Source organism: Callithrix jacchus, chromosome 9 (genome assembly GCF_049354715.1).
Source record: "Callithrix jacchus isolate 240 chromosome 9, calJac240_pri, whole genome shotgun sequence".
Taxonomy (NCBI): domain Eukaryota; kingdom Metazoa; phylum Chordata; class Mammalia; order Primates; family Cebidae; genus Callithrix; species Callithrix jacchus.
In genome coordinates this window covers 93,465,469-93,609,647 of record NC_133510.1, presented here as the reverse complement: position 1 = coordinate 93,609,647, position 144,179 = coordinate 93,465,469, and the positions used below count along the sequence as shown (strand labels likewise).

The 144,179-nt window shown below is 36.0% G+C and overlaps 1 long non-coding RNA gene across 1 annotated transcript; it reads right to left on the bottom strand.

Annotated features, from left to right (window-relative positions):
* Positions 1 to 90,309: 90,309 nt before the first annotated feature.
* On the bottom strand, positions 90,310 to 131,743 carry LOC144577721 (uncharacterized). Its single transcript, XR_013522248.1, has 3 exons — positions 131,626 to 131,743; positions 107,136 to 107,200; positions 90,310 to 90,750 (listed from the first exon to the last, which is right to left on the bottom strand). It is a non-coding gene; the product is annotated as an uncharacterized LOC144577721 (long non-coding RNA).
* Positions 131,744 to 144,179: the final 12,436 nt, after the last annotated feature.

The window sequence follows — 144,179 nt, the reverse complement described above, 5'->3', positions numbered from 1 at the left end:
CAGCCAAATCAAAGGGTGGAAGGCAGAGTTTTATAAGCAACAAAAAACTTGAGAGGCTTTGAACATCAGTCCTTTCTTCTTTCTCTCTTGCAGACCATGATGAAAGTGACTTATTTGAAATCTTGAGGCACTGGTCCCTATGCCTTCTGTAATTTTTCTCTCTTTTTTCACCATGTCTGAGGCCTTGATCTCTGGCCATCTGCTTATTCTCATGCTGTGGTGTCCACCTTTCATTTGTACTTGGGTCATCTTCTTTTCAGGTGTGTACCCGCTCCATCTTACCTCTGAACTAAATCAGCTTTTGAAAAGCCATGAATCTACCAGGAGCTATAGGAAGAAAAAGTGAAGGGAAGTTCACTTAAAATAAACCATCGTATTTTTCAGATAAAATTTCACAGAAGCTTTTCTTATCTTTTATAAACTACCTTCCGGAATAGTATATATAAACTGTAAAGACTTCTCTTTTCTCTTTCCTCATTTCTAACTAGATTGCTGATATAGTCAATGCAAATTGTTGTGATCAAGCGGAATACAGACAGGGATACACAGCCAAATAGCTAAGAAAATCATGTTACTTAGCCTAAAAATAATGGTTAATAGCAACAAACATGTTTTAGAGTTTCTTTTAAAATGGCTCTTACATATCTGACTAAAGTAGGGAAGTGCTTTCTTTTTCTATGTAGTAAATACAACAGATGTATTTCATAATATTATTGCCCTCATTCTAAAGCTTAGAAGATAGCCTGCTTATAGGCCCCTACAGATAGCAAGTAACATAACATTCTTACAACCAGTTTACCTCTCTACGGGCATTCAAGAATACATATTTAACTAAATATAATTTAAGTCATGTTTTCCAAACTATCACTTTTTTCATAAAAAATGGAGATACATAGGCTTTCAATTAAACAGTTGTACATTCATTGATTTATGCAAAAAATATTAATGGAGAAACTGCAGATGATGGGGATACAATGGTTACTAAGACAACAGACAAAGGAGAAAAGATTATTGTAAGTGAATAGGTTGCCAAGATAATGCATGAGAAGATGGTAGTTCCTTTACATGTGGTGACTGATCAGTGAAGATCCTTAGAAGTCATTTAAGCTAATTCCCAAAGGATATGAAAAAGCCAGCTATATAAGAAAGGGAAAGTATTTTAGGTAAAAGAAACTGTAAACAAGAAGGTCATGAGGCAGGCAACAGCTTAGCATGCTCTAGTGACTTTTCTGAAGACCAGGAGAGCTTCAGCACGGTGGGTAAGAGGTAGAATGGTTCAGTGAATTGGAAAAGGTGGTCAGGGATCCTGCAAGCCTCCATGGGCCATCAAAGAGAACAACATGAAAGACATTTTTTGTCAGGAATTTGAATAACATGGCAGAAAACACAAACTGAAGACACGTAAGTTTGAATATGAATTAGAAGTGAGAAAGTGGCAGCAGCATCTGTGTGAAGACAATTCTTTCAGAAATGTTTGCTATAAAAGTCCATAAAGGATGAAAAACTCAAGTAGATACGTGTTCATAATCAGGGTTCTGGTAAATCATGTAGTTGAACAATATAATATAAAATATATTCAGTGAATTTACATAAAGTAGAGAGGATACACCTAGGGAAAGGCACTTTTTATATACAAAATTTCAATAATTTATATAGGGTTTATGAAGATGACAAAAAAATTGTAATTTATTAGCTTGGTATTAAAACAAAAAATAAATAATAGAATAAATATCTGCTATATGGTTTTTTTTAAGGCATTCATGTAAAATTAATTGTCCATGGAGATAAAGACTAAACAAGGAATAACTTTGGTCTCAGGTCTGACTTAAAATCTGTGGTCTTGAGCAAGTTCTTGTGGGATTCAATTCTCTAATCTTTACAATCAAAGAGTTAAGAATAAGTGGGCTGGGCACGGTGACTCACGCCTATAATAACAGCACTTTGGGAGGCCAAGGTGGGTGGATCACAAGGTCAAGAGATCAAGACCATCCTGGTCAACATGGTGAAACCCCGTCTCTACTAAAAATACAAAAATTAGCTGGGCATGGTGGTGCACACCTGTAGTCCCAGCTACTCGGGAGGCTGAGGCAGGAGAATTGCTTGAACCCAGGAGGTGGAGGTTGCGGTGAGCCGAGATTGCGCCATTGCACTCCCACCTGGGTAACAAGAGAGAAACTCCGTCTCAAAAAAAAAAAAAAAGAGGAATAAGTGAAGCTAATTTCTCTCTAGACCCTAAAATCAATTATTTTATCAGATCATAAAATGAATAGATATTTGTTTCCATCTCTTTCTATGATTGCAAATAACATAGACCCATAAAGTTAGCTAAAGCTGTTTGTTTCCCCTGAAGGCTTTTGAGCCAATGGAAAAATAGACTAGTATTTGGGTAGGACAGCTCAATATTATAAAGGTGCTAATTCTAAGACAATTCATAAACTTAATACATTACTATACACATAGAAACAACTTGTTTTTTTCTCTCATTTTGTTTTGTTGCTTTGTATCAAGATAAATTAATTTTAGAGTTCATGTGGAAAAATACTATGTCCATACTATCACTTTAATAGGACTTAGAAGTAAATTGAATAAAATATATGTGTGTATTCGATGAAATTAAGCTAGATGCCTCCTTAAAAGAACAAATTCTTAAGAGAGGAATGTGTTTGAGTCAAGTTATTTCTTTGCAGCATGCTATAGAATGTAATTTACTAATTGACACTTCTTATGTAAGAGGACAAATACTGGCCAAATAATCTATGATCAAGAGAAAACATTCATATTGAAAAAACATGGAAACTCTTCCTCTGCCATACCATGGATGGGAGGCTGGAGGGTGCAGCAGGCAATGTGGCAGTATAAATATAAAATGGCTATGAAATGAGCAGGAAGTCAAAATAACAGAAAAAAATAAAAGGTAATGATCACTTACAACTCAAGGATTTTTCATCATTTTGTCAAGTGCAGTTTTACTTTTTCTTTTTTTTTCCAAAATGACAGCCCAGTTTAACAGTAAGTTTGTTCTGAAATTTCTGAAAACTTGTTTTCACTTAGATTGGCCATTGGAACAATGTCTAAACTATTCTACTTTTTTATCTTTAAGGGACATAGAACTTCTATCTTTTTATTAATGTCATTAATGTGATTTAACTTATGTGTTTGCATTTTAATTCATGTCCTCTTATGAGAATGCTCATAACTTTTAAATGTGTTCCCTCCCCCATCCTAAATTTTACCATTCTCATTAATAATATGTAAAGTTCCTTGGTTACATTTTGGTTTGGAATTTTGTCAAATCATTCTATACTCTTCTGTCACATTCAGCTAAGGGCAAAAATTATAGATATTTTTGTTGAATACTTTTGCGTTCATTTCTTCTTCATTTCCCTAATCATGTCCTGTGCTAGTATGAACCCATACTCTTCTGCTCAGATTAGTGGTATGAGGAGGTGCTACTCAAACAGATATGACTACCTCCTTCATTGAATTGTCAGGTTCAGGAAAAATATTCTGAAAGCCTGATCCCCTACACACATGTGCAGTGGCTTACTGGACAGGATAGCCAATTCAGAGATTTCAGATTTCAAATTAAATTGTTACTCTTTTATATCAAATAAATAAAAATAAACAAAAAGCAATATCGAGGTAACTTAATTCAATATGTTTCTCACTTAAATGATGAATGGCTGCTCACAGAGTCAGTTTATTTAGAAAAGTTATTCTTTTTTAAGGCACAGTACTCTCAGTCAACAACGGCATGGCTGTTGCATGAGTGCCATGACTTTTTAAGGCATAGCAGGCTCAGTCAGCAACTGCATGACTGTTTTTATTTCCCACAATAGACTGAAGGCAATAGAACCATATTCATAAACCAACACAACAGGGAGATTTGTTTCCAGGAAGTAAATAATTTAAAACAGATTTTATTAAAACAAGCAAGGATATATAATACTACAGAATGCACAATCCACATGAATATTTTAGAATGAGACATATAATTGTAAAGAAATTTCACATTTATGGTTAGTCTCTTGGGGATTTACTCACAAATACCCAGGGATATTTAAGTTTTCCTCTTTGTTCTTTCTTATTGGGTGGGGAAGTTTCTAAAGTATTGGTCTAACAAAAATAAACCATTTTCTTTCAAATTAAATATGCAGGGAAGTTGGATTCATGCAGACTTGAGTTAAACATTTTTTAAAATTTTAAGAGAATGCCCAGATAATTTAAGAATGTAGTAGCTCATAGAGGCAGAAGCACAATTTTTCACAGTCGTATTATTGGGTGGTTTTACCTGTAATTTTAGAAATACTTCCATAAACACTGATGTATGAAAAATCAAGCTTGATATTAAAGAAGGAATTTTCAATTCATATTTAACCTCTCTTAGATAAACTGCATATAAATATTTTAAATACTTAGGTAAAAATCAGAATATTTCAGCAAAGCTGATAGACATTATTTACATTTTATCTGTAAGAAAATAGCTCAAGCTTCAGAGTCAGTTATGAATTTCATGCTTCATATTGTACCAGTGTGAAACTGGACAAGTTATTTAACATTTCTGAGCTTCTAATTTTTCATGAGTAATACACAGGTACTAATACCTTTGTTAATAGTGGAAATATCTCTAAGCGGTCACCTATGCTCTGTGGGTTACACAAGTAATGCAGAGATTGAGATATTTTAAAAGTGCAAGTAAGTAGTTTTTTTATTTTGTTTTATTTAGGTTTAGTTTTGCCTTCTCTCACTGGCAAAGAGGAAGGTATGTAAAGTTCAATAGACCACTTAGGTTGAGTGTCTTTGCACGTTCTCTGGTGCTTCTTCCTTTGTCCTCTGTGCGGAAATGTCACATCTTTAACCTCAATTGTAATAAAAGCAAAAACAAACCAACAAACAAAAAGCATCTATGTATTCTTAGTTTATTACCCTCTGATATTGTCTATACTCAATTTATCTAATTTAGTATCCCCAAGTTTCCATTCTGTAAAATTTCTCTCTCCTTATACAGTCCTGCCATCCAGCATTCTGTTATTTCATCACTGATCTTAGGTCCTACCCAGAATGATAGCATTTTCTTAGGAACTGAAAAGGGCTGAAGAAGAAAGAATAAATGCAGGATAGCAAAATGAATGCATATACAATGCCGGGCTTAAGAGATAAGCTGTGGTTGTGGTGATGTGTATGCTGTACATGTATGCTATACTTAAGAGATAAGCTGAGCTGTGTTCTAATATTCAGGGGCTAAAAGGTAAGTCATTCAACAATTTGAACTAGATGTAGGAAATCTGTGTATAGGCTAACTGAACTTTGGTTAAATGCATTACCAAAACAGAAACAACTGAAATGGACATTCAGTTTATATTCTGGCCATTCAAGTAAAGCAAAACCTGCTGTCATTTTATAGACTAAAGATATGGGATTATGTTGACATTGTAAAGGTTTACTTTTTTAAAATTCAGTGGTACATGTGAAGGATGTACAGGTTGGTTACAGAGGTAAACATATGTCCTACGGGATTTTTGCAAAGATTATTTTATCACCCAGCTATTAAGCCTAGTACCCATTAGTTATTTTTCCTGATCCTCTCCCTCCTCCCACCTTCTATCCTCCAATAGGCCTCAGTGTGTTGTTGCCATCTATGTGTCCATGTGTTCTCACCATTTAGCTCCCGCTTATAACTGAGAACATGCAGTATTTGGTTTTCTATTCTTGCATTAGTTTGCTAAAGATAATGGCCTCCAGCTTCATCCATGTCCCTGCAAAGGCCATGATCCTGTTCATTTTTAGATTGCATAAAACTCCATGGTGCATATGTACATTTTCTTTATACAGTGCATCATTCGAGGGCATTTAGGCTGATTCCTTGTCTTTGCTATCGTGAATGGTGCTGCAGTGAACATTTGTGTGCATGTGTCTCTATAACAGAACTATTTATATTCCTTTGGATATATACCCAGTAATGGGATTGCTGGGTTGAACGGTATTTCTGTCTTTAGGTCTTTGAGGAATTGCCACACTATCTTCGACAACGGTTGAATTAATTTACATTCCAACCAACAGTGTATAAGTGTTCCTTTTTCTTCATAACCTCTCCAGCATCTGTGTTTTGGCTTTTTAATAATAGCCATTCTGACTGGTCTGAGATGTTATCTCATTGTGGGTCTGATTTGCATTTGTCTAGTGATCAGTGACGTTGAGCTTTTTAAAAATACGATTGTTGAGTGCATGTATGTCTTCTTTTGAGAAGTGTCTGTTCACATCCTTTGACCACTTTTTGTGGCTTTTTTCCCCTATACATCTGTTTAAGTTCCTTATAGATACTGGATATTAGACCTTTGTCAAATGCATAAATTTTCTCCCATTCTGTAGGTTGTCTGTTTACTCTATCGGTAGTTCCCTTTGCTGTTCAGAAGCTCTTTAGTTTTTCATTAGCTTGAGTTTGTTTTTCTTCTGTATATTTTTAATGTTACCTGGAGAGCTGGACCATTTGTTGAAGGGACATTAGATATGCCACTGTCTAAAATGCAAATCCTGTGATAGCACTTACCTGCCTGCAATCTTTCAGTCTCCACACAAACCCTTTACAACAAACTCAAACTTCATGGGAAGACACATCATGATCATAACAAGGGCCCCTGCAAATGTCTCTAGCCTTATTCCAACTATTTCATACACATGCACACACACACACACACACACACACAGGCCACACACACCACACTTATGTACACATGTATATACTAGTCACATTGAATATGTACATCATTCTTGCAATAGGATAAGTTTTAATACCTATAACTTTCATACCGTCACACAGGCTCTTTTTAAAATTTAACTCAGCACAAATACTTTTCTTGCCTGTACAAGCTGGGTGGAGTACATCTGCTTAGTATTACAATGCCAACTTATTCACCTCCATACCCATTGTGCATAAGTCATTCTACTGTAATTGGGGATACACCTTGAGAATAAAAATCATGAATTATTAGTTTATGATATTTGGCACATAGAATATAAAACACCTAAATATATTGTATAGGATAAATGATGAACAAATGATTTAATTAATGTATTTTATTTCTTGACACTATATATATTTCTTTTCTGATTTATAGATGTCTTTAGCTTTAAAACATTTAGAAAATGCATAAATACAAACACAAGTTAAAATAATCTTATATCCTACTATCCAGGAAATAAATAATTGTTAGCATTTTGCTTTATTCCCTGAATTCATTCACATATCCACGTTTGTAATTTAATATAAAAACAGAAATTCTAGAACTGCAGTTTTGAATCATGTATCTTTAAAATGAGGCAATAAGTATTTTAATAACTTGGCTACAGCCATTTAAATTCTAAGAAAGTAGTGGGTTATTTTTAAAGAAAAAGACAACTTTTTTTTTGGCTTGGAAGAAATGTTAATGAGCCCTTTAGTTATTCTAAGGAGAGACAAGAGTAGATTGGAGAGGCTGAGACAAATTGGAGTTAATTTGCCCAGTGAAACAATGTTAAAGAAACTCTCCTTTTCACATTATAATAAAATTGCTGATATTTAGCTGGACACATGGCTGCCTAGAATAAAAACATTTTCCAGTCTCTCATGTAATGTGACTGCACAGTAAAATAAAGCTTTCTAGAACTGTTCCTAAATGACAGCTGCTGCGTGTTTCTAGTCCTTTCTCCTCATTCATTCTGCTGGTGTGATGGTTGGAACTCTACTTATATATAAACAATTTTATAATGACCTAACCTGAACATGAATCGGAAACATATGTCTGATTGTTTTGTAGGAGAGCATTTTTAGAAAAAGAACGTGAGCTTAATGTATGTATTCAATACACATTGTCAAATTGTGCCCTCAAATAGTAGTGGCAAAATATAGTCACATAATGGATGAATGTCCCAATTCAAAATGTTCTGAATATCACTGAATACTCTTACTTTGAATCTTTGCTAATTTTTCTATGAAAGATCTCACCATCATTTTAATATGTATTTTGTATGACTAAATTTTACTCAGGCTTATATTGGCCTTATATAAAGTTTTGCTTTTACTTAGTCTTTTCTTTATATCTAATTTCTCCTAGTAATTCAAATAGTTGTGTATTTCAAATTTTAATTATCTTTGCCATTAAAAAGGAAAATGCTTTTATCCTAGTTTGAAATCTGTCTTTAATATTCACTACAGTGTGTTTCAAGGTATAAAATTTTAAATTATTGATAAAAATATGCTTCTAATATTAGTAAAGGGAAAACCCTTGACAGTTTATTGTTTTATTTTATAAAACCTTTATATCTATATATGTGTACACACAGAGACAGAATAGAAAATAATGTCTAACATAGGCCTTAACTTTAAGTGGAATCTTCTAATGCATATTGAAAACAACTTTGCCTGCATCCACACAGCTTAACTGGATCAAGAACTAACTCAGCAGTTGCTATTAACAAGAACGTACCATTCAAAGGAATTCTAAGTCAGGAAGATAACGTGACAAACTGTATTATTTATTTCAAGAACTTTTCAAAAATTTCTTTTTCTGAGCAATATATTTCTCTACTATACCTCTCTCAGGACAGTAGAATCTCTTTATAGTAAATAGTCCTCTTCTGCAGGTATAAATCACTCAAGTGGACAAACCACTTGCTTATAAAAATAATTTACTCATCAAATGCTCATCTTACTGTGTCCAACAATCCTAAATGTCTCTATCATGGACTCCAGCCAATCCTAACTAAATCTCTACATCCATCAACTTAGACCTAATACCAGATGCCAAAACCCTATGAATATGTGGCTTTGACCTTTACACACTTCAGAAGCACTATCAAAAAAAATACTGAGGTGGTAAGGTAAAATCTCCCTTACTGCCAGTAGGTGATAAGCTTGGCTTTCATTCAATGATAGATTATTAGCAGGTCATTTGGTGATATTTTTGGAGAGTTGACAGTAGATGATATAGACTCCCTAAGAGGATGAGTCTCGTATTTGTTAGGGCAACAGAATAAATTAAGAGAAACAAAACCACTAAGATATATGCATTATATAGAAAGAATGTATTCTATATTATCTTTTTATACATTATTTATAAATCCCTTTCTACATATTATATATGTATATATTATTTACATTTACGTGTTATATATAAATATTCATATTTATTTATTTTAAAAAAGAGTGAGAGAGAAAGATTTATTATATGGAATTGGCTCATGCTATTATAAATGCTAAGAAGTTCGTTCAGGACCAGGAGAGTAAATGGTATACTTCCTGTCTGAGTCTAAAGGCCAGAAAAGATCAATGCTTAGCTCAAATCTAGGCAGAGAGAAATAATTTTTTAGTTTTAATTTAACACTAAGTTCTGGGATACATGTACTGAAACTGCAGGTTTCTTACATAGGTATATATGTGCCATGGGGGTTTGCTGGACCTATCAACCCATCATCTAGGTTTTAAGCCCTACATGCATTAGGTAAAAAAAATTTTTTTAATCTAGCCTTTTTTTTTTCATTAAGGCTTTAAATGGATTAAATGAGGAACACCCACATTGGGGAGAGCAATCTGTTTTTCTTGGTCCACAGATTCAAATATTAATTCTATCCAGAAATTCTCCCATAGACACATCCAGAAATAATGGTTAACCAAATATACAAGTATCTCATGACCCAGTCAAGTTGACACATAAAATTAGCCATCTAGGTCTACCCTATGTCAACTTGGCAATCATACATATTTCCTTAAGCTATACTCAATCCCTAAATAAAGACAGTAATAAAGTTATAATTCTGCCTAACATGATACAACTATTCTGTGTACAACCCAAATTTATAAATCCTTTCCCCAGAGAGGATTTGTTTGCTCATCTCCTTGATATTCCATAACTTAAACAATATGATGTGAAATAAATTAACAACTATTAAATGCTATGAGAGAAAATCAATACATCTTATATTACATGACAAGGGAAGAAGAAAGGAAAACATTTTTTTTTTGAGACAGAGTTTTGTCCTTGTTGCCCAGGCTGGAGTGTAATGGAGCAATCTTGGCTCACTGCAAACCAGGTTTAAGCAATTATCCTTCCTCAGCCTCCTCAGTAGCTGGAATTAGTCATGTACCACCATGCTTGGCTAATTTTGTATTTTTAGTAGGGACAGCATTTCTCCATATTGTTCAGGCTGGTCTGGAACTCCTGATCTCAGGTTATCCAGCTGCCTTGGCCTCCCAAAGTGCTGGGATTACAGGCCTGAGCCACTGTGCCCAGCCACATTTTTAAAAATTTCTATCAAGTGTGTTTTTTATTTAACTGTCTAGCACTTTTCAATAGCTATACTTGTGGAACATTACATGGAAAAAACAGGAATTTTTTCTCTTGACTGTTTTTCTCTTTTTAACTTTATTTACAAAATGAGACTCTCTTAAAAATACAGAAGGAAATAAATGTAAATTTAGAAAAAAATGTACATTTATGAAAAGTCACTAAAACATCAAATTTAGTTATCTAAAATGTTCATACTTTTTGTTGTAAAAGGACCATGGAGACTTGTTAATGTTGTGGTTTCCTTCTGTTACCAAACAGAGAGGGATGGGAAACACAGAGGAAGGAGGAGGTTGTAAATACTCTTATTTGTCAAAAAGAGAAAAGTCACCTAGCTTAAGGGACAGTGAAGAAGCGAACAGAAAAGTAAAAAATGGACCTTTTGATTATGCCCTGTCTCTATCTCCTTATGCCCCCACTTCTTCCAACTGAGGCTAGGAACCACACCACCTTAAGAGTACATGGTCCCTGGGAAAATAGATCAAACTTGGAGAGACACACTAAATAGGAACAATTGAGATTTTACTCCCCCTATCCACTTCACTTTCAACAATGAAATTACTCTGGTACATTGATTCTAATAGAAAACTGCCATGGGGAAAAAGATGAACCCACAGCTGTTTGCTTGATACACATGCAAATATATATTCATAACAAAAGAAGGAGGAAATACTCATGATAATTATAATTACAGTCCTCATTTTTGTAGCTAGTATTTATAAGTACCTTCTTCCACTACTCATTCTGTATTTCCATTCCCTTCAGCAAATCACCTCAGCTGATTCTTTACTTGGTGTAGTGACCCAAATCTTCATTCCTGAAGAGTCTGGGCCATTAGCAGTCCTGACCAGAATGGGTTGTTATAATTTTCCTCTGACCTTAATCGCAGGGCATGGTACTTGTATTAGTCCATTTTCACACTGCTGATAAAGACATACCTGAGACTGGGCAACCTACAGAAGAAGCAGATTTAATGGACTTACAGTTCCACGTGGCTGGGTAGGCCTCACAATCATGGTGGAAGGTGAAAGGCACATCTCACGTGGTAGCAGACAAGAGAAGACAACTTGTACAGGAAAACTCCCCTTTATAAAACCATAAAATCTCACGAGACTCATTTATTATCATGAGAATAGCACAGGAAAGACCTGCCCCATGATTACATTATCTCCCACCAGGTCCCTCCCACAACATGTCAGAATTATGGGAGCTACAATTCAAGATGAGAATTGGTTGGGAACACAACCAAACCATGTCAGCGCTATGAAGAGCTTCCCTAAGGGATCTCTTGTATTCCAGAAATACTGTCCCTTACTAGCATTGTGAATTATTAGTTTACTTTCCCTTTGATGGAATCAGTCACCCCATTCCGCACAGTAACTTGCTTCTTTGCCTGGTGATTCAGAGGCACAAGGATTCCAAAGCATCTGAGTGGCAGTCTTAACTTCCAACTGAATAGAATCATTGTTATGTTTCCTGGTGGAAGCTCCTGTCCTCTAGAATGAAAACCTCTAAGGCCTGCAGAGAATAAAGCCATAGAGACAAGAAGCAAAAATTTTGCTAGGTGGTAACTATGGATAATAGTGAGTGATACCACTTTCATTTCCTCCCCTTGATTCCTGAACCTGTGAATCCTGGTTTTGGGAGAAGCCACACCATTTATTGGCATCTGATTCTGAGAATATACAGATGCTCCTTGTCTTATGATGGGGTTATATTCTGATAAACCTAACATAAATTTAAAATATCATAAGTTGAAATGCATTTAATGTAGCTAATCTACTAAACATCACAGCTTAGCCTAGCCTACTTTAAACATGCCCACAACATTTACATTTGCTACAGTTGGGCATAATCATCTAACTCAGTCTATTTTATATTAAATACAAATGTGAGTGTTGAATGTCTCATGTAATTTATTGAATAATGCAGTGAAAGTAACAAAATAGTTGTATGGGTACTCAGAATTCCTACTCAATGCATTTTGCTTTTGCATCATCTTGAAGTAAAAAAAAAATTCATTTTGCTTTTGCATCATCTTAAGGTAAAAAAAAAACATCATAAGTTAAAGACCATCTGTATAGCTTCTTTAGAACCTTGTTCCATGCCTGCAAAGTACTGTCCTTTCAGTGATATAACTGAGACTTCAAAAGGCAATTCCACCATCCTAGCAAACTGACTGCTACCAAATAGTGGAAAAAAAGATAAGACTAGTGAATTTTATTAACATGGGCCCATTGCCACACTTTTTTTCTGTGAAGTGAGTCTATTTTTTAAAACAGAACCAGTGCTATGTAGAATATCATGAAGGTGAATATAGGATTCTGTAAGCATAAGGCTTGCAGTTTTGACAGAAGAATCGTGTGCAAGGCATGCAAATCCAAATATAGATTATGTCTCTATTCCAGTAAGAACAAAATGCTGCTCTTTCCTTAGTGGAAGCAGTCCAATATGATCAACGTAGCTGGCAGACCATGTTGGGGAATGGTGCCATATCAGGAACTCGGTGTTAATCTCTGCTTCTGGCTGGCTGTGGTAATAGCCACATCAGCCTTGATGAGTGGAAGTCCATGTTGCTGAGACCGTGCATAACTTGCATCACTGCCACCTTGGCCACTCTGTTCATGAGCCCATTGGGCAATGACAGAGGGGTGATATGGAAAAATAGGATGACTGATAGCTATAGAATGGGTCATCCTACCCACCTCGGTAGGTAAGAATTAAAATTCTTCTCTGTTGATGTTAATTTTTGTGAGCATTCACATAGGATACAAACATATTCATTTTTTTTTGCCTGTTCAGAGATATCTATCCATATATCTTTGCCCAAAATTTTATTTCCACCAATTTTCCAATCATATTATTTCCAAGTTCCTGACTATCTAGCCATACCATCAGCAACAGTCCATGAACTGTAATTCAGTGGGATGTCTGGCCATTTCTCCTTCCAAGCAAAGTTGACAACCAGGTTCAGTGCTTGGAGCTCTGCCAACTGGGAGGATTTCTGTTCACCACTGTCCTTTATGGATGTCCCATAAAGGGGCTATAGTGATGTAGCTGTCCAATTTGGGATGGTGCCTGCATATCCTGCAGAACCATCTGCAAACAAGGCCCAAGCCCTCTCTTTCTCTGTCAACTGCTCATAGGAAGCTCCCAATTAGGTCATGGATGGAGGCTGAGAGAAATAAGGCAGGGTAGCAGAATCAGGGACCATAGGCATTTGAGCCACTTCTTCATGTAAATTACTTGTACATGCAGGATTGCTCTGGTCCTATCATGTCTGTACCACTTCCATTTGATGACAGGGTGCTGTAATGCATGCTTAACTTTATGGCTCGATTGGTCAGATCATATCCTGTTCATGATGGGCAGCTCAGTTTCCATGGTAACTTGGTGGTCAATGGCTAACCGCTTAGTCCCTCCTAAGACCCATGGGTGAGCTAAGAGGTATTTCTTAAAAGGAGACTCATGTGGGGAGGATGGTAGGAACTTACTCTAAAAACCTGAGAATTTATGCTGTTATTCACCTATAAGGGCCTTCCAAAGACTCCAATCAGGATTTCTGCCTACCACAAATGTTCAGGTACCATCAGATCTGCTGTATCAGATGGTCCTAGCAGCAGAGCAGCTTGCACAGCAGGCTACGACTGTTGTAAAACTGTCACTTATTCTAAGTCCCACTAAAACCTAGCATATTTGGGAATCAGTCATTAAATGGGCTGGAGTAATGCACTCAAATAAGGAATATCTTTCCTTTAAACCCCAAAGAGGTCCACTAGGCATTGGGCCTAGTTTCTTGGTGGAAACCCAGATGGAGGACCAGATATAACAACTTATCTTTTACCTTAGAAGGGATATCTTGACATGCTCTACACCACTGGACTCAGAAATTTAATTATGTGGCTGAGTGCAATGGCTCACTCTGCAATCCTAGCACTTTAGGAGGCAGTGGCTGGTGGATTATGGGGTCAGGAGATCAACATCATCCTGCCCAACATAGTGAAACCCTGTCTCTACTAAAAATACAAAAATTAGCTGTGCGTGGTGGCAGGTGCCTGTAATCCCAGCTACTCAGGAGGTGAGGCAGGAGAATCCCTTTAACCAGGGAGTTGGAGGTCGCAGTGAGCCAAGATCATGCCACTGCACTCTAGCCTGATGACAGATGAGACAAAATGAATCAACAAACGAATGAACGAGGAAGGAAGGAAGGAAGGAAGGAAGGAAGGAAGGAAGGAAGGAAGGAAGGAAGGAAGGAAGGAAGGAAGGAAGGAGGGAAGGAGAAGAAAAGAAAAGAAATAAGAAAATAAATTTTATTGTGGTAGAAGGCTCATGGCATTTTGCTAAATTTATTTCTCACCTTCTGACAGGCAAATGTCTTACTTAACAACCCTATAGTAATTGCTAATTCTAGCACACTAGGTTCCGTCAGCATAATGGCATCAATATAACACATCAGTATGATAGCTTGTGGAAGAGAAAGGTGATTGAGATCCTTGTAAACTAATTTATGACAGGGCTGGAGCAAACTCTGGTGAAAGCTAACTGTTCTGGTGGTCTTTACTCACAGATATCAAGAAACAAAGCATTTGTCAGGTTAATAACTGCATACCTGGTAAAAGGAAATATGTTAATTGCTTAAGTAATGAAGTCACATCTGATGAAGCGATTGTAGTTACCACCTGGTTAAACTTAATCCACCATCACTCTCTTAGATCCTTCTGTCTCTTCTACACAGGTCAAATAGGTGAGTTGAATGGGTTGTGATGGGAATCACTACCCCCGTATGTTTCAATCCTTGATTATAGTACTAATCTCTATAATCCCTCCAGAAATGTAATGTTGTTTTTGGTTTACTATTTTCTTATGTAGAGACAGTTCTAGTGGCTTCCACTTAGACTTTCACCCATATTAGTCCTTGATCCAAATGTCAGGGAACCAATATAGAAATTTCACTAGCTGCTGAGTATTTCTATTTCAACTGTGCATCCAGAACTAGAGAATAAATATAGGAAGAGTTCAGGGAAACACTGGGCCCACTGAGAAGACGGACCTGAGCTAAAGCTCCACTGATCACTTACCTCTATAAGCCCCCATTATGACTGGTGAACTATAGTGATGTGTTAGGTCTCCTGTAATTAGGGTTGGTGTTCAGTAGTTCTCAAAAGGTCCAATTATTTTTATTTCTTCCATGCACAGTTACCCTGGTAAAAGCCTATAGGTCCCTTTGGAGTAGTTCCAGACAAAGATTAAGAATATAGGCCAGGCACGTTGGCTCATGCCTGTAATCCCAACACTTTGGGAGGCCAAGGTGGGCAGATCACCTGAGGTCAGGAGTTTGAGACAAGCCTGACCAAGATGGAGAAAACCAGTCTCTATTAAAAATACAAAATTAACCAGGTGTAGTGGCTCATGCCTGTAGTTCCAGCTACTCAGGAGGCTGAGGCAGGAGAATTGCTTAATCCCGGGAGGCAAAGGTTGCAGTGAACTGAGATTGTGGTCACTGCACTCCAGCCTGGGCAACAGAGCAAGACTCTGTCTGCAAATAAACAAATAAATAAACAATAAAATAAACATATGTCCTTCCACAGTGTACTGGGTCCTTCCTTAAGGTGACAGAGCCTCTTCTTTTTAGGGACTTCTGGTATTGTAAACTTGTTCAAATCTGGGTATTGATTGAAGGGTGATGACTCTGTTTTCATGAATCAAGTTACACCTTTGTTCATCTGAGCTAGAGTCTTTCTGCTTATACAAATCAAGTAAGCATTTAGTAGGCTTTCTATCTATTTTACTTCTAGGAACACCATGATCAATCTAACCAGTGTCATAAGTCTGTGCAAGTCAGACTATTCTAATTGCTGCATTGACTCTGCCGGCCATTATTACAACCACCCCCACCTTGTCTTTGGCACTTGTCTGTTGCCACTTGGCCTCTGCCACAACATGCTCCAATTATTCCCATTGTATTTACGTTTTCCAATTCAGTGACTGTAGCTCCATCATAAAGTCCATCTTTGGAGAAAAATGATCATGGAGTTCCTTGAGGATGCCAGGCCTCTCTCACATATTTATTCCTCATAGGAGTGGTAAAAGGTATATCTTCTGACATCCCAGTGTAGATAAAGTTCAACTGCAAATTATCTCTAACATTCCAATTTCCCCAAGCCTTTGAATCTTTTTCCTTATATATATACATATATAAAATTATATAATATAAAATATATTATATATTTTATACTCTTAGCCCATACTAGGAAATGCAGCCTGATCCAACATGATCCTTCCACCATTATTCCATGTTTTCAATATTCATCTCTGCACATGTTCCCCCAACTGTGTTTGTATTAATTGGAAAATTCAAATACTTCTTTTAGAATACAGCACACTACATCATGGGTCCTACTTTGTACCTTACCTTTTGTGTCCTGCTTGCACGTGTATGTAGTTAAAGGTCTAGAAGCACAAAGGGGTGTTGAAGGTAGGTCCTGAGGAGAAAGTACATTGTCTTGCATGGCCACACCTTGAGAAAAACCATTAAGCTTTCCTCAGGTAATGAAGATTTAATCCCCTAAGATGGGAATGGAGAGGAAACTGCCACTGCGGGGTAGGGAGACCAGGTCTACTGGAGATAGGGAGGCCTCTTTCACTGGCAAAGAAGACTCATTAGAATGTTTGGGCTCAGTGACCCCAGTTTCATCAGGGTCTTTCCACAAGGCCCACTTCAACTTATAGGATCCCATTATCTCTCAAACAACACCCTTATTTAAAAAGTAGACACCCCATGAAACTAAAAGTTCAATTTGCATTGTGATTAGCAGTGACAGGAAAGGATTTGGCATTTAATTTTCAGTAATTTCAGTTTTCTGGCTACAAGAGGTAAGAATCTCCTTTAACGTACATATAGAAGCTTTCAGGTCAATTTTGCAGCGCTTGAGCTGGGAAATCAAATCCCAGAGTTCATTCTTTTCTTTCACCACTTTGTCCAGTGATGTTAGAAAAAACTATTCCACTGACTTATATTAGTTATATTTAATTATATTTCCAAAAATATGTGAAAGTGTCATATACACACTCATCTCCCTGCTTCCTGTAAGCAGCTGATTAATTTTCCAATGGAGACATATGACATATTTCTATTACAAAGATATTGAACTATTGTATGTGTTTTTTTTAACTGGAAAGAGTGTCATTAGCATCTTCAAATCTAATCGGATTACAGAGTCAATTCCAGAAACCCAGAAACACAAGAATAATTTCAGAAAACTGATCCATAAGTTTTTGTTTGTGTAGAACCATTCTTGGTACCAAAATCTGTGTTACCATCAGGGCTGTCCCAAGAAACAGATCTGAACGGATAGATAGATAGATATAGGTATAAAGATTTATTACAAAGGATTTATATAAGGAACTGTGTTATAATATAGTCAGCCCTCTGTATATGCAGGTTCCACATTCATGAATTCAATTGCAGATGGAAAATATTTTTAAAAAAGAATATAAAATACAGCATAACAACTATTTTCATAGCATTTACATTCTATTAGATATTGCAAGTAATTTAGAAATTATTTAAAGTATACAGGAGGATATGCATAGGTTATTTGCAAATACTAATCAATTTTGTATAAGAAACTTGAGCATCTGTGGATTTTGGCATCCACAAGGTATCCTTGAATGAATTTCTCATGGGTATCCAGAACTACTCTATATGTATATGCATTTATACACACTCACATGCAGATAGGGAGGGAAGGAGGCAGGAAGACAGAGAGAGATCTGTTGTAAGATGTTGGCTTATGCAATTATGAAGGCTTAAAAGTCCAAACCCAGAAGAGCTGAGTATGTAATTCCAGTCTGTCCAATGGTAAGAGAATACCAATGCCCCGGTTTAAAGACAGGCAAAGACAAATAATTCTTCCTTACTCAGTCTTTTATAATATTTAGGCCTTTATAAGTTTGAATGTGGCCCACCCACACTGGGAAGAACAATCCACTCAGCCTACATATTCAAATGTTTCTCTAGGATGGGTGTGGTGGCTCACACCTGTAATCCCAGCACTTTGGGAGGCTGAGGAGGGCAGATCACTTGAGGTCAGGAGTTCAAGAGCAGCCTGGCCAACATGGTGAAATCCCATCTCTACTAAAAATATAAAAATTAGCCAGGTGTGGAGGCACAGGCCTGTAACCCCAGCTACTCAGGAGGCTGAGGCCGGAGAGTCACTTGAACCTTGGAGGCGAAGGTTGCAGTGAGCTGAGATTATGCCACTACACTGCAGCCTAAGTGACAGAGCAAGGCTCTGGCTCAAAACGGGAAAAAAAACAATGTTTATCTCTTTGATAAACACCATAATAGACATACCCAGAAATAATATTTAACCAAATATATAGGCATTCTCTAGCTCAGGCATGTTGAGACACAAAATGAACATCATAAGATTTTGTGTGTGGCTCTTCCCATTTTGATGCCCCCTCCCCATGCCTTTAATATATATATTGATGTCAAAAGAGGACATTTTCATTTCTAGTCATTAGAAAATTTATGCCTCCCTTAAATATGGTGTCTCCTTTTTCTTTTACTTCTTTTTTCATCTCTTTGACATCTCTGATGCTAGCAGAGACTTCAGTTATTTATCTTCTTTAAGATTTATTCTTGGATGTGTGGACTTTGGGTAGAATGATGAAAGGGGTCATAAAGAGAGTAGAATTACACAAATTTAGAATTATCACAAAAATTAGCTTTTAAGAACATATTTCGAGTTAGTTATTATGCTTCCTCTCTCATGGTTCACATTCCCTAATTCCCCCTTTTTAATCCTAAGAGAAATTTGAAGAGTCAGAAAGCGACATCCCATCATTTGTAATGCTGTCCAGATTTCACAGCTTCTATGTCTCTGAGCTATTGTGTAGACAATGAGAGAGATCCAAAACACTTCTTTCCATTTCTGCAAACCAGAATTTTTCTTTCTGCCATGCCTTAAGTGTGTGTCAATCATTAACTTCTTTGCATTTCAGTATTTCAGCAAAGAATTTCATCTGTATTTTGGTAACAGGTAGATTGCCAATTTGATTTGTCAAAAGAATTTTATGAGTTTTGAAATTCATGTTTCATATATTTAATCAGATCATCCCAAAGTGTTTTTCAGTTTTACTGATGTGAAATTAAAATGTTATATGAGTTTAAAATATGCTGAATTAGTTGACTATCAGCATTTTCATCAATATTTTATCTTGTCTCATCATTCAAGAATGAAAGTAAAATTTGTATGTTCTATAACTATTTAGATGATTTTTAAAAATTTTTATCAATCTATAATAATTATCCACATTTATGGAATACATGTGATATTTGATACATGCATGCAATGTGTAATTGGGATATTATATCCATCATTTCAAACATTTATCATTTATTTGGGTTAGGAACATTCCACCTTTCCTTTTAGCTATTTTGAAATATACAATAAATTATTGTTAACTATATTTACCCTATTGTGATATTGAATACTAGATCTTACTTTTTCTATCTTATTGTATTTTTGAACCCATTAACTAACCACTGTTTATCCCTCCTCCCCACTATCTTCCTAGCTTCTTAGCCACCATTGTATTCACTGCCTTCATGAGATCAAGAATTTTAGCTTTCACATAAGAGTGAGAACATATATTGATGTTTTTCTGCCTTAACTTTAAATAATGTCCTCAAGTTCCATCCATGTCACTGCTAATGAGAGGATTTTATTTTCTTAGCTGAGTAATATTCCATTGTGTATATTTACCACATGCCCTTTATCCATTTGTTGGTTGAAAGGCACTTAGGATGATTCCAAATCTTGGCTATTGTGAATAGTGTAGGTATCTTTTTGGTGTACTGACTTCCTTTGCTTTACATATATACTTAGCAGTGAGATTGCTGGATCATATGGTAGTTCTATTTTCAGTTTTTTTAGGACCCTAGATACTGTTTTCCCTAGTGACTGTATTAATTTACATTCTCACCAACAGTGCAGGAGAATTCCCCTTTCTCTACATCCTCACCAGCATGTATTATATACTTTCTTTCTTATGGTAGCCACATCAGTTGGAATAAGATGATATCTCACTGTGGTTTTTACTTGCATTTCCCTGATGACTAGTGATGTTGAGCATTTTTTCATAGACCTATTGGTCATTTGCATGACTTCTTTTAAAAATTATCTATTCAGGTCTTTTGCCCATTTTGTAAGCAGATTACTTGGTTTGTTGCTAGTTAATTCTTTATATATTCTTATTAATCCCTTGTTAAATGATCAGTTTGTAAATATTTCACCCATTCTATTGGCTGTCTCTTTGCTGTTTCTATTGTTTGTTGTGCAGAAGCTTTTGAGCTTGATGTAATCCCATTTGTCTATTTTTGCTTTGTTTACTGTGCTTTTAAAGTCTTAAGAAATCTTTGTCCAGACCAATGTTCAGAAGTGTTTTTCTAATGTTTTCTTGTAGTCATTTCAGTGTTAGGTCTCACATGTACATCTTTAGCTCATTTTTATTTAATGTTTGTATATGGTGAGAGGCAGGGTTCTGGTTTTATTATTCTGCATATGAATATCCCATTTTCCCAGCACCAATTATTAAAAAGACTATTCTATCCCTAGTGTTTGTTCTTGATGCCTTTTTCAAAAATGAATTGGCTGTAAATGTGTGGATTAATGTGAAGGTTCTCTACTCTCTTCCATTGGTCTGTGCCAGTAGCATGCATTTTGTTTACTATAGGTTTGTAGTGTATTTCAAGCCAGGTGATGTGATGCCTCTAGCTTTGGGTTTTGTTTTTGTTTTTGCTCAAGGTTCCTTTATTCAGCCTCTTTTTTGGGTCCATACATATTTTAGTATTTTTTTTCCATTTCTGTGAAGAATGTCACTGGTATTTTAATGGGAGTAGCATTGAATCTGTAGATAGCTTTAGGTAGTATAAATATTTTAACAATACCCATCCTCCCAATCCTTGAAGATGGGAAAGCTTTCAAAGTTTGTATCCTCTTCAGTTTCTTTCATCAGTGTTTTGTAGTTTTTATAGAAAGACTACAAAAGTTTTCATCAGTGTTTTGTAGTTTGGTAAAAATCTTTCACTTCTTTGGTTAAATTTGCTACTATGTATTTTATTTTTATTTTAGCTATTTCAAATGGGATTACTCCCTTGAAATCTTTTTCAGATTGTTTGCTGTAGGCATATAGAAATGTTACTATTTTTTGTATGCTGATTTTGTAGCATGAAACTTTACTGAATTCATTTATCAGTTCTAACCAATTTAGGGCTAAGTTTTTAGGTTTTTCTAAATATGACATGATGTCATCTGCGAAAAAGGACAGTATGACCTCCTCCATTCCAATTCGAATGTCATTTATTTCTTTATCTTGTATAATTGCTCTTGCTAGGACTTTCTAATACTATGTTGAATAAAAGTAGTAAAAGTGAGCATCCTGTCTTTTCTAGAGACTTTAGAAGAAAGACTTTCAATGTTTTCTGCATTCAATATTATGGCTATGGGTTTGTCATATATGGCCTTTATTGTTTTGAGGTATGTTCCCTCTGTACTCAGTTTGATGATAGTTTTTATTATGAAGGGATGTTAAAATTGCATCAAATGCTTTTAAAGCATCTATTAAAATGACCATATGGCTTTTATCTCTGATTCTATTAATGGATGTATCATGTCTATTTGTTTGTGTATGGTGAATCATTCTTGCATCCCTAGGATAAATCCCATTGATCATGGTAAGGTAAACCATAGTGAATTCAACTGATTTTAAACATTTAAATTAACTTCATTAGTATTTTGCTGAGGATTGTGCAGTCAGAGCTTTTTGCATTTTTTAGAGAGAAACTTTTTATTTTTTAGCATATTTTCAAATATTATCTCAACTATTAATATATAAATGCTCATGAGAATATATTACACATTTACGGTACTTGCATAAAAGTAGTTTCATTTTCAATAAACTGTTTATAAAGGTATTTAGGTGTTCTATTCTGACCCTTAATCAGAAAACCCACTGAACTATATATGATCTTTTTTTAGTTGTTATATTTAATAAGATCATTGTTAGTCTTTTTTTAATGAGAGAAGGCAGACTTACAGAGGCATATTTATAAATCCTAGTCCAAATTTTATATATCTTGACATTTAACATTTATTTTGTTTCATAATAGTATGTATGCCCAGGTGTGGTGGCTCATATCTGTAATTACACATTCCGACATTTTGGGAGGCCAAGGAGGGGCAGATTGCTTGAGCTCGGGAGTTTAAGACCAGCTTGGGTAACATGACAAAACTCCATTTCTATGAAAATATAAAGATTAATCGGTCATGGTGGTATGCGCTTATCGTCTCAGCTACTTGGCAGGCTAAGGTGGGAGGATGGCTTGAGCCCAGAAGGTAGACATTGCAGTTAGCCAAGATTATGCCACCACACTCCAGTCTGGGTGATAGAGACCTTGTCTCTAAATAAATAAATAAATAAATGGTATAACTGAGTAAGAAGGCATTATCTCTTTATTACTTTTTCTTTTATAGAATATAATACACTGGATGTAATTATAAACCTGTGTTAACATTCAACTCAAAAAATATTTATTGAAAACCTATGTGTAATATGCTCTGCAAGAAACATGTGAGAAGTAAAACAGCTGTTGTGTCAAGGAGCTATGATGTCACATACAAAAAAGGGCTATTAGCTAAGAAAGCATTGGTAGATAAAATGTAGGAGATGCTAAAGTGTTTTGGAAATCTCAGATTTATTGTAAAATTTGAGAAATTAGATTTGAACCTTATTTTATAGCAGGGATCTCCAATTACCAGGCTGTGGACCAGTACCTGTCTGTGGCCTATTAGGAACTGAGCTGCACAGCAGGAGATGAGCAGCAGCTATTGAGCATTACCACTGAGCTAGCTCCATCTCCTGTGAGATCAGCTGCAGCACTGGATTTCATAGGAGTGGAAACCCTATTGTGAATTGTACATGCATGGGATCTAGGTTGTGCGCCCCTTATGAAAATCTAATGTCAGACCATCTGAGGTGGAACAATTTCATCCATGCCCCCACCAGCCCCTACTCTGTGGAAAAATTGTCTTCCATAAAATGGGTCCCTGGCGCCAAAAATGTTGGAGACTGCTGATTTATAGGCTACAGAGGACCTAGACCAGTGGAGTTGGGAGGGTACAAATTAGTTGAGTGGCTGTGGAAACAACATTCAAATCCACAATGCTTTTTAATATTTGACACAGGTATTCCAAAAACATTACTGCTGGTTTTGTTGTCATTTCTACTGTTCTTGACATGCATTTTGTAAACTGATGTGTGATGTTCGTATAACTTTAAATAGCCTACCAAACTCCCAGGAACATTGCACACTCAGGAGAGGAAAGAGGACAAGTAGTTGAGCACAGCTATTATACAGAACATGTACAAAGAAAGTGACAATAAATTATAGAATTGATTAGGCTGTTTTATGGAGAATTTCACATGAGTCTTAAGGGTTGTACCATGTTAGATAGATTATGGTTCACAAGATTATTGTTGGGATAATAACGCACTGCAACTGGCTTTATTACCTTTTTTGGTGTTGTTAAAAAGGTTGGAGAGATGTCCTGTGGTCATATGACCACGTTTTTTAATTTTTGTTTTCTTTTGAGACAAAGTCTCACTCTAAAGTGCAGCCTGGAGTGCCCAGGCTAATGTGCTGTAGGCTCACTGCAACCTCTGCCTCCCAAGGGTTCAAGCAATTCTCCTACCTCAGCCTCCTGAGTAGCTGGGACTAATCATGACCGGCTGATTTTTGCTTTTTGTTTTTTACATAGAGACAGGGTTTCACCATATTGACCAGGTTGGTGTTGAAATCCTGACTTTGTGATCTGCCTGCCTCGGCCTCCCAAAGTGCTGGGATTACATATGTGAGCCACCATGCCCAGCCCATATGCCCAATTTTAAGAACCAACCTGGGATAAGTGAGATTCTTTGGCAGAAAATGCTTTTTTGTGTGTCTAATTGACAAATTATAATTGTATATATTTATGGGTATAATGTGATAGTTGATATATGCATGTATTATAGAATGATAAATCAAGCTAATTAATATATGCATCACCTCACATGCTTATTTTTTGGTTACATTTAAAACCTGCTAATGATTTTGAAATATACATGACATTGTTTTTAACTATGTTAAAAATTTAACAAGATAATTATATTTTTATTTTTTTTTTGAGGAATCTCCAAAACATTTTTTATAATGGCTGTACTGATTTCCATTCCTATCAACTGTATACAGAGTTCCCTCCACATCTCCACCAATATGTGTAATCTTTCATCTTTTGGATAAAAACCATTCTAACAGGTATGAGGTAATATCTCATTGTGGTTTTATTTTACATTTTCCTGATGTTGAGCATTTCTTCATATACCTATTGGCCATTTGTATGTTTGCTTTTGAGAAACATCAGGTCTTTTACATATTTTTTAAACTATAGTCACTATGCTGTGCAATAACTCTCAAAGAGTTATTTCTTCTTCTAACAGAAATTGTATACCATTTGATCCACATCTCCCCATCTGTGCCACCATCACCATCCACCCAACTCAGCTTCTAGTAACCACCATTCTACTATCTACGTCCATTTGTTTGACTTTTTAGATTCCACATATAAGTAAGATCATGCAGTACTTATTATTTTACTTAGTATAATGTCCTTTGGGTTTATCCATGTTGCCACAAATGACAGAATTTCTTTTTTAAGGCTGAATAGTATTCCATTGTGTATGTATACCATATTTTCTTCATCTAATCATCTGTTGGATACTTTGATTTCCTATGGTAGCTATTGTGAACAGTGTTACAGTGAACATAGGAGTACAGGTATCTCTTTGGCATACTTATTTCAATTCCCTCTGATATGTACTCAGATGTAAGATTGCTGAAACATACATTTTATTTTTCGAGGATTCTCTATAGTGTTTTTCATAATGGCTGTACTGATTTCCATTCTTATCAACTGTATACTGAGTTCCCTTTTCTCCACATCTCCACCAATATCTGTTATCTTTCATCTTTTGGATGATGGCCATTCTAACAGGGGGAGGTGATACCTCATTGTGGTTTTAATTTGAATTTTCCTGATCTTAAGCATTTTGTCATATACCTATTGGCCATTTGTATGTTTGCTTCTGAGAAACCTCAGGTCTTTTACATATTTTTGGATATTTACCCATTATCAGATGTGTGATTTGTATATGTTTCCTTCCATTGAATATGTTGTCTCTTCACCCAGTTATTGTTTTTTGTTTTTTTTTTTTTTTGCTGTGTAGAAAATTTTTAGTTTGATGCAATACCATTTGTCTATTTTCACTATTTTTGGTTAGGCTTTTCAGGTCATATCCAAAAAACTAGTGCCCACACCTATATTGTGAAACTTTTCTCCTACATTTTCTTTTAGTAGTTTTATAGTTTCATGTCTTATCATTAAGTTTTTATTTGTGGTTGACTTTTGTACATGGTATGAAATAAGTGTTTAATTTTATTCTTCTGCATGTGGATATCTAGGTTTCCCAAACCCATTAATCAGAGACTGTTTTTCCCCATTTTATGTTCTTAGTGCCTTTGTCAAAATCAAGTGATAGTAATGTGTAGGTTTATTTTGGGTTCTATATCCTGTTCTATTTATTTGTGTTTCTGTTTTTATGCAAGTACCATGCTATTTTGATTACTATGACTTTGTAATATATTTTGAAATCAGGTAGTGTGAGTCCTACTGCTTTGTTCTTTTTGTTCAAGACTGATTTGGCTATCATTGTTCTTCTGTGATTCCACAAAATTTTGAATTGCTTTTTATATTTCTGTGAAAATTATCATCGGAATTTTGATGGGGATTGTAGTAAACCTACAGATTGCTCTCGGTAGCATGAACGTTTAACATTATTAATTCTTCCAGTACACAAACATGGGATATCTATTTATTTGTGTTTTCAATTTCTTGCATCAATATTTTATAGTTTTCATTATGTAGATCTTTTACCTTCTTAATTTCTATGCATTGTATTATTTCTTTCAAAAGTTATTTTTGATACCATGATTAGTTTCTGGATGAAACTGCATATTTTGATCAGGTATCTCAATTATCTTTATAAGAGCTGAATTTTAGTGTTATAGGCAGTCAGCCATTGCTCACTAGTTTGTTGGTTTTGTGTTAGCCAATTGTAGCTTTATTTTCTGCAGTGGATAGAGCTATGTAAGCATACTATAGACATAACTTTGACTGACAAGGAGACTAGGTAACTTGTGCTGCATAGGCATTTCCTCTCTGAAACTTCTGCAAAGGATTAGACCATAGAAACAGAAAAAGATCCAAGAGATTGGGCCTGTTCTTAGTAGGCAATGTGAAAAAATTGATTTTTTTTAAGGAAAAGACAGTTGTTGGTTTTTTTTCTAATATACTTTAAGTTCTAGGATACATGTGCAGAACATGCAGGTTTGTTACATAGGTATACACATGCCATGGTGGTTTGCTGCACCCATCAACTCATCATCTACATTAGGTATTTATCCTAACACTATCCCTCCCCTACCCCCAAACCCCCAAAAGGTCCCAGTATGTGATGTTCACCTCCCTGTGTCCACGTGTTCTCATTGTTCAACTCCCACTTATGAGTGGGAACATGCAGTGTTTGTGTTTCTGTTCCTGTGTTAGTGTGCTGAGAATAATGGTTTCCAGCTGCATCCATGTTTCTGCAAAGGTCATGAACTCATCCTTTTTATGGCTGCATAGTATTCCATGGTGAAATATCCAGAATCTACAAGGAACATAAATTTACAAGACAAAAACAACCCTATTAAAAAGTAAATGAAGTATATGAACAGATACTTGTCAAAAGAAGACATTTATGTGGCCAACAAACATATGTAAAAAGCTCATCATCACTGGTCATTAGAGAAATGCAAATCAAAACCACAATGAGATACTATGCCATGCCAGTTAGAATGGTGATCATTATAAAGTAAAGAATCAAAGATGCTGGAGAGGATGTGGAGAAATAAGAATACTGTTACAGTGTTGATGGAAGTGTAAATTAGTTCAACCATTGTGGAAGACAATGTGGCAAATCCTCAAGGATCTAGAACCAGAAATACCATGTGACCCAGCAATTCCATTGCTGGCTATATACCCAAAAGATCATAAATCATTCTTCTATAAAGACACATGCACACATATGCTTACTGCATAACTATTCACAATAAAAATTGGAAGTTTTTAATCAAGAGAAGATGATCTGAGCTAAACAGTGCAGAAAGCAATTTTGCAACAATATCAAAGTTGTATTAGAAGGAAAATATGAATTATTTAAATAAACCAAGTACAAAGCAGTAAAACCCAGCATGAGACATCAAAAAAGCAATGTAAGATTTAAGAGAGTTAGACTGCACAAGACACTGTAACTAACTGGAGGGCAAGAAGTGGTAAGGGAGTAAAAACGTTTTCAAGTTTCAGTGGTTGAGAAACTATCGAGGTTTTAGACAGAAGCATTCAGGAGAAGAATGTAGTTTTTGCAGTGGAAGCAGTCCAAATTGGGTTTGTACTCAACAGGGAATATACACAAATATGTCCAGAACAAAGAAAAATTAGATCTGACTTATGAAAGAGAGATGATCAGAGACTCAGAGGTACAGATTTAGTTTACATGCACAAGATGAAAAATCCCCACTGCAAAAGTTATGGTGAATCTCTTATTAGGAAACATGTTTGTATTTGGGAAAGTAACAACAGTGGTTATTTTAGCTATCTAAAAAATATTACATTCACTTTCAAATAATTATTAAAACTATAAACATGATGCTAAATTTTCGGGGTAATATTGGGATAAGAAACAAAGAAAAATATAAATGGGACTAATATGCAAGTTTTGGGAAGTTCTTAGGTTACTTTTAGTTTAAAATAACTTAGAAAAGTAAAAATAAATGACCCTCAGGTTTCACGTATTGATGCCTATTATGCCTACTTATGTCAGCAAATCAATTTATAGCTTTCAGTTCAAGTCTGTCAAATCAAAGTAGGTACATTAATAATGAAAACATCTACAGATTATCTTATATTTTAAATCAAGCACACATGAAGAATTTCATAATATGTATTTTAGCATTTTGAGCCAAAAGTTCGATGTTTATAGGCCTCAGGCAAATGCTCAATGCCTTCCAAAAGTATTAGGCACACAGTCAAGAAGGAAATTCACTCCCCATTGGAGGTTACTAAATCAACATTTGTCATACTAAATTCCTCATCTATTTCTAACTGCTTAGAAAATTCAAAGATTAATCTTAAGGTAAAAACTCAATATAAAAACTACATGTTATTTATGAAACAGGACTTGTGGTTAATAAGGCAAATCAAAGATTAGTTACAAATCATGACTTATTTATTATTTTAGCAATTTGACTACTTTAAAATACAAAAATGCCAAATCAAAATATTTTATAATTGAGGGGATGGTCCCAACAGATTATTTATAACAAAAAATATATCACTGAATTCTGAGAAGACATTAAAGAAGTTTGGGTTATTCTATAATTGTTTTTTCAAACTTTGTTTTAAAAACCTGTGGTACCACTGTAATACCATACACTAAGTATCAACATACTATTCATCATTTGTTTTGAATTTATACTTTGAAGGTAATTCAATTTAGAGAGGAACTTGAAACAAAATCTCTTCTGATGGGTATTCAATTGAAGAATAAAGGGAAACTTCAAATTCACCTTTAAAACTATAACCACACGATAAGAGAGTAGCTAGCTGAATATTGGATTCCCCACAAATAGAATGGCTAAATGTAAGTTGTTTAACAATTTTGAGGGAATACAAAAGAATAAATATGATAAAGGGCAAAAAAACAAAATAGAAAACAACAAAAATGATAAAGCTATAATAAAGTGGTAGCATATCTTTAACTCCCAGTTAAAAATATTTTTATATTCTTCAAAATTGACCTTATTTCTAAAAGATTGACTTTATAAATATTATCTTATAAATCTTACATATAGAATTCAAATATACAAATTCTACATTTCAGTTTAAACACATAAGCCTTTCCATCTATAGCTATTTGATCAGAAGTATCCAATGACAATATTTTATGTATCTCCATTTTACATTATACCATAAACCACCAGTTCCCTACTGGAAACAGAATCATTATTACCTTTAAAACTAACTAGATTAGAGACTCATTTCCAGAAAACCCAGAATTCTGAAAAGTCACCTTTAAGATTCTATTCTTGTACAGCTACTCCTAAAAACAAAATCTGTATCAGTCAGATCAGTCAGGATTCTACCAGAGAAACACATATAATACATATAAACACATATAATACACACGCACACAGCCATATGTGTGTGTATAGCCGTGTGTGTGTGTGTGTGTGTGTGTGTTTGTACACATATGGAGAGAGAGAGAGAGAGAGAGAGAGAGATTTATTTTATGGCATTTGTTTATATAATTGTAGGATCTGGCTTAGTAAGTCTAAAATCTATAGAACAGAATAGCATGCTGGAAGTTCTCAGGCAGGAGTTAATGTTCAAGTCCACGGGGATATTTCTTCTTATTCAGGGACATTTCAATTTTACTCTTAAAATCTTTCAACTGATAGTATAAAGCCCACATTACCAGTGATTATATCCTTTCCTTAAAGTTAATTAATTATAAACATTGACCATATCTACTAAATACTTACCAAAAAAAATCTCTTAAATTAGTGTTTGGGTAAATAACTGAGAGTATAGCCAGCCATACGAAGGTGACACATAAAACAAGCCTTCATAGGCAGCGAAAGGAACAAAGTCATTAAGAACAAATGGGACAAATAGAAAAAATAATAAGATGATAGACTGAAATCCAACCTAGTAAGAATTGCACCCTATTGTTTTACTTTTACGTTTTAGACTTTTTGTCTAAACACAGATTAAAAGCTAAATATTGTCAGACTTGATATAAAATAAGACCAAACTATATTCTATCTATAAGAGACAGCTTTAAAAAAAATCCCTTTTATTTTTTACAGACAAGGCCTTGCTCTGTTGCCGGGACTGGAGTGCACTGGCTCAATCATAGCTCGATGCAACCTCTTGGGCTCAAGTAATCTTTCTGCCTCTGTCCTAAGTAGGTGGAACTACAGGTGTGTACCACCATACCTGCCTAATTTTTTGAGTTGTTTTTGTAGAGATGGAGTCTCACTATGTTGCCACACTGATACTGAACTCCTGGCCTCAAGTGATCCTCCTGTCTTTGCCTCCCAAAGCATTGGGATTACAGGCTTTGGGATACAGGATTACATACCTAGTCTATAAAAGACAGCTTTAAGGAAATACCAGAGATAAATTAAAAGTGAAAGGCACGTGCCACCATTTATCATGAAAATTCAGATAACAAGAAAGTCAATTAGCTGGGCATGGTGGCACGTGCCTGTAATCCCAGCTACTCGGGAGGCTGAGGCAGAAGAATTGCCTGAACCCAGGAGGCAGAGGTTGCGGTGAGCTGAGATGGCGCCATTGCACTCCAGCCTGGGTAACAAGAGCGAAACTCCGTCTCAAAAAAAAAAAAGAAAGTCAGGGAAGTTATACTAAGATAAAATAGACTTCAACAGAAAGATTACCAAAGATAAAAAGGGAAATTTCATGATAAAAGTATAAATTCATCAAGAAAACATATCAATCCTATATGTGCATACAACTAATAACAGAACTTAAAAATAAAACTAGAACTGAAAAGAGAAAAATGGCTAGCTCCACAATTACAATAATACTTAAAATTTTGCTTTTGCAAAATTGATAAAACAGGTAGATAGAGTAAAAGGATAAAAAACGCTTAACAAACTTGACCTGATTGATAATCATAGAACAGTACAACAAAAAGCTATAAAATATGCATTATTTGCAGAAGCAAAACAGTCTCTAATAAATTCACTAAAGTAGAACTGATACAAAAATATATTCTGAGACTACAATGTAATTAAGTTAAAAATTCATAACTAAGAGATACTAAAAAAATCCCTAAAATTGTATGTAAAACAAGCATAGTCTAAAATAATACATGTATTAAGTTAGTTACAAAGAATAATAAAAAATGTTTCTTTTGAATCAAAATGAAAATGCAAAAAACAAAATTTCTGAGATGTAGCAAAAGCAGTGTTAAAAAGAAAATAGTTTTGTTAAATTCAATGACCTAAACTTTCACTTTACAAAAGTAAAAAAAGAAAAATGTAGCCAAAATGAATACAAGAAATAATATTAAAAACAACCACACACACACACACACACACACACACACACAAATGAAAGAGTAAATCAACAATACAAAAAAAAAGCCAACAAAGAAAAAATTCTCCAGCTAGTTTGATTAAGAGAAAACACAAATCAACAATATCTGGAATGAAAGCAGGAACATTTCATCCTATAAACCTTAAAAAAGAATGTAAGAATATTATGAACAACCTCATTTTAATAAATTCAATGCATAAGATGAAATGTAAAAACACACTAAAAGACAAAAATTACCAAGACTATTACATTAAAAAATGTAAAATTCTGAATGTAATGCATTCATTATGTAAATTGAATTTGCAATTGAAAACTTCTCCATGAAAAAACTTCGTGATTAGATGTTTTTATTGGTAAGAACTACTAAGCATTTAAAAAAATATGTTACAACAGCTATAGCAACTCTTCCAGAAAGTATAGGAAAATAATTTCCATTTTATTTTGTAAGGCCAGAAACACCCTGCTAACAAAACTAAATGCATCATCCCTGTTAACAAAACCAAACGCATCACACATAAAAAAAGAAAAAAATACTGTAGTCTTGAATCTTTTGTAAACAGAAACACAGAAAATGTTTTTATAATATTTGCAAATTGAATCCTGCAAATATAGAAAGGATAAAACACATTGCTCAAGTGGGTCTTGAAGGTTCTGTGCCAAAAAAAAAAAATCTTTTTTTTTACAATCTTAACAGAAAAAAAAAATAGAAAAACAATGTGATCATATCACCAGAAAATGAAATGGTATTTGAAAATATTTAACACTTGTTGATAATGCAAGGCTGTTTCAACATATACAAATCTATAAATGTAATCCATCACGTAAACAGAACCAAAGACAAAAACCGCATGATTATATCAATAGATGCACAGAAGGCCTTTGACAAAAATTCAACAGCCCTTTATGCTAAAAACTCTCAATAAACTAGGTATCTATGGAACATATCTCAAAATAATAAGAGATGTTAATGACAAACTTACAGACAATATTATACTGAATGAGCAAACACTGGAAGTATTCCCTTTGAAAAGTGGCACAAGACAAGGATGCCCTCTCTCACCACTCCTATTCAATGTAGTATTGGAAGTTCTGGCTAGGGCAATCAGGCCAAAAAAAAAAAAAAAGCAAAAAACAAAGAAAGAGAAATAAAGGATATTCAACTAGGAAAAGAGGAAGTCAAATTGTCTCTATCTGCAGATGACATGATTTATATTTACAAGAGCCCTTCATCTAGGCCCAAAATCTCCTTAAGCACATAAGCAACTTCAGCAAAGTCTCAGGATCTAAAATTAATGTGCAAAAATCACAAGCATTTTTATACATCAAACAGACTAATGGAGTGCCAAATCATGAGAGGAGTCCCATTTGCAATTGCTACAAAGAGAATAAAATACCTAAAAATAGAACTGACAAGGGATGTGAAGAACTTCTTCAAGGAGAACTACCAACCATTGCTCAAGGAAGTAATAGAGGACACAAACATATGGAAAAACTTTCCATGCTCATAGTTAGGAAGAATCAATATTGTGAAAATGGCCACACTGCCAAAAGTAATTTATAGATTCAATTCCATCCCCATCAAGCTACCATTGACTTTCTTCACAGAATTGGAAAAAAAACACCTTGAACTTCCTATGGAACCAAAAAAAAAGAGCCTGCATAGCCAAGACAATACTAAGCAAAAAAAAAAAAAAAAAAAAAAAGCTGCAGGCATCATGGTACCTAACTTCAAACTATACTATAAAGCTACAGTAATCAAAACAGTAGTAATTAAAACAGTACCATGCTATTTTGATTACTGGAGCCTTGTAGCATAGTTTGTACTGTACCCTTATAGTATAGTTTTAGTACCATGCTATTTTGATTACAGTAGCCTTATAGTACCATGCTGTTTTAATTACTGTAGCCTTGTAGTATAGTTTGTACTGTACCCTTATAGTACAGTTTTGGTATACTATACTGTACCCTTATAGTATACTTTTGGTATACTATTCCAAAACTAGTATAGTATACCAAAACTATACTATAAGAGTATAGTAAACAAAACAGCATGGTACTGATACCAAAACAGAAATATAGACTAATGGAACAGAACAGAGGTCACTCATCTACAACCATCTGAACTTTGATAAACCTGTCAAAAACAAGCAATGGGGAAAGATTTCCCTATTTAATAAATGGTGCTGAGAAAACTGGCTAGACATATGCAGAAAGCTGAAACTAGATCCCTTCCTTACACCTTACACAAAAATTAACTACAAATGGATTAAAGGTTTAAAAAGAAGACCTAACACCATAAAAATCCTAGAAGAAAACCCAGGCAATATCATTAAGGACATAGGCATAGGCATAGGCAAGTACTTCATGACTAAAATATCCAAAAGCAATGGCAACAAAAGCCAAAATAGACAAATGGGATCTAATTACACTTAAGAACTTCTGCACAGCAAAAGAAATTATCATTAGAGTGAACCAGCAACCAACAGAATGGGAAAAAGTTTTTGCAATCTACCCATCTGACAAAGGGCTAATATCCAGAATCTACAAAGAACATAAGCAAATTTACAAGAAAAAATAACCGCATCAAAATGTGAGTGAAGGATATTAGAAGACATTTATGCAGCCAATAAACACATGAAAGAAAGCTCATCATCACTGTTCATTAGAGAAATGCAAATCAAAACCACATTGAGATACCATCTCATGCCAGTTAGAATGGCATCTTTAAAAAATCTGGTGACAACAGATGCTGGAGAGAATGTGGAGAAATAGGAACACTTTTACACTGTTGGTGGGAGTATAAATTAGTTCAACCATTGTAAAAGACAGTAAGGAGATTCCTCAAAAATCTGGAACTAGAAATATCATTTGACCCAGCAATTCTATTACTGGGTATATACCCAGAGGATTATAAATAATTCTATTATAAAGACACATGCACACATATGTTTATTGCAGCACTGTTTACAATAGCAAAGACTTGGAATGAACCCAAATGCCCATCAATGATAGAGTAGGTAAAAAAATGTGGCACATATACACCATGGAATATTGTGCAGCCATAAAAATGGATGAGTTCATGTCCTTTGTAGGGACACTGATGAAGCTGGAAACCATCATTCAGCAAACTGACATAAGAACAGAAAACCAAATACCCAATGTTCTCACTCATAATTGGGTGTTGAACAATGAGAACATATGGGCACAGGGAGGGGAACATCACACACTGGGGCCTGTCTGGGAATGGGAGAGTGCTAGAGGAGGGATAGCAGGGGGTGGGGAGATTGGGGAGGGATAACATTAGGAGAAATACCTAATTTTGATGACGGGGTGATGGATGCAGCAAACCACCATGGCACATGCATACCTATGTAACAAACCTGCATGTTCTGCACATGTACTCCAGAACTTAAAGTATAATAATAACAATTAAAAAAAGAAGTAACAGAAACAGAATACTAGACCTGGATTCAAGAAAATCAACTAATTTATTTTGGTGGTAGTAGCTTTTGTCCTTCATGTTCTAGATAATTTCAATAGAAATATAAGGAATTTGTTCCTGTTCTTGCTGAGATTCTAGGAGGATTCTGCTTAGCCTTTGCATAAACCACATTACCTCATTCAGAAGACAAGGATTTTTACAGTGAAAACAGTATTATTGTTTCCCTTATAGTACAAAACATGTCACATGATAAGTTCTGCTTCCCAAAGGATTGTCCATTCAAAGGAAATGAATTTCTCATGAGCAGGAGCACAGGAAAGGCCTCTAAGTAAATATTGCTTAGTGATCATATAATTTTGCTGCATTTTGCCATTTTAAAGCTAGCATTGTAACATTTCTTATAAACTGACACTCTTTTGCCAGTGTCAAAATTACTTTGTGGAATCAAGATACAATAGAATGAAATTACATTTGGAAAACAGTTTGCTGTATAATTTACTTTCAATGTGGCTAGTAGATACAGAGCATGTTCTATTTTCCTAGGCAAGGGTAAGAAACAACTTTTATCCATGTCCCTACAAACGACACAAACTCATCATTTCTGATTGCTGCATAATATTCCATGGTGTATATGTGCCACATTTTTCCAATCCAGTCTATTATCAATGGGCATTTGGGTTGATTCCAGGTCTTTGCTATTGTAAACAGTGCTGCAATGAACATTTGTGTACATGTGTCCTTATAGTAGAACGATTTATAGTCTTTTGGATATATACCCAGTTATGGGATTGCTGGGTCAAATGGAATTTCTATTTCTAAGGCCTTGAGGAATCGCCACACTGTCTTCCACAATGGTTGAACTAATTTACACTCCCACCAACAGTGTAAAAGTGTTCCTTTTTCTCCACATCCTCTCCAGCATCTGTTGTCTCCAGATTTTTTAATGATCGCCATTCTAACTGGCGTGAGATGGTATCTCAATGTGGTTTTGATTTGAATCTGGAGAACGTCATCCTCAGCAAACTGACACAAGAACAGAAAATGAAACACCACATATTCTCACTCATAGGCAGGTGATGAAAAATGAGAACACATGGACACAGAAAGGGGAGTACTAAACACTGGGGTCTATTGGGGGGAAAAGGGGAGGGCCAGTGGGAGGGGGAGGTGGGGAGGGATAGCCTGGGGAGAAATGCCAAATGTGGGTGAAGGGGAGAAGGAAAGAAAAGCACACTGCCATGTGTGTTCCTACGCAACTGTCTTGCATGCTCTGCTCATGTACCCCAAAACCTAAAATCCAATAAAAAATTAAAAAAAAAAAAAAAAGAAACAACTTTTAACATTAAGTGTGTCAAGAATGTGAGAGGTTATAAAAGGCAGCAGTGGACTCTTTCCCCTCCCTGTCACTTACTGCACCCTGAACTAATCTCAGTGTAAACAAAATACACATCAAAACAAGGGACTCTGGACACAAAAATAAATGAGCTTTAAAGAGATGCTTTGGGAAGAAAATGTGATTTCCACATGATTTCCAAAAGCCCGAAATATTAGTTAACATTGGCATCTCAACACAAGTAGAAATAAACTTGATTGACAACACTCAAGCCCCATTGATGTAATAGTTGCAAACGTCCAACCAATTAATATACAACACATAAAATGTATGCATTGCTAAGCTTTCTCTGATTTAGTTTATATGTCATTTGGTTTAAAAGGTTGTAACACCGATAGATACAAAAATATTATGAGAAGGGAGATGCTATTGCTATGAGTCACATTCATTTTATATTTGGATTAGAAAAGTAAGTGACATTCTGTTATCAGGTGGTGAATGATGTTCTTCCACAAAGAAGAAATATTGAAGAGGAAAAGGAGGGAAGAGAGAAGGAAAAAAACACGATGGGCATCAGTTCCACATGCTTTTGGAGGAAAAAATAAAGCAGCTGTTGAGATATTTCATCTCTATCTTGTAACATAAATTCTTCACAGTCAAACACATATTGATATTCACTTGCCCTCTTTCAATAGTCCAGGGACAGAAAAGGGTTGCTCAATTAAACTCCCATCGACTTTCTATTAGAAATCTAATAGATCCCAGAGGTTTCTACATATCAGACCACTTAGTTTAAAAAATCTAGTAGAAATGAAAACTACAAATATTTTAGAGGTTCTAAGTTGTGCTTCTTATACATTAGCATGCCTAGGAATCACACCTAGGGCTTATTAAAACCAAAGACTCCTACACACCAGGTCTAGACTGGGACATGAGAGTGTGCATTTCTGAAAAGCTCCCAGGTGATGCTGATGCCGCCAGTTTGCAGATGATGCTGAGTAACACTGCACTTGTCATCACCTGATTTTATATATATATATATATATATATATATATATATATATATATATATATATCCAGGCAGATTAAATAAACACCTGTATTAAATTCTATTACTACTAAAAAGCCAGATAGTCAGGCCCAGCCTATACATTTTTAGTGAAGTTGTCTTTCTTATACAGCTATCAGAGGCAACTAGGAAAGCTGGAAACCATTTGTTTTTCAGATGCGCAACCCTAATCAAGGATCTCAGTCTTTATAAAGTACTTAGATGGCAGAAAAATGGGTTTCATCAGAAAGATGATCTTTATAAAAAGTGAGAAAAACATCAAGCCACATAAAATGTTTGTCCCATAGTCACCAATAACCACAGCTGCATCTCTATCTTTAGATTTGTTAAATTTAACCCCTTCTAACAAAACAGGTTACAGGTCCTGATTCCACTACCATGAGTGCAGAGGCTGAGGGGTGGAGACAGTATTGTGATATATTCAAGACATCTCAAAATCTAAACCAAAGCTTTTATAATAATTTTAAAGTGATTACTCTGAAATTCTATGTGAACTTCGACATTTATCCATTTATTCATCATAGCAGTCTGAGTCTAACCAGGAGCTAGAAATGCACAGAAGGCTATAAAGGGGAAGATTAATATAAAGTATTATCTAAAACAAAAAAAACAAAAGTGTAATTATAAAGAAATTCTATATGGTACGCTGGGGCTGAGGGAGAGTACCCGAGGAAGGACAAATCAGACCTTTAGAAAGTATGGTTTACCATAGACAGCAGAGAAGTTTACTGGTTTAACCAGGCCAGAGTTAGTCTGAAGTTTCTGGGTGAGCACTAGGCCACTTTCCAGGATTCAAAGAAATCAGAAATTGATGACATGAGTATGCAATCCAAGTTCGGGTACCAATAGGGACAGGTGGCCTTCAAAGAGTGCAGGCTACATGAGGACATATAGGAGTCGCACCGAGGTACACGCCCCTCTGTGCAACAGGCATCTATGAGCAGGCTGCACAGTGCTTACAGAGAGTCTAAGTGCCAGCCACTCACTTGAAGAGGAGACTGTCAAGTGTACATGCTGTGCAGAGGGTTTGATTTCTGTGTCCAGGGAACTGCGGAATCGCTATCATCTCCAGAACAACATCACAAGGTCCCATTTGAACCCTATATTGAGACTGTGGCTGGGAAAGTGCTTCATCTAATGTCTAATGTTCATACCCTCCCCATCCTCTCCAACATCTGTTTGTAAACGACCACCATTCCCCACCTGACAACAAAAATGCCACTTACCTTTTCTAATTCAAATATAAATTGTAATGTGGCAATCATAAAAATGACATCTCCTTTCCTATAACATTTTAGCATCTGTCAATGTTATAACCTTTTAAATCTACAAACAAAATCAGGGAAAGTTTAATGATGCATAAAATTCACATGCATATGTATATTAATATACTGGGCATTTGGGACTGTTACTTTCAGAACGCTTGAGTGTTATTATTCAACTTGATTTCTGCTTATTTCACTGGCTTTTCCCTACCTTAACATCGTTATTTTTACTTATTATTGTGTTATTTTACTTGTTATTCCACTTTTTGGATTAAATGTACTTTTTTGGTTTTTTTCTTAAAGATACAACCTCAGAAGCTTAGATCACTGATCTCAAACTTCTCTTCTAATGTAAGTACCTAAAACATGAATTTTCTTTAAAATATTGCTTTTTCTGTAACTCACAAATCTTAGTAGGTTGCGTTTTGATTTTCATACCATTTTAAATATATTCTAATTTTTTGTAATTTTCTCTTTGACCTATCGGTTTTCGAAAATATCATGCAAAGTTCCTAAATATTTGAGTTTTTCAGATATATATCTGATTTATAATTTTTTTTTTCTTTTCAGAGAACACTCTGAATAATTTTAATTCCTTTAAATTGAGACTTTTACAGCCAAGCATATGGTCTATCTTGGCAATTGTGCAATTGAGGGTAAAATACATTCTGTAGTCACTGGGTGTACTGGTCTATAAATGTTAATTAGTTTAAATTAGTTGATAATCTCCTTCAAGTATTCTACCTACTTCCTGGTTTTCCATTTACTTTTTCTATTACTGATAGAAGAGTATTGAAATCACCAGTTTTAATTGTGGATTTATCTATTTCTCCTTGCTGGTTTCTAAGTGTTTAAGTGTTTTACAGTTTCTATTTTTTTGTGAATACACATTTAGGTTATTATGTACTTGATTAATTTGCTCTTTTATCACTGGTATATGTCATCTTCATCTTTGGTAACGTTTCTTGCACTAAAGTCAATTTTGTCTCATGAATATAAGCATTTAAGCTTTCTTATTATTAGAATTTGTACACTATATCCTTTTCCATCCCTTTACTTTTAAATCATCTGTCTTTATAATTAAAATATGTTTCTGTAGAGAATATACAGTTTGGCATTGTTTTGTTTTATCCATTTTGAAAATTACTACCTTATATTTGTATATCTAACTCATGTACAGTTGGATTTAAGCCTTTGTCATTGATTTTCCATTTTCCTCATAGAATCTTTTTCTTATAATTTAAATTAATTTAATATTTGGAATATTAAATAATATATTATCTTTGGCTTTCTTTTCATTGTTTTTTACTAGGTGATCCATTGGGCAAATAGGCATCTTTAACTTATCACAGTCTGTGGCCACATTCATTTTGCAATGATTGTCATAAATGTTACTTCTCTGTATGTTACAAACCCCATTTTTTTTTGCACATACCAACATGTTTACCATTTGTGTAGATCTTCTGTGTAGATGTACCTACTCTGTCTTTACTCCTTTGTGGCCTGAATTATCTTTGGAATTTTCTGAGTCACTTAAAAGATCTCTCTTCTGACTGGCCATACTTGAGGGGCTGTCAGCCTTGTTCCAACTCTGATAAATATTTAGTTTGTACGATTCCTCAAGATGGTTCTTACTCATTTTTGTTTCTTCGTAAGGACCTATAAAATCTTATCCTTTCCATGTGTAACTTAGTACTTAGTAAAAAACTCAAGGAGATGCCTCTGCAGATTTCTGGAGTTATTTTTCTCCAGAGTTCAAACAAAAACTGAAGATGAGCTCTACCTACCACTACCAAAAAAAAAAAAAAAAGGCTTTCTAACTGTTTAAATCTAGTTCATCCACACTTAATTTGTATACACTTTTCTAAGCATTTTTCTATCTAAAATATCAAGGGTACGAGTAAGGAGGCTGTGGCAGTAAACCAGGTAATGGACAACAGTCTTGGAGTAGGTGACAGTGATGGAGACGAGAAGTGGTTGGATTTGGACTACTATTTCAAGGTATTGCAAAATAGATTTGTTTACAGATGAGATATGAATTATTAAATATTAAGAAGAGTCAAGCAAACCCTAGGCTTTGTTGGTCTGATTAATTGGTATATTCACAGTGTCATCTATGAGGGAATGCATCACGGGCAAAGGAGGTTTGAAAAGTAGAAGACATGAGTATTATTTTGGAGGATATAAGTTTAATGTATCAACTGAGAGTGGAAGATGGAAGTAGAGGAAACACAGCAAGAGCAATATCCAGGAATAGCAAGTGTCAAGAAGGTAGAGGGAATAAACTTAGACAATCATTTAATAGGAAGGGAGAGAGTGGAGATGCAGATACATTAAGTGGATAAATTTGATCCTCAAGGTTGTGTATGTTTTCTTATGATCACTACTATTTTAATAATGTCAGGAAGTAAAAGGAGGTTATTTTAAAGTAGATTAGGGATTTTCCAGGAATTCCAGGTGAAAGATAATTCTGGCTAAAGACATGGCTTGCAAATGCCCTAAGCATAAAATATTACCACTTATTGGATCTAGAAAGATGTGCTCTAACATAAAGACAATGTTGACTTAGTTATTCTTAAATTCTCTAAAGATCTAAGTTGACTTTAAAGTAACTTTGAAATAGAAATTTTTAAAGATTAAAATTGATATATCTTTTTAGCTATTCTTCTGATAGGTAAGTTTTATTTTTTGAGATGGAGTTTCGCTCTGTTGCCTAGGCTGGAGTGCAGTGGCACGATGATCTCGGCTCACTGCAACCTCTACCTCCCAGGTTAAAGTGATTCTCCTGCCTCAGCCTCCTGGGTAGCTGGGATTACAGGTACATGGCACCATGACCCCAGGCTAATTTTTATATTTTTAGTAGAGACAGGGTTTCACCATATTGTTCAGGCTGGTCTTGAACTCCTGACCTTATGATCTGCCTGCCTCTGTCTCCCAAAGTGCTGGGATTACAGACATGAGCCACCACGCCCAGCTGGAAAGTTTTGTTTTTATAGAAAGTGTGAGTAATGCAATCTGAGCTTCTTTATAACTAGTAGTCAGAATACAGAGTCATCCTATAGAGAAAAACTTTGGGATTTCAAGAAATTAATAAATTTATAAAGTTTGGAAAATGTATAAAGGTGGAAAGATCTTTTATCCCTTAATAGGTTGCTAGAGAATAAAACAGGAGTCCAAAAATTCTCCAAACACCTTCCTGTACAATTTCTGAAGGTGAATTCATGGACTAAGGAAAAAGGGAGGGAAGAGAACACAGATGTTGCCCTGTCAGTAATGCAATTGAAATAGATGAAACAAAGAACTGTCTCCTGACTCTTTTCTGTTAGTGTAAGAAGGTTAACATTAAGTTCCAGGCCAAGATGAAAGATAATGAACAGTCACAATTAAAAACGTATTTGATATATTTTCTTTACTTTGATTCTGTTTAAAAAGAATAAATAATGATTCATAATATATTCAGAGACTGGGTTTTGCTGCTAGCTTATGATTCCATAAGGAATTAACTAATGATGGCAGCATAGCCTACAGAGCTGCTGGCATCCTATTTGCTGGTTTCCTTGAGATTTTCCCTTTTTCTTCCTTGTTTTATTTATTTTTTAAATAAAATAAAAGCGTACACCCTCAAGGATTATTTCATCATATATAACCTTCAGATTTTCCTTTCAGCATTTGTATTTGTGAAATAATTGTTTATGTTTGTGTTGAATTACATAAAGATAAGAGAAATTAAACAGAGAGTATATTTTTATGAAAACATATATTTGGGGACTGGGAAGTCAACAAGCTCCCTGAAGTGAACAAAGCCTCCAGGATAACATGGAATGGGTAGTTCCTATATTTCAACCAACAGAGCAGGGAATGGAAGCAGTTTGCCCAGAAATAAGTTGTAAAGAATAATTATTTCACAAAGAGCTACTCTCCATGTCTCAGACATACTTAACAAAACTAAAAAGTGTCTAACCCATGCCTAACCTCAGTAATATGAAAACAATTATCTACATTTACAAAGATAACCTATCCAGATAACTCAAATTAATAATACATTTTCAGAAACAGGTTGCTGTGTTCTGAATGTGTCCCCCCTCCAAATTCATGAGTTAAAATCTCGTCACCAATGTGAAGGTACTAGGAGGTGAGGTCTTTTGTTATAGTAGCACAAACTGATTAAGACACAGATTTGTCTAGATAATCACTCAAATTCTTCACTTCTTTGACATGATTGAAACTGGATTCATAAGATTATGTTGGAAATAAATGATCAGGACAATAAATGTGCAAGAAATGATCAGGGCAATATCAGTAATAACACAAATTCTTTACTACAAGGTTGCCCTGAAGACTCCCATAGCTGCCTTCCATGCTACTGTTATCCAGTTTTCTAATCTTATATAAAGAAGTTCAGAAACAGACTTTCATTCCCAGCTCCCAAAAGTTCTCTATGCCCTTCAAAAAATATTTTCTTAAGCAATAGTTATCAAATAGACATTGCTGAAAAATCAGTCTATTTATTAAAAAATTTGTCTATATTTATCAGATTTAATTTTTTCCAGTTATTAGAAAAAAACAGTAGTTTCCTCCCCCCCCCCAAATATCACCATATCTATGGCATTTGGTCCCAATACATACCTCCAAATGAACTTTTTCTCAGAATTATTTTAAGTCATGCTATGATGAGTGGTATCTATAATTAAATCTGCTGTCTTATTCAAAGGGTTATCAAAGTCTTTCTCTTAACTTGTATAATATAATTTGTATTTATATTTTATCTATAATTCTATGCTTTCTTAAATATTAACATATTGACAGATTATACCAGATAATAAAATCATCATTTCTTCTTAGAAGTGTAGAATATCTGACTTCTCAATGATATTGGTATTTAGTAACAGAGCCTTTTTATTTAGGATGAACTTTTTATTTTCACTCTGTTCACTTTGCATTTCCATGTAATCCTAAATACCTACCCTGCAGGGCTGATTCTGGCTAAGAAAAGTGGTCTTGACCTTTCCTAGATCAAATATAAGGCTGTATCTATCATAAGCAGGGAAAACCAAAGGGAAAAGAGACAACAAAAAGGAATCCTAAAAGGTATAGTGAATTCTGTAAACCCATTTCTTAGAGTCAAAGCCAAAAGTTTGGCTTTTGGTTAATAATTATGTTGGAGGAGAAATTTCTGGAGCTTATGCAGTGAGATGTTTAGGTAGAGAAGTTAAGGATATTGCAATGGCTACCCAAAATTTATCTGAAACACAAACAAAACTAATTTTTCTTTCTCTGCACATCTTTCCTTTTTCAGTAACCCTCACAATATGTATCAGGCCAATCAAAATACATTCTCTTGTCCAATTAATTCTTAAAAAGAAAACTTATTTATTGGAAAAGTAGACAAGAAAATGCCTCTCCATCCCATGTAAATTTCCCCACCTCTGATTTCCTAATAGTAGCGCTCCATAGGCTTATGCTTCCCACTGATGCAGATGATGAAACTAGCTAATACAAAAAAATAAAGATCTTCTTAAAATTAGTGTTGATGCCTGAACATCACTGAGTCCTCAAAGTTATTTTCTGAGGAAGCCTCCTGAATTAGGAGATATTAGGTTTGGTAATGCTAAAAAATTATTCTGATACTTGTTAAACTTATTAGGAAGACTTTATTAAAGACTATTGCAATAGTTGTCAAGGTGATCACAATAGAAGAGACAAACGGAAAAGAGAGCTGAGGATGTATAACCAACTACAAGGGGGAGAAAGGGGGATCAATTGATAGAAAATTATTAAGAGACATTAAGGGTGGAAAAATTCTTTCTAAACTGACTTAAGAGTCTTGCTTAAGACAGGTCTAGGATCTATACATCAAAGGTAGGAGATGAAGAACTTGACCATTTACAGAGGATTGTCAGATATTATAGGTGGGGGAGTCTCATTAAACTAACTTAGCAGGATTCTTGCTACAACTAGGTGATTCATGCCCAGAGAGAACAGGAGAGACAAGGAAGGGCAAGGATAAGACCGTCTCAAGAAGAGGACTTGGAGAAACCTAACAAACGTTGGTCAATAAGAGAGTCTTTGTCAATAACATGTTTTAGAAACTCCAAAATGACAATACTTCAACAAAATATACATAAATTTGCCTTTAATCTCAGCATAGGGCTAAAATAAAACTCCCATCACTTAAGGAAAACAAACTTTTTTAGTTTGTGGCTCTCTCATCCTGAAGACATGGCTTACAATTAATTCGTGGTTCAAAATGGCTGCCTGACTTCCTGCAAAGAGGGTACACATTTCAGCCAGCAGAAAGAAGAAAATAATGAATCAGTCTAGTCTTATTCCATAGGCTTATTTTCTGGAATTCACACATACTTTCTCTCCTTATAGTCTTGTAGTCAGCCTATAGCACAATGAACACTTTTATCTTCAAAAGAAGCTAGGGAATGTAGAATTTATTTTGATTGGCTGTATAGCCAGCTAACAAAGGTGAGGAATTCTAAAGAAATAGGTGGTGAATATATATTTGGAAAAGAATTAATGGATATTTGGAGAAAACTAGTTGCTTCTGTTACAAAATTAAAAATAGTTGTAGAGAAAGTACCTTCTGAACAAGCAAAAGACACCCTCACTGACAGTTCTTTTTCATAAACTCGACAAGAGCTTTATGCATCAAATATTTGCCTTTATGTCCAAAGAGCTGGAGCAAAGAATATCAGTTGAGTGAACAGAAGATTCAGTGGTTTACCAAGAGAGACTTCACTGCTGTCATCTACAAAGATAAGTTTCCTGTTATTGGTTTAGATTTCACTTTAAAATTATGATAAGAGCTTTGATACAACGTCTTTTGTTGCCCCAATAATATTATTTTGTAGAAAATACAATTTGCAGACACAAAAACAGACTTAAAGTATGCTGAATTGGGGGAAGGGAGTATCATATATTATAAAATGTCTATTTCATGACTTTTCTTATAATTTCAATGGCCTATGCTACTTACCAAAACACTTCACAAACCTAATGACTTAAAAGAAAAGCTACTATGCTTATTTGATCATTACACATTGCATATACATATTGAATTAAAACTGAAGAATAGCTATATCATTTGCCCATGATTCTTTGGTTCATGTAATCAGGCAGGACTCAGCAGTCTTGAATCATCTCTGTTCCATTTGGTTCTGGCTAAGGTGGCTGTCCTGGGGCAGGAAGATTCAACTTGAATCTTCCTTTTATCAGCCAGCAACTCTGGGGCTGGTGGCCAACTAGGACACCCAAGCTCTCCTCTATCTATACAGTTTCTCTCTCATTGTTTTCTAATCTTCCAGGTCCTTTCTTTTCTGGAATTTCAGAAGGATAACCCAAATTTCTTCATATAGCGGGCATCTGCAAAGAAAGTGCACATGAAGATGAAAGAATTCTTGAGGCATTAAACCAGAATTAAAACAGTATTCTTGCATCATATCCAACTGGTCAAAGCAACCTACTAGGCCAGTCTGAATTTAGGAGACAGGACATAGATTCCACCTCTTCCTGAGAAGAATGGTGTGTATATACATAAGTTTGGATACAATTGGTAGTGGGCATTTTTGCTGATAGTCAGACTTGTAGCTAAAATAGTTTATAACCTTTGCAGACAACCCAACAAAGTTAATCTTTAGGCCTTCATGTTCATTCAAAAAACTCTAACTTTTTTTTCACTTTTGCCTAAAAGACTTTTGGGACCTGCTCTTCATCTCCTCTTACACATTTTGACACAACCCAGACCTCTTTATATAATTTATGTTTGACCAGCACCATATCATTGGGTTGTTTTTGCCCCATCCCATATTGATTTGCCTATCAAAGAATATTTCAAAACATGTATGCACAATGATTAATATTTCACTATCAAATTTCTATATAAGAATGCTCATAAACATAAGGTACTAGCATAAAACATGACAAAGTAGTAAGGTATATATAAAAGGAGAGAGCTTCTGAAAATTATTCGCATGCCATTATAGCAGTTTAGGATGATATCCTCCTTAGATAAATAAAGCAGAATGCCAAATTATTCAACTTGCAAGAATTTCAAACCCATATTTTAATAACGTAATGTAATAGAACATACCAATTACATTTAATTGTATTATTGGAACTGAAGAAAAAATGTAATTAACCTTAAGCTACCTTAGTCAAAGAGTCATATCCACATGCCAAGAAGAAAGATTTCCTCTGAATTTTGTTCTGTTCAGAGCATATATGTAATATTTTGCCAAGTCCTAGGATTATATTCAAAAAAGAACATTGATAATGACAAGATGGCCACTGAGGTAATATCGAAAGAATGTGTTATAATTTTTGCATTTGAATTTATATTACAGAAGAATGAGAAATAAAACAGTTATGTTTTTATAGGCCTGTGTAAATAGTAATATTATATGTTGTTTCAGAAACTTAGTGAAACCCAGCGGTAGAATTTCAGACCAGTATATTGCCTCTTAAATTAAGGAAGTTTTGGGCCGGGCCCGGTGACTCATGCCTGTAAGTAATACCAGCACTTTGGGAGGCCGAGGCGGGTGGATCACGAGGTCAAGAGATCGAGACCATCCTGGTCAGCATGGTGAAACCCCGTCTCTACTAAAAATACAAAAAATTAGCTGGGCACGGTGGCGCGTGCCTGTAATCCCAGCTACTCAGGAGGCTGAGGCAGGAGAATTGCCTGAACCCAGGAGGCGGAGGTTGTGGTGAGCCGAGATCGTGCCATTGCACTCCAGCCTGCGTAACAAGAGCGAAACTCCATCTCAAAAAAAAAAAAAAAAAATTAAGGAAGTTTTAGACCAACAGAGCCATAAAACAAATTGGAATTCTGGTAATAATGTACTAGTCACAAAAGCTATATTTCTAGTTTAAAAACTGGCACAGGATAGGAAAACATATAAATATGTATGTGTGAAATAGTGAATACCCACCTAAAAGGGAAAAGTGGGAAAAGAATTCCTTAATCAGCAGTAGGAACGAATAAAAACAATATGTAAAAATAATAAAAATAATCTCTAAATTCTTTCCTAATTTTGTAATTCTATGATTCACAAAGGACGCAGACTGTCCTTGTATCCTGTCTTAAAACGTTAACCAGTGAAAGAAACAGAACAGTTAATGTTATAAAACTGTCTAATATTCTGCCAGTCTGTGCCATTGAGGAAATTATAGCATACTACCAGTACAACAGCCATGAAAGGTATGTTGGGATAGTAATGACATTTTTTTCATACTATCTTTTATTTTAATTTTTCTCATTTTTTTCTTTAGATGTGTTTATGATAAGGTGTATTTTAAAATCTTTATTCCATTTTCACGCTTATTAAAGCTCATGTGCTACAGGTCAATGACCATATCTACTTAATTTTCTGTATATTAAGCTAAGTAAAAACCAAATAAATGTTAAATATATATATATTTGTAATTTTACAGAAGAAATGGATCCTATCTTTCTCCAGACTCTGACATTGAAGATATTAATTTAATAGCAAAAGCGAAAGTATCCATACAATGTCTCAGAAAAAAAGGGACCCAATAAAGCCCATGAAAGTTTTATTCAGAAATAAGTTTTGGAACTACAGAAGTCTGGATTAAAGTAAATAAGCATTTGAGAATTGCCAGCTCCATCTTTCACATACACAGTTTTACCTTTGTCAGTGATACATTGTACTTAGGTAGAGATAACTGAGAAATTTTACATTCATGAGTCAATACTAGAATTCTTGTTCATCATATATGTAGGCATACATAATGGTATTCCTCAGACCCAGAAAATAATAATAGTTATCAATCTTTACTCACTCTTCCAGTACTCTCAATATTTCAAACTGAAAGTTATTAGAGTTAACGTAGAGAAGTTTCTCTTTTCTCCCCTGTGAAACAATAGCATTTGTAAATGCACTTGACAGATCATTGGCAGTGCACCAACTATAAAACTGTCTTTATATAAGTTATGTTTGCTTTACCCACCAATAATTTATTATTCTTGTCAATAAATTTCCATTAAACTATTTTCTTGAAGTTGAAATTTTCAAAGCAGAATAAAGACAGTTTTATTGACCCATTCATTTATATTATTAAAATTGGCATCTTGACTTGCATGAATCAAATAATCATTTACAGAGTAGAAGAAGCATAAATAGGACATTACATAATATATAGGAAAGACTTTAAAAATAAATCAGTGAATTTAAACCTCATCTAAACTAAAAATCAGAAAAAGGGGTTATCAAGTATTTTTAGCATAAGGTTAAAAGCACATCCTCTGAATGTGAGATGAGACAGCTCTGCTTCTTGAAAATTATATAACTCTAGGTAAGTTCATTTCTTTGAGGCTTAGTTGCTTGAAATGTCAATATCAAAGCCAGTACTAAACTCTTAGGTCACTATGTGCATTAAATGAGATAATATACATATGCTGCTAAACTTAAAACGTGGCAAAAAAATAAGTTCTCAATACATGGCAACTATCACTATTATTAGTAGCAATTCAAAATTGCAGTATTCTCATACCAAGCAAGTAAAATTATCCAGCTAGTTATAAATATAAAATAATTGAAATATTTCTAATTTAGGCTAGTTCTCCTGAGATAGTCAATTTTTGCTTGGGTTATCTAAACACAGCATCCATATTTCACTTTACAGTCATAGCTAATGGCATAATTTTAACAAGCTGTTTCAAGTACAGTTACTCAGCTCCACTCCTGAATTCACAGGACAGAGGTCAGTTACAAGGTCATGGTGAGAAACTATCCATGGATTGTAGCTGGACTACCATAATTTGCCTTCATCTCCACAAAAAAAGTAAAGTAAGAATTTTTCCCCCTTTCCTTCCTACAGAGAAAATATTATAGCACCCTAAGGAGCCAAAAGCAAAAAAAAAATGATCTTTTTTCTTTTCTTATTAGCAACCTTAATTTCAGGGTTAAAGAAAGATTGGTTGGGCAAAAAAGGACACTCTAAGTAAGATGATTTTAGAAGATATTGAATAAAAAGTATATTTTACACAAAATATTTAATGACATGATACATAAATCATCACACTAAAACCCAAATTGCAAATTGACTCAGGGGAAGTTACAAAGGTTAGAGCTTAGACAAGCAATAAATGAGGAGAGCATCCTCATTACCTTAAGGGGAGGTGTTGTATCAGGACGGAGGTTTTCTGCAGAACTGATTTATTAGTGCTTTCAAGCAAAAATGTACAAAGAATCTTGTTCATAAAATTCTCCAGCTGTTAATTCATGCTGTTCCTATTTGCATGGATGCTGTGTGTGTATATTTGACTCCTGGCCACAGATTTTCCATCAAAAAGTAACATGCACTCTCTCTCCTAAGTAGCAGAGAATCACAGTGATATGGTTTAGCTGTGTCCTCACCTAAATCTCTTCTTGAGTTGTAGTTTCCATAATCCCTACATATGGTGGGAGGGACCCAGTGGGAGGTAACTGAATCATGGGAGCAGTTTCCACATCCTATTCTCATGATATTTCTCACGAGATCTTATAGTTTTATAAGGGGCTTCCCCCTTCGCTTGGCTCTTATTCTTCTCCCTCCTGACACCATGTGAAGAAGGATGTGTTTGCTTCCCTTTTCACCATAAGTAAGTTTCCTGAGGCCTCCCACCCCTGTGGAACTGTCAGTCAATTAAACATCTTTCCCTTATAATTTACCCAGTCTCAAACACTTCTTTATAGCAGCATGAGAACAGACTAATACATATAGCAATTTTGCACGTAGAAGTTCTCAGCTCTAACTCTGTTCAAGAGGGTTACTCAATAATTGTATTTCAAATTCTGTAGACTGCAGTATGCAGCTACATTTCACATCAAAATGAAAGAATCCACCATCTTTCCTTGTCACCCAAGTTCAAAATGTTAAAATTACTTTTTATTCTCTTGCAACTACAACTCCATTTAGCTACTTGTCCAGTCTTGTCAATCTTACCTCAAATATATCTCTCATATTGATTCTCTTTTCCAGTCTGCAAAGAGTGCAAATCAAATGACCTTTTGTCTGTTATTGTCATGATCTCCTAACTGGTTTTTCTAACATCCAGCTCCCCCTTACCTAGCACATTCTTCACAAACAAGGGTTAGTCTGCCTAAAATACCTTACTGATCACACCACTTATCTGTTCCAAAGTTTGTACAGGCTCCCTGTGAGGGAAAATAGCTTATTATAGATTCAACACATATTTTAAGCTCAGAGAAATTAGAAATCTATAAGTTTCAATCATTTAATTTATACAATAATTCTATGTCAGGAAAATACAAATGTTAACATATATATTATTACTTAATGTTGTAAACTGGATGTATATGGAAGTGGTCATTGATTTGCTATGACATCACTGAACTAGAGCTAATTAGTTCACCCTCCATCAAAGGACTTTGGATATTCTTTTGAACACAGGTAAGGCAGAGTCATTAAAAAAAAATGTGTTTAAAAGTAAAATGAATTTATTTGAATAGATTAATATCAAATCAAAAAGCAGAAATTCGATTTGTCAGCACAGCTCTTATGATACCTCTCAAATCTAAACCAACTCCTAAATGCTCTCCTCTCATTCTTTTCAAATAATATCATAATACCTTTGGACTTTCCTTTCCCAGATACAAATTTTAAGAGAAACAGAATTTTAAACTGATCCTATATATAGAAGGGAAAGCAGGGTAAGTCCATATATGTTAATTTTGAGATTTTGGTTTCTGGTTTGACTTCTGGTTTTGCTTGAATATATTTTTTTCTGTCTTGCTTTTCAATGAAATTTCTACTGCTATTAGATTGGTTATTTAAAATGTTATGCAGAATTAAAAGAAATAGGAGAGAATGAAAGGAATAAAAAAAACAAGAGACTACTATATCTGCATGTGTGGACTAATGCATAGGAAAGGAAATTACTCATGAAATTTAAATAAACTAGAAATGTAACAAAAGTAGATGTGACAATCTAGTTTAGTGGAATATATTGCCTGAGAACTTGGCAATATATTTCACTAAACTAAATTATCACGTCTACAAGATTGTTCTGTTCCTGAGAACAGAAGCTTTGGACTGTTCTTCTGGAACTATCAACAAAGATGCCTTCTCTTCTTTCTGGAATTATACATTATAATGCCAATGTAAGCTTGAGCTGAATGCAGCTATTTTCCCCAGTGGCAATAGACCTAGCCCTCTTATATTGGAGAAGGTGAGGGCATGCAGAGAAAATGAGATCAGGGAGGGAGGGAAAACCCCCAAAACATTTGCCTTTTTAGTCAACTATGTGAACCAGTTGGTCCCATTGACTTTTCAGTGTAATGAACTAGAACATTCTTTTACTTTTAAACTTAAGCTGTTTTATATTATTTTTCCGGATCATGTAGTTGAAATAATTCTAATTAACACTGAGATAAAAACACACTTGGGTGTTTATTACAATGGGTGTGTGTATGGATTGAATAAATCAAAGAGAAATGATTAATTATTTTAAATATATTTTTCAATGCTGGACTATGTTCCATTAATAATGACACTGCTCTGGGAATAGACCTTGTAGATTAATGGTTTGGTAAAGCTACTAATTAGATGTAGTCTAATTGTTAAACCATAAAACTCGTATTTAGCAAGAGTTAGGGTTGATTTCTGGCTCTCATTTATTTGTCCCATGGTGTCATGAAACTCATTTTACTCTCTAAGGGACAAATCCCTAAAAAGTCAGATAACTCCCAGAGGATGCACTAGACAATGCCAATGTTTTATTGAAAAGATACTCAATTATTATTTCTGTGCTTATTTCAAAGTATTTTTTCTAACAAATGTTAAATAAATTTTACTTTATCAGTCCATGAGGAGTTACGAATATGGGAGCACTAACCATCTTTGAACTTTGTACCTTCTATTTTATTATCCTAAATTTCTCCCTACTTCTGAAATTAAGAAAAGCAATGTTGGTTCTGTTACCCACAATGGCCTCTGAAAATTCAGTTTTCCCATGTCTGTAAGTATTTGCTTTTCTGAGATCTCTAGTTTGGTTGACACTTGTAGCACTAATAATTCTTCATTCCTGGAAATTTTTACTTTACCATTTCTACACCCATAATCAAAAAGTATTCATTGTTCGGTGTAACAATCTTCTGTGATTGATCCTGACCTACGTTTCCAATCTCATGTTATCACTGCTCTCCCTACTTTACATAAACTTGTGTGATCTCTGTTCACAGCACAAATCCTGGACCATCCCAATTGTCAGTTTTCACAACATTCCTTCAGAATATCCATTTATTCACATCTGCACACATAAGAGACTGGTCACTAGAATTTGAGCCTCTAGTTTAAAATCCTGAATCTGTTATTCTTCTTTAGTAATTTAAACTCTTTGTATCTCAGTTTACTCATTTGTATATGAGAACAATAATAATCCTTCTTCATAGGGTGCTTAGAAATGAGATAAATAATAATTAAATTCCTAGCACTTAATTAACACTTGTTAATTGTTAGCCATCATCATCATTGCTGTTATTATTCTCCAAGGCCTACAATGTCCCACTTAACAAAAAATTTTCCTTTTTTAATGGAAAGAATAAAAGCTTTTGTCTAAGAATCCTCATAGTTCTTAAGAACATCTCCTTTGAAAAGATGGGTAAGAGGTATAAATTCAAAGATCTTTTAACAAAGTAGCTCTCCACTCCTGTCACCCCTTTCTAAAGTAGAATATAATCTGTATAATAACTAAAATAAATATATTTGTCTTTCCCTTGCCTTTCTACTAGTTGAAACTATGGTGACCATAATCTCAGCTGCCCTTTGGGCTCACATTTCTGCTGCTCAAATTTGTCAGCCCCAAATGTCTTTACTTATTTGTTGTTTTCACATATCGCTTTTGTGGTCTGATGATTATTAATTTCATCTTTATGGCACAAAAAAAATTGAAAGAGATGACTACAATCCAGTATATTTAGTTCTCAACCAGATGCCTACCACTGCTACAAGTTGAGGGTGACATGCAAAGGAGTTATTCTGTATAAGTACTCCAAACATCAGGATACTGTCCAAGTGAACCAGAGTGAATCACAGAAAGCTTGGTTGAGGTAGTGACAGAAATTTTGTATTACCAGGAAATGCCAGTCTTTTGTATTGCTTGTATACAAGTTAAGGGTTTTTTGTTTTTTTGTTTTTGTTTTTTATAAACTCCTCATTTAAAAACCCTGTCCTGGGCCCTTAGCTGATCATGGTCCTCTACATACCATACTTTAAATGGCAAAGAAAAAGAGAAGAGTCCCAAGACCTAGGACTAGCCAAGCTTAAGCAGAATGTGGGTAGTTGTTTCCATAGCGACCACCTGCAGCAGCAAGAGCAATCTGAAACCTGTGAATTCCCAAAACACTACATCTAAAGGTCCATGCTGAGAAGACTTCATGACTTCTATTCTCTTAAATTGAATCACTCACTAGATAAAAATGTATTAAAATCAGAGTTACCATACTAATAGGAGATAAAATAGTGAACAAAATAGACATGATGATAAATGTCCTCACAGGGCATATATTTCAGGAAGGAGTTAGACAAGGAAACTAGAATTTACTTTCAGAAGAGTGAATAGGGCTTTGACAAAGGTACATACAATGTGGTACAAATTGAGTAGAGGAGAAGGGGGTCAAATAGCAGAGGCAACAAACCACCCCAAGAAGGTTTAAGAAAAGCATTCTGGAGGAAATGCCATCTAAGTTGAAATCTATAGAGTACATAAAAATTAACCCAGTTAGCCTTGAAGGAAGAGTAAATTATGACATAGAACAGGGATAATATGATCAAAGATGCTCATATCAGTAAACATCCTACTTGTCGCAAAATGGCCCTTTAGATTTTCCCCACATTTTATAGTTTTAGTAATCTCTGAAGCATTTATAATGAGAAACAGAATAGGGATTGACACTTTTATCTGAAGTATAATAGAACTTTGGAGTTAAATTAGCTGATAAATTTTACAAGTCATATAGTTTTTTAGTTCAAAGACTAAACCCCACTCACCACCATTTCAAGAAGAAATAAATGAAGAACAAATGTTTACCCATAGGGTAATGGATTCATATGTGTTTGAACAGGACTATTTTAAGAAGCTATTGATATTCTCTCATTTGATGAGAGCTGTGGCTCTACTATATATTAACAAGTTCAGCCCAATGAGTCAGAAAGGCTGAGAAATATTAGATAGTCAGGTATAGTGATGACCTTCATTTTTCTGACCTGATATGTCCACTAAAGTAAGGTTCTCAGCTTTTTTTCAACATATAACCTGCCCCCTGCCAAAGCACACACATATACACACACATGCACACACACATTTCTCATAGAAGAAATGACAAATCACTTGTGTCATGGTGAGGTGAGAAAAATAGCTATGTTCAGCCCAAGTTTGCACTCCTCAAGGAGAGTGTATTCTAGTCTTCTTGCAACCATGTGGCAATTTCCCTGCCCCTATGAACCATGACTGAAGTAGCCTAGCTGTCTCCATGATGCAGCCCAGGAGGTAGGGGGAAAGGAAAAGGGATACATGCTTTTCTTGGGAGCTCAAAGAGGTTATGAACCACTGACCTGGAAACCACTCCACATTTATTCTGTGGCAGTCTTGTAAACCTTACAAATGCCAGCAAAAGATAAGTTACAGAAGGAAATTTCTGAATAGCTTAAATTTTGAAAATTTCAAGAGGAAAATATTGGAAAATTTTCTGGAGCATCAGATGCTTTCTATATTTAGCTCTGGTTTCTAGTCATCCTTAGCAGAATAAATTTCCATGTATTTATAAAACAAATCATCTATTATAAATATTTATTATTTTTCCTTTTGGGTTCCTACTATTATCTGCCAGACAATGTCTTAGGTATTGAAGATAAAGCAATAAACATAAAAATCTTCATACATGTATGTGTAGGTATACATAAGTGTCTACACAGTGTTACTGATGAGTGCTCAGGAGATAAAAATAATATAGAGAAGGGGGATAGAAAGTGCTGGAGGTAGGATGTGTTACCGGAAATGTGGATCTATAGAACTTGTCTTCTTGGCGAAAATAATTTAAGCAAGAGACACAGAGCAATAAAAATATCAGTGTAAGGCAGTTTATTGCAAAAGCAAAAGTACACTCTGAAAGCCAAGTCAGAACAGGCCATTTAAAGATAAGACGATAGTGACCGACACTGGGGAAATTCCCTTTACAGGAGTTTTACATAATTATTCACAAAGGGGAAGAAGAGGTGTTACTAATAAGCATGTTCTGGGTGGTCGTCTGGGTGCACATGTGCTGTAGCTGTACATGCCAGTACATATATTGTATGTCCCATTATCTTAAATCTCCAGCCAGGGGTGTGTTTTTTACTATTACCATAAGCAAAGGGTCATCTTAGAACAAGCAAAAGTTCAGGTATTTCTTCATAGCAATGCAAGAACAGACTAATACAAAAAATTGGTGTCAGAAATGAGGTACTCCTATAAAGATACTTGACAATGTGAAAGCAGCTTTGGAACTGAGTAATGACAGATGTTGGCAGAGGATGGAGAGCTTTAAAAAGAAAACAGGAAGATGAGGAAAAGTTTGGAACTTCCTAGAGACTTGAATTGTTGTGACCAAAATGCTCTTAGTAATATGGATGACGAAGGCCAGGCTGAGGAGGTCTCAGATGGAAATGAGGAACTTACTGGGACCTGGAACAAAGTTCACTTTCATTATGCATTAGCAAAGAGGTTGGCTGCATTGTGCCTCTGTCCTAGGGATCTGTGAAACTTTCAACTTGAGAATGATGACTTAGGGTATCTGGTGGAAAATTTTTCTAAGCAGCAAAGTGTTCAAGATATGACAAGGCTGCTTCTAATCACCTATATTCATCTGTGTGAAAAAAGAAATGACCTAAAACTTAAATTTATATTTAAAAGGGAAGGAGGGTAAAAATATTTGGAAAATTTGCAGCCCAGCCATGTGGTAGAAAAGAAAAACCCATTTTCAAGGTGGTGGCAGGAGATGCAAGTAGGCTGCAGAAATCTGCATAACTAAAAGGAATGCAAATGCTGACAGCTAAGACAATGGGAAAAGGCCACAAAGGCATTTCTGAAATGTTTGCAGCAGCCTCTCCCATCACAGATCCAGAGGGCTCAGAGGGAAGAATGATTGTGTGAGCCAGGCCCAGGGTCTGACAACACTGCACTGCCTCAGGACACTGCACTCTGCATCCTAACCACTCCAGCTCCATCTGTGTTTCAAAGAGGTCCAGGTATAGTTCAGACCACTCCTTTAGAGGGGGCAAGTCCTAAGCTTTGGTGGCTTCCATGTGCTGTTAAGCCTGTAGGTGTACAGAAAGCAAGAGTTGAGGTCTGGGAGCCTCCACTTACATTTCAGAGGATGCATGGAAATGACTGGATATCCAGGCAGAAGCCTGCTGCAGGAGCAGAGCCCTCATGGAGAATCTCCCCTAGGACAGTGCTCAAGGGAAATGTAAGGTTGAAGGCCCCTTACAGAGTCCCCACTGGAGCATTTCCTAGTGGTACGAGATGAGGGCCACTATCCTTTAAACCACAGAATGGTAAGTCTACTGACAGCTTGCACCATGCACCTGAGCTTCCCAAGGCTATGGAAGCCCACCCCTTGTTCTAGCACCCCTGGATGTGGGACATGAAGTCAAATAAGATTTTGGAGCTTTTTTCAAATGGAGCTTTAAGTTTCAATGACTGCCCTGCTGGGTTTTAGATTTGTGTGGAGGCTATAGCCTCTTTCCTTTGGCCAATTTCTCCCTTTCAGAATGGGAATATTTATCCATTGCTTGTACTCCTAACTTTTTTTTTTTACTTTAAGACCTCATAGGCAGAAGGTACCTACCTTGTCTCAGATGAGACTTTGGACTATTGAGTTAATTATGGAACTCATTAAAACAGGGGAACTGTTGGGAAGACATGACTGAGTTTTACAACACGAGAAGGACTGTTGGGAAGACATGACTGAGTTTTACAACATGAGATTTAGGAGAGGCCAGTAGCAGAATGACACAGTTTGGATCAGTGCCCTGCCCAAATCTCATGTTCAGTTGTAATTGCCAATGTTGGGGATTGAGGCCTGGTGGGAGGTAACAGAATCATGGCAGGGTGGGGGTTAGGGACAGGGATCCTTCATGAGTGGTTTAGCAGTATCCCGTTGGTGCTAAGCCAGAGTTCTCATGAGATCTGATTGTTTAAAAGAATGTGGTACCTTCCCCATCTCTTCTTCCAGCTTCAGCCATGTAAGATGTGCCTGCTTCCCCTTCATCTTCTGACATAATTGAAAGGTTCCCAAGCCCTCCCCAGAAGTCACTATGCTTCCAGAACAGCCTGCAGAACTGTGAGCCAATTAAACCTATTTTCTTTATAAATTACACAGTCTTGGGTATTTCTTTATAGCAATGCAAGAATGGACTAATACAATGCCTGACTGGCTGACTTACTTATCTGGCTCTGGATAGAAGTAATGAGTCATGTCTAGTTTCTACTTCAAATGAGCAGGCACAAGGAGCATTTTCAATCTGGGTGTAGGAGGAGGAGAAAGCAAGGCTTGTCTCACAAGAAAGGAAGATAAATATATGTCAAAAATTCACCGGTTTCTAATCTGGTTAACTGCTTTTCCTGTACATAAAATTACTAACACATTTTTCTTCATTGGATATCTCTAAATTATGCTAAATTGCCCTTTCTGTGTCCTAGTATTTCCTTTTACATGAAATTCTACAAAGTGCTCATCTATATCTATTTTCCACAGATATATGTTTCTATTTATTTACTGCTAATGTATTTGTTAGCTGCTAAGTAGAAAAAATCATAATGATGGCTTCCAGCTTTGCTTTATGTACAGCTTCAATTATCAATTGCAGCTGGTTGAAAGCACCTCTTACACTCCCCCATCCATTTTTTTCCAATCAAAACTTGGTAGATATTAGCTCTCTTACTATCACATTTACTAAAATGATTACTTCTTTTTTATGTCTGCCTTTGCATTCACAGCAATTTCTGAACCTCTTTTGTAAATTTGCCAAAATGTTAATTGCATTTGAAAGGACAAGCAAGCTAAAATGTATAAAGGAGTATACCAAAAATAGACATTTGAGGAAACAGAAAAGTAAAATGAAACAAAAAGAGGAGTATGTAAGGCTCATTTTATTTTTTAAAAAATCCAATTATCATATGATATAGGCAAAGAACTTCAGTTCTTTGCAGAAGAATTTTAAAAATTATGCCACATTCTTAAAATTAACACTTTTAAAGTAGTTATCTATCTTGTTGGTTTAAATCCTGATAATTTTGTGTTAATACCAAAACAATTAATAAGATAAGTTACTCAGTTTTGGAGAGTCTAAAATATCAAATTTCCTAAAAATATTTTAGTTAATTTGTAAATTTTTAAAAAATTTATTGTATAAATTTTCCCTGGCATTTTGTTTTATATTTCATACATTCTTCATAATAAATTTTATAATATCCCCCTTGATGTGAAAAGAAACTGTTTATGGAGGAATAAACACAAGTATATGGAAAATGAATGCTAGAGAAACCATCAACAACCATCTTTCTCTTTTTAAAACAACAGAAAGTTGTTCAATCAGAGTAGATACAGGTCCTCCGTGATTCATAATAGAATAACTAATTTATAACAAAACATCTAATATAAAACAGCAGAGAAATTTAAAAATATCAAATCTTCACTCCAAGCTGAAAAGATATATTTACATAAGAGTAAGCATTATTTAGGGCTGGTTTGAAATTTAAAATCAATGAGAACTAATATAATATGGCTATAAAGATGCATTTCAACTTCTCTATCATGTGAGCTAAGAAAATCTAATTCTAGATAACCTTCCAAGAGCTCAAAGTAAAAGCTAAGTAACATTTGTAATTATTTTAAGTCATGCTATACTAGTTCTTATGATTTTAGCAAAATCTGACTATGCTTAAAATCATTCAATGATTCATAGTTATTTCTTATTTTATAGTTGAAGAGATGAACCCTTAAGGATCTTTATATTTGTAATAATTTGAATTTTAAGTTATTGCTGTGATTGGAAGGTCAAACTAGTCAAAGAATCTTTTAGGATCCCAATGTATCAATTAAGATTTTGCGTTTGAAAATGACATAAGAATCAACCCCAAGTGGATGAACAAAACAGTTCAGAGAAAGCTTCAGATAGTTTTATCTGAGACTCCAACTAGCTGTGGTACACAGCCATAAAGATGGCCCCAAATACTTCTAGCCTCCCAGTATTTATGCCCACCCACAATGAATCAGAGAATATTTGCATAATCAAAAGAATACTACAGAAATTCTCATGTGGGAGTTTCAAGGTAGCTCATAAAAGGCAGAACACCTCCCACAGTGGCCTATGGATAACACTTTTAGAGAACCCTGCCACCATATTGTGAGGGTAATGAAACAGTCTTCTGTATATTTTCTGGAAAGAACCATCTAGAGAAACACTTATACCTCTTGACAATAGCCAGCTTCAACTTGCCATCCATGTTCATGATTCTGCCTGGAGGCTCAGCTGACTTTTCGAATGATCATAACTTTAGCCAGCTTATGACATGACTACAACAGGAATCTTATGAGGCCCATAGCCAAAACATCCCAGCAAGCTTCTCATTAATTCTTACCCACAGAAACCATGATAAATAATCAATTACATTGTCCTTCAGTTTTCAGATAATATATCAAGTAACCATAGATAAATAGCAAACTCTGCTATCAAGTACAAGCCTTTGTGCATTTCTTGAGGCTCTGTCTTCATGTTAGCTGAAATCTAAGGCCACAAGAAATCTCAGAATATCTTCTAGCAACTTGAGAATAGTGGGACATAAAATTAGAGAGGTTGTGAGGGGTCACATCATAAAGAGCATTGTAAAGGTGAGAGTGAGAGATGGTGAGAAGTGGTCAAAGTCATACATATACTACTTGTAATATCTTTAGAAAGTTACTAAACTCTATAATATCAGTTTTCCTAACTGTAAACTTGAAACAGTAATATCCTCCTCACAGTGTGTTATAGTAGCTCCCTCTTATCCATGGGGGATAGGTTCCTAGATCTCCAGTGACTGCCTGAAACTTCAGATAGTACTTAACATTATTTACACTACGTTTTTTCCTTATTAAATAAAAAATGTTCACCTTTTCACTGAAAGGAAGGATTTTATATCTACTCTTTGGCATATCCATGCTGCCAGCTTGAACACAAACTCTATAGTACTGCCACAGGCAATCTAATAACTGAGATGGCTATTGAGGGACTCACAGGCAGGTAACATCGACAACATAGATACACTGGACACTGGGATGATTTACATCCTGGGTAGGATGCAGTGGAACAATACTAGATGTCATTATGCTACTCTAAGAACAACACACAATTTAAAACTTACACGTTATTTCTATAATTTTTCATTTAATATCTTTGGACTGTAAATGATGGTGGGCAGCTGAAACTGCAGAAAGTGAAACTGAAAATAAAGAGGATCTACTGTATAGTGTTACATAGAAGAAGAATAGAAACACCCCTACTCGTACTCACACATCAGCCTCTAATACAATGTATGAGTGGAAAAATACATTCAGAGGACAAGGAAAACAGAACTATAAAACTGTAGATGACAGGATGGGGGACTGGATAAATATTTAGCTAATCTTGTTTCTATATGTGAATACTTTCATTAAAGTTAGAAAAATAATAAAACATTGTGGATTGGAGAAAATGAGATATCTCCATTTTAAAGAACTTTTACATTGAAATAACATAACTTAAAATTAGCTTACTTAACCTATAGACCCATACAAATAAAATCATGTCAATACATTTTCATGACAGCTGCTCTATCACTGGTAATTGAAGTCTCCAGTCTTTGCTAGTATAATTCACAATATTACAAAATGCAAAAGTTAGTGTTAATCTAGGAAACCAAACAAAATTCCTGAAACAGAGGATCAGATGTAAAGCCATAAGGATCTCCTGGTTTAAACAAGTATTGGTGCTTTCAGCAGGACAAAGTTTTGGTCTTAAGTAGATGCCAAAGACCTCCAGCCTTAGGCAGAAGAGTGATAATAAAAATAAGATGGAGCTAGAGCCCGGCACTGAACTCTCAATGTTTTCCAATGTATTTATTTGGCAATAGTCTTGGGTTATAAAAATTAGCACAATTAGAAAAGTTTAAAAAATGGAAGCATTAGGTTACTTTTCAAAATATTCTTGATGAAAACTAATCCACTTACTACCTCCTGACCCATTTGCTATGGTTTAACTGAGTTGGTGTGTATTGAGCGAGGTTAGCAAGATGCTGTTGTCTGGCCTTCAGGAATTTGTAGCCCTTCCTATTTCTCCAAATATAAAAACCCAAATTCAGATAGAAATATATGCCAAATAACTCTAAACGTCATCTAAAATATTTATTCAACAAAAACAAGGACAACACATGGAAAAATATGCAAAGTCTCTTTAAAGTATTTTTCAAAAGCTGGGTAAAGATGATAAAATTAAAATAATATAATCCTAGATTTACAGATGAAATTAGCATGGCCAAATGTGGATAGCTATTTATTTTTATGCCATTACTGTTTAGTTTCATGTGTTACTTTTTATCTAATATATGTATATCTGACCCATCTTCATCTTCTATAGAAGATGTAATTAAAACACTGTTATATCCACACTGTAAGTTCATTTAAAGGTACATTTTCACAGCCAGAATAGTATAATACCTGCAGACTTCTGAAATAAGAAATGATTGTCATGAGGAACCTGACATCATGTTGATTCTGTTACAAACAAACTGTCCAATACAGTGACCACTTGTTATGTGTGGTTCTCAAGCACTTGAAATGTGCTAGTCCAAACTCAGATGTGTTATAAGGGGAAAGTGCACACAAGATTTCAAAGACTTAGTGTAAATTATGAGGGTCATATTTCTCAGAAAGTATTTTATATTGATAATATGTCTTGAAATATTTTGAACATGGCATAAACTATAACATTAGAACAATTTTCACTCATTTTGTTTTATTCTTTTAATATGACTGTCAGAATATTTTAAATTAAGTATGTGAATCACTTTTGCTACTATTCTGCTTCCATCGGATAATATCATCCTAGAGGTCCTTCCCAGCACTTTCACAAGCATGACAGATTTTTAGTAGTTTGAAAGTTCAAAAGACAAAAATACATTTTAATCTAACCACTAAATAATGACTTTTTCTTTCTGGCTTTCTGAGCTGGGATTAACTTGAGGATGTAATGAAAGGAAATCTATTTAGATTTGTTCCTTTAATTTCTTCAGCCTGTGACATTTGGCATCAAAAAGAGGGATGGCAGCAACAGAAGTGAGCTAGCCAGTTAATTTACTCTTCCACGCAGGTTAGAGGTTGATCACTACTTGTTTATGCCACCAGTTTATCTGTGGAAGATGCCTATTTCTGAGCAGTAATATCTCTCCACTAGTATATATCCCACTTATCCCTGCTTAATATATGGATAAAGGATATTCCCAACCCATACAAGCCTCTGAGTGCCTCTGCAGCCCCTTCCTGTCTCCATGTATGCATACATCAGCCATGTATGCTACAACCCATTTGGCAGCACACTTCTCCATGCCCAGCCCTCAATAAGTGTTAGAATTCTGTTTGTCAGCACTGAGGACTCTCCTGAGCCCAAATGACTCAGAGCTTGCCACCACTTCTGCACCTTTCAGGCACACATATTCATCTAGCAGCAGTCAGTTACCCTAGAGCACCAGATTCTAAGCAGATGTCTATAAATGGTAACGTTTTCTAATTCCAAAGTCCCAGAATTCCAATTATATTTCCGAAGTCTTCATTGTTTATCTCAAAAAAGCAAACTCCAGAAATGCATGTTTTCTGTTTTATATTTACTCACTTCTGTGATAATTCATTTGCATGAATTTGAGATTTTTTTCTTTTTTTTTTAAGCATGCTTTGTGACCCAAATGTTGAGCATATGGCATATAATTTCATAAAGGAAATTGCTTGGCTTTTCAAATTCTCATTTCACCATTTCCCTTGAGTTGTCATATCAGCAGTTCCTGACAGTAAAAGAAATATATCACCGTGTTTTAACTAAGCAAAGGTGATGCTGCCACTCTTTTGGTTCATGAAACCTTTAAAAAGCAAGGCACAAAGATTTATAGAAAGCACTGACTTCTTCAATGGTGAAGTGCTCTAAGTCGTTCATGTTTGACTATAAAGTGCTGTGGCATTTTATCAAAATATCTTATGAGACTAAACTGAGAAATATCCCAAATTTTCCCTTTATAAAAAGAGATATAAAAGGCAAACAAAATAAAAATGTTTCACAAGTTCAATTTTTCCAGCTCCTTTTAATAAAGAATAAGTCACTGACAGAAAAATGAGCAAGATTGCCACAAATAGCCTGACAGTTCACAATATATTGCATCAATGAAAATATCCCACACTTGTACAAAAAGCAAAAAGAACTTGGTGAAACCTCAGCGGATTTACTTTAAGAACACCAGACGGCAACTGGGGATTTTTAAGCTATTTTAAGAAATGGAAAAATAAAGGGATGTGGGACCAAAGAAATAATTTTTAATATATTTTACAAACACATGAAAATAAAATTTTTAAATGACATTTAATAGCATGAAAATATTTTAAGATGATAAAAGAGGCAATTAATACAATTAATAGTATAAAATACTGAGTTAATATATTTTGTATTATATTTTTCAAAGGGGCTGAAATGATAGATAACTAAAGCATTGGTTTCATGTGTTCTAGAATACTTTTAAATAAGCTTATATAAGGAAATAGTTATTATCATACTACTTAAAGCCAATAATTATAAAATCTATGCGTGCTATACTTTTTACATGCAATATCTGGGTTATTTCTCAGAAACAAAAATGTTTCCATTCTGTTCAGAAGGAGCCCTACAGAAAAAGTTTAAGTGACTCTGTCCAAGTCCACTCAACTAATAATCGACAGAACTAGGATTTAAACTTAGGAAGTAATGCACCATAGCTCAAGGTCTTTAGCACCAAGATATACTGATGAATATTCTATGCCTGGATAACATAAAACTTTAAAAAATAAAGTGTCAGGAAAATAATCTCTAGAGTAGGAATTTTAAAGAAAGCCACATTCTTAGAAACTATCTGCTATAAACCAAAACTTTCAGATATTAGCACACTTGCCGATGGAATATAATGATTTAAGCCAAAGGTGATTTTATTAAAAAAAGTTTTTTTCAAAATTTAATGAAGACTCTCTCATCCTTAAAATAACCTAAACTCAATAAAGTACTAGCTGAAATATACAAACATCTCTTAGAAGATAAATTTCTTTAGTTTTTTTTTTTAATGGAATTTTGTTGCACATAATTGGGTTAATACTAATCATGTGTTTCTTTTTAGTCCTGATTGATGTGGTAGGCAGAATTCTGAAATGTCTCCCAAGATTTCCTGCCCCTCTGGGAAGTGCCCTGCACAAATACTGGATCTGTGAATTTGGTGGCTTTTACTACTGCGATTAGGTTATGTGGATGTGGGACATATGATCTTGAGACAGGAAGATTATCCAGGTAAGCCTAAACTAATTTTATGACCTCTTTAAAAATTGAGCTTTTTTGCAGCTGACACAGAAATTAAAAGAATCAAAGACTTAAAAGGCTTAGTGAGGTCTACTATGCTAACAGTGGGAGTCTAAAAGTCTGTTTTATCTTGGCGAAGCCTTTCCTCATTTCTGAGTTTCACTCCATTGACTCATTTTCTGGCCCTCTTGTTGCTTCATAAAGGGATTTTGCTATCAGCCCCAAATTTGGTTTCCATATTCTAAAAAACCTGGCCATTCCTAGAAAGGAACAAAAGTGTTACTTGGTTTGGGGTGCAAGCAAACCACATATACCTTGCACCCATTCTGGGGATGTCTGCCAGGCTCTTAGGGGTTAAGATATTCCTCAAATACTGAACCCATTGGAGGGCAATTTGAGCCTTGTTTTTGAGCACTTTGTATCCCTGGTTGGCCAGAAAATTCATGGTCCTTGTAGTATTTTGATCAGATGTCTCCTGGGTTGGGCTACACACAAGAAGGTCATCTAAATGCTGGAGTATACTCTTGTTTTCTAACTGAAGATACTTTGGATCCCTTTTTAAGGCTTAGGCAAAAAAAAAAAAAAGGAAGGGAAGCTGTCCCAAAAGCCTTGAGGGAGTACTGTCAGGTGTACTGTTGTTTTTCTCTGCCATTAGAATCTTCCCATTCAAAAGCAAAAAGATATTGAGACTTCTCTTTTCTGCATATTCAGAGAAATGCAGAAAAAGACATCCTGGAAGACTGAAAACCATTCTGTGTTCCCAGCACCTGAGTCAAAAGAGTATATGGATCTGCCAGGGATCACTGCTTCATTAATTGTCCTGAGATCCTGTACCATACAGTATTCTCCTGAAGGTTTCAAAAACGGGCAGAATGGGAGCATTGCAGGAAGAATTACAGGACTTTAGAAGTCCATGGGCAAGCAACTCCTTAACTACGAATGCTAGGCCCTTTCTTGCCTCCAGCTTAATTGGGTATTGTTTTCAGTTGGGAAAATGACTGGTGTCTTTAAGTTCTATTTTGACTGGCACTGCTGTTCTAGGCCCTTCCAGGCCTCCCAGTACACCATGCTAGCAGGTGGACCTATTTGTTGACATACCCTGGAAAATTGTCTGCATCACTGACAATTAGCAATCTTGCCAGGTGGTGCTTAAATTGTGGCAGTGCCCCTATTTTAACCATAATATCCCTTCCCAACAGGGACACTGGGCAGGTTGGTACTATTAGAAACTCCTGCTGTAAAATTTGTTTTTCAAATTGGCAAGTTAAAGGAGGGGTACAATGCCTGATTTTATTTTTCTCTCCCATTCCTAAAACAGTTGTGATCCTGGTGGAGGATTTTCCTGCATATGCAGCAAGGACAGAGTAACTTGCCCCTGTATTAAAAAGAAACTGAATTTGTGTACCCATCACATCCAGAGTTGCCCGGGACTCCTCAGCTGTAATGATGTTCCTGGACAAGGGTGATGAGGAAAGCCCTGGCCCCTTCAGTCTTCATCTAGTTCCTCCTTTTGCACTGCAAAAGTCTTGACTAACTAAGCTGCTCAGTGGGAGTGGGGGCAGTCAATCATCCAGTGCCAGGGGTCAGGACTGGTACTAGCAAAGGGTCTTGCAGGGACCTTGCAGGGGCTTAGTACAATCCTTTGCCTAATGTCTTTTTCTTTTCCTATTTAAGGAAAGAGCCTTTGCTAACATTTTTCTAATCGCCATTTGGGTTTCATTTGGATGTTCTTTGAGCATTCAGGGCATCGCCAATGACGGCTGCCGTAATTTTGGCTTGTTGTTTTTCTTTACTCTGTTCCCCTTTTTCCTGCTCCAGGTTATGATTGTTATCTACCCTAAAGGTGGTATCAAGAAACTGATTTGGATTAGTTTGTCGTCCCATTTACAATTTTTGGAGTTTGTGCCTGATGTCCAGGGCAGACTGTCTAATAAAATGCTACACCATTAGCATCATACCCTCAGGAGAGGAAGGGTCTAAATTTGCATATTTTCTGAAGGCATCTTCTAACCTGCCATAAAACATAACTGGATTTTCTTTCTTCCTTTACTTGACGTCCCTGACTTTATAGTTTACAGCCTTAGTTATCTCCTTTTTCATTCCCCTAAGGAGTGCCTCAAGAAATTTGCTTTCCTATTCATTTGCACAGGAATATTATAATCCCAATTAGGATCAGTGGTAGGCACTGTGTCTGGGCCTGAGTGATTGCCCTGGGGATTTTAGACAAACATATCATATCATCTGCCTCATGGTAAGTGGCCTCAAATATCCGTTCCTTTTTCACAGGAGTGAAGCAGGTTGCTAAAATGAATTGGACATCTCTCCATGATAAGTCAAAAGCCCAAGCTAAGGTTTGGAACACATCTGCAAACCTGTCAGGGCCCTCAGAGCACCTTCCCAACTTTTCCTTACATTATTGGATATCAGTTACGGAAAACATGACTTGTGCTCAAACTGCCCTTTCTGCTTTTGCTACTCTCCTGAGATGTAATAGTGCCAGAGGAGCTGCTGAGCAGGATGTTCTACTCCGGCTGTGTTGGGGCTTAATATGGTTCTTCTCTTTTTTGGATGGCATTGCATGGGCATTTGGCAAGTGGTTATATGGGGGACAGCTGTAGATCCCTCCAAGAGACAAGTGGTCCTTATAAGTGGGGTTCATCCACAATGTCTGGCTCAGTCTACTTAAGGGCCAGTCTTAGAAGCTTTACAGATTGAAGGATTCTGAAAGGTGTTTCCCATAGTGATCTGGCCTAAGGAGAGCCCATTTGTTGCAGTCATCTTTGTCCTTTCCTTGTCCTTAGGGTGTCAGGAGGCATCCCCGACTGCAGGGTGGGCACCAGTGCTGTTTTGGATGTTCTCTCTCCCTAAGCAACGGAATGGTCTACTATGAGCTTTACAGATTAAAGGATTCTGAAAGGTGTTTACCACAGTGGTCTGGCCTAAGGAGGGCCTATTTGTTGCAGCCATCCCTGACCCCAGGGTGTCAGGAGTCCCTTTGGATGTTTTCCCTCCACAGGCTATGGAATGGTCTGCTATGATTCCCTTAGTCCTGGGATGCAACACTCAGCTTTTTGCATCCCACCAAGTGAAATAAACTTCAGCTTGAAACGGATCTTGCAATGTACCTTAAAACTATTAACAATAAAGTTGGAGATATGTTCCTACAAACAATTAAAAATTCCAGGTTCTTATGCTAAAATAATTCATACACAAAACTGAAATCTCTTGCCCTACTCTGAGAAAAGGAATATAAAGTAATTCTGCATGACCCTTTCACACAAATCAAAAAAACAAACATAGAAATCAGAAAATGAGGGGTCTAACCTCCTCAAAGACATTTTGCCATACACACACACACACACAAAACCTGTCATATGCATTTGTCTTGCCCTCAGCAACTGTCCAGTTCTATGAACTAGTTATCCTGTCATGGGAGACTTTAAGCAGCAGGTGCCCTAGTGGCTTTTAATTGCCTGACCCCTGCATGCAGATGACAGCTTTGACAGAGAGAAGAAAAAATGAATCCCAAAGTTTGGGCTTACCTCCTGGCTGGCTCTCCAAAATATGTTACCAGACAGAGTTGTGTTGGTTCTTAGATGTTGAGCAAAGAATTGAATAAAATGCACAAACAAGGTAACAAAAGAACAAAGCAACAAAAAACAATGCAACAGAAGAAAGGAGTAACAAACACACAGATTTATTGAAGACAACAGAGAGCAAGAGTGAGCTGAAGCAAGCGGTTCAACAGCTTCTTTATTTAGGGTTTTTATTAAGCTAAAGGAACCCAGCAACACCCCTCAGTGCCCTTTAAAGGTCTCAAATTGGCTTCACCCTATGAAGGACTGGGCCTGCGACCAAACAGAGACTGAAGGGGAGACCCAGCCCTGCAGTCAATCAGAGGGGAAAGTGGCTTCTTATCATGGGAGAGAAGATGTGCCCTATGTGCTTCACCTGCTGCTCTCCTGCCTATACAAACTGGCTGTACCTGCTGTTCTTTTGCTTATGCAAACTGTCTGCACCTGCTGAATCCTCGTTACACTAATTTCCTATTCTCCTGCTATACTGCCCCCTCTTCATATTCCAGATCTGTTATTTCTTATTTTTAATATTCATATGGTATGGAGTGTATATATATGTCTATATACATGTTCATATATTTTATATAAATCTCTATATGTCAAAATTTTATTTAGACATATATAGAAATACATCTACATGTAGACATCTGTATACAGCCATACATAGACATCTATGTGTATGTCTATATATTTCTTTATATATATATATACTTTAAGTCCTGGGGTACATGGGCAGAACCTGCAGGCTTGTTACATAGGTATACATATGTGTTAGTGGTTTGCTGCATCCACGCCCCCATCATCTGTGTTAGATATTTCTCTTATGTTATCCCTCCCCAATGCCCCCACCCCCAGTTATCTCTCCCCTAGCCCCCAACCCCCAAAGAGGCTAAATAAAATTTTGTTCAGACTAAATTGTTCAGTCTTGACTTACTTTAAACTTTATAAAATGGGTATCATTATGGTTGAACTTTTCCAAGAATTCCTATGTTTCACTGAAAGTAGCATTGCTAAAATTCATTTATGTATTTCCTTTTATACTTTCAATTTGTATTTTAGATCCGGAGGATACCTGTGCAGGTTTATTACATGGGTATATTGTGTGATGCTGAAGTTTGGGGTATGATTGATCTCAGCAACCAGATAGTGAGCACAGTACCCAATAGGTATCCAACACTCATCCCCTCCACCACTCCCTCTCCTCTCTAGCAGTCTCCAGTGTCTATTGTTGCCATCTTTATGTCCATGAGTACCCAGTGTTTAGCTCCTCCTTATAAGTGAGAATATGCAATATTTGGTTTCATGTTCCAGTGTTAATTATCTTAGAATAATGGCCTCCAGCTGCATCTATGTTGCTGCAGAGGACATTAAATTATTTCTTTTTTGTGGGTATGTAGTATTCCACAGTGTATACTTACCATATTTTCTTTATCCAATCCACCATTGATAGGCACCTAGGTTGATTTCGTGTATTTGCTACTCTGAATAATGCTATGATGAACACAATGGTGCAATGTCTTTTTAGTAGAACAATAAAAAAAAAACAGGTTTTAAAAGCATTCATACAATGTGACCGCATTTATCTGAAAAATAATTATATATCTTATATATAAGTACAACTATACATTTTAATGTAATTGTATATTATATGGCTATATATATTACATATAATATATATGCTGTAATAAACACCAAAATATTAATGGCAGTTTTCTGTAGAGGTGGTGTAGGGCTTGTATTGTGTGTGTGTGTGTGTGTGTGAAAATTTTCCACATTTTTTTTCGGGTTTTTTTTTTAATTTTTATTTTTTTATTGCATTTTAGGTTTTGGGGTACATGTGCAGAGCATGCAATACAGTTGCATAGGTACACACATGGCAGTGTGTTTTGTTTGCTTTCTCCCCTTCACCCACATTTGGCATTTCTCCCCAGGCTATCCCTCCCCACCTCCCCCTCCCAATGGCCCTCCCCTTTTCGCCCCAATAGACCCCAGTGTTTAGTACTCCCCTCTCTGTGTCCATGTGTTCTCATTTTTCATCACCCGCCTATGAGTGAGAATATGTAGTGTTTCATTTTCTGTTCTTGTGTCAGTTTGCTGAGAATGATGTTCTCCAGATTCATCCATGTCCCTACAAACGACACAAACTCATCATTTCTGATTGCTGCATAATATTCCATGGTGTATATGTGCCACATTTTCCCAATCCAGTCTATCATCAATGGGCATTTGGGTTGATTCCAGGTCTTTGCTATTGTAAACAGTGTTGCAATAAACATTCGTGTGCATGTGTCCTTATAGTAGAACGATTTATAGTCCTTTGGGTATATACTCAGTAATGGGATTGCTGGGTCAAATGGAATTTCTATTTCTAAGGCCTTGAGGAATCGCCACACTGTCTTCCACAATGGTTGGACTAATTTACACTCCCACCAACAGTGGAAAAGTGTTCCTTTTTCTCCACATCCTCTCCAGCATCTGTTGTCTCCAGATTTTTTAATGATCGCCATTCTAACTGGCGTGAGATGGTATCTCAATGTGGTTTTGATTTGCATCTCTCTGATGACCAGTGATGATGAGCATTTTTTCATATGACTGTTGGCCTCATATATGTCTTCTTTCGTAAAGTGTCTGTTCATATCCTTTGCCCACTTTTGAATGGGCTTGTTTGTCTTTTTCCTGTAAATCTGTTTGAGTTCTTTGTAAATTCTGGATATCAGCCATTTGTCAGATGGGTAAACTGCAAAAATTTTTTCCCATTCTGTTGGTTGCCGATTCACTCTAGTGACTGTTTCTTTTGCCGCGCAGAAGCTGTGAAGTTTGATTAGGTCCCATTTGTCTATTTTGGCTTTTGTTGCCAATGCTTTTGGTGTTTTGTTCATGAAGTCCTTGCCTACTCCTATGTCCTGGATAGTTTTGCCTAGATTTCCTTCTAGGGTTTTTATCGTGCCAGGTCTTATGTTTAAGTCTTTAATCCATCTGGAGTTAATTTTAGTGTAAGGTGTCAGGAAGGGGTCCAGTTTCTGCTTTCTGCACATGGCTGGCCAGTTTTCCCAACACCATTTGTTAAATAGGGAATCCTTTCCCCATTGCTTGTCTTTGTCAGGTTTATCAAAGATTGTATAGTTGTAGATATGTTGTGTTGCCTCCGGTGCCTCTGTTTTGTTCCATTGGTCTATATCTCTGTTTTGGTACCAGTACCATGCTGTTTTGATTACTGTAGCCTTGTAGTATAGTTTGAAATCCGGTAGTGTGATGCCCCCCGCTGTGTTCTTTTTGCTTAGAATTGATTTGCCTATGCAGGCTCTCTTTTGGTTCCATATGAAGTTCATGGTGGTTTTTTCCAGTTCTGTGAAGAAAGTCAATGGTAGCTTGATGGGGATAGCGTTGATTCTGTAAATTACTTTGGGCAGTATAGCCATTTTCACGATATTAATTCTTCCTAACCATGAACATGGAATGTTTCTCCATCTGTTTGTCTCCTCTCTGATTTCGTTGAGCAGTGCTTTGTAGTTCTCCTTGAAGAGGTCTCTTACGTTCCTTGTGAGTTGTATTCCAAGGTATTTTATTCTTTTTGTAGCAATTGTGAATGGCAGTTCGTTCTTGATTTGGCTTTCTTTAAGTCTGTTATTGGTGTAGACAAATGCTTGTGACTTTTGCACATTGATTTTATATCCTGAGACTTTGCTGAAGTTGCTTATCAGGTTCAGGAGTTTTTGGGCTGAGGCAATGGGGTCTTCTAGGTATACTATCATGTCGTCTGCAAATAGAGACAGTTTGGCTTCCACCTTTCCTATTTGAATACCCTTTATTTCTTTTTCTTGCCTGATTGCTCTGGCTAGAACTTCCAGTACTATATTGAATAGAAGTGGTGAGAGAGGGCATCCTTGTCTAGTGCCGGATTTCAAAGGGAATGCTTCCAGTTTTTGCCCATTCAGTATGATATTGGCTGTTGGTTTGTCATAAATAGCTTTTATTACTTTGAGATATGTTCCATCGATACCGAGTTTATTGAAGGTTTTTAGCATAAAGGGCTGTGGAATTTTGTCAAATGCCTTCTCTGCATCAATTGAGATAATCATGTGGGTTTTGTTTTTGGTTCTGTTTATGTGGTGAATTACGTTTATAGACTTGCGTAATTTACAGCCTTGCATCCCCGGGATGAATTCTACTTGATCATGATGAATAAGTTTTTTGATTTGCTGTTACAATCGGCTTGCCAATATTTTATTGAAGATTTTTGCATCTATGTTGATCATGGATATTGGCCGGAAGTTTTCTTTTCTTGTTGGGTCTCTGCCGGGTTTTGGTATCAGGATGATGTTGGTCTCATAAAATGATTTGGGAAGGATTCCCTGTTTTTGGATTATTTGGAATAGTTTCAGAAGGAAACTAGAGAAGGGGTTGCTCCTCTTGTGGAATATCTTTGTGGTGTTTTCTGTATTTCCTGCATTTGAGTGTTGACCTGTCTTGCTAGGTGGGGGAAATTTTCCTGGATGATGTCCTGAAGAGTATTTATTTTCCAGCTTGGATTCATTCTCTTCGTCACATTCTGGTACACCTATCAAAGGTAGGTTAGGTCTTTTCACATAGTCCCACATTTCTTGGAGACTTTGTTCATTACTTTTTGCACTTTTTTCTCTGATCTTGGTTTCTCGTTTTATTTTATTGAGTTGATCTTTGACTTTAGATATTCCTTCTTCTGCTTGGTCAATTCGGCTATTGAAACTTGTGCATGCTTTGTGAAGTTCTCGTATTATGTTTTTCAGCTCCTTTAATTCATTCATATTTCTCTCTAAGTTATCCATTCTTGTCATCATTTCCTCAAATTTTTTTTCATATCTTTTTTCAAGGTTCTTAGTTTCTTTGCATTGATTTAATTACATGTTCTTTTAGCTCACAAAAGTTTCTCATTATCCACATTCTGAAGTCTAATTCCGTCATTTCGTCACAGTCATTCTCCGTCCAGCTTTGTTCCCTTGCTGGTGAGGAGTTTTGGTCCTTTCTAGGAGGCGAGGTGTTCTGGTTTCAGGTGTTTTCCTCCTTTTTGCGCTGGTTTCTTCCCATCTTTGTGGATTTATCCGCTTGTTGTCTGCATAGTTGCTGACTTTTCGATTGGGTCTCTTAGTGGACACCCAGATTGTTGGTGATGAAGTATTTCTGTTACTTGGTTTTCCTTCTACCAGTCTAGCCCCTTCGCTTTATGACTGCTGAGGTCCACTCCAGGCCCTGCTTGTCTGGGCTGCACCTATAGCAGCTGCGGAACAGTGAGGGATGCTACCAGTTTCTTTTTCTGCTATCTTTGTCCCAGGATGATGCCTGCCAAATGTCAGTCTTTTGGATACAGAGGGGTCAGGGAGCTGCTTGAGGAGACAGTCTGTACTTTATAGGAGCTCAATTGCTGAGCTGTGAGCTCTGTTGTTCATTCAGGGCTGTTAGGCTGCTATGTTTAATTCTGCTGCAACAGAGATCATTAAAAAACCCCTTTTTTCTCAAATGCTCTGTCTTGGGGGGTTGGGGCTTTGTTTTTGGATGTCTGTTGAGGTGTCCTGCCCAGCTAGGAGGCAGTCTAATCACTATTTGACTGCCGAGGCTCTGCCCTGCTGTTGTGAGGTTCACCCTGTTGCTGCAGGCTCTTGCTCTTCTGCTGCGGTCTCCACCACGGGCTACGCCCTGCAGCGGAGTCTCTCTGTTGTAGCATGTTGCCTCAGCAATGGCAGGCTGCGTCAGCAGTGGGCGTGTATCTCAGTAGGGGCGGGTTGCCTCAGCAACTGCAGGCTGCGTCAGCAGTGGGCGTGTGTCTCAGTCGGGGCGGGTTGCCTCGGTAATGGTGGACGCCCCTCCCCCACGGAGCGTCTCAGGGACCATCTCCATGGCAAGCATTTGGAATCGCCGTTTTGTCTGTCCCACTGCGCTATCCCAAACGCTGTGTCCCTGCAATCCCCTGGGCTGGCCCACTGCCCAAGTCCCTTTCAGTCTCAAGTTCAGCCCTCTCAAGTCTCAGGTTGCCATTTCAACAGGGCACCCGGACAAGCGCCCCCTGTGGGGATCGCTGGGTAGGGCCAGCCACCACCACCCCGGCTGCCGGCTTCTCCAGACAGAGCCTCTGCCTGGTGTCCCACGTCTCCTTTATACTTGGGAATTTCCCCGTTCTGTGGGCAACAAAGATCAGTCTGAAAATGCAGCTCTGACTCACCTCTCCACGGATTAACCAAGAGCTTCAATCCTGGGTTGTTCTCACAGTGCCATCTTGAGTTCCTCCCCACATTTTTTTCAATTGTAACGCTATCTTTATCATCAGAAAATAAGATTCTTACTCTGAATTCTGTCCCTGACCCTGGCATTACCTGTCTCAAGAATTGAGGCCTCTCAGCAGTCAGGGAGGAGTTAAGTCCTAGAATGAAGACTGCCAACTCAGAAAATCCTCCAAGGCAGCCAGCACTGTTTCTCCAGCTGCTGCCACCACCCCGGGAGTGGGAAGAGGTTTTCCTTCTACCTACTGTGTCCCTGAGAACAAACCTCCCTGATGTCTTGGTGGCCTACCTCCCCTACCAGTCCTGAAGCATCTCTGCCCCTGGAGTGGGTCACTTGACCACAGTAAGAGGGAATCTGAGGGCAGCCAGCAGACTTAGCATGGTGGGTGCCAGGAACGCAGCCCTATGCTGCCCGGGCTGGCACAGGCTTAGGCCATGACTCAGGCCCTCCCTGCTTGCCTGTCTCCCTGCCCTGCTGTCTCTGCCTCCTCCCTGGCCCACACCATCAGGTCACCATCCTTCCTTGCTAGTTTTATCCTGTTGAAAGAGTCCAAGCTACTTTTGTCTGGATTCTTTTGTTTGATCCACTGCAGGGCCTTCCCACCCAAAGGGCTGTCAGGTCAAGCATTTAACCCAAGTCTTGGGCTCAGCCATGGAAAGTCCTAGAGTTGTCTGTTTGTAGCTCTGGGATTCCAAGTTTCTGTCCCCTGCTTGGGCACCAGCCCTCACCCACGCATGCCAGCGTCTGCATGACACTTGAGATTGTACACAAGTGAACCTTTTTATACTTGAAAGTTTGTAGTATTTCAGGAATCGATTGTGATTTCAGGTTTGATTCATTATATTTTTAAGGTATAGATACTTATATTTGCAGCCGTTAAAGGTATGAATGCTTATGTTTAAGGGTTGTGTTTTGTTTTGCAATTTTTCCCAGGCTGGAGTGCAGTGGCTTGATCTCTGCAACCTCCACCTCCCAGGTTCAAACAAAATTCTTGTGCCTCAGCCTCCACGGTCCTCATAATAATCTACCATCAACTACTGTTGCAAACATGTTCTCACAATGTGTGACTGTTCATTTTCTTTAAAGTACCTTCTTATGGCAAAAGTTCTTAATTTAAAATGTCAAAGTGTTCATCTTATAGTGATTTCTCCATTTGCATCTTAGAAATTCTTTCTGATCCAAGATCAGAAAGCTATTCATCTATGCCTTCTTCCAAAATTTCAACATTTTGCTTTTGCCACTTTGTTTGAATCCATCTGAAGTTGAGAAACAGGTGATATGGGTTTTTGGGTTACCTGTTTATATATTTTATTTGTGCCATCTGGCCTTGTTAATGCTTTATCCTGGATGTCCCACTTTCATCTAACAATGATTTCTCCTGGACCTGCCTGATCATATGATTTGGTGACATCTAACAGAACCCAGATTATAATTAGCAGTTCTGGTTTTGTGGTTACTTTGTGCACCATGTTCAGACCCCCCACCTCTGCCAAGGCCTGGTAACATATGAGGGACTCATATTTATAAAGGTATTTGATTTTTATCCTAGTACCCTACAGGTCTCCTTTATGAGTCTCTCTTGTGACATTCCACACAGGGTGTTTTCCTACCTTTATATCTCAAAATGTCATGGGGTTTACTATGTTATAAGGCCTGCTGCAGAGCACTTTCTGTTCTGGGCTCTCCTCAGAACTGTAAACATTTTGTATCACCCAAGGTTGGAGCATTATTTCCAGATGTGGAATATGTTACCTCCAGAATGTGAACAGGGCTACTTCTACTAGCCATTGTGTTTCATTTTCAGTGGGAAGTGTAAGAGATGGGACTAGACGACCATTCCCCAGACCACCAGGCATCCAAAAGTTTTACTGATGTAGCACACTCATTAAAGGGTTTATTTTCCACCATTTGGGGAACATTTTGCAAGATCAGTGGCACACTAGCCACTAGCTCACTTGATCCAGTGAACATGATACTTGTGATAGATGTTAGTGAATCCAAGTCTTTCTGATTGTGCTGTGGCAGGCAGCAAGTTAGTTAATATTGTCCTGGGGCAATTAAGAAAATATATAAAATGGTTTATTTCAAGTGAATGCAAACTGTTTCTAATCTTCCTTTAGTACAGCAGTGAGTAGGTACACATTCACCAGATCAATGGCCACGTACCATTAACCTGACTTTCCATTAGTCTGTTCTAGCGAACACACTATATACCTGGCTCAGCAGTGGCCAGTGGAGCTATTACCTAACTGGTTTGGTAGTGGAAGGCAGCCCATTATCTGGCTCCTTTAGTGGCCAGAGTGGTGAAATAAGTGCAGATGCTAATGAACCACCACCACTGCATCTTTTATGTCCTTAAAGTCCTTCTGGCTGTCACTTGGACCTGGCTTCTTGAGGTTAAGTGCTCAGTATCCTATTGCAATTTGGAGTTTTGTATCCTATTACACTGAGTAATTAAGGGTGAATGCAGTTTGTAATGGCACCTCCTATCACACATCTAGTCTGCAGAGGAAAGCCACCATAGAACTTCACTGTAAAGCAGGCCCATCCACTAGCATAACTCACTGCTTTGGTAAGTATTCTATCTTACAAGCTCCCATATGGAATATAAACAACTGATAGGCCTCTGGTATTTCTTTCTTTCTTTTTTTGAGAGAGTCTCACTCTGTCACCCAGGCTGAAGTGCAATGAAACAATCACAGATCACTGCAGCCTCAACCTCCTGAGTTCAAGTCATCCTGCCACCTCAGCTCCCCAAGTTACTGCAGCTGCAGGTGTGCACCACCACACCAGGCTAATCCAGTAGAGACAGGATCTCTCTATGTTGTTCAAGCTTGTCTCAAACTCCTGGGCTTAAGTGATCCTCCCACTTAAGGCCTCCCAAAGTGCTGGGATTACAAGTGTGAGCCACCACACTCAGTAGGCCAAGGGTCTTAAAAAGTGTTTCAGTGTAGCTTTCTGTCTACTATGAGCTTTGTAATCTCTTCTACCATCTGCCACAGCTATACTGTCATTTACTCCTCACTCAATGAGGACTGCTGCTTTTACCATACTTCTAGGAGCCATCCAAATAATGTGTTTACACCATGGTCTTTAGTAGGGTATTAAATCCAGTGTACTCAGATAGTGCTTTGAAATCAGTAGTTTCCTTATCCATTTTCATGTCACATTCTTTTTAATCCAGTACCCTCTCAGAATCCAGCCCCATAAACTGTCTGTATTCTCACCTAGTGGAAGGGGTTAACAAGCTCCTTCGGGCCTCCATTATAAAGATACTAATCTCACTCAAGAGACTGGAGCCCTCAGTTGGTTTCAATATATGGATTTTGGGGTTACGCAAACATTCAGACCATAGCAACAAGCTTTCTCTAATGTCTAACAACAATAATTCAAAGTAGCAAGCATGAAAAAGAATCTCATGAGATAAAGTCATATCTATAAACTAAAAAATGTTATTTTTTCATTGAATCTCTTTTTTTTAAATGGTACAGATCTTCAAAAATAAAAAGGTCAAACTTTGCTATACCAAGCGACCCTAATGAGAGTTAATTCTACCTTCAAGATGCCACATGAATAAAGCTTTGCCCCATGCCAAAAGACAAAAGAATCTGCTTAATGGGATAATATTGGCCAGTGGTCCTGGCCTAATAATTTTAGCAGCAGAGATAAAACAGAATATATCTCCTATTTTTCCATTATAAGATATTTACAACTAATTTTAATTTGTGTTCATACTTAGTGTGAACATGCAGAAGGCAGCCTTTAAGTGCAGAAATCTGTGCATGTATTTGTTTCTTTGATATGCATAGTGTAATATCCTCTTCACTTTTTTTTTAATTCAATGGCCCTGCATTTTTGTTTTACAATGAATTCATATTTGTTTTATGTTCTCACCACTGACTTCCTGGGTAAATGGCCTAATGACACCAGGTTGTAGGAGTAAGGAGGGTTTGATTTTGAAGATCCCATCTACTAAGACTTATTATTTAGAAAGAAAATTCAGTTAATAGACTCTCTAAATTGGCTTTATGATGCATAGTAAATTATTAAAGAGTTTTTTATTGCTAAATATATTTTTTCAAGAGATTAATTTAGCAAATTAATTTACTAGACATAATAAATATTTTCAGTAAAGAATCAGACAGTTACTATTTTAACCTTTGTGGGCCATATGGTCTGTGACACAACTATACAACCCTACCTATATAATTAGTACAGCTATACAACTACCTATATAATTACTACAACTATACAACCCTAGCTACTATAATTAGTACAATATGAGTCATAGACAATACACAAATGAATGAGCATGGTGGTCTTCCAATGAAACCTTACAAAGACAGACGCTGGGCAAATTTGGCTCATGGCTTGAATTTTGCCCAATCCCTGTTCCAGACAAAGGTTCTTAATTTGTTGTTTCATTTTGGCTTCCTTCTTCTATTCTGATACACTGTAAATTTAAAAGCAGGTGAGAGATATAGAGAAAAAATGAAGGACATAATGTGTTGTGGGGGTCACCCCTGCAAGAGGGTAACAACTTGGCCTCCGCCATTAGGAGAGCTTGATCTCTTACACACTTTCCCTGGCTGGAGGCTGTCAAGCTATGGGGAAGAAAAATTGGGAGAAGAATGACTAAACAGAACACTATTTTCAGCCTTCTTGGTTGATGAAATAACGGCTGGGTGAATGCTGAAGTGATTCAACTGGGTATTGTGTTCCCCTTTCTGGCTTCTAATCTTAACCTGTTCTATGACTTTGTTTACCAGGCATTGTTTCAGCCTGGTGACCTCCCCTGTGGCCCTTGTCTTTTGCAGATGCATGATTTACTGCTGAGCTTGTGACTTCTAGATAATTGAAGATTGTTATCCAAGTTACTGGTTGTTCTGATAATATTGATAGTCAGCATCACCTACTTCCCCCTTGACCTTTTAAATCAGTATCTGTTCCTTTTACTAGTTCCCCAGAATTGTTTTCTGTTTCTTTTGTCATTTAAGAAATGCTTTGATCTGACTTAAACAACATTAAGTAGAAAAGTATATAATGGAACCTACTGCACAAATAAAATTGCTGTTTTGGGCATAGCTTAATCAGTCCTCCAGACCCTTCTCTCTGTCTCCTTTTTTTTCCACGCACACCCTCTTTCAGGTTTGGGACCCTCTTGCTGGCCGAGACACCTGGGCTCGCGTTCAGTTCACAACAGCTGGTGCCCAAACGTGGGACCTGGACACGAGGGACAATCATGATGCCTACAAACTATAGAGGTGAAGCTTCAGCCTGATTGAATAACCTTTTCTTTTCATTTGGAGTAAAACATGGGGTAAATAGAATCTAAAGAGTATAAATTGTTTGTACAGCTTTTGCAACATGATAATTAAGTCACATAGTCATGAGATTAAACTTAAAACTGTTGAGGAATTTGTGCAGATAGTGCACGAGCTTTGTTCATGAGTTCCAGAGGGTGGATTCTTGGAAGGTTATAGGTGAAAAAATGGATCAGTTTTCTACTCGCAACGCGATGCTACCTCAAACCGATATTTTGCTTTCCGTTTGGTCTAAGTTGTGTGATTGCATTTGTCCTATTCACATTTCTCCCTCAGCCCCCACCTTATACCCCTGTGGCCACTTTTGCCTCTCCTCCTCCACTTTCTCCTGATCCCCTTGATCTGGTGGAATGCGGCTCTCATCACTCTCATGCTGAGCCTCCACCTGTGGATACGATTGAGACCGTGGCAGAAGTGTTATGGCCCAACTGCTCCCTACACTTTAACAATCTTGGATAACCTTTGCATTGTAGCCCTCCCTCTGGGTGATTGGGGTCATCTTGCTATGGTTTGTCTTTCTGGTGGTGATTTTTTGCTGTGGAAAGCTTATTACGAGGATGCAGCTTTTGATCAATCAATTCAAAACCACCGCCTGCAGTCCCCAGTGACTCTAGACATGCTTTTGGGGAGAGGAGCACATTCAGAATTACCTGACCAGCTAAACTACCCTACTGAGGCTTATATGCAGATTACTTCCTTGGCGATGCGTGCCTGGAGGCAATTACCATCATCTAGTGTTAGGACGGAAGAGCTTGCTAAAATTCTTCAGGGACCTGACGAGCCTTTTCAGGAGTTTGTCTCATGCCTCCTCCAGGCTGCTATACGCCAGGTTGGCAATGATAAGGCTAGCTCCCTTTTGGTAAAGCAATTGGCTTTTGAAAATGCTAATATGGCATGCCAGGCAGCCATGAGGCCTTTTAAACGTAAAGGCACCTTAACTGATTATATTCGCCTCTGCACTGATACCGGACCTGCTTATCAGCAATGTCTTGCTCTAGTGGCTGCCAAAGCAGGAATGCCTATTGCCGCCTTTTTAAAACAAAGACCCAACCAACCTAGACCACCCCTTAAATGTTTTCATTGTGGAAGTCTGGGCCATACTGCTAGACAGTGTCAAGTTCCTTTTGCTCCACAGCCTCAGATGTTAGCTTTGCCAGCACCCCCAGATCCTATTCCTGCTTCTCCTTCTCCTGTCACCCCATCACCCCAACCACGTCAACCAGGTTTCTGCCCTCATTGTTGCTGTGGCACCCATTGGACCAATGAATGTCATTCTAAACGTGATGCCCAGGGCAATCCTCTCCCTCAGCGGTCAGGAAACTCCCAGGGTAGGGCGGTCCCAGCCCCTGCAAAACATCGGGACACATTATGGTCAAGCTCCCATCCTGAGTTCGAGTGCAAATCCATTTCTAAACTCTGTGGAGCAACACTGAACAGCACAGGACTTGACCTCCATCCCACCACCCGACAGGTATTAACCCCTGACATGGGACCCCAAGCCATCCCTATGTGCATTTTTGGTCCTCTTCCCTCGGGATATATTGTAACTGTTCCTTAAGAGGTCTACATGTACTACCTGGAGTTGTTGATGCTGATTACTCGGGAGAAATTAAGGTGTATGCTTGGTCGCCTACAGGTGTTTTCATGTTGAGTCCTGAATTGTCGTTTGCTCAACTGCTTCTCATTCCTGTTGATATCTCAGCTGACTCTCAATTGCCAACTAACGTTATGGATAACCAAGGTTCTGAGCCTTCCTCTTCTTATGCTTACTGGGTTCAAGCTATCTACCAGGCCTGAACTTACCATTAAAATTAATGGCAAGACATTTAAAGGCCTCCTGGAAACAGGGGCCGGTGTGTCTGTAATTTCTAATAAATATTGGCCTTCTCAATGGCTTACAACTACTGCCATGACTTCTTTACAAGGCATAGGTATGACTAACAATCCTATGCAATCTGCAAGTTTATTAACATGGACTGATGATGAGGGTCACTCGGGCTCCTTTCACCCCTATGTAATTCCTGGTATCCCACTCAATCTTTGGGGCCATGATGTTCTAGAAGCCATGGGGGCTTAACTGGTGACTAATCCCATTGCTCTCGACATTATGACTAAACAGGGCTACTTGCCTAGCAAGGACTTGGGAAAAACTTTGCAGGGAAATCCTGAGACTCTTGCCCTTCCCCAGAAAACTGACTGTTCTGGCCTAGGATATTTTTCCTAGGTGTCACCTTGATTCCCGACTTCCATGCTGATAAAATTACTTGGTTATCAGATACTCCAGTGTGGGTGGAGCAGTGGCCCCTTTCTGCTGAAAAGATTACAGTGGCTCATGAGTTGGTTCAGGAACAACTCTCTGCGGGTCACATTAGGCCTACTAAGAGTCCTTGGAATTCTCCTATTTTTGTCATCAAAAAGCACTCCGGTAAATGGAGGCTTTTACAGGATTTAAGAAAAGTTAATGCTACTGTGGAAGTCATGGGCCCCTTGCAACTGGGTCTGCCTTCCCCTGTTGTTGTGCCTCAGACTTGGAAACTGTTAGTGATTGATCTAAAAGATTCTTTCTTTTCCATTCCTTTGCATCCCTCAGATTGTCATCGTTTTGCCTTTAGTGTACCATCCACTAATTTTGATCGACCGTATGAGCAGTACAAGTGGATTGTGTTGCCTCAAGGTATGGCTAACAGCCCCACCTTGTGTCAGACCTTTGTATCTAAAGCCATCCAACCTGTTCATCAATAATTTTCTGATATTTAACTACTACATTATATAAATGACCTTCTCTTAGCTGCTCCAACTGAGACCCTTCTTTATTAAGCCTTTGAATGTTTGCGAACCTGTTTGACAAAAAATAACCTTGTTATCGCACCAGATAAGGTTCAGACTGCCACTCCCTACCATTACTTGAGAAAGCTTATTGAATCTAACTAAGTTTCCTTTAAGACTCCTATTCTCTCCACAGCAAATTTAACTACATTGCATGACTTTCAGAAATTTTTAGGAGATATTAACTGGGTTCTCCCGAGCTTGAAACTTACCACAGGACAATTGAAGCCCTTATTTGACATTCTCAAAGGACCCTCTAATCCAACTTCCCCTCGTTCTTTGACAGCTCCTGCCAAGATGGTTTTGCAATTAGTTCATGATGCCTTGTCCCAGCAAAATCTTTCTCATATTAAGGACAACTCCTGCTGGTGTTATTGTGTTCTTCCTACTTTTTATACTCCTACTGGAATTTTTTGGCAACAGGGTATCCTGGAATGGCTTCATCTCCCTGCCAGCCATGGGAAAGTTGTAACACCTTACTTTGAATTAGTCTCTGTTTTGGTAGCTAAGGGTCATGTATGCACTCTTTCTCTTTTTAGTGTTGATCCTCCTGAAATCATTGTTCCTTATTCTAGCACTCAGCAACAGTGGCTTTGGCAGTTCTCTGACTCCTGGCAATTAGCCTTTGCTGGCTTTTCAGGTCAAATACTGTGCCATTATCCTGCTGATAAATTATTACATTTTTACTCCCAAAACTCCCTTATTTTCCCATAGACCTGCCTCAAGTCACTGTTATCTGAAGCATTTTTGGCCTTTACTGACAGATCTTCTTCTGGTATTGCCGCAGGCACTGTTAATGCACATCCTTTTTCGTTTCAGACCCCAGAACGCTCTGCTCAGCGCGTGGAGCTCCTGGCAGTTCAACATGTCCTGACTAATTGGGATGTCCCTTTGAATATTTACTCTGATAGTCAATATGTTGTTAATTTTGTTCAAAATCTGGAGACAGCCCCTTTGTCCTTTTCTGACTCCTCTTCTATAATTCATCTTTTGCTCCCTTTACAGCAGACACTTCACCGCAGATCGCGTCCTTTTTTCATTGGTCATATCAGAGCCCACTCCTCCCTGCCAGGTCCTCTAACTGAGGGCAACACTCAAGCCAATCAGCTCACTCAGCATGTTTTTCCTGTTCTGTCCCCTGTACAGCAGGCCGAGACCTCTCATACCTTGCACCATCAGAGTGCTCACAGTCTGCGATTGCAATTTCAGATTACCAGAGAACAGGCCCGCCAAATTGTTAAACAATGCACGGCCTGTTTGCTTTACTTGCCTGTTGCTCGCCACTATGGGGTAAATCCTCAAGGACTGCAAGCTGGTCATGTATAGCAGATGGATGTTACTCACTTTCCCCGCTTTGGTAAATTGCAGTATGTGCATGTTTCCATTGACACTTTTTCTCATTTTGTAGTTGCTACCGCTCATGCTGGGGAAGCAGTTGAGGATGTTGTAGCACATTGCCTAACCATTTTTTCTATTATTGGCCCACCTAAGATCCTGAAGGCAGACAATGGACCTGCTTATACCAGCAAAAGTTTCGCTTCCTTTGCTCTCATTTTCAGATTTCTCACTGTACAGGCATTCCTTTTAAGGCCAAGGCATCATTGAAAGAAGCCATGCTGTTTTGAGAAATTTACTACACAAATTAAAACATGGTCCGATTTTTGATTTACTACATAAAACCACTCACACTTGGCTTAAACATGCTGTTTATGTTCTTAATTTCTTAACTTTAGATGCTGATGGACTCTCCGCAGCAGATCGTCATTGGCACCCTAATAATGGTCCCATCCTCAGGTCTTGTGGAAAGATGTTCTTACTAACCAGTGGCATGGTCCAGATCCCGTCCTAATATGGGGACAAGGACATGTTTGTGTTTTTCCCAGGTCTGCTACTTCTCCAATTTGGGTTCCTGAATGCCTAGTCAAGCATGAACTCTCCACCAGGCGGTGCAAACACCCTGATACCCCGTCTTCGCCATCTCTGGCTGACGCCACCTCTGCCTCACCGCCACCGCCGGACTCGTCAAGCAGCTTGATCAGTGAACTTCCGGACCCCTCAAGGGGGCAGCCCCCTGCCTACGTGGGCCCAGATGCGCCGTCTGACTGCTGAAGCATCTGCCCTGGTCGCATCTTCCGGACAATCCCGTTCTCCTACTGTTATGTTTATTGCTATAATGGCTATATTGTCTTGTCATTTGGCACAGGCCTTCCCTCTCCCTGATTCTCGTGTTATGTGGGCTTACGTTCCCGACCCTCCTTTTCTTCGACCTGTTACCTGGAATGATCCCGCCTTCCCAGTCTACATTAATGAAACTTCTATTCTTGGTTTCCCCTCTTTTTCTCATATCACTCCCCAAGTTGCTACCTATGCTTACTCTGCCCAAGCTGCTGCCCCTCCCATGTACTTCTACGCCTCCAAAATCTGGGATCGTGATTTCTCTGCCAATGTCTATTCCCCTCCTTCTATTCCTCTTTCTTTTTCTGGTTCTTATTGCTTCGATCTTGGAATCCGCCAACTTCATATCTTTACTGGCCCCTCCGACCTCTTCCCAGGTGAAACTGTTTATTCTCGTGACTGGATATTCAACTATGTGGGAATTAGAGAAACTTACAACTTTTCCTCTGCTTAGCAGTTTCCCCTCATTGAGCACCGGCGTTGTTGACCTTCTAACTCCTCTTTAGACCCCTCTCCACATTGGCAGTTCTGTTTTCCTAACCAAAAGCAAGCTATTAATTATACCCTGCCTTCTGGTTTCTCCTTATTTGACTGGTCTGTTCCTCATCCTCTTGGCATTGCCTTAGCTTGTTATGAAACACCTGGTGGTTGGGGCACTCCTATTTATACTACCTTCTTCGGCAAACCCTATACTTCTCTCTGGAAGCTGTTTATATCCTTATTTCCTACCTTCGTTCATGCCAGTTCCCATAGTTTATCTTATCCTGCTAGGCATACTATTTACTCAATCTTGCATTGCTTCTCCTTATGCTATTATTGCTGGTAATGTTTCCATCACCCGAGCTTCTGGCTCATATTCCATTTATTGTGAAAATTGTATTCTTACCAACTGCATTAATTCTTCCTTTTTTCCTATTCATACCCTTCTTCTTGTACACCAGCCCCCCTACGTTATGTTACCTGTTAACATTTCTGGACCCTGGTATGATAAAAGAGCCCTTGTTATTTTCCAACAAGTTCACGATCTTATGATCCACCTAAACTTTCCTTGGTATTCTCATTGCTAGCATTATTGCTGTTGTTTCAGTTGTAGCTACTGCTGCTAGGTCTGCTGTTAGCCGTGCTCACAGTGTTCAAACTGCTACTTATGTTAATCATCTTGCAAAGAATATTTCTGTTACAATGGGAACTCATAAGAAAATTGATGAAAAACTTAATGCTTTGGAACAAACTGTTACTATTCTTGGTGATAAACTTTATAATATTCAAAACCGCCTGGCCCTTTGTTGCCATGCTGGTTATAAATATATTTGTGTTACTAATACTCCTTATAATGACACTAAATGGTAGTGGCCTCTTGTTAAGACCCATTTACAAGGAATTTGGACTCATGACAATTTATCTCTAGATGTTTTCAAGCTTCAGCAGGAAATTCATGCCATTGATTTTTCTCATTGGGAGGTGCCTGAGGATGACACAATCGCCCGTGATATTGTTGACACTTTGTCTTCCTGGTTCACCAGCTTTCACCTTCCCTCCTTTTCATCCATGATTGCTGTTGGTGCTTGTGTCCTCTTTCTCATTCTTCTCTTACCATTCCTCTTTCACCTTGTGTTTTCCTCCCTCCAGCGTTTTCAGCTCAAGTTATTTGAGCTTCATTTACAAACAAAAAAGAGGGAATATTGTGGGGGTCGCCCCTGTGAGAGGGTAACAACTTGGCTTCTGCCATTAAGTGAGCTTGATCCCTTACACACTTTCCCTGGCTGGAGGCTGTCAAGCTATGGGGAAGAAAAATTGGGAGAAGAATGACTAAACAGAACACTATTTTCAGCCTTCTTGGTTGATGAGATAACGGCTGGGTGAACGCTGAAGTGATTCAACTGGGTATTGTGTTCCCCTTTCTGGCTTCTAATCTTAACCTGTTCTATGACTTTGTTTACCAGGCATTGTTTCAGCCTGGTGACCTCCCCTGCGGCCCTTGTCTTTTGCAGATGCATGATTTACTGCTGAGCTTGTGACTTCTAGATAATTGAAGATTGTTATCCAAGTTACTGGTTTTTCTGATAATATTGATAATCAGCATCACCTACTCCCCCCTTGACCTTTTAAATCAGTATCTGTTCCTTTTACTAGTTCCCCAGAATTGTTTTCTGTTTCTTTTGTCATTTAAGAAATGCTTTGATCTGACTTAAACAACATTAAGTAGAAAAGTATATAATGGAACGTACTGCAAAAATAAAATTGCTGTTTTGGGCATAGCTTAATTAGTCCTCCAGACCCCTCTCTCTGTCTCCTTTTTTTTCCACGCACTCCCTCTTCCAGGTTTGGGACCCTCTCGCTGGACGAGACTGCCGGGCTTGTTCAGTTAACAACAATGTGTTTGTCTGTCTCATGTGACACAAGCACAGCTGTTTCCATCTTGAAACTAATAGAGATGCTATTAATGAAGACAACCATTAGGAAAACAAAGCAAAACCTGCGTGTTAATACCCCTTTAGCACCATGGAAGAATCTATGATTTCCTAGCTTCAGAATATGGCCATTATTAACTAACAATTAGATCAACATCTGAAGAAATGCACTGAGGGAAACGTGTCCAGTCTGGTAAATGGATACGGTTTAGATATTATAGCAAGCCTCATGCTGGTCCAGTAAGCACACTGAACCCAGCAGGGATCAGAAGACAGTGGAGCTGGGCAATTTCCCTGCACCTACTACTAGAAGAGCAATTCATAACATATGACTTACAACTGTGTCTCATTAACATTCTCTTGGAATTCAATACACATTGGATTTCATAAATTTGTCTAGAATTTGTCATAAGAATCTAGAGGTAAGTAAGGCATATAAGGTAGCCACCCAATACTAAAAATCCTAATCCAGAGATAGAAGAAAATACACTTCATCTTGGGCTGGGCATCGTGGCTCATGCCTGTGATTCCAGCACTTTGGGAAGCCAAGGTGGGCATATCACTTGAGTTTTCATTGCATTTGGTTAAATAACCCAGCAGCTGGATTACTGGATTATATGATAAACATATAATTAACTTTTTGTAAGAAATTTTCAAACTGTTTTCCAAAGTGGCTATATTATTTTTCATTCTCATCAGCGGTTGATCTGCATCCATACTAGAATTGGTATTTGTAAGTATATGCTAGAATGTGCCAGAAAAAAAAAAAAAGATTCTGCAGTTTTTTATTTAAGCTTTTCTCAATAAAACCATGAAACTAAACCTATATTACAAAAATGTAATTTGTATTAGATTACAAAAATAACTGTAATTTCTTATCTCTTCCTATATCTACTCTTCTTTTAAACAACTTAGCCACTTTTCTTTGCCCCTTAAATATTGTCTGACCTTATAACTTGCATTGATTAGTAAAATGTGGTAGAAGTAACAATCTAATTTTGAGGCTAGTCCTTGAGATTTTGCCTATTTCCCCTTTTACTTTTGAATCCCTATGATTATCATGTGAATAAACCTCAGAAGCTACTTAAATATAAAAAGCAGAGGTCATCCTAGCTGACATCATTTCAGATGAGCCAGCCTCCAGCCCATCTGGCAGCTGACCACAGATGCATGAATGAGCTAAGTCGGAAACAAAAGACCTACTTAGCTCAACCCAGACAATAATGCTAAACCATAGAATCCTAATTAAATAAGTGGTTGTGGTTTTAAGCCACTAAGTTGTGAGATGGCTTATTATGCAGTAATAGCTAATTGATATGCTGTTTTATCTCTAATTTATATAACCCAAAATAAAATATATTCTTCTATGATTAAGTAAAATTAATATTTTTTACTGGCTCTTAGTTTCTGTAACCATTCAAATTTGCAACATAAAAGGGTTTGCTTTAAAAATAAAATGATACTTCATAAAAGCATGCAGATTGATTTCTGTAAATAATTTATAGTTTTAGTACTACCAGAACGAAAGCTATGTGACTTCAGAAAAATTATTTAACTTTTGTTTGTCCCAAAAATCTTCATTTGTAAAATGAGGATACTTGAATAAGTCACACTTTAGGGCAAAAAAAATGTGTGTTTGTACATTATATGCAAACATGATGTATATATCAATATTATACACACATACATATTTATGTTCATGTATGTATCATTTTAGACAGATAGATAGAGAGAGAGAGATTTTAAAGACCATAAAAGAACAAACTCTAAATGAAGCTGAATCCAAAGTAGTATTAGTGGTCCTGAGATACATAAAATAAGTGGCTCATATTTGAATCACGTTGGTAAACCCTAAACATATATTAGTCTGTAATTCGCAAGATAAAGATTTTTTAAAAGACAGTAGAAATGTATAGCAAACGTTTGATAAAAATTATCTCTGTGAGTGATAATGAAAGCCAACTGGGAAGTCAATGGCTACATAGTGAAAGATGTAAGCAGAACTGTTGTATATGGTACAGTGAAAGCAAGCCACAAGTATTGGTTACATTAATTATCATAGAACTTTAGAGATGGCAGGAACTTTAAAATTCTCCAAGTCCAACATTCAGAGTTTATTGATTTGAATCAATTCAACAAAAAATTAGTGAAAATCTCCATTCTGAAACACAGTATGCATATATTATGAAAAATCTATTGTAGAAAGATCAAATAACTTACATAAAAACATTTCCTTATCTCCATTTCAGTGCTCTTTCTAATTCACCAGTAAACTACTCTAAATATTGACAAAATATCTTACTATCTCTGACAGATTATAATTATTTATTAATTATACATTAACTACAATAAATTAAAAAGAAAATTTGGTATGCTCTCAGAGAAAAAGCTCTTTAAAGTAATTTTGTTTTGAAAAGATATTTTAGAGGAAATGAGGTGAAGAACATTCTCTAATTCAATGAAAGGACCAATATAATCAACCTCCTACGTCTTCTTTGGATTTCTGGGATCCCATCTCCTTAGAATCTAAATTGTCCTGCCAATCACAGTTCAGACCTTGGTTATAAGCTGCTGAAATCAATTCATGCCTCACGCACTTTGCTTCCTATCTTAGAAAGGATCCCTTAATCACCGTAATAGTAGGAAACTTTTTTCCTGATACGTCTTTCTTTGTACTGTGAAACTCTCAATCTTGCTGTGCCACAAATGTCACTTAGAATTAACTATTTTCTCTTAACTGTTATGGTCTCCTTTCTTCTCTTCTCCTTCTCAAGTCATCTATTCCATTTTGTTCAGTTGCTTCTTTATTCTGAGATTATATTCCTATTTGGGGAAAGGAGTGGGGAAAGACTGTCAAATTGTCTTGATTTTGCAAAACAATGGTGATATAAAGATAGCGGTTGCTTTTTAATGTTTCTATTTGGGGGAAAAATAAAAGTTTATAAGACTAAGGGTACATGCCCTTAAATTATTTGTCTCACTGATTCAGGAAATTCACAAGTCTAGGACTCATACTGTAGGGCTTCAGACTGTCAAAGGTTCCAGGTTTGTAAAGCAGATATATTTACAAATCGTCATCACAATTAGCATACTTTATCATTTGCTGATTTTAGTCCCTCCAATTACTTAAGCTATATATATAATTCTAGAGGATGTCTGATTTAGTCAATTCAAATAAAGGCTAATTAAAAAAAATGCTTAGTCAAATCAATTATTGACACTATTAATAATATTTCTAAAATATTTCACGATTTCTTAAAAGTTCTAATAAATGTTACCTCCTACATAAAGCCAGGCAGTATTTCTAGTCTTATTTAACATGTGAAGAAAATGGGATTAATAAAGTTTAAGTGATTTAAGAAAGGATATAGACTTAGAGGATACAGTGTAGATTTAATGATTTAATAAGGGCATAACATAATTATCAAAATTGGAATATAGACATAAATATCTTAATTTTGATTCTACTGTTGTTCCTACTGCTTCCGGCTGCCTCATGTGAAGAGGTTCTGATGGCATATTTCTTTGGCCCAAAATCATATTAGATTAGGCAAGGAACACGCACAGACATGTACGATTATACAGTAAAACTAGATCAACTGAATGTCAGAAAAAAATGTGGGCATTTTAGTACTTATAGTATACACATATTACTTAAAATATGTATCTCTCTTTGTGAGAGATGATCAAACTCAGCTCAATGATTAAATGCATTTTAAATGCTAAATTGCAGTATATAGCAAGTTGAAAATCACTTTCCAATTTGTCTACCACTCTAAATCTAGGGACCTTAGGGTAAATTGTGCTTTAATCCAGAACATTTTTTTCAATTAGCTTCTTTTTCATGCTAGGAAAATATTCTTTGATATCGGAGCTGTATCTCTACCAGCTCTCTTTACCAATTACTACACCCGTACCCTAAGAGACCCCTTTAAGCTGTAAGCATTCTTGGGAGGAAGATATGCCCATGAGCTTTACATTTCACATATTATTAAATTAAATATCATATTACTTTGCCTATAAAAGCACTCTCTCCAAAATTGTCAAGTCATTCTTTTTATCTGAAAGGATACAGGAAATACACCATTTTTAGATTTACCTTTAAAAGGATATAGCTTTTAAAGAGATGTAAACCTCTACCACTTAATCTTTGGAGTCCCATTTTGCTTTATACCTTTACTGATATTTCTCTATTTCTTAAAATATTTTGATGAGATGTGTTGTACTTAAAAACTAAGAAGCAATGCTTTCAGAGGAAAAGCTATTCCACACACCATTGTATAGATAAATAGATTGCATTCCTGCTTCTAAAAAAAAAATAAAACTGATCACACCAGAGGGATTGTAACGATAAATCAGTAATTCCTTAACATTTGTGAAGGAAGTTAGTTACAAAATGATGCTGCATGGTGTGTCTGTGGGTGGTATTTGAAGAGACATTATTGGTCACTGTTTTACTCTGTTGAGAATATTTTCTTTCAAAATATGATTTCCACATATCTGGAAACAAATTCACAATGTATAAGTTGATAGCTTCCTACTTTACCAAATGAAGAAGAAAAACTGAGACTTCTAACAATTCAAATAAAAATATGTTTTTGAAGCTTTCATCCAATCATTATTTATTTATTTAACATATATTTATTGGAAACCAATTATGTGTCAGGCAATAAAATAGGCCTTGAGGGTACATCAATGATAAAGGAAAGTCAGTTTTTTTTCAGAACTGACAAGTGTAACAGGAAATACAGACAAGTAAGTTTACAGTTATAATGAGAAAGACATCATAACAAGAGTAGATTCAGAAAGCTGTATAACCAAATAAGGAGGGTATAGAAACCAGATTAAAAGAACTAAAGAAGGTTATAAATAAGGAAAATGACTCTGGAGTACATAGGATTTAAGCATGCAAGAGAGAAAGCACCAACAGTTGCAAGAACGTGGAGGCTGAAGTATGACATTATTTAGAAAGTCACAGGTTTGATCTAAAAGCACTGGAAAGATTTTTGGTCACAGGTAATTGCTACATGGTTTTAAATAAAAGGAGAAGGAGTTTGAGAGTCTTGTTAAGAGTAGCTGGTGATGGAAATTAGTACTAAGTGGAAGTGATAGAGAAAAGATAAGAAATTAACCTTGTAAGGGGGCAAAGTAAAAGATAAAAGAAAACTGAGTTTAAAAAGTGGGATATTTTAAGGTAAATTTTAAATAAAGTTTCAGAGTTAGAGTAGAAAGAAAAACTTTTTTTAAATTTAAGACCATTTTAAAAGAAAAGTAATCAGAACTTTGAAAAAAGACAGTGAGTTATATTTGAAAAACTGAAGAAAATGCCTCATTTACAAAAAACATTTTAGGAAACAGGGTATTTAGGAAACAGGGTAAAATGCTAGAAGACTTTCAGTTAGTGTTTTCAATTGTTGTATCTAAAAGTATAGAGAAGATTATAATCAAGGGAAAACCAGCTGAAAGAATTTAAAAACTTGACTGGCAAATTATAAGCCACAGTGAAAATAGCAGAGTAAATATTGTAAAAATCATACAAGGAATGTTAAAAGAGAAAAATCAAGAAGTACTCTTAGACCAGGAGCCCGGCTCTTTCCTTAGCACTTGCAAGGCTGAGGTGGGAAGATTACCTGAGCCCAGGAGTTTGAGATTAGCCTGGGAAACATACAAAACATTTAAAAACCAGCCAGGCATAGTGGTGTACACTTTTAGTCCCAGCTACTTGGGAGGCTCTGGTGAGCTGTGATTGTATCACTGCAGCCTGGGTGACAGAGCAAAACCCTGTCTTAAAAATAAATAAATAAATAAATAAAGTACTCTTAGAATTCAGAGTGAATTAACTTTAAAAAAATTAAATTGGATGACTCCATATTAAAGTTAAACGGGAGAAGATAGTTACAATGTAGAAAATAATCGCTATACAGCATGCCTTCTTCAAATGATCAGCAAAAAGAGAACAAAAGGTATGAAATGGCAATTTACAGATGGTTAACAAAAAGCTAACAAGTATATGTTAGATAATCAACTTCTGTACAGAAATGCAAAATGAAACATAAATTATGTTGCTGTTTACATTCATCAGAGGGGTGAATGAAAAGTAGGTAATGTCAAGAGTTAGTAAGAATGCTTGGGGACTGGAACCTTCAAGACTTACTGGCAGAATTATCAACTAATATGACAATGTTGACAAGAATTTTACCTATAATTTAGTGACATATTAACCACGTATCCCATACAAACCCAGTGAATTCTGGCAACGATTTGTGAAATATTAATTAAGTATCCCATATAAACCAGCTATCCTACTCCTACTGTGTATACACTAGTGCATAGGAAACACATAGGAATATGTCTTGGTGAAGTATTTATGATAATGGGTAATTTGTGTTTATCATTAGAGGAATATACATATGATAGATGTACACCATGTATTACTATGTCCCAGAAGAAATAAATTAATAGTATAAACTTTAGAAATAGAAAACTCTTAAAGCAGAGCATGTTGAGAGAAAAATTAACAAATCATAAATATGACACAACATGTTTATGTAAACTAAAAACATATGAACAAAAATATTAAATATTTTATGAGGATATGTATAGATGCATATCCAATAAAATAGATCAAAAACTTTAGAGTGAATATCCGTGTTGAAGAAGGGAAATAGCTTACTAAAAGAGAGTAATCTTGTGTACATCTATAATGACAGTTCACCATAAAGAATATGACTTACTCAGGTGTCTCATACTCAGTTCCAAAAGAAAAAGCACGAGAAAATAATTAGAGAAATTATAAAATAATTATGAACGATAAGACCTATCCAAAGGAGGCAATGTAAATCAAAACATATATTTTATTCTTTATCTATATTGCAGAACCAAATAGACAAAGCAAAAATAATTCTCAAAGAAAGCAAATGAAGCAAAATTTTTTCTGAGCTGCAAAAACACTGAAATCTGCCAGTCAAAAGAGCTATATGAAAATACAGTTTATTAGATAAGATTGATTGAGTTATATTGCAAACAACCTCCACATTTACTATCTTAACTGAAGTTTTTTTCTTGCTTGTAAAAAGTCTGCTAAAGGTTTAGTAACACTTGAGGGCAGCTGTTCTCCACACAGGGGCTGAGTGTTCCAGGCTGTTTCTGTATTGTGGCACTCAATTTCAACATGAGCATCCACAATTTATGTGGTAGAGAAATAAAACTCAGATAATCAAATACCACCTCAAAAAGGCACACATCTCTTCTGCTCTCAGCCTATTAATTAGAACTCATGACATGGCCAGTTATCAAGAATGCTAAAAAATAAAAGGTTGCATATGCCCAGGAACAGAGAAGAAACAAATATATGCTTTGCAGAATATTCAGAAAACTGGAGAGATCAATGGTGAAACAGGATTTTATTAAGGTGGCCACTGGCTCAGTAGACTATCATTCTAAGGCTGAGCAAAGGACAAAGAAAATGGGGTACTTTTTATACATGCAGGATGACTTAGCAGCTAACAGATTTACAGAAGCCAGAACAAAGAACAGTTAATTAATTTGTAACATGTCTTGTGATGCACATTACGCTTGAAAAATAGCATTTTGAAAAACACATTGTACATTTTTTGGGCATTATTTTTCCCTGTGACCTTGCAGCTGGTCAGCAAGAAAAATAGGAATCTTGAGATGCCTGGGAACTTTGCTGAGAATGTGAGGAGAATAGATAAGGTAGGTTTTACAGGGAGTTAGTTAATTTTAAGCAGAGCTGTGGGTTAGCTTTCATACTGAACACAAAACAGTAAACTTTATTTTATTATACAGCAAATACAGACTACCATTGTTATTTAATTTCCTTCTTCATATGGGGGAGAATAGTAATACTTCTTCATACAGTATGTAAATCTCTTTTATATCTACTTTCAGTAGTATAATTTAGGCAAATTGATAATTTAAAAAAATTAGTAAATAAATATTTAGACTAATTCATCCAAAATGCTGTTTACTGTGTGTAAGAAAGGGAATCCTTCAACTAGAAGTTTGTGACTGTTCCGAGTATACTCCAAGTACATGCATTTATTAACAATGTAATCATTAATAAATCAAGAAATTTCTTTGAGTTATAATCTAATTATCCTGAATATGATAGTTGATAATAGTATTAATGTTCTCAGTGTTTACCCTGTGTTAGTCATTCCTCTAGATGTTTTGCATATGTAGCTCATGTAATCTTCGCAAATACCTCTGAGGTTGGATTAAGTATCCTCATTTTATAATTGGGCATATTCAGACAGGTTAAAAAATTTTTTGAATTCACATAGATACAAGAATAGAATAGCAGAAATTAGAACCTAGGCAGGTTGACAAAATCCTAGAATAAAGTTATTGTCATCTTATGTCATTTGTATCCTATGTCACATGATTGTATCAGTCCATTTTCATGCTGCTGATAAAGATATCTGAGCTGGGAAGAAAAAGAGATTTAATTGGACTTACAGTTTCACACGGCTGGGGATGCCTGAAATCATGGTCAGAGGCAAAAGGCATTTCTTACATGGCAGCAGCAAGAGAAAATGAGAGGATGAAAAAGAAAACCCCTTATAAACCCATCAGTTCTCATGAGACTTATTCACTACTGGGAGAACAGCATGGGAAAGATGGGCCTCCATGATTCAATTACCTCCCCCAGGTCCCTCCCACAACATGTGGGTATTCTGGGAAATGCAATTCAAGTGGAGATTTGAATGAGGATGCAGCCAAACTATATTAGGGATCAATTTGAATAGCAAATAAGATTTTTAAAGTACTTTACAAATTACAATGCTCTGCACAAAAATAGATGATTCACAAAAATCTGTAGATACCTATCTCACATTCTTTGGCTACCACACCTTTGAGTCATCTTATATCATTCCTATCCACTCAATGTCATATGATCAACTGGAATAGCAAATAAGATTATAAAAGTACTCTACAAGTTACAAAACTCTATACAAAAATAGATGGTTCACAAAAATCCACAGATACCTTATTTTATATTCTTTGGCTACCATACCTTTCAGATATAAAATACTCAGTTAAAAAAAGAAACCAGTAAGGTATGTTATTTCTTGCCACAACCTTTACATCTTAGGATTTTTTTCATCATAGGTATGGATTACTCTTGCCATTATCTTTTTAAGAAATAGATAATAATAAAAGTATACTCATTATTTGAGCTCTATGTACATTGATATATAAAAAATGTTATCCAGAAAAAGATAAACTCTTTCAAACATCACTTAATCTGTTCAACTACATATAGAAATACTTGTTTTATTAAAATATACCATATTAAGCTTGCAAATTAATTCTATGAAAATTGGGCCATTTTACCCATAATTATACTGTTTTCATTGTGTCAAACCACTATATTTAGTTTCATAATTTGATTTATTTATGCCAAATGATTGATTTGATTAAATATTTTTACTTTCAAGCAAATGTTTTGTTTCCTCTTCTTGTCTCTTTTTATGTCAACCTAGTGAAAGCCACCTCCTTAGATGGGAAGATATTGCTAGTAATTTGACCATTACAACTGGTTTCTATCTAACCTGTTGACTGAGAAGTTTTACTGGGCCTCTGCTACTCATAGCCCTTAGAGTCCAGAAGTGGGAATCAACTCTAATCCTGTAAGCCTTCCTAATCTCTGAACTTTATCCACTCCTTACAATCTTTGATTGGAAACCAAACAATTCATACCAGAACTCATATATTCTCATAATATATTGCTAAAGGCAGCCAATATTAACCAACAAAGGCTCTCATATTCTGGTTCTTCACAAATTTCCTCCATCTTTAGGTTCACTGAGCACGTGGTTGCTGCCAAAGTTGCCACAGGCAACAGTTGCCTTTCAGCAGCACAGAGCTTTTGTGCCTTCTACCTTGTTTAATTTCTTTTTCTTTTTTGACTATCATTCAACTGCTAAGTCATAACCACAGAATTTAGATATGTTATGGCAGAACCCTATTATTAATTTTTTTATTAGTTGGAATAATGTTAATAAACACATCTGAAATATCAGTGGCTTGATTTAATGTAACTACATTTCTTGTGTGTGTAACAATGCAATTTGTAGGCATTATAAGTTAGAAGGAGGGACTTTTGATATGTACTCAGGATAACAGATAATGTCGTATTTAATACATGAGCCAGGGTTACCCTGCACATTGACTTCTGGGCAAAAGAGGAAAAGAGTGTTTGGAGGAGATACATCTTTCTTCTTAACTACATTGGCCTAAAAGTGTCACACATCATTTTTCTTAGCTTTCCTCTGTAAAAACAAGACACAGGTCCTGCATAGATGCAAAGATTATTGAGAAATGTAATCTCTCCACAGGTAGACAACATGAAGCAATAACACTACATGACAGAAAGAGAATGAAATTGTCATTTGACAGCCAACCATTTCTGCCACACAGAGGCCATCAGACATTTATTGCTCAAAGTTTATTAGCTATATTTTTTTACTAGTTGTTACGTTGCTTTAATTTAGTCTAGCATATGCCTATACTTTGCATCCCTGTTTCTAGGATTAGCTTCCTCCAACTCAATAATGATTTATGTCTTTGTCATCATATCTGAAACACTTAGGAGCCTTAATGAACACTGACACCTGGATCTAATAATAATCTCCAGGTTAAAGATCTAGGTGTAATACTTAGTAAAATCTTTCCTGGTGGTTCTAATTGATTGCCAGAGTTGAGGACCTCTGCCTACTATGTGTGGAAAGTCAGAACTTTTGTAATTATATACCTCCTGAGTGGACTATCGTCCACTTTGCTGCTAAATTTTCTAAAACTCCTTTTGGTTCTCTGTTGGCACCAGGAAAAAAAAGTGAATGTGGAGTCCACTAAAGAGAATTACAATTTGGTGTTGGGTATGGGTATGACATATCTTGGAGAGATAATGTGACATATCTTGGAGTTGGCTTGAAATCTTGAAAGTTGTTTTCTAATATTTAAAGGTTCTTTTGACAAGATACTACTCAATGACAGAGAGATGAAAAGCAGAACTCTTAGTTATGATCCAAATGGGAGAAGGTTGACAGGCAAGAACAAATAGGATGTTGCTTCCAGGGACAGGGTGACAGCAAGCAGTAGTTGCATGGAGAGTAGTTCAGGCATGGGAGTTGGAATAGGGCAAGCTAGGTTTCTCAAGCTCCCTACTGGTTGGTGTATTAATCCATTCTTGTGCTGTATAAAGAACTGCCTGAGACTGGGTGATTTATAAAGGAAAGAAGTTTAATTGAGTCACAATTCCACAAGGCTGGGAAGGCCATAGGAAACACAATCTTCTTCACAAGGTGGCAGAAAGGTGAAGTGTTGAGCAAAGGGGGGAAAGCCCCTTATAAAACACCAGAGTTCATGAAAACTCATTCACTATCAGAAGAACAACAATGGAGCAACTGCCCCATGATTCAGTTACCTCCCACTGAGTCCCTCCCAGGACATGTCATGTGGGGATTATAGGAACTACAATTCAAGGTGAGATTGGGGTGTGGACACAGCCAAACCATATCAACTGGCTAGTTTGAATAATTTTGAATTATTCAGAATTTGAATTTTGATAATTTTAAATAATTTGAATACTTCAAGGTTTAAAGGCTTTACTTAGTTATGGCTCCAGGAACAATTAAGTCAGGTACTTAGTGGACCTAGAATGTAAGAGTCTGGTAAGAGAAGTGATTGGGGTGTGAACTTAATCAGTTGCTTAAGAAGTAGAACCTACCAACCCCTAGCCAGAACCTCAAAACTAGGTAAAGGTAGAGAGTAGGAAACAATGGTTCAGTAAGGTATATGTAAAGGTTAGTGGTATGTGATTGCAGCCAAATAGTTGTGGTAGTCATGGTAAGAAATTTGGGGTGAGAGGTCATGGTGGAAGGCTGGAGGGGTGAAATAAAAGAATGTTCGGGAGAGTGAGAGATACTCGCAAGGGAATCAAGGAATGTGTTAATATGAATCAGTTGCCTCCTGAGGAAAGCAACAGTCTATCATTTTTAGGATGGCACAGATAGTATGAATAGTGCCTTCTACAAGACTTTCCTTTAGGATTGGAAATGTAAGGGTGAACTTATGGTGTTTGCTTCCATAATTCAAGACATAATAGGCAGGTGGGTACAGAGGATCACATCCTCGGGTTCTGTGGCAGGCTTTATTTTCAAAAACAGAACAGCATATGGGCAGCAGTTACTGCTCTAATGGTGTATAGCACAGAACCAAGAACGGTTTCTTGTTCCAGAAGCCCATGGGCAATGTAAGGCTATCATAGGTTGTCCAGAGACTCTGGGAGATTCATAAAACTTCTAAATTGAAGGAGTTTCTAAGAACACTAACAGAGCACCTTGTGGTATTAATTTGGACAGATTCTAGAACATTTTGTTGAGCCAGAAACAGCATTCCATTTAAGGTAGACGGATTTGTTAGTAGCAGCATTAGTGAGATTAAACAAAATTTGTGAATGAGGAAACTGTTGCCTCCCAAATCCAAAAAGGACTAAAATATTGGACTTGCATGTCCTTAATAAGTGTGTCAAATGAATCTCTTCAGAGGAGGATACCATCAATGTAGCACCCTACCTATGCTTCTGGAAAAGATGATGCATGAAAGTTCTTGTCTGCAAAGACTGTTCGTGATGAAAAGCTGTTGAGACACCCCCTGGGTAGCCCTGAGAAAGTGTGTTACGTTACTTCTAAGGCAAAGGCAAACTGCTGCTGAGAGGCTGATGAAATAGGCACTTTATAAAACATATTAGGCAAACCTATAATGGCAAGAAATGTACTAATTGCTGATTGGATGAAGTTAGAAATTTTATTGAATGGATGAAGTTAGCAATTGGTTATTGGGTCTGGAGGCCTTAATGGATACAACCACAGCATTTAGGTTACAGGAATCACTGTGAGGTGTCATTGGTTCCTTCCAGGTTTACCAAGAGGCCTAATTGGACTGTCAAATAGAAAAGCAGTGGGAAACCCATTCATTCATTAGTTCTTACACTGAAGAAGTTATCATCTTCGAAGGTCAAGATTCAACTTATTTTGAGCCATATTAACTATTTTAACTGATGATCTGTGAGGTCTCACTTTGTCAAACCAGTTTGTTTGTATGAAAGATTTAATTTTAATACACTACACACTGTTTCACTATGTCTATGCCGCCTATGAAATATATTAGAGCCGTAAGTACTATGACTATGATAAACTTAGGAGAAGCTATGTAGTTAAAATGAAGTATACCTATTTTCCTCTATTTTATATTTAGTTACTTTCCCATGATTACAAGGGTACCATGCTTACACTTAGTAGGATCCAATATGTAACTGTAATTTGATCCCTAGTATTGATTAAATCCATGAAGCTTTGCCAATTGGAACATTATAGCAAATGTTCAAGTTAATCCAGAATCTATGCTGTGTGCTGATAGCACCCTTTTTGTTTTTAATATATACATTATTTTAATACATTTTGGATTCCCATTTGGGTCATATTATAGAGCTTTGTTTCAATTTAACTGCATAATAATTAAACACATATAATTATTTAAATATGTTTGTTAATGTTATATAAGTAGTTAAATATATAATTTAAATGAAACAAAGGTCCATGACATATACCTGTGTGTATATGCTTTTAATTCCCGCTCCCTCTATCCAAGACATGCTTTATCCTTTTTTAAATTAAGCCATTTAACATACTTCACAGGTGTTCTCTTTGTCCTGTGTCTCTTCATCTACATTTATAAATGTCTTCCTCCAGAGAACATCAAATCAGTATCATCCAGGCTAGAAACCTCCCTCACGGCAATGAGTGTATGGTTTAAAGATCCCAGATGTAAGTTAGATTTGAATTAACTCCTTCATTGTGACACAGGAGTACTAAAGGTGTTTTCTACTATAACCTTGACAGTTAGGTTTTGTTGTTGTTGTTATAACAGAGCCATAGTCGTACAGTGGCATAGCAAGAGTGCTAGGCACTCAAACTAACAGTTATCAGAATAAAACCACCTTCCTCTATGGCTTTTCTTTCTTAAGTAGTGGTTTTCAGTTTTTGTGTTTGTCCAGTGATTGTCATCTCATATTTACCCAATAACTCACAGTGGAAACCTTCTAAGTATTACTGGGAAAAGCAGCAGGGAAATCCAGTGGCCTGTCTCATAGAAGGCTATCCATCTCTCATTCCAAGGCTCTCCAGTCCACCCCCAAGAGATGATGGTTTGCACTAAGAGTAGGTTACAGCTGCTCCTTAAGAAAACATAGTCAGCCCCCTTGTCAAAAGTATCAGTGCCTTTGAATATTGATACGGAAGGACACTTAATAAAGCACAAGTGTCCTGGTTATGGGTCTTGCATTGTTATACAAGTGGGTAACTTTGACAAGTATTCCAAAGCAGGTGATGCAGGGATGAAAAATTAATTCTGTTGTTCTTTTGGATAAACATTGACTCCTGGCCTCTGAAGTTGATACTCACTAATCCTTAACTGTTTGGGGAACATGAAGATTGCCAGGGACAGCAGTGACATATGCAGCAGCAAAAAAGTTAATTAGCTACTCTAACTCAAGCAGTATTACTCAAAGTAATAATAGTAACAACATATATTAGGTGATTATAGCTTAGGGATAAGTAAAAATGAATATATATATATGTAAGGTACGTGTGATTCCTGTGAAGTAGTCTAGTGTTATGAGGATGGAATTAGATTCATTATAAATGGATACTGCAAAACTTTTGGGAAACCGTTGAACACTATTTTAAAAGAAGTATAGTTTATATGGTAGGAGGATAGAAAATAGAATAATATATTTAATTAAAGCCATTGAAGTCAGAAAAAGAAGCAAAAAAAATGAAAGAAACAGAGAATACTTGCAATGAACAGAAAACAGCTACATAGTAGATATTAATATAAATATATAAATAATTATCTTAAATGTACGTGGTATAAATGCACCAATTAAAAGACATAGAGTGGCCATGTGTGGTGGCTCATATCTGTAATCTCAGCACTTTGTGAAGCCAAGGTAGTTGGATCACAAGGTGAGGAGGTCAAGACCACCTTTGCCAACATGGTAAAACACCATCTCTACTAAAAATACAAAAATTAGCCAGGTGTGGTGGTGGGTGCCTATATTCCCAGCTTCCAGGGAGGCTAAGGCAGGAGAATCACTGGAACTTAGGAGGTAGAGGTTGCAGTGAGCTGAGATTGTGCCACTGCACTCCAGCTTGGCAACAAAACAAGATTTCCTCTCAAAAAATAAATAAATAAATAAACAGACATTTTAAAAGTGTATAAAAAAACAAGACTCAACTATATGTTGTCTACAAGAAACACACTTTAAATATAAAAACATAGGTTAAAAATAAAGCAACGGAGAACTACATATCATGCTAACATTATTCAACAGAAAGCTAGAGTAGCTATGTCAGCATGCCGCAGAGATATTATGGATTCAGTTCCAGACCATCAAAATAAAGTGACCCACACATATTTTTTGATTTCCCAGTATACATAAAAATCACATTTAAAATATACCATAGTCTATTACATGTGCAATGGCATTATATCTAAAAAACAATACACTTATCTAAATTTAAAAATATTTCAGTGCTAAGAAGTGCTAACAATCATCTGACTCTTCAGTGAGTCACAGTCTTTTTGCAGGTGAAGAGTCTCACCTCAGTGTTAATGGTTGCTGATTGATGAGGGTGGTGATTGCTGAAGTTTGGGGTGGCCATAGCAATTTCTTCAAATAAGACAACAGTGAAGTTTGCTGCATTGATTCACTCTTCCTTTCACAAAAGATTTTTCTGTAGAGTGAGATGCTATGTGATAGCATTTTACCCACACTACAACTTCTTTCAAATTTAGAGTTAATCCTCTCAAACCCTGCCCTCCTTTATCAACTAAGTTTATGTAACAATATTCTAAATCCTTTGTTGTCTTTTTAGCAATGTTCATAGCATCTTCTCCAGGAGTAGATTCCATTTCAAGACACCATTTTCTTTCCTCATCCATAAGAAGCTACTACTTATATGTTCAAATTTTATCATGCTCTTGCAATAATTTAGTCATATCTTCAGGCTCCACTTTTAATTCTATTTCTCTATTTCCTCCACATCAGCACTTACTTTCTTCATAAAGTCATCAATCCCTAAAAATTAACCATGAAAGTTGGAATCAACTTTCAAATCCTGTCAATGTTAATATTTTGGCCTTTTCCCATGAATCAAAAATGTTCTTGAATGGTGAATCCTTTCCAGAAGATTTTCGATTTATTTTGTCGAGGTTTACCAGAGGAATCATTCTGTATAGCAGCTATAGCCTTATAAAATATATTTCTTAAATAATAAGACTAGAAAGTCAAAATTAATCCTTGATCCACAGACTGCAGAATGGAGTTGCTTTCAGAAGACATGAAAACAATATTAATCCTCTTGTATATCTCATCAGGGCTCTTGAATAACTAGGCATATTGTCAATGAGCAGTAATATTCAGAAATGAGTATTCTTTTCTGAGCAGTAAGCCCTTACAGTGGGCTTAAAATATTCAATAAACCATGCTATAAACAGTTGTGCCGTCATTCAGGCTTTGTTGTTCCATTTACAGAGCACAGGCAAGGTGGATTTAGCACAAACTTCAAGGGCCCTAGGAATTTCTAAATGGTAACTATAATGGAATTTCTAAATGGTAAATAACTACTGGCTTCAACTTAAAGTCTCCAGTTACATTAGCACTTAATAAGAAGTCATCCTGTCCTCTGAAGATTTGAAGGCAGGCATTAAAATCTCCTCTTTAGTTATAACAATCTTAGATGACAATTTCTTCCAGTCTGGAACTTTTTTGTCTACAATGAAAATGTATTGTTAAGCGTAGCTCCCTTCATCAATGATCTCAGCTAAGTCTTCTGGATAACTTGCTGCTTCACCTTGCACTTTCATGTTATGGAGACGTGCTGCTTTCCCTAAACCTCATGAAGCAACCTTTGCTAGCCTTAAACTTTTCTGTGACATCTTCCTCACCTCTCCCAGCCTTCAGAGAATTAAAGAGAGTTAGATCTTATTCTAGCTTAGGGTTTGGCTTGAATGAATCCTGTGGCTAGTTTGATCTTCTAGCCAGACCACTATAACTTTCTCCATAACAATGATGTCTACTTTTTTTCTTATTATGTGTGTGTTCACACACATAATAAAGAGTAAATAAACAAAAAGTAGCACTTTTAAGGCTTGTTAAACATATGCAACTCAATAGACATAATCCTTCACATAAAAGAAACAGTGACAAAAACTACATGATTATCTCAATAGATACAGAAAAGGCCTTCAATAAAATTCAACACCCCTTCATGCCAAAAACACTGAATAAACTAGGTATTGATGAAATGTATCTCAAAACAATAAGAGCTATTTATGACAAACACACAGCTGTTATCATACTAAATAAGCAAAAACTGGAAGCATTCACTTTTTACAATCTGACAAAGGGCTAATATCCAGAATCTACAAAGAACTTAAACAAATTTACAAGAAAAAAAAACAAATAACATCATCAAAAAATAGGTGAAGGATATGAACAGACACTTCTAAAAAGAAGGCATTTATGCAGCCAACAAACATACGAGAAAAAGCTTATCATCACTGGTCATTAGAGAAATACAAATGAAAACCAGAACAAGATACCATCTCATGCGGGTTAGAATGGTGTTCATTAAAAAGTCAGAAAACAACAGATGCTGAAGAGGATGTGGAGAAATAAGAATGCTTTTACACTGTTGGTGGGAGTGTAAATAAGTTCAACCACTGTGGAAGACAGTGTGGTGATTCCTCAAGGATCTAGAAATAGAAATATCATTTGACCCAGCAATATCAATACTGGGTATATACCCAAAAGATTATAAATCATTTTGCTATAGAGACACATGCACACCTATGTTTATTGTGGCACTGTTCACAATAGCAAAGACTTGAAACCAACCCAAATGCCTATCAATAATAGACTGGATAAAGAAAATGTGGCACATATACATCATGGAATACTATTCAGCCATAAAAAGGAATGAGTTTATGTCTTTGCAGGTACATGGATAAAGCTTAAAACCATCATTCTCAGCAAACTAACACCAGAACAGAAAACCAAACACTGTATGCTCTCACTCATAAATGGAAGTTGAACAATGAAAACATATGGGCATAGGGAGGGGAACATCACACACTGGGGCCTGTTGGGAAGTGGGAGGCAAGGGGAGGGATAGCATTAGAAGAAATACCTAATGTAAATGACAGGTTGATGGGTGCAAGAAAACCACCATGGCACAGGTATACCTATGTAACAAACCTGTACATTCTACATATGTATCCCAGATCTTAAAGTATAATAATAAAATTAAGTAGCATTTTTAATTTCCTTTAAGACGTTTTTCTTTGCATTCACAATTTGGCTAATTTTCATTGAAATCGTTCAGCTATTGACAGTATTGGCTTTAAGCATGTCTTCTTTGCAAAGTTTAATCATTTCTAGACTTTGGTTTAGTTAGAGACTTACCAACCTTCCTTTTGCTTGCACAATTAAAGACCATTGAGCGTTGTTAATTAGCTTAATTTTAACATTGTTTTGTTTTAGGAAATAGGGAGCCTGAAGGACATGAAAGAAGACTGGGGAAAAGCCAATCAGTGGTGCAGTCAGAATACATGTTTATCGAGTAAGTTCACCATCTTATCTGAGCATCTTACAAACTCAAGGTGCCCCAAAACAATTACAATGGTAATATCAAAGATCACCTGTCCCACTTCACTATTACAAATACAGTAATAATAAAAGAGCTTCAAATATGAAGAGAATTACCAAAATATGACACAAAGAAACAAAGTGAGCACATGCTATTGAAGAGCAACATCATTAAACCTGCTAGCTGTAGGGTTGCCACAAACCTTCAATTTGTAAAAACTACAATATCTGCAAAGTGATATAAAGTGAAGTGCAATAAAACCAAGTATGGTTGTATCTATTTCAGACAGAACATTCTTAAGAACAGTAAAAATTATCACTGAGAAAGCATCATTACATAATGATGAATGGTTCAATTTTCCAAAAAGACATAATCATTTTTAACATGTGTTTTTGCTCTCTTTTGCACTGGTATAATAAAATAATACAGACTGGGTAATTTATAATGAACAAAAATGTATTAACTCACAGTTCTGGAGGCTAGAAAGATCAATGTCAAGGTGCTGGCATCTGGTAAGGGCCTTCTTGCTACATCTTCACATGGTAGGAAGAACAAAGAGACAAAAAGATAGGTAGGAAGGACAAAGAGACAAAAGTGGGCCAAATATGTTATTTTATGATGGCATTTATCCCACCCATGAGCAGAGTTCTCAAAATCTAATCACTTCTTAAAATTGTACCCCTTAATGCTGTTACAAAATGATGACAAAATTTCAACATGATATTTGGAGAAGGCAAAACATTCAAACCATACAACTATGTATGCACTTAAAAATGAGAATGTCAAAATACATGAGGCAAAATCTGATAGAACTTCAAGGGAAAACAGAAAAATCTACTATTATATTTGGAAACCTTAGCATGCCTCTTTCAGTAATCAATAGCTCAAGAAGGCAGAAATTTGGTAAGAATATAGTTGACCTAAACAAAATTATCTGTTAAATTGATATACTAGCTTTTGTAGAATATTTCATCCAACTATAGCAAAGCAAACATTTCTCTCAACATTTCATGGCATATTCACCAAGAAAGAGTACATTCTAGGTCATAAGAAAGACCTAAATTTTTTTTTCTAAATACAAATTATACAAAATATGTTTTCAGACTCAACAATGAAATTAAACTAGAAATCAATAACAGAAAGATTGCTATAAAAATTCTATAATACTTGATGAGTAGATAGCATGCTACAAAATAACACATGGAGCAACAAACAAAAGTCAAAAGATAAATCTTTTAAATTTATAAAATAAATTAAAAAGAAATATAACATTAAATTTGTGAGAAGCAGGAAAAGCAATTGTTTGTTTATAACATTAAATGCATATATTATAAAGAAAGGAAAACCTAACATCAATAACCTAAACTTCTAGTTCAAAAACTACATAGAAAAGAACAGTTTAAGCCAAAGGTAAGCATAAATTTAAAAAGAAATGAAAATTATAGGAAATTCCTATATTTAAAACAGAAACATAATAGAGAAAATTAACAAAATCAAACACTAAGTCTTTAAAATATTAAGAGTTGATAATCCTCTACTGAAAATTAAAAATTAAAAAATGATAAAAATTACTAGATCATAAATAAAAGAAGCATGGGTCATCACTACTGATTCCATCACATGAACATATAAAGGCTAATCCTGAAATATTATAAATAGCTCTAAGCAGTTAAATTTTATAGCTTAGAAGGAATAAATTAATTTTTTGAAAGACATGAGCTACCAAAATTTATCTGTATTAGCTTGTTCTCACACTGCTATAAAGATACTACCCAAGAATGGGTAATTTATAAAGAAAATATGTTTAATTGACTAACAGTTCCACATGGCTGGGGAACCCTCAAGAAATTTACAATCCTGGTAGAAGGGGAAGAGGAACATTTTACATGGCAGCAGGCAAGAGAGGTAAGTGTGAAGAGCAAAAGGGAAAGATCCCCTTATGAAACCATCAGATCTCTAGAGAATTCACTCATTATCATGAGAACAGCATCCAGGAAACTGCCCCCATGATCCAATCACCTCCCACCAGTTCTCTCCCTAGACACATGGGGATTATGGAGATAACAATTCAAAATGAGATTTGACTGGGGACACAGACACACCATATCATTGACCAAGAAAAAATATGCAATCTGAATAAGCATATATTAATTAAAATAATTGAATCGATAATTAGTAATCCTTCAAATAAGAAAGCACCAAGCCCAGGAGATTTTATTACTAAATTCTACCAAACATTGAAGAAAAAAGTGATAATCAGTTCTCTACAATCTCTTCACGAAAACTGAAGTAAACACTTCTTAACTCATTCTACGAAGCCAACATTACCCTGATCCCCAAATGAGCTATACATATTTCAAGAAAGGAAAATTATTGATCAATATCTGTGATGAATATTGACAACAAATACTCAATAAAATATTAGCAAATCAAACCCAAAAATATATAAGATTCAATAGTATCTAAAAGAATTATACACCATAACTTTATCCCAAGTATGCAAGGCTGATTCAACATTAAGAAATTAGTTAACGAAATTCATCATGACAACAGAATTTTTTATGTCATATGATTATATCAATTCATATAGAAAAAGCACTTCAGAAAATCCAGCATTCATTTATATATATTTTTAAAAAGCTCTGAGTAAAACATAAATACAGGAGACCTCCTTCAACTTAAAAAAGAACATGTAAAAATAACCTACAGCTAATATCATTCTTACTGATGAAAAAGTGGATGGAGACCCCATAGTATCAGAAACAAAACAAAGATGTCCTATCTCAGCACCCCTATTTAACATTGTACCAGAAAAACTTTATTTTATAGATTTGCATCAAATCAACAAAGTGTGTGTGTGTGTGTGTGTGTGTGTGTGTGTGTGTGTGTAGATTGAGAAGGAAAACATAAAACTGTCTTTGCAGACAAACACATGATTGTCTACATGAAAAATCTAACCAATCATATACTTACTAAACTAATAAGTAATATAGCATGGTCACAAGAAACAATATTAATATGCAAAAGTTAATTTCTTTTCTATATAGCAACAATAAACAATTGGAATTTAAAATTAAAAACAATATAATTTACAATAGGATGCAATTTAAATATGTATACATAAATCTAACAATATATATACAAGATCTCTATGTGGTAAGCAATGAAACTCTGATGAAAGAAATTAAAGAAGTTTCAAATAAGAGGATAGTCCACATTCATGGAGTGTAAGACTCAATATTCTTAAAATATCAGTTCTTCCCAACTCAATCTATGGATTCAATGTAATTCCAATCAAAATCCCAGAAAACTATTTTGTGAATATCAAGAAAATGACTCTAAAGCTTACATGAAAAGGCAAAAGATTTGTAATAGCCAACACAACCCTGAAGAAAAACAAGTTGGATGACTGATACTATCCAATTTTAAGACAATGTAACACTAGCATAATCAATAAAGACATCATGGTATTGAAAGAGCAAACAAACACATCAATGAAACAGAATAAAAAGCACAGAAATAGACACACACAAATACATTCAAATTTGAACAAGAAGAAAATGTCATTCAGTGACGAAAAGGTGGTGTCTTAGTCTTTTTTTGGCTGCTATAGCAAAATACTACAAGCTAGGTAGTTTAGAAATAACAGGATTCAACGTCCCACATTTCTAGAGACTGAGAAACCCAAAATCAAGGCACTGGCAGATTCAATGTCTGATGAGAGACCTCATTTTTGTAGAAGGTACATTCTAGGTGTAGCCTCACATAGTGAGAGGAGCACTGGAGCTTTTTAGGGCGTCTCTTTTAGTAAAAGCACTAATCCTATTTATGAAAGTTCCACCCTTATGACCTAATGACTTCCCAAAGCCCCCACTTCGTAATACCAACAGCTTAAGGGTTAGGATTTCAGCACATAAATTTTGAACACAAAACTTATAAAGGACTTGTGTCCATAATATGCAAAACTATTTAAAACTCAAAAATAAAAAAGCAAATATCCAATTAAAAATGAGCAACTATCTAAACAGACACCTCAGCAAATAAATATACAAATGGCATATAAACATGTGAAGGTATATTCATCATCTTTTCTCATCAAGAAATTGAAAACAAAAACAACAATGAGATACCACTACACACCTACTAGAGTGGTGAAATTAACATTAGTACCAAATATTAGGGAAGATACCGAGTTACAGGAATGTGAATTCATTGCTGGTGGGAACAAAAAATGTTACAGCCACTTTGGAAGACAATAGCTGGTCTAAACATGTATCTTATAAAATTCAGATCTAGCAATTGTTCTATGTATTTATCCAATTGGTTTGAAAACCTATGTTCACATCCCAATGTTTATAGAAGGTTTACTGATAATAAATCAAAACTGGAAGCAACCAAGATATCCTTCAATAGGTGAATGAATAAACAAACTATGGTACATTCATACAATGGAAATTATTCAGCAATGAAAATAAATAAGCTACCCAGTCTTTTAAAATAACTGAGTAAACTTAGATGCATTTTGTGGAGTGAAAGAAGTCAATAGAGAAAAATTACATATTGTATAATTCCAGTTATATGAGATTCTAGAAAAATTAAAATTATATGGGACAGAAAAATGTCCAGTACTTGCCAGAGACAAAGGGGAGGCAGAAGGAAGAAATAAGTGGAGCACAAGTGATTTTTATAACAGGAAAATTCTTCTGTATGATACAATGATGGTGGATATTCATGTTTCAAAACCCATAGATCTTTATATAGCACAAATAACTAATCATACTCTATGCAAATTGCAAAAAGATCAAAATTTGGGAGAATCTGAAGAAATGCAGAATGTGACAAGAGAATCTAACTGTACTACAAATGTATGGAACAAGTTCAATGAGAGAGATGGGAGAGAAAGCTACTTATGTAAGAAACTTTGGAAATGACAAATTCAGTAAAACAAAACACAAAAGGATCTGCACATCTGCATTTTGTTCTTGATAAAGCTGTTTTCCAAAGATATACAGGTTAACAAGTCTGATACTGCTATCCATGTACACTAGGACAGAACAATTAAGCAAATAGATGGCGGAAGGATGGAGTCAGGTTTTTCAATGTTGGAGCTGAAATTTATAGATAAACAAAATGAGGAAGATATAATTATCCATGTTATAAAAGTCATAGTTAAGATATCTGTATGGATTCATGTCTAGCTTAATTTAAATATAGATGGTTACATACAGAAATATTTATAAATATATGCATTGTATTAGGGTTCTCCAAAGAATCACAACCAATAAGATGTGTACATATGCATGTATATGTGTTTACATATTTTATATGTATATGTGTTCGTGTGTGTGTGTGTCTATATACACACATATATATATATGTAGAGAGACAGAGGCAGAGACAGAAGAAGATTTATTACAAGAAACTGGCTCAAATGGTTACAGAGCCTGAAAGTCCTAAGTTCTGTAGTCAGCAACCTGGAGATCCAGGGTGGCTATCTGTGTAGTTCAAGTATGAGACTGAAGACCTGAGAAGCAGAAAAACAATCATTTAAGGTCCGTTCCCAGTCCAAAGGCCTGAGAAACAGCAGAGTCAATGGTGAAAATTTCAATCTGGGTCTGAGTCCAAAGACAAGAGAAGACTCATGTGCCAGGTCAAAAACAGAGCAAATTCTCATTTCTTCAGCATTTTTGTTCCATGCAAAGAACAGCCGATTGAATGAGAGCCACTCACACTGGAAAAGCAATATGTTTTTTTCAGCCTACTGTATCGAATGTTAATCTCTTTGAGAAGTACTCTCACAAGCACGGCCAGAATAATATTCAATCAAATATCCAGATATCTGATGACTTAGTCAAGTTGACACACAAAAATTAACTATCGCAAGACCACTCTTTGTCAACTTGGCACCAATATGAATTTCTTTGTTATACTTAATCTCCAAATATAGACAGCAACAAGGTCGTAATTCCACCTGACTTTATAGAAGTATCCCCCATACAACCAAAGCACACTAATCCCTTACCTGGAAGAAGAGGAAAGGTCTTTGAGTGATATTTACTCTTCTCCTTGATAACTTAAACCCTATATATAAAATTAACAATACTTAAATACTACAACATAAAGTTAACACATCTTATGTTACATGAGAAGGAAATAAGAGAAAAAACAGAGATATTTGCTACACACACACAATATTAAGAGAAGTTATTGTTTCTGTAACTGCTTTATATATAGTCAGCTGGTCACTTGGACTTCGCCATGAGGCTGTAGGTGAAGGTTGGGAGACCAAAAGGCTGTGTAGGTGAAGTGTTCAACCATAGGTATTTGGGTCACAGTTCATGCAACTTACTTGTGCCTTCAGGGCCTGCTCCAGCCAGATCACATACATATTATTTCTATTTGCTGCTGCTCATGCCCAACTTTACAGCTTGTTGGTCAGAATAATGTCAAATTCATGATGAGCAGTTCCAGTCAGATGAGAACTTGATGGCCCTTTGTTAAGTGTTCAGTTTCTACTAAGGCTTAGATCCTCAAAAAGGGAGTCCTTATCCGCAGAGAATGGCAGGGCTTACACCAAAATATTAAAGGCCTACACTGCAGTTCATTTAGGGGTCTGCCAAAGGCCCTAACAACAACCCTATCTGCCAGTGAGTCTTTGGGCACCATTGGATCTGCTATATCCACAGCACAAGTGATAGAGTTGCTTGCACAATAGCATGGACCTATTGGAGAGCCTTTGCTTATCCTGGGCTCTACTCAAAACTAGCAGCTTTCTGGGTCATTTGGTAAATGAGCCACAATAATACATCCAAATGAGGAATATGTTGCTGCTACAATTCAAAGAGGCCCACTATGAGTGTATCTCTTTCTTGGTGGGTGGACAGATGCAAAAAATTGCCTTTACCTTAGAAGTGATATTTTGACAAGGCCTATACCACACACACACACACACACACACACGTATGTATACACATAACACACACACACGCTAGCTTCTGTGTATGCATAGCATAGCTTGGGCTGATACATATACACACGTATATCACATATATATGTATATATTTGTTATGTAAGATAAGCTTCCCTAAAAGAAATGACTCCTCAGTCACAATGAGTACACCTCAGATCTTTGTTCTAATGCCATTCTCCAGTAGAATAGTCAGGGATGTTTGGACAAATGGCTTATCCTAGGACAAGGGGAGAATAATACAAGTCTGGAGCAACTCATAGTGCCAAAAGTAAGAAAATGCTTAAAAAACAAACATACAAACAAAAACAAAAGGAGATATTTAAAAACAAAAACAAACAAGTACGGCATCCTAAAAAAACTAAGAAAAGCTAAATAAACGATGGGTCTTAGTTAATAGAAATGTAAAAACATTGCTTTATTAATTGTAACAATGTATCATACTGGTATAAATGTTAACAATAGAAGAAGTTTTGTGAGGTATATAATGATTCTGTACTATATTCTCAATATTTCTGCAAATCTAAGACAGTTCTAAAATAGAACATATATTAAAATTGCATACTCAGTCTAGGCACAGTGGTGCATACTTGTACTCCCAGCACTTTGGGAAGCTGAGATAGGAGGATCACTTGAGGACAGGAGATGGAGACCAACCTGGGCAATACAATGAGACCTCATTTTTTAAAAAACTTAATTGTGAAAAAAATTTGCCAGGTGCAGTAGCACACAACTGTAGTCCCAGCTATTCAGGAGGCTGAAGCAGGAGGATCAATAGAGCCCAAGAGTTTGAGGTTGTAGTGAGCTAATGATAATGCCACTGCAATCCAACTTGGGCAGTAGAGTGAGACCACATATTCAGTCTGGTGCTTGTTATTTGCATGTGCATTTTTTAAGTTATGATTTTTCATTTTCTTTGAGATATACCCCATAACAACAATTCTCTAAGTGTGGTCCTTGATCCAGGGCATCTATATTGATGAAGAACTTAGGCAGAAGTAAAAATTCTTAGAGTCTGCCTTACAGAAACTTAATGGCAAATTCTGATCTTGCAACAATCTGTGTTTTAACAAACCCTCTAGCTGATTCTAATACATGCTAAAATTTGAGAGCCACTGCCCTATAATATTAAGAGACATACCTTTAAAAATGAAAATAACCTTAAAAAATGTAATTGCTAAGAGATTCAAACTTTTTAGAACTACTCAAAATAAAACAAATATTTGTTAAGATACTAATAATATTTTAATATCTAAAAAATAAATAAGCAATGATTCTATACTACAAAATACAATGGGAGACCTTTTTCACAATAAAATTGGAAGGTAAATGTTATGATTCATTTATAAATCAGAAAAAGTGAGTCAGGAAAATTAAGTGACTCAAGCAAGGTCACAGAGCCTTGGCTAAGATCACAGATACTTGATTTAAAAAGAGAGAAATCTCTAAAATATGTGCTCTTTCCATTATATCATTTACTTCTTATTTAAAATTTTTAAAAACTTTGTTTTAATACTAAAAATTGTCAAAATTTGATGTGTCAAAGAAAGAGCATTAAATATGGAGTCGGGAGACCACAGTTCAAATCTTGACTCAACATTTCTTTGCTTTGTGATTTCACCTTTAAAGTCATTGAGTCTCAATTTCCTCTTATTTTAAATAAGGTTAAAAATACGTGCTTACGCATAGGTTTCTTATGAGTATTAACGCACAAGGGAGAGTTCTAAACAGTAAACAGAACACAAATGGAGCTGTTATATTTCTAACACCTTTACCAGTTATGATTACTATCAGGTTAACAGCCCTCTGTTGTCAGAGTTATGTATCAATTTCTTCACAAAAAGAAGGACTTGTGAAAATTAAAGGATAAAAATAGGGGAAAGAGAAACACCTGTTAGATGCATTCCAGTGCTATTTCTTAATTTCTTGTCACATAATGGGGCATTCTAATTAGATATGTTGCCTGATGTTGCAAAAAATCCATGTGCATGGATAATCAAAAAAATCACAAATGCTAAATTTAACTACTTCTGTATAATCCAGAGGGGGAAAAGTACATACTGAGTTATCGCATGAATTTTAAATATTTTAAAGTCAACTTAGATGTGGATTTAATACATTTCTCATAGTACTAAAGGCAGGGTAATTGTTCGTTATATTGAAACTGAGTAGAAACATAAGTAAATGGAGTAATTACAAGCCAATCACCTTAATTAATACAAAGCAAAAAACATTCAATAATAAAGATTATAGTTGATTCTATACAAATCAATTTGGATGACTTACACAAGATTCATAGTCAAGACTCAAGGAATAATGCAAGCTGATATTTTGACCTCATGAACATACATTTCAGTGTGTAAATCATACCATGGCTCTAATATATTTGATGTACTTGTTCAATTGAATGAGCTTTAAAGAGATTATCTTAGCTTTTGAAATCATTCAGTTTTGAGCAAGGGAAACAATCATTTTCTTGAACTTGTAACATAACAAAGATAGGGTGTAGTTTGCTTCAAAGATACACAGTCAGAACGTTCCAGAAATAATCTGTCAACTATGACCATTGCAAGACATTTCATAAGTGTGGCAGTCATAGTTCCATCAGGAAAGCAGAACCACTAGCTGTGTGGCAAAATTATAGAGATTAGATCTTGTCCAATCATGGTTACAGGGAAACTCTGTAGAAGGTTGTATATTTCAGTCAGAAAGTGACTATAGAGGCACAGTAGAGCAGCAGAGCCAAGAGAAAGGGAGAAAAACGAATGTGAACCAAGTGAAAGCCAGAAAAATATGGCAACCACAAGAAAAAATGGCAACCCACAAAGCCAAACAGAAATTATATTTGCCTTTCATACTCTCCAATCTCATTAATGTGGGTTGTATGCAGGAGCTAGTGTCCTCACCACAGAACTGCCCAGAAAAGAAAATTCTGGGAAACCTAGTTCCAGCTTAACACTTGACAGTGTAAAACCACTTTAACAAGATTTTAATAACTCTTTTCCAAATATTCTAGGGTCTGGCTAACATAGGCAGTGACACCGTGCCAAAGCTTCCACTCAGAATCAGATAATCCAGCTTTGGAACTTCAGCGACAACATATTCTAGCTGTGTGACTTCTTTGAACAGGTTACTTCAACCTTTCTGAGCCTGTTTCTTCATCTGTTATTAAATTATAACATTATACATTTAGTAATCTTGTATAAGCATTAAATAAAATTTTATACATATATATACACACATATATGATGCTTAATATTGAGTGTCAATTTAATTGGTTTGGAAGATGCAAAGCGTTGTTTCTGGGCATATCTGGGTGTTGCCAGATAGATTAACATTTGAGTAAGTGGACTGGGAGAGGAAGATCCACCCACAGTGTGGATGGGAACCATCCAATCTGCTGTCAGCACAGCTAGAGAAAGCAGAGAGAAGAAGGTGAAAGAATCTGACTTGCTGTAGTCTTCTGGCCTCCATCTTTCTCCTATGCTGGATGCTTCCTGCCCTTGAACATCAGATTCCAAGCTCTTCAGCTCTTAGACTCGTGGGCTTACACCAATGGTTTGCCAGGGGCTCTTAGGCCTTGGGCCACAGACTGAAGGTTACACTGTCAGCTTCCCTACTTTTGAGGTTTTGGGACTCAGATTGAACCACTACTGGATTCCTAGCTCCTCAACTCACAAATGGCCAACTGTGGGACTTCACTTTGTGATCATATGAGGCAAGTCTCCTTAACAAACTCCCTTTTATATAGACATATATCATATTGGTTCTGTCCCTCTAGAAAACCCTGACAAATACAACATATATTTCTCATCTAGTGCAATATCTTACTCACAGGAGGTGCTCAATAAATAGAGCTTTTAATTAGATGCTTGATACCCAATCTTGTCTTGAAACATAAACATAAAACACGTGAAATTTATCTGGAACTTTAGCCACAACTTTAAGCTATGTATGGCTTGGTATTCACCGGAAGAGTTAATTGAGCTATTAAAAACAAAGTGATATGGGCCTTATTCTACATAATCAATCAAAAATTGACCACATGCCACCTTTCTATAAAAGCAAAAGCTATCACAGAAATAAACAGCTATTTATTTTATGGTTACACTTAAGGACATAAAGAGACTAAATGTTTCCATAAGAAAAATGAATTTTTATAAAATCAGCTTATTTAATCTTACCTAAGAATTATAATGGAAAGAAATTATTATTTCCTGGCTTGGCTGTTGGTGGATTAGTCATTATCCCAAATATCCTTTGTGTACAGCATAATGGATTAAAATATTTGAGACTTTTTCTTTGTAACATGACTATTAACCTTTGTCTTCAGGGTATTCGCTTCCTAACTTTGAAGACAATAATAGAAACATTAATGGAGCTTCATAAGCTTGCCTTTTACAACTGTTATTTTAATAATTGACTTTCCTTCATGGACTTACCGTTGACTTTGCTTCAAAATTGATATTATTCCCCACTATTACCCTTTTCAATCATTACAGAGAGGAATGTATAATCAATTTTTTATCACTAGAAGGTCCTAAAACTGTTCTAAATATTTTACTTAATTTCATTTACTCTTACAAGAAAATTGATATATATATATAGTAAGTTCACACTTAACTTTGTCAATAGATTTTTAGAAATGGTGACTTTAAGGAAAACTCCATGTAACAAAACGATCTTTTTTTCCTCATCAACGTTATAAGAGAAAACGACATTGAAGGAAAGGATGTTATTCAAAGAACTGTACATTCTTTCTCTTAAAGTTGCAGTTTCCAAGAAACTATTACATACCAAGGACTTACTGTATAAATAATAATATTTTTCCTAAATTGAAGCTCCAAGTTCAATAACTTATCCTGAGTTTCACATTCATGAATTCCTGATTCATTATAATGTCTGCGATCAAAAAGCCTGCCCATAATCTCTAATTTGCATAATTCTACAAGCCTGAAAGCCAAAGAAATAAAGAATGAAGTTACACAACCAGGAACTCTGTACCAGAACTAGGAAGATTTTACAGGTGAGAGTTCTAGATCATTTCTGCTGGTCTTTCTTCACACAGTGTAGCACAGAACTTTGCATATTTTTCACTTATTATAAACAATCACGATGATAAGCTGGATAGACAGACAAGAAAAAAATACTTAGAAAAAAAGTCAGATGACGTAAGTGGGAAGAGACAACTTTTCACAGATTCTAATACCTAAGAGATGAGGCAGCCTACTATATATTTAGCTAAATGTAATATTATCTCAAGTTACTTTGATTAAGATAAGATATAGAATAGCCCAGAAATTATCCACTGGTGGACATACACTTAAGAACATAAAGAGACTAAATGTTTCCATAAGAAAAATGAATTTTTATAAAATCAGTAACTTCAACATTATCTTAAGAATTATAACCGAAAGAAATTGTCATCTCCTGGGATAGCTATTGGTAGGTTAGTCATTAATTATCCCAAATTTCCTTTGTGTATATGGCATAGTGGGCCATCTAAATTTGTTAATAATATAATTGATTGACTTTTCTGATAGGAGAATTTCATGTCTTTGTAAACAGTAAGTTCCTTTGAATTTTTATGTCCTCTTTTAATTTGTCTCCCCTGAATCCTACTGCAGACATTATTGAAATCAATACATTAGTATTGTATAATATAATTTGAAAATGTTAAAACGCTGTGTAAAAAGCCTTTTTGAATAGTAACACTGTGATTTTAAGTTGCCTTAATGCATATATTTAAACTACAACCAACTTTTCCGATGTACATTCCATAAAATCGAAGCATAGTTATGGAGAGTTATGGAGTTAAGCAGCAAACCTTATTGAGTAAAAGTTTACTCAAATATTAGATTATTACCTTTCTATTTGCTTTCTATATGTCATGTAGATGTTACAGGCAGAATACATATTGTTACCTGACCATTGGGCGAGATTTTTTTTTAATTTTGCAGTGACCTCCTGACTACCTTGCTGAAATCAGCTTGAACTAAACTGTTGATCCACATATCATTGTGAAAAATAGTCTTTGATTTCTTACTTCAAAGGGTCTCACAGATAGTTTTCTGCTTATTCAAACATGACATTATTTTTGATTTATATGTTAGTAAGGAAAAAATCAATTATAAATTATTGTTTATGCTATGCTTTTAAAAAGTCTGATTTCTGTTTAGAGATTGGTACATTTATGTTAATGGTTAAAAAACTGTAGTGGATTCCTGAAATATTAAAAAATATTTCATGAGGATGTTTAAATAGTGGTTTATGAAGATTTGTCCAATGAATTTTAATAAATATTGAGCACTTCTAAATATGTTGCCATAATTTGTGATGTAGTCAATAACTTTTTATGTACCAAAATTTTTCAAGAGCAGGTACCAAAATTTATGCAAAGGTACATAATCAATAAGTATTTTAAACTCCTACTACAGCCCAATAAAGATGAAAGAGCTAAATTTTAATGTTGTTCCTAATTCTAAACTTGCAAGATTATGTGAAAAACTTGTTGATGATTTGTAATTACTAATTTATTGAAAAAATATTCATGGAGGATTTATGTAATACTAGAAGCTGGGACTGTATACATGCAAGTTAAATAATATTTATGACCCTATGATAGGCAAAAAAAAAAAAACCTCCCAAAGAGCTTCATGTCCTAATTCCTAGAATTTGTAAATATATAATATTACCTGACAAAGGAAAATTAAGATAACTAATGAAATTAAAGGTGCTAATCAGTTTATCTTAAATAGGGAGATTGCTCTAGATTATCTAAGTGGGCCAGAGTAAAAACTAGAGTCTTAAATCTGGAAGAAGGAAACAGAACAGTCAGTGTCAGGATAATGTGATGCAAAAAAGACTGACCAATCATTACAGACTTTTAAGAGGAAAAACAGCAATAAGGCAAAGAGTTTGGGCATATTAGAAGCTGGAAAAAGCAAGGAAACAGATTCTCTCCTAGACCCTCTAGAAAAGAATAGAGCCCTACGCATCAATACCCAGACTTTAGCCCAGTGAAACTCATTTGAAATTTCTGTTCTCCAGAAGTATAAGAAAATAAATTTTTGCCATTTTAAGCCATGCAATCTGTAATATTTTGTTACAGCAGCAATTCAAAATGAGTACTGACTTCATGTCAGAAATATGCTGTAATAAAAGTAATCAGAATATCAATGGGACAACAAACAGGATGCTTAATTTAGCTAATGGTGGTAGTTAGGGGAGGTCAAGAAAAAGCTTTTCTAAGGAATCGCAGATACAGGATCTGAGTTTCAATGAATGAGTAGGATTTGGTGAAACACAAACATGGGAGAAAGTTATTCTAAGCAGAGAGACCAACAGGTGCAGAAGTTTACAAAAGCAAAAAACACAGATTCCTTGTATATGTGGCTCTAGCAGTTGGGGAAATAAGTAGTGACAAGAACATGGTGGGCTCTGTATGTTATACTGAGGTGAGTGGATTTTACACTGCTCACAGAGGACAACCAGGATGGACAGAATAAGGAGGAGTTCAGAAAATTGATAAGAGATCTCCTGAATAATTCGTTTTAATTTCAAAGCTCTAATTAAGTTTCTATATCTTTTCAATTGTGTTCTGTTAAACTAGAAAAAAAAGCCACAATTCTAACTTGTAGCATTTATCATTGTTTATTATGTAAAACCTCCCGCCCTGGCCAATTTCAATATCATAGCATTGAATGTACAGCCACAAAGAAATGCACAAATGGCCCTCCTAGGCTAGAACGAGCCATCTTTAGCACACCACTTTTATATTTTCCACAATTAATAATAAACCCAGAAAGAAGAAAAAAGACTTATCTTCTACCCTTTGAATGGGATTAGGAGTACTTCTTAAAGGACTCCAGAATTCAGGAAGCTGCCCTATCTCAGGGACTCCCATACTTTCATGTATTCAAAAACATGGACTCATTATTAGGGAAAAGATGAAAGCTGAACTATGGGTCTTTGAATCAAAAGCCATTACGTTGCCCTCTACAATGGGAGCCTACTTGCCTTCTCTGTAGTATAGGCTCCCTGCTTTTACAAGGCTTTTTCTATTGCAGATTGTTATGCTTTTCCTTCCCTGCATACTATATCTTCCGCCAGCATAAATATCTTGGCTAAATAATTTTAGTTGACTTCCTGCACTGATACTATCTTAGTTTTCAGAGGAAATATAATAATGTCATTTCTTGTAAATTTTTTAGGCAATTATTCAATGTTTTCCCACAGTGTGGGACTTCCAACGATTGAAGATTTTCCTGCGACACTTCTCTCAATCGCAACCAACATACAGATAAATTTTTTCTAAAGAGAAATAATATTTAAAAACTCATACAATCATAATCTTATAGTATATGTAGCTTGGGCACAATTTTCAATTCAAAAATATCTCATGTTGTTTATTCCTAATTTATTTTAGAGGAGACATTAAAAAAAAACAAGCAATAAAATGTTTCACATTTTTACAGGTAGAAAGGCTTGGAATAAAGACATCAATAAGGAAATATCACATTATTACTTCATTCAGTGCACATTCATTAAGCATTCACTATATCTTAGGGATTGTATAAATTTACTATTTATCAGGGATGGTATAGATATTAGGATTTCAGAGAGGAAAGACACAATTCCTGTTCTTAAGGAATTAACAACCTAGAAAAGACAAAATATTGTAAACACATAATTGGCCAAGGTTTTTATTTCAACCCATAAATTATTTATACTTTGCAGAAAAAATTAAACTTGTGGAAAGTCTAAACTTTTGAGTTAAATATGGGGAAGTCAAAGTCTGTGACAAGTTTACACAAGATTTTTAAATCCTATTGTGTCCTAGTTTCTCTTTTTCTTCTATCTCCTTTGCAATGTTGGTAGCTGTATGGCACTGACAGTGTATTTTTTTGTGTGAATAACTGAATGTTTATTCAATGTCAACAAGATTTTTCTGAGCACTGATAAGTACATCATTGTTTCCTCCAAATAAAGCCACTGGCCACTAAGGTGACAGCTAATTAGATGCATTTTAAATTCATTTTTAGTATTCCTTAGCATCACCAGCAATTTTGCCATGTCACTTTAGGGTCTCTTTGAAAGGAACAAATAAATATATTCTGCTTCAGTCTCATAACTATTAATTAGCAGAATAGCTGTCTGTAGTTCCTGTAAGATTTTTATACCACATTAACAAATTTCTAAGCATTTGCTTAGAAATAAGTTACACATCTAATTGATATTTTCAAAGTGTTTTTTTTTCTAATTAAGGAAAATACACACACACAAAGAAACACCACTGATTTCCATTCTGATCATTAAGGGCATATTGAGAGAGGCTATTCCAGGGAGCTGGAGAAAATGAAGATAGTCTCTTTTGTTAGCTCTTCACTAACGTTTACTGGACACTGGCTGTATATACATTCTATATTGTGTTAATTGCAAGAGGAGGAAGAGCAAGAACATAGCATGAAATTAATATTTGCTGAGCAAATCAGGAAACAAATGAAATTATAGTTCATGTTCTTGAGGTTATCGTACCATAGGACATAGAGGACATGCACAAAAATAGCAGTAATATGGCACTTGATAAAAATTGAGTTAATAAAAAAGGTATAAAAGGGATATAATATGAGGCAAGGCACAGTGGCTCACACCTGTTATCCCAGCATTTTAAAAAGCCAGGGCTGGAAGATCACTTGAGGCCAGGAGTTTAAGACTACCCTGGGCATCATAGTGAGACCCCCATCTCTGCAAAAAATATATAAATAAATAAAAAATCAGCCGGATGTGATGGTGTGAACTTTTAACCCCAGCACTTTCCGAGGCAAAGACAAAAGTAAAATAAAACAATTAACCAGGCATAGTGGCACAAATCTGTAGTCCCAGCTACTCATGAAGCTGAGAAGGGAAGATCACTGGAGCCCAAGAGTTTGAGGCTGCATTGAGCTATGATCATGCCACTGCACTCAGCCTGGGTGACAGAGCAATACACTGTCTCTAAGGAAAAAAATGAAAATAAAAAAACATATGTACCATTAAAAGAAAAACAATGCATTTTCTGAGGACAGAAGATTTCACAGAGGAAGTAGCATTTCACCATATTCTTAAATAGACAAACTCCTAGAAGATCCTCAAATTTGAAAATGAACTCAAACTAGATAACTAGAATTTTTTAAAATTTCCTGAAACTTCACTTTCTAGCTGGAGAAAAATGTAAAACTTTATTTGATTAATTAAAACTAATAGCTTATCAATAGGTTTAAGAGGGACTCTGATATTGAGGCATAAGTCTGTAACTAAGACTAAAGCAAGGTCATCAGTCCAGAAAAAGGTGGTTTAGAGCTTAAATTTCCAGGCATCACTAGCTGCAATTCCAAAGGAATGGTATATTTTTATTAAACATTCAAGTTATACTGACTCAAGCCCCAAAATCTTGATTTCTAGAATTTTAGCTCCCTCATTGCTACTACCTCTACCAGCAAATGTTTGAGGGTAAATTAAATGCCCTCAAAATCTCTGCTGTTTGGCCTGTCTCCTATAATATCTCTTCTGTAACAAATCACTGCTCTTGGGCATGAGTATCCTATAGTAATGACAGCAACTGCAACACTTCTGACCATGTTAGCTCCTCTCTTTCATTAACCCTTCCCTAGTTCTGCAACACAGCCCTAGGAACAATCTTTGTTCAGGACTGACATCAGAAGTAGTCACTTCTATTCTTGTGTCAGTTTGCTGAGAATGATCCAACTTTATCCATGTCCCAACAAAGGACATGAAAACCAAACATCTCATGTTCTCACTCATAAGTGGTTGCTGAACAATGAGAACACATGGACACAGGGAGGGGAACATCACACACCGGGGCCTGTTGGAGGGTCAGGGGGCTCAGGGAGGGATAGCAGGGGGTGGGGGTATTCGGGAGGGATAACATTAGGTGAAATACCTAATGTAGGTGACAGGGATATGGATGCAGCAAACCACCATGGCATGTACATACTTATGTAACAATCCTGCATGACTGGCACATGTACCCTAGAACTTAAAGTATACTAAAATAAAAAAATAAAATAAAGTAAAAATCAATAATCACTTATTTAAGGGGAAAAGAGTTATTTCTACAAAGAGATTGTCTTTCTTTGTAGTTCTAGTAAGATAATTAAATTATGTGGAGCTTAATGGATCAGTAACAAAGTATTTTTTTAGTCTAAATCTAGGGAATCGGTAGTATAGTTTATACTAAGATAAAAAAAGTGCTGGCCAATTCCTCTTAGTGTTTCTCTTTTTACTTAACAGATAAAGAGGAGAACAAGACTACACTTGGCTTAGTTTTTGTAGTTTCTCTTCCCAAGCTACTTTGAGCAATACAGTAAGAATACACACAACTTATCTTCTCAAGAGCAAAAGGAAGTAATAAAGTTATAAGATACCTTAAATCTACACTTTTAAAATAAATATACTGTTAAAGAATCTTTAAAGGTGAAACTACTAAAACTGTACTCAGCTAATGTCTCCGTAAACACAAAGCAACTTAACATGTTGAACATGTCTATCTTCAAATATCTGTTTCAGTGAAGGATATTTACTTTACCTTTATATAACTCAGAGGACCACATAAGTTGTAGGTTCTTTATTTATTTATTCATATTTTATTGCAGGGAGTATCATTTTGTTTCCCGAAACAAATAAAAAGGGTCCCCTAAAGACAGATTCAAACCTCAACTTATTGAAATTACCATTCATTTTTAAAAGATAATTTTGTTCATGATTAAGACTCTCTTAAGTATAGTTGGATCCAGGCTCATTTATAACACCCAACTGAATACTGAAAGCAAACATATAAAATGATTTCTAGAACCAGGCTTTCTATCCAAGCAAAGATGAGAAGCAGACCAGTGGAAGTTTGAGACCATCAAACAGGAGAAGGGGCAGACATTTGAGAACAGAATCCAATCACTTGGAGATGTGTTGTTTCAAGACAGCTCATCCCCTGAAGAACTGGAAAATAGAAATGGAACTGCTGTGCCAGAGTACAAAGTAGATTCTTAATCAGAACAAATCAACATGGAACAGGACCCTGGTCACAGGCAACCAACTTGGCTATCACGGCCACATCGTAACTAGACACAAACTTACTATGATGTTTTGTTCCCCAAAGTTTTGACTGGTTTCCCATCCAAACATGTCTATCTATGAGAAAAGATTGTTCAATGGGGCAAATACCTTGAAAGATAAAAAACTGATATTTCTTCAAATGTTAATATTCTAATTTAAAATCTAAGTCCTTTACCTATTTTCAAAGGGTTCAAAACATATTCCAAGTACAGATTTTCTTATATATTAGATTTAATAAGTGTTATTAAAATGCATTGCTAAATCACCTTCTTACATTAAAACAGTCTCTTATTAGATTTAGAACTCTTGTTTAAGGTCATGACATTACTTTCTAAACTTTCTTGCTCCAGGAATACTATAAATGCAATTTTCTTGGACAGATCAAGCTGCGTAACTTGGGCAGAATGTTTCACTATAGCCCAGGGTGGAAATGTGAGTTCTTTCATAGCAGTCAACTTAATTATCTTTTATTTTTATTCTTCCTATCAAAAGGGCACATTCATACCTTTAAAAAGAGCTTATTAAAATAGACTTCTTACATTTACATATTTCAGTGATACTGTACATACTGTGAAAAAGCCAACAGTGTAGCTCTTGTTCAAATTATTAACTTCTTTCATAAGAAAAACTGTCAAAAATATTTCATTCAGGGTGAAAAGCTTTGACCACCATTGTCTCCCACTAGGCATCTTTATTTTATGGCAGTGAATATTTGCGCTCCAGCCAGTCAACGAGCAATTACTGACCACCCTCAGGTTACATTCACCCATATAATGGGACGGCAAAGAGAGTAGGAATAAATAAAGTTTAAGACAGTTTTCAAACCTCATAAAATCAAGAGCTTCAGAATACTTTTCTAATCAATTAAGGATAGGTTTGATTGTTGGAGTTTTTCTACTTCCAGAAGAGTCTAAAGAGAGAGGTCCCAATATGAAAAATGGTATTTGGGGTAGGGTAAAAATAAGATATGAACATCTGGGAAATTAGACTATTTTCAGTATTTAGAATAAGACAACATATATGTATGGGAAATAAAGTAATAACATTATTGAATTACTGTTAAAACATAATAGCTCACATAATAAACAAGATCAGAGACAAATAAATGTTCTCCTTACAGAAACTGCTCTCAGGAGTTGTCCACCACCACATTGACTACCTAAATTTAACCAAGGAAAGATGTCAATCAAATGAATGGGATAGTAAACATCTGGCCAGCACTGGAAGTACAAAAAAAAAAATAAAGTCACTGTGAAAACATAAGTTTTGCCCTTTTAAGCTCCATCTAAAGAACATTAGACAATAGACTTTATTTAAGTACTTATGATCTCATTAGCCAGCATTAGCCAGCTAATACTTCTGTGGACCTAGCTAAGCTCTGTGGTATGAGCTAAACTCCTTCATACAACAAAATACACATTCTTCTCAAGCTCACATGGACAATTCACCAAGATAGACCACATTTTGGAACATAAAATACACCTTAACAAATATGAAAGCACAGAAACCATACAGTTTTATTAAATTCTGTTTCTGATTCAACTACCTAAACTGAGTTCCGTGGTTTGTAGCTAGACTACTATGAGAAACTCTGCCTACCTACAACTTCTAACTAGTATTTGGCTTTATACATGACCTCTGTTTAAAGACAGAATATGCTTCTCAATAAGCATTGAAAGGTTCATGTAACAGTTATAAATTAACAGTATTTCCTATTAGGACAAAGGTTACCCTACAACAATTCCCTGCAGCAATGTGGCATGGTTACAAAGGGGCCCGCTTTATTTAACAAAACAAGTATGAGTTTGTATCCAGACAGACTTGGGGTTTAATCTTTGATTTGTCCATTCTAGTTGTATGACCTTAGGAAAATTACAAAGACTCTCTAAATCTCTATTCACCTATAAATACAATAACAAAATTCACTACCTCTGGAAGACTATCACTTGCCTACACATCAGCCAATTCTTCTTATTCTTGTTTAGCACAATTCTAGTTTTATTCAGGTATTAGGTAGCAAGGTTCCACACCAGGTGATATCTCTTGATTGTTGTTAATTTTCTTCCCACTTGTAAGTTAGTAATGGGCTTATTGTTTGATTTGTGATCCATTTAGCTCAAAAAAACCTCACAGGACAGATGATAGAGATTTCTGGAAAAGATTTCACTCCTTGAAAAAGACAGAGCAAGAGAGAGAGAACAGGAACAAGATCAAGAGTGAGAAACTCTTTCCTCTTGCCTTTGAGGACAGATATGTGAGGATATGATCCTTGGATTTATAGCAACCACTTTATCACCTTGTAGAATGGAAAGACCAGCAGAATGAACACCCACAGTGGTAGCATGATTAATTCACTAAACTGTCCTCAGAATCACCTTCCTCCAGATCTTCCAATCCTTGACAAAAATCAATTCTTAATATTAAATCCAATTTCAGCTGAGTTACTTGCAGTTAACACCATTCTTACTGAAACGTTGCTTTGTGGGTTATTTATAGGAACTTAATAAGGGAATCCTTTTTAAACAAATGACAGACAACTTACTCCCCTACTCTAACCCCTCCCATTGCTTCCCATCTTACTCAGAGTTAAAGCCAAATACCTTACAATGTTCATGGTTTGTTCTTCGCTCTTCAATCCTGTCAAATCTGACCTAATCTCTTGCTACTTTTCTCCTTGTTCCCCCTGCTCCACTCCTTCTGTCTTCCTTGCTGTTTCTCCCACACCCCAGGAAAGCTTCTTCCTAAGGATCTTTGCTTTAAGAGTTTCTTCTACAAAGACTGATCTTCCTCCAGATTGTACACTTGACTAACTCCCATCCATTCCTCTAATCAGATCTCACTTCTCAATGGTACCTTCCAGACCACTCTGTTGGTACATCTGATCCCCTTAGACTATTCTACAATTGTATTTTCCTCGTAACACTTTTCATCTTTTTTTATAGTGGATTATTTATTTATTTATTGGGATTATTATATACCATCTAAATATATACAGAAGCTACATGAGGGCAGGATTTTTTATCTCTCTTGTTTAGTGATGTATCTCAAGACCCCAAAGCAGTGCCTGACATATAGTAGGTGCTTAATAAATATATTTTGAATTAATTATGAATGCATGAATATATTCAAATCCCTGGCACATCCTAGCTAACAAATCTTCCCATAGTTGCTATGCATGTCTTTCTTTGTCCTTGCCTGCCCTGTGGTCCTGGCAGGTGGTAAGATCCATCTGGCTGCTTTTCATGGTCCTGTTCTTTTTTCTCCCTTGATTTATCTTTTCCCCATATTCTTTTTCTATAAACAGTACTGCCACACTTCCTATGGTTGCTTTTTCTGATTTTCTTCTCATATACACATTATCTTTTTTATTTATTCAGCAAATATTTATTGTGTGCCTACATGTGGCAGGTGTTGTACTAACTTTTAGACTTTCAAAGAACAACAAAACAGAGTTTAAGCTTACAGCTATTCTACTTTGTTTTCTCTTGCATGCCAATGTGGTTAAAAATGCATTTATGATTTTCTGTAACAAATTAGTGAAGGTTTTTATACAACATGCTCAGGTCCAGGGTGAAATGTGTGTGATGGTTACTGGTCAAGAAAACAAGTAGATGAAGCAGGCTGAACAACAAACCGTGGAAAGAAAGGTCAAGAAAACTGCAGCATAAATTACTGTACAAATAGGAGTTCAGTGCTCTGCTACTAAAAAGATAGGACAGGGGTCTTTTTAGAGCATAACAGAAGTTTTGCTAGGAATAAAGGAGAGTACACACATTGCAAATGTGTAGAACATGACATTTCAGCCACAGATAAATATATTTTTAATAAATCTATTCTCCCAAATAGTTGTAAAATATGCTATGTATTTTATATTTATAAAATTACTAATTATCAAAAACATTTAAAAACTGTTCTTTAAAGAGTTATCCAATTATATTCTTTCCTTCAGCAAAGATATTTTCAGACAATTTTCTTAAAGCAGAAATTTCCAGTTCTCAATAGCTGTCATAATGCCAAGTGAAGAAGTTATTCATCCATGAAAGATTTCTTTGTTAAAATACATATCGCATTATTTATACAATCTGAATGTTTAATGAATGCATACAAATTCAAATGTCAATGTAGATAAACTAAAATTATATTTCTATCAAGAAAGAAAGGCTTTTCAACAAAGAATAAGACTTTGTTTTAAGGTGAAAAAGTTAAAGGATGAATCCTAAATTGTTTTCTAAAAATTAAATGATGGAAAAGTGTTTGTAAAGGCTTCCTTAAAGGATCTTAAAAGCAAATATGAAACTATATCTTTAAACAATGAATGGTGTAGAATGAATTGAAATATAATATTTTTATCCTATATTATGAAGAAAAGTGGTAAAAGTCTTTCTCAAATTACTATAAGTATAATAAATCTAATTTAAGAATGTTGTCCATACATCCAGACTGAAATGGCATAAACTAGTGACACAAGCCCCTGTCAACATAACACTTGAGCAGAATTGCTGTTTATAAAAAGAATCTGACCATAACAAATGATTCTGTGAAGCTATTTCTCAACTATATATAAAACTTTTCTCACACAAAATCATACAGTCAGATTATTTTTTATTTCAAGATACTTATTTCTTTACCGGTCAGATGAGGAGCTATGACAAATAAAAATTATTTGACTCTTTTAATTCTTTCCTCCTACAGCAGTGCAAGGAAAGACTTTTTGTAGAATGATTTTCAAAAGATTTTCCAGATAAAATCAAGTCACAAGAAGGGAGATTTAGATTCATTGCCTTCATAGATGCTTGCCAGCAAGGCTACTCTATTTACAGACAAAGCAAATTGGTTCAAATGATGTATATTATTCCCCAGAACCTAACTGCTGAAACATTTTCCTACTCAGGTCTGTTCTGAACATTCCCATTCCACAAAAATTTCTACCACTAAGTTATTTTCTGTGAAACAGTCAACAAAGATTTTGGCAGTATTAAAACTGAGGGGTTTTTTTCCCCTTTGTGTAAGGGCTAGAGAGAGAAAAAGTTTAAGGGAGGAGTCAGTGTCTAATCTGGGCTGCTAGAACAGAATATGGTGGACTGGAAGGGATTGTAAACAGCAGAAAGTTATTTCTTATCATTCTGGAGGACAGAAATTCGAGTCTGTGGTACCAGCATTATTAGATTCTGGTGAGGGCTGTCTTCTAGGTTGCAGACCGCTGATATCTCTTTGTATCTTCACGTGGTAAAAGAAGGAAAGAGCTCTCTGGGGTCCCTTTTACCAGGGTATGATCCTGTTCACAACTGGCTCTCTACCCAAAGGCCACATGGCTCTATCTAAAGGCTCTAATATTGTCATATCAGTTCTTAGGATTTAACCTGCTCAGTGTTTTTTAGGAAAATCATTAATCATCATTGAACATATAAGTCTTGACTGCTCTAGATCCTGGAGAAGCTATTCAATTGTCCCTGTGATAAATTACTCAAGTGGAAATCAGTGTATACAATTTGGGACATTTGCACTTGTTAATTTCTATTTGAAGTAAGTATAATGATTCTTTCATATGTAAGATATAATAACACAAATTAAAATGATACAAGAAGTAAAAGGTAATTATTTAACTCATATAACTGAGAACGGTAAAGTCAGTTCTGGGTCTGGGGGTTTAAATGATGCTGCAAGGGCACTGAGCTCTTCTTTGTTCTGGATTAGTTTCATCCAGAAAAAGTGACCTGAGATAACACCACAACATAAAGTTATGAACTTTTCCCCAGTTCCAAGACTTGATCCAGTTTACAAACCCAAGTTTCCTCAATGAGAAGTCAGGATTTACTTAAGAAAAATATATACTATAAAACTTTGCTCTAGTTTTTTCCAGAGAGACTGGCAGCCACTTACCAGAAAGAACTATACATTGGAGAAGAGAGTATAGGACAAAACTGGATACTGGCTCAAAATTATTGCATCTCCAAGGATCAAAATTTTACTTCAATCCATCAGAACTTCTCTCTGTTAAATATAAAACAAGATTATATTTCTTGAAGAACAAAAAATGTTTGAGCTACCATCAAAGACTGAAGAGGTCAGGGTATGGTGTTTCCTATCATATCATGATTTAATTCTCCTATTTCAATTGTGCAGAAGAGTGATAGGTCTTGAGTTATGACAGTGGCTTACTATAAGGACATAAATTCAAATTATAATTTATATAATATTGCATCCAACAACAACAAAATACATTTTTTGTGCGTATATGGAACAATCATGAAGATAAAAGATGTCATGAGTCATGAAAAAAATTGTATTAAATTTGAAAGAATAAAAATGTGTAGAGATGTTTATAGTATTCTCTGATGGCAGTTTGTATTTCTGTGGAATCAGTGGTGATATCCCCTTTATCATTTTTTATTGTATCTATTTGATTCTCCTCTTTTTTCTTCTTTGTTAGTCTGGCTAGCAGTCTATCTGTTTCATCAATATCCTCAAAAACCCAGCTCCTAGATTCATTGATTTTTTTGAAGGGTTTTTTATGTCTCTGTCTCCTTCAGTTCTACTCTGACTTTAGTTATTTCTTATCTTCTGCTAGCTTTTGAATTTGTTTGCTCTTGCTTCTCTAGTTCTTTTGATTGGGATGTTATGGTATAGATTTTAGATCTTTCCCACTTTCTTCTATGGGCCTTTACTGCTATAAATTTCCCTCGTAACACTGCTTTAGATTTGTCCCAAAGATTCTGGAACATTGTATCCTGTTCTCATTGGTCTCAAAGAACTTACTTTTTTCTGTTTTACTTTTGTTATTTACCCAATAGTCATTCAGGAACAGGTTAATTTACATGTAGTTTTGAGGTTTTTAGTGAGTTTCTTAATCCTGAGTTCTAATTTGACTACACTGTGGTCTGAGAGACTGTTTGTTATGATATCCATTCTTCCACATTTGCTGAGGAGTCTTTTACTTCCAATTATGTGGTTAATTTTAGACTAAGTGTGATGTGGTGCTGAGAAAAAAATGTATACTCTGTTGATTTGAGGTGGAGATTTCTACAGATGTCTTAGGTTTGCTTGTTGAAGATCTGAGTTCAAGTCCTGGATGTCCTTGTTAATTTTCTGTCTCATTGATCTGTCTAACAGTGTGCTCATGGATAGGAAGAATTAATATCATGACAATGGCCATACTGCCCAAAGTAATTTATAGATTCAATGCTAACCACATCAAGCTACCATTGACTTTTTTCACTGAATTAGAAAAAACTACGAACCAAAAAAGACCTATATAGGCAAGACAATCCTAAGCATAAAGAACAAAGCTGAAGGCATCACGTACCTGACTTCAAACTATATTACAAGGCAACAGTAATCAAAACAGCATGGGACTGGTATCAAAACAGATATATAAATGAATGGAACAGAACAGCGGCCTCAGAAATAATACCACACATCTACAACCATCTGATCTTTGACAAACCTGACAAAAACAAGCAATGGGGAAAGGATTTCCTATTTAATAAATAGTGTTGGGAAAACTGGCTAGTCATGTGCAGAAAACTGAAACTGCACCCCTCTCTTACACCTTATTCAAAAATTAACTCAAGATGGATTAAAGACATAAACCTAAACCCTAAAACCATAAAAGCCCTAGAAGAATACCTAGGCAAATACCATTCAGGACATAGGAATGGGCAAAGACTTCAACTAAAACACTGAAAGCAATAGTAACAGAAGCCAAATTTGACAAATGGGATCTAATTAAACTAGAGTTTCTGCACAGAAAGAAAAAACTATCAGAGTGAACATGCAACCTTCAAAATGAGATAATAATAGACGGGATTGGAAAAATGTGGCACATATACACCATGGAATATTATGCAGCAATCAGAAATGATGAGTTCGTGTCGTTTGTAGGGACATGGATGAATCTGGAAAACATCATCCTCAGCAAACTGACACAAGAACAGAAAATGAAACACCGCATATTCTCACTCATAGGTGGGTGATGAAAAATGAGAACACATGGACACAGAAAGGGGAGTACTAAACACTGGGGTCTATTGGGGGGAAAAGGGGAGGGCCAGTGGGAGGGGGAGGTGGGGAGGGATAGCCTGGGGAGAAATGCCAAATGTGGGTGAAGGGGAGAAGAAAAGCAAAGCACACTGCCATGTGTGTACCTACGCAACTGTCTTGCACGCTCTGCTCATGTACCCCAAAACCTATAATCCAATAAAAAATTTTAAAAAAATAAAAAAATTAAAAAAATAAAAATAAATAAATAAATAAATAAATAAAATTTTTGCAATCTATTCATTTGACAAAGAGATAATATCCAGAATCTACAAGAAACTTAAACAAATTTACAAGAAAAAACCCCATCAAAAACTGGGCAAAGGATGCAAACAGACACTTCTCAAAAGAAGACATTTATATGGCCAAAAAACATATAAAAACTGGTCATTAGAGAAATGCAAATCAAAGTCACAATGAGATACAATCTAACACAAGTTAAAACAGCTATCATTAAAAAGTCAGAAAAAAACAGATTCTGGAGAGGATATGAAGAAATAGGAATGCTTTTACAAACCATTGTGGAAGACAGTGTGGTGATTCCTCAAGGCTCTAGAATCAGAAATACCATTTGATTGAGCAATCCCATTGCTAGGTGTATACTCAAAGGATTATAAATCATTCTACTATAAAGATACATGCACATGTAAGTTATTACAGCAGTATTCACAGTAGCAAAAAGCTGGAACCAACTCCAATGCCCATCATCGATAGACTGGGTAAAGAAAATGTAGCACATACATACCATAGAATACTATGCAGCCATAAAAAAGAATGAGTTCATGTCCTTTGCAGGGACATGGATGAAGCTGGAAGCCATCCCTCTCAGCAAACTAACACAGGAACAGAAAACCGAATGCCACATGTTCTCACTCATAAGTAGGAGTTGAACAATAAGGACACATGGGCACCAGGAGGGGAACATCACACACTGGTGCCTATCAGGGGTGGGGGGAAAGGGGATGGATAGCATTAGGAGAAATACCTAATGCAGATGACAGGTTGATGGGTGTTGGCATGTGTATACCTATGTAACAAATCGGCATGTTCTGCACATGTATCCCAGAACTTAAAGTATGACAACAACAACAAAAAAAATGATAAAAAGAACATTCTCAGACCACAATGGAATAAAACAAGATATCAATAACAAAACATATGTAGAAAATGCCTAATATGTGGAAATTAAACAGCACACTACAAAATAACACAAGACAAAGAAAAAGGCTTAAAATAAATTTAAGAATATTTTGAACTAAATGAGAATACAACTTATCACAATTTGTGGAATGTAATGAAAGCAGTGCTTAGAAGGTTATTTATAGTATTAAATATACTACTACTTCACAATACGTTCATTTAACAAAATTGCATTTGTACCCTTAAACGTATACAAACCAAAAAGAAGAAATACCTAAACTCAATATTCTAAGTAAATGCTTATTGTTTAAAAATATCAATAAAGTTGACAAATATCTAGCATGACTACCTACAAAAAAAAGAGAAAGTCACAAATTACCAATATCAGTAATGAAAGAAGGGTAGTACTTACTAATCTTAAACAAGGAATATTGCCATTTCCCTGAGCTGCATCTATTTAAAATCTCTATTTTCTGCATAGCAAATCTCATTTTCTTACTTTCTCTTTCATGCTATTTAGAAAAACAGACTCTTGGCCGACTGGGGTGGCTCACGCCAGTAATCCCAGCACTTTGGGAGGCAGAGGCGGGTGGATCACAAGGTCAAGAGATCGAGACCATCCTGGTCAACAAGGTGAAACCCCGTCTCTACTAAAAATACAAAAAAAATTAGCTGGGCACAGTGGCGCGTGCCTGTAATCCCAGCTACTCAGGAGGCTGAGGCAGGAGAATTGCCTGAACCCAGGAGGCAGAGGTTTTGGTGAGCCGAGATCGCGCCATTGCACTCCAGCCTGGGTAACAAGAGCGAAACTCCGTGTCAAAAAAAAAAAAAAAAAAAAAAAAAACAGATTCTTTTCTATCAAACCCTACTTATTATAATGTTATCCTTTTGCACAGCCTAAAACCTAGCTTTCCCAGGACTCATTGTTCATAATTTCAACCAGTTATTGTCAACACCTTCAATTCCCTGGTCTTTTGTTCTTTGAAGTTCTTACCTTACAGATCCCCATCCTTGGATTAGGCACCTACATATCCTCTGTTCTCCTAATACCTAGGTTGCTCACCACGACTGAACAGAATAATTACCACTGTTATCAGCCTATGGTCTCTGAGCTCATCTGAGCTCTCAGTACTCTTATTGTATTATTTTACCTGATCCTGCACTCAGGAAATGACAAAATTTGAGGTATGGTCATGAGCGTCAGTAGCTGAGGTGAGTACTGTATTCGTCAAAAGGTCAGAAATATTTTATTCATTGTGTTTGTTGGATTCATCACGTGGATGTTGTCCAAAGTGGTTTCAGAACTTGCAATGGAGAGAACTTCAGTAAAGCTGATAATCAGAGACTGCCAGAAAGTGACCAGCGTGTCATGTGATTATTACAACAGAGACTTTTATCTGCATGGCAAAAGACTTGGAGGAGAAAGGTTTTGCACATACAAGTAGAAAAGGAAATATCTAGATTCATAGAAGAATATCAATGCTGCCCTCTTGTTTCCACGCCATAAGAAATAAATATAAGAGCACATAGTTTCACTTCAGGAAGGTGGTGTCTTCGGGTAAGAACCTGGTTTCAGTGAAGAACGAGAGGTTAAAGGGAACATTTCATTAATGGCTACAGTCATAGAATTGTTATTTTATTTCTAATGAAACATGGATTTTAACACAAGCTATAGAGAATTTTGTGAAATAATTTTGGGAAGGAAGTGTGAAAATTAGTGAGGAGTAGCTGTGTAAACACACAATACCCTGAATAGTCGTGCATTTTAGTAGTAGCGAAGAAGTGAAGAAGTCTATATTTGACTTACAATTCTGTAATAAACTCTTACTTGATTGTTTGACACATAGATCTCAAGGGATTATTAATCTACTGTTTCATGTCTGATCTACTCATTTGACTTTTAATTGCAGAATTATCATAATCCAGTAATTTAAAGATGTAAGCATTCAACTTCTAATATGAACATGGAGATTGTTTGTGATTAATTTTATCCAATTAAAGTTGTGTATTTAATTGACTACACCATAGAATATTATGCAGTCATAAAAAATAATGAGATTATGTCCTTCGCAAGGACATGGATGGAGCTGGAGGCCATTATCCTTAGCAAATTAACACAGAAACAGAAAAGCAAATACCACATGTTCTTGCTTATAAGTAGGAGCTAAAGAACACGTGGACACATCGAGGAATAACACACACTTGAGACTTTCAGAGGGCGGAAGGTGGCAAGAGGGAGAGGATCAGGAAAAATAACTAATGGGTACTAGGCTTAACACCTGGATGATGAAATACTCTGTATAACAAACTTCCATGAACAAGTTTACCTGTGTAAAAAACCTGCACTTATACTACTGAACTTAATCAAAGTTTAAAATTTTTTAAGAAAAATTTCTTCAAATTTCTAATAAGATCCACAAATTCTTATTAAAACTGGGAAGAAAAATAACTTTCAGGTTAAGATATTTTTAAAAAAATGAATACTGCATGGAACTCTATCTCCACACGTTTCTTAATTTAGGCTAAATGGATCAATTATTTGAAAGATATAAACTACTAAGCTTATGCAATAAGAAATAAATAGTCTGGATAGGCTAAATCTGTTAAATATATTGCATTAATAATTAATAATCTTTTAAAAAGGATTATGGACCCAGATGGCTTTACTTGTGAATTTTACCAAATATTTAGCAAAGAAACACCAATTCTCTAAAATCTCTTTCAGAAACTAGAAGTGAAGGGAACACTTCTTAATTCATTCACTGAGAAAATTATTACTCTAATACCGAAACCAGAGAAGACACAAAAAGAAAAAAAAATTAGAGACAAATAACTCTTATGAGCAGAAATGCAAAAGTCCTCAACAAAATATTAACAAATTGAATCCAACAATGTGTAAAGAATTATAAACTACAACCGAATGAAATCTCTAAACACCCTTAGTCAACATTCTCCTAGCAACATCAATAAGCAAGAAAAAGAAATAAAAGTTACATATATAGAGAAAATAATAATACTCTCTTTGCTCACAGATAGCATAATTATATAAGAAACTTCAAAGTATTCCCAATTTCAGAAACTAATAAGCAAATGTAGAAAGGTTATAGGATAGAATCTTAATGTACAAATTAATTGTTTTAATATAAACCAGCAATGTGCAATTGGAATTTGAATTTTTTAAAAAATGCAATTTAAATAGCACCCCAAAAGGAAATATTTATGTAAATGCCAACAAAATATGTACAGAATATCTTTAATGAAAAGTAAAAAACACTGATGAAACTAATCAAAAAAGATCTAAATAAATGGAGACATAGTCTGCATTCCTGGATTAGAAAATTCAAGGTTATTAAGATTTCAATTCTTCTCAAAATAATCTATATATTTATTGCAATCCCAATCGAAATCCCAGAAAATTATTTTGTAGATAATCAACTGACTTCAAAATTTATATCAAAGACTAAAGACCTAGAATATCCTAACACAACCCTGAAGAAGATTGGAAGACTTCCAACCTAACAAGGTTGGAAGACTCACACAATACAAGTTCAGCACTTACTCTAAAACTAGTCATTGGGATATTACTCTATTTGCAGAATAGATACATAGATCACTGGAACAAAATTTTAAAGAACCAGAAACATACTCACACAAATATAGTCAACTCATCTATGAAAAAGGAGCAAAAGCAATTTAAAGGAGAAAAGATAGTCATTGCAAAAATGGTGTTAAAGTTTTATGTACTATATGCAAAAACTGCAACTAAAGACAGACTTCCTATCTTACACAAATATTAACTCAAATTATATCAAAGACCTAAATGTGAAATGTAAAGCTATAAAACTTCTAGGAAAACATCTATGTGACCTTGGTTTAGTAATTAATGTTTAGATAAAACACCAAATCCAAGACCTATGAAAGAAAAAAATTAAGTTGGATTGTCTTAAAATTAAAAAATTTTTGTTTTGTGAAAGATATGGTTAAACAAATGAAAAGACAAACAACATACTAGAAGAAAATATTTATATAAAACATATTGATGAAAACTTGTCCAAAATGTACAATGACTTAAATTTCAACATTAGGAAAGCAAACAAACCAATTTAAAAATAGATAAAATTTTTAAAAAGACAAATCAGTAAAAATGATATACAAATGGCAAATAAGCAAATGTGATAATTTATAACAGCATTTTTAGTATTAAAATTGTAATGAGATGTAACTATACACATCTTAGAATGATTAAAATACAAAAAACAAAAAACAACCTGACAGTTCTGCTGAGGATATGCAGCAACAGGAATTCTCTCATTAATTGCTGGTGGAAATACAAAATGATACAACTAGTCTGAAAGATACTTTGTTGTCTTTTTCAAAATTAAACATAGTATTATCATATAATCCAGTAATTGCAATTACACTCCTAAGTCAGTGACCTAATTTGAAAAATTATGTTCATGTAAAAACCTTCAGGTAATTGTTTATAGTAGCTTTATTTGTAATTTTCAAATGCTAGAAGCAATGAAGTTGTCTTTCAATAGGTGAAAGAATAAACAAACCATGAAATATTAATCAGCAATAAAAAGAAATGAGTTATACGGCTACTCAATAACTTGGATGCATCATAAATGTATATTGATAGGTTGAAGAAGCCCATCTAAAAAGGCTACCTACTTTATGATTCTGACTAAATGATGTTCTGAAAAGAGTAAAACTATAGCAAAAGTAGAAAGAACTGAGAGTTTTCCAGGAGTTTGCAGGGAAATAAAGCAGTTTGAAACAGTGAAGTGTGGGGAGATTTTTAGTGTAATGAAAATATCCTATATGATACTGCAATTGTGTATATATAACATTATACCTTTTCAAACATATAGAACATATGAATTAAAAAATAATCATTTAGAAGGTTGCAGGATCCAAGAATGGAATTCAGAATGCAACAAAACAATCTAACTGAATTACATACATATGAAACAACCTCAATAAAGGGAGTAGGGAAAAAAGATGTGGCAAAAGTGAAGTCTATAAGACTAAAGTTCAAAGAAACTATACATAGACAATACTATATTTGATAAAGTTATTACCCATGAGGATGAAGTTAAGATTTCTGTTACTGCTATATGTGTACAATGGATTTAAATAATTAGCTTATGGATGGCAGATGGTGAGAGCTAGGTTCTCACTGTTGGACTGAGAGTTTGCAGATTAAGAAGGGGAAGAGACTAGAATGATATGCCTGGTGATGGATTAGCATTAGAGATAGTATGAACTCATGTGTAGTCTAGCATAGATACAAATGGTTGCATACAGAAATAATCATAGATTAACATACAAATATGCATTGTGTATAAACATACATTTTTGTGCTCTGTCTGCTGAAAAGCCTAGAAGCAACTACACCAATAGCAATGAGCACACCTAGCACTTAGATCTTAGATTCCAAAAGCATTCATTGGGGATGAGAAAAAACAAATCTCTGATGAAGAATTCCAAATAGTTTAATGTAGTTATCCTGTAACTGCCCACTTCTTGATTGCATGCTGAGTAACTCTTTCCCAAAGAGTATATAACATAGCAAGGAGTGGGGAGAGCAACCTCAGATGAAGAAACTTAATAAAAATTACATCATTAGACTTCCACCAAGATGGCCAAATAGGAACAACTCCGGAGCACAGTTCCCATTGAGAACAACTCAGAAGGTGAGTGATCTCCGCATTTCCAACTGAGGTTCCAGGTTCATCTCAATGGGACTAGTTGGACACTGGGCGTAGCCCAAGGAATGCAAACTGAGGCAGGGTGGTGTGCAGCCTCACCAAGGAAGTACAACGGGCAGAGAAACCCTCCCCCATCCAATGGAGGCCATAAGGGACTTTTCTGGCCACTCTGGCACTCCAGTTCAGATACTGTGCTTCCCCCACTGTCTTTATAGCCCACAGACCAGATGATTCTCACCTGGCCAATGGGTGCCATGGGTTTCCAGCACAAATCTTGGTGGTCATTTTCCACCATTTTCCAGGCACCTGGAACACCTGTGAGACAGAGCTGCCCATTCCCCTGAAAAAGTAGGGACTGAAGGCAGGGAGCCAAGTGATTTGGCTTTGTGGGTTCTACCCCAACAAAGACCAGGAAACTGATACCCCCTGGCTTGAGAGTTTTGCAGCCAGAATAGCAGTTTTAGTTCAACCCAGGACAGTCAAGCTCAGGGAGGGTAAGGGCATCCACCATTACGACTAGACTCCCTAATTGCTGGGCAGGGCATCACTGAGAAAAGTCAGCAGCACATCAGGGACTTATAAATAAACCCCACCTTCCCGGGACAGAGCACCTGGGAAAGGGGCGGTTGTGAGTTCCACTGCAGCAGACTTAAATGCCCCTGCCCAGTAGCTCTGAAGGGAGCAGTGGAGCTCCCAGCACAGCACTTGAGCTCTGATAAGGGACAGACTGCCTCCTCAAGTGGCTCCCTGACCCCCATATATCCAAAGAGACACCTCATACAGGAGAACTCTGGCTGACATCTAGTGGCTACCTTACTGGGACAAAGTTATCAAGGAAGGAACAGGCAGCAATCCTTGCTATTCTGTAGCCCCCACAGGTGATTCCCAGGCAAGCAGGGTGTGAAGTGGACCTTCAGCAGTCGTGCAGCAGAGGGGCCTGACTGTTAGAAGGAAAACTTAAAAACAGAAAGAAATAGCTTCAACATCAACAGAAAGGGTGTCCAATCAGAGACCCAATCTGAAAGTAAGTCACCAACTTCAAAAACCAAAGGTAGATAAATCCACAAAGATGGGAAGAAACAACCACAAAAGGTATGAAATTACCAAAAACCAGAATGCCTCTCCTCCTCCAAGGGATCACAACTTCTTACCACCAAGGAAACAAAATTGGATGGAGAATGAGTTTGATGAATTAACAGAAGCAGACTTCAGAAGGTGGATAATAACGAACGTCTCAGAGCTAAAAAAACATGTTCCAACCCAATGCAAAGAAGTTAAGAACCTTGAAAAAAGCCCCATGAAATGCTAACTAGAATAACCAGCTTAGAGAAGAAAATAAACGACTTAAAGGAGGTGAAAAACACAGCACAAAAATTTCATGAAGCATATATAAGTTTCAATAGTCGAATCAATCAAGCAGAAGAAAGGATATCAAACATTGAAGATCAAATCAATGAAATAAAATGAGAAGGCAAGACTAGAGAAAAAAGAGTGAAAAGAAAGGAACAACACCTCCAAGAAATATGGAATTATGTGAAAAGACCTAATCTATGTTGATCAGTGTACCTGAATGTGATGCGGAGAATGAACCCAGCTGGAAAACACTCTTCAGGATATTATCCAGGGAACCTTCCCCAAACTAGAAAGGCAGGCCAACATTCAAATCCAGGAAATACAGTGAACACCACAAAGATATTCTCCAAGAAGAGCAACCCCAAGGCACATAATTGTCAGATTAACCAGGGTTGAAATGAAGGAAAATATCCTAAGGGCAACCAGAGAGAAAGGTTGGGTTACCCACAAAGGGAAGCCCATCAGACTCACAGCAGATCTCTCAGCAGAAACCCTACAAGCCAGAATAGAGTGGGGGCTAATACTCAATATCCTTAAAGAAAAGAACTTTCAACCCAGAATTTCATATCCCGCCAAACTAAGTTTCATAAATAAAGGAGAAATAAAATCCTTTATGAACAAGCAATTGCTGAGAGATTTTGTCACCACCAGCCCTGCCTTACAAGAACTCCTGAAAGAAGCACTAAACATGAAAAGGAACAACTAGTATCAGCCACAGCAAAAACATACCAAATGGTAAAGATCATTGACACAATTATGAAACTGCATCATCTAATGGGCAAAACAACCAGCTAGTATCAAAATGGCAGGATCAAATTCACACATAACAATATTAACCTTAAATGTAAATGGGCTAAATGCCCCTATCAAAAGACACAGACTGTGAAATTGAATTAAAAAGTCAAGACCCATCAGTGTGCTGTATTCATGAGACCCATCTTATGTGCAAAAACCCACATAGACTCAAAATAAAGGGATGGAGGAAGATTAACCAAGCAAATGGAGAACAAAAAAAAAAAAAGCAGGGGTTGCAATTCTAGTCTCTGATAAAATGGACTTTAAACCAACAAAGATCAAAAGAGACAAGAAGGGTATTACATAATGGTAAAGGGATCAATGCAACAAGAAGAGTTAACTATCCTAAATATAAATGCACCCAATACAGGAGCACCCAGATACATAAAGCAAGTTCTTAACAACCTACAAAGAGACTTAGACTCCCACACAACAATAGTGGGAGACTTTAACACTCTACTGTCAATATTAGACAGATCAATGAGACAGAAAATTAACAAGGATATCCAGGACTTGAACTCAGATCTAGACCAAGCCGACCCAATAGACATCTACAGAACTCACCACTCCAAATCCACAGAATATACATTTTCTCAGCACCACATCACACTTACTCTAAAATTGACCACATAATTGGAGGTAAATCATTCCTCAGTAAATACAAAAGAACAGAAATCATAATGACCAGTCTCTCAGACCACAGTGCAATCAAATTAGAACTCAGTATTAAGAAACTCACTCAAAACCACAAAACTACACGGAAACTGAACAAGCTGTTCCTGGATGACTACTGGATAAACAATGAAATGAAGGCAGAAATAAAGATATTCTTCGCAACCAATAAGAACGAAGACACAACGTACCAGAATCTCTGGGACACATTTAAAGCAGTGTCTAAAGGGAAATTTATAACACTGATTACCCACATAAGAAGTGAGGAAAGATCTAAAATAGACATCCTATCACCACAATTAAAAGGGCTAGAGCAAGATTCAAGCATATTCAAAAGCTATAAATCACTAAGATCAGAGCAGAAGTGAAGGAGACAGAGACACACACACACAAAAATCCTTCAAAAATATCAATAAATCCAGGAGCTGGTTGTCTGAAGAATCAACAAAATAGATAAACCACTGGCCAGACTAATAAAAAAGAAAAGAGAAGAATCGAACAGATGCCAATAAAAAATAATAAAGGGGTTATCTATACCGATTCCACAGAAATAAAAACTACCATCAGAAATGATTACAAACAACTCTATGCACATACACAAGTAAATCAAGAAGGAATAGATGCACCATTTCTTACACCACCCTAAGACTAAACCAGGAAAAAGTTGAATCCCTGAATACACCAATAACAAGGGCTGAAGTTGAGGCAAAAATTAATAGCCTA